Consider the following 122,726-nt stretch of genomic DNA (forward strand, 5'->3'; position numbering starts at 1 on the left):
GATACTGCGCCTGGAGGGGCTCTTTCCAGATGACCCTCAGGGTGAATCTTCTTGTCCACTTGCCATTGCCCATGTGGAGCCACGGCAGATATCTCTAGAGGAGACACACCAGGTTTGGCGGGCCTCCATGGCAAGGGTTTATGAACAGGGCGACATAAATGGCAGACTACTCTACTGGCTGGCCACCAGACCCATGGCATCCCGGGTAATCCCTGAAGTCTTAGACTCTAGGAGTATGCCTGACATAGTGCAGGCCTTTGCCAACTTCTATTGATGGCTCTATGCTGATGTCCCTTGGCCAGAAGGTGAGAGAGCCTCCCCGCTGTCGGGTAGCATGCTCCTACCCACAGTATCTTGGGCTCTAAGGCAGGTGATTGACCACTCGAATACCGCCCGAAGAAATCGCGACAGCTATCTCTGACCTGCCTACAGGAAAGACACCTGTCCCAGGAGACTACCCTGCAGAATTTTACAGCGCCTGCAGTGACATCCTCTCCCTGCACTTTCTATCACCTTATGAGGAAGCAGCTAAAGCAGGCCACTGCCCGACGGAGCTCAATATGGCCACCATAGTGGTTATCCCTAAACCGGGTCCAGCGCCCAACACATGCGCTGCGTATCGGCCCATCTTTCTGATTAATACGGATATCAAATTATTTTCCAAGAACCTTGCTACGGTTAAAAAGTGCTCTGACTATTCTTATCCACCTGGATCAGTGTGGCTTTATACCATCCAGAGGCTAACTGGCACTGCCTGAGGAGAGCCCACGTAGCTTTGGCACACCGACAGTTGCTGCCATGTTCCAGCGTCCTTCTACTTATTGACTTCAAAAAGGCATTTGACACACTGGACTGGACCTTCTTGATTTAAGTCCTTCACATGGCAGGCTTGGTACCTCACTTCTGCAGGTATGTCAAACTGCTACATTCCTAATCATTTACAAGGGTGCCAATTAATGCTATGGTCTCTGATCCGATCCCTATTCTTTCAGGAACCAGGCAGGACTGTCCCTTCTACCCCTCCTCTTTGCTCTTGTTATTGAGCCTTTGGCGAGGCTTATCCGCTGTTGATGTGCAAATACAAGGCTGGTTGTGGGTGACAAGCCACAAGGATCGAATTGCTCTGTGCGCGAATTACGTTTTATTATTTATGACCGACCCGCCTGTGAAGGGTCCACGCTTCATGCAAATTCTTCAGGTTTATGGAAAGGCTTTGGAACTACATGTTAACTGTGCTAAATCTGTGCTGGTTACCCTTCACTCAACTCAGGAGTGCTTCAAATGGCAGACATCCATCCCCGTGTGGTGCTTAAACTTTCGATACCTTTGAATTCAATCGCCCTTCTTTCAGAGCTGTAATGGAGTCTTAACTTTACTCCATTGGTCCAAAGGGTGAAAGCCGACCTAAAGAAGAGGGGGCCTCTCCCACTCAATGTGGTGGGTAGGGTGGCACTATATAAAATGATGGTTTTGCCATGGTTCCTGTACCTTTTCTAAAACTTCCTGCGGGTGATACCTCGTTATTGGTTCTGGGAGATGGATACTATAGCTACAACATTCCTGGGGAACAAATCCAGAACGAGAGTGGCACTGACCAAATGCCAACAAGTTACGTATAACGGGGGTTTGGGCATGACCAACCTCTATTCTACTATCTGGCGTCCTAGATCCTAGTCATCAATGACTACTTTAGTGTGGGCTGGTCTGGACCAGCATACAGGGTCAAACTAGTCTCAATGGCCTTTTAGTGCTGTGCATGTTATATGGTACCCCCATTACCCGAACGCTACCCAAGGTTAACCATGTGGTCCTACTCTGCTGGTGTGCAGCTCTCCAACACATGGGTTGGGATGCTAAACTTACAATGCAGACCCCTTTATGGAGAGAGACTTGGTTGCAAGAGACTGCTGGCCTAAATGGCTTCGCCAAATGGGACTTGATTGGTATCTCCCTGTTAGGGGGTGTCTGGTCTGGTGGCCATATACATACTTCAGTTGGCATTTGCACTGTCATCCACACTATTCCATAAATATCTGCAACTTTGACACTCACTACATGCACACATTGCTGTGGACATGGAACTCCCTGAACACAGTACTCTAGAGGTCAGGCTACTGATGGGTGCAGTGTCCAAGGAGGAGATCTCGCAAATCTACCGATCCCTGGTCATTTATGCCCCCAGACATGTTTGTACCACTGAAGACTCAGTGGGAGGAATGGGTTGGAGCCCTGGAGGAGGAAGACTGGCAGGACGTCAGGTTGTCCCCTCTGCACTATAACAATCTCATCTAGGCGAAGGTTAATGCAGGTATACTACCGCCATTGCACCTATCTCCCATTCTCTTGTATCGCACATGTCTCCTCCTTAGTCCTGCATGTTTCAGGTGTTCCCATTAACCGGTGGACTTCTATCACATGGTACGGATGAGCCCCTTGATGGGGAACAGCGTTTACAACGCAACTTTTACCACGCAGTACCTTTACCACGCAACTTTTACAACGCAAGCGTTACAAGGACTTGCGCTGGGGGGCGCTGTAGGATAGGGAATAGTTTAATTTACTATCCAACTCCTTCCCTACTATCCACGGGGACTGGAGTTGGAATAGTAAATTAAACTATTCTCTATCCAGCGCCCCCCAACGCAAGTCGTTGTAACGACTTGCGTTGTAAAACTTGCGTGGGAAAGGCATGAGTTGTAAAGGCATGCGTAGTAATGACATACATCCCCCATTGATTGCCAGTTACTGGGGAGAAGTGGGTCAGATACTGTTGCGGATGTTGGGCTGGGAAGTGGTGCTGTCCCCGAAGATTGCCTTGCTAGGGATTTTCAAAGGGATGGAGGGATGAGAGCGGATCGGGCGTTGGTCGGCAAAGCTAGGCTGATTGCAAAGCCCAGAGGTGGAAAATGCTCATCCCGCCCTCCCTGGCTCAATGGTGCTGACGGGTGGATTAATGTGCACAACAGGAGAAACCAGTGTATGAAGACTGCCCAAGGAAACACATAAAGATATGGGGGCAAGTGTTCGGACAGCTTTGGGCGTGGCGCCTTGCTATAACAATGCTCTCATGTGCATGCATTCGGGTTCAGATGATGTCTGGCTGTGATGGGAAGCTTATGATACTGCTTTGTGACTATGCTCTTCTTGGGGGGGGGGTCATGCTTGTTATTTAATATTTATATTTTCTATTGTATTAAAATAATAAGCCTGTTTATAAAAAAAATAAGGAAGGTTTATGCCTGGCAAAAGGTTTGTTTTGCTAGGCTGAAATGGCACACACAGGCTGCAATGGCAGTACTGAGACATATTTAAATTTAATAAGTGCTGCAGGCCCACTCATAGCATTTAATTTACAGGTTCTGGGTACATGTAGTACCACTGTACTAGGGATTTACAAGTAAATTAAATGTGTTAATTGGATGTAAGCCAATTTGCGTGTCTATTTTAGTGAGGCGCTTCTTGCGTACAAATGAAATGTCTCACGAATGTAGGGAAGAACTCAAATCTTTACTACAGACCTGGCAACCGATGCAGTTTTCTTCAATTCTTATCTGTAACTGTCCTTAAGGGAACGACCTTCAAACAAACTAAAAAGGACTACATGATACAGACACACTGTGGTGGCTCAGTGGAGCAACAATAAGGAAAACAACTCGACACACATCTTCCCATTATAACAATAAACAAAACATACTGTACCTTAATATTATATACAAATACCTGTAAAACTAGAATATAATGAGCCCAAGTTATATAGTACTAAGGAAAAATATTCACAAAATCTTCAAACCTTTTTAGCTTGGAAATCATCCTGCTAAATGTTTTTTAAGTTATTCAGGTGTCAACACGCACCCCTAATTTACACGGAGGATCGATGGACAGGAAAGGGGGAATCGCTCAGTCAAGATTATTAAGAAAACCTGCACAACAAGGCTTTTACAGTTTTCAGTATCTGTGGAGTTATTTAACTAATATTATTACAGAAAGCAAAAGTCATTAGAGTCAAGGGAATTGGCATAACACTAAATCATAGTAATGCAGAAGGCTATGTACCTTTAAGAAAGCATGTTGCCACAGCACATTTGGTAATTAATCAGATTAATAGCATAGTAAATAGGCCTGAATACACAAAGGACAGAGAGCATCTAGTCCTCTCTAAGGAACAAGCCGAAAAGTCTGAAATCCTAAGTGGAAGATGAAGACGAAAAGATTGTGACTGGCTCTTTCCCTATAGCATTCTTTTATTATGTCTGAACGAAGAAAACAAACAAATTAATTGCATGATTTTACATACATTTGCAGCACAAAAAGCGTTACTTACACAGCATCAATCACATTATTAATTTCAAAACAACACTTATACACTCTTTTTATTGCTTTTTAATGCATAATTTGTTGCACAAAATAAATTGTACGATTTATTAATGGAAAAATACAGGTCAAGTCCAACTTTATTTCGGTTACTAGGGTAACCACAAAAGTACATCGGAAACACATTATTAACACAAGACTCAAAACAGCCCATTACACTAAGATAAAAACATCGAAAAGTACAAAACACTGATTCATACTTGAGAATTTAAAAAAGAGAGGCCTGAAAGGGCAACCAGGGAGACACATTGGGGCTATGTACTGGTGCTATGTCAGACCTCATGTAAAGCTATATTATGCCCAGCATAGCAAAATCAAATGAAGGGCAGGTGCAAAATACAAAACAATTACATGATTTTGACATGACGATTACCAGAGAACATACAAAAATATATGTATAAGATACATGGCAACATTACAGCATTTTTTAAAGAGCTACACAGACTGCCCCAAGGAAATGTGTACTTCATGAAAAACAGCATTGGTTTCCTTTTGTTGAAAGCCAATTTTAAAAAGGAACAGATATTTACACAAATAAATGTGGAGTCAAGCTGTTGTAAATGGGCCAAGGCTACCACAGGACTTCTAATGCCATGAGCGCTAATTATTCGGATTAAAAACCTTTTGTTAAAATCAAGATAAAATGGGCATTAAAAAGTAAAATGCAACAGATTCTAAGGCGAGGATTTGTCGCATAGGCATAGCAGTAATTTGGATGGGTCAAAAGGCCCATGAGGGAAACCCAGATGCCATCTTTTAAAACCCAGTCTAAGGTGGGTGAGTAGAATTCTTTCCCAGGTACTTTCAATTCATTCCAAGGACGGCTCAAAGGCTGTTGTACTATGGAGCACAACGTTCTCCCTTACAGAAGGTTTCATAAGTTCATGATCCTCTCTGAAGCAGCACTTCTTCGATTTGAATGTCGTTTTTACCCGGGCAATGTCAGTTTTGGTCATAATATCAGGCTCAGAACAAGGGTTGGCATAGCCAATAGGTCTTGCCTTTGGGACCATATACGTGTTTAGGCAGAGCTATTAGCTTTGCAAATGTTATCAAGATATGTTGTAGAGCATTATGGCTGATGTGCAGCATGTTGGAAAGTTATTATAAAGAAGTGTCATAAGCCTTTTTTTTTACCTTATTTTGTTACTTTAAGAAGACATTTTGTACGACTGAACAACCTTATTGAAAAATGAATTAATATAAAAATGTCTCCTAGCTTTTTTGTCCTTGCAATGCTGTTGCATTTGCAATGCAACAGGTCCCGCATTTGCACGAGTTTAATCTATTGGCATTGTAAATGACAATGCCTTTTATTTATGTTTTAAAATCCAACACATAAATAAAAGGCATTGTCATTTGCAATGATAATAGCTGAAACTCTCGTAAATGTGAGACCTATTGAATTCCAAATGTCACACACACAAGCAGTCACAGGCACACACACAGACACATAGGCGTGCAAACACTCACAGGCAGCCATGCATACAGACGCAATAAAAAGGTAATAAACAAGCCCATGTTAAATGGAAAGGCAAGAAACTCGGGGGCATATTAGCAAGAACCTCGTTAAAATTATCGCCGTTTAGCGTCAGGAAACTGCCCCTAAAATGTCGATAATGGGCTTGCTAATATGCGTTATAGAATTCCAATAGAAGCCCAGGTTAGATGTCCTGCACATCTAACCTGGACTTCTATTGGAATTCTATAATGCATATTAGCGAGCCCATTATTTCCATTTTAGCGGCCGTTTCCTGCCACTAAAACAGCAATAATTGTAACGGGGTTCTTGCTAATATGCCCCTTGGTTTCAAGTGGCATGCAGGAGAATTCGTTTGTAAACATTGTGAGTGCCTTAATCTCAGTAACGAGCGGAGGTACTCCTTTCAGCCATATAACAAAGTTATGGTGAGCGTAGAGCCCACCAGCTGCGTATCGTAAAAACATGAAGCACACCTGGTACTGTGTTGAAAACCAACACATAATAACAGCAGCATGGCCAGCCGGCATGTTAAAAGCGGGTCAGGCGTGTGGTGAAAAATAATACATAAGGCCATCACGGCCGCATTGTTAAAACATGAAGCATGTCAGACACCTTGTTAGAAAAGAATTGCTACAAAAGTAAATAATTTAAAAAAAGGCAGGCGGCCGTTGCATTTTTTTCTATTTATTTACGTTTGTAGAAATCGCGTCACGCCCTGCTTTAGATGTTTAAAGCTAAAGCGCAGCTATCCAAGATTGCTACAAAAATAAATAAATGGAAAAGAAATGCAGAGTCTGCCCGATTTTTTTCTATTTATTTTTATTTGTAGGAATTGCAGCACGCCACTCATTAGCTTTAAACCTCTGAAGATAAAGTGCGGCATGACGCAAATGCTAATAAAGCAAATAAATGCTTTTAAAGAAAAGCAGGGCGGCACATTGTTCTCAGAACTGGCTGTGGTGAAGTGTAAAGGTGTAAATAGGGAACAACACTCATCTGCAGCAGTGCCCACGTGTTTGGTGTCTCTAGGAAAATGCCTGGCCCCCTTCAGAAAAAATACCCTTCTCCGGGTTTGAACAGTAAATTAATCTCAGTCCCGAGAAAAAATTACATTGTAAAATGGGTCGGGTGCAAGTATCCCTGAATATGCGATGATTCGAAAATGTTAGAAACGCCCTAGGCATCGAACACTAAAAATGCAGTTACCCATGCAGGCTTCCCTGGTAACAGACAAATATTTCAAAGAAAGCAGGGTGGCACTTTGTGCGTTCTGAAAGGCAACTCCCGTAACTCCGGCATGAAAGGTAAAGGAAATAAAACGACAGCTTGTGGCGTCTTAGATCTAGTCCCTGTCCACACTTTAAACCAGCCTGTGTTTATAATCAGTAACTCAGCAAGGCCGCCATCGGCCAATTACCGAGGACACTTGAGAAGTGGGGGAGGTGAAAAGCACTCCAATAAATCAGCTTTAACGTTAAAAAACAAGCGAGGCCGCAAAAGCCAAGATAACGATCTTGGAGGAATGTAGCTGGCACAATGCACGCAGCTGCTTGCTCCCGAGACCCCTAGGCCATGGGAGTGAACGTTTTGAGGAAAGGCGGGACATGCACCTGTCTTTGGCCATTTGCGTGCTTTCATTATTGAAAGCCACAAGCAAAGGCCAGTGGGATGTGTGGGAGGAGGCAGACCCACGGAGAGAAGTCTCTTGGAAGTCTGAAGTGATTCCAAGAGGCCCTTTCCTAGAGAAGTGCATGCGCGCTGCGCTAGGCTCGATCTAAAATAGGTGCAGCCTTCCCAGATACGTCAGCTTGGTCTTTATAGATATAATTAAGCCAGGGGATATTCAGGCCTTTCTGAAATAAAAAAGACAATCCTTGACAATCTCCATATTAAAAGAGGCATGTGAATTTATCCAAATCGAGCACCACAGGAGCGGGGGGGGGGGGGGGGCAGTTTGATGGTATTTTCCATGTAATCTACCCCGAGCTCCTGGCACAGAATGAATGTAGAGCACACAGGTGAGCCGCCCAGTAGTCTTCTCAACACCCTGTTTTGTTTGCCCTGAAAATGGTTTGTGTTGGAGTGTCCCCAGATGTCTCAGCCATACGTCAAAATTGGAAGACACTGTTTCTACAAACCTCCTGCAAAGGTGCCACTGTCTTTTTGACTAATGCAACTGGCAAGATTACAAACGTACCCTGCCGAGCTGCCGAATTTCTGGCGGATTTTGGCAGTACATGGACTCCAGGTACGCCTTGCATCAAAGACAACACCCACATATGAAAAATCCTGGGATAGAGCAAAAGGGTGTCCTTGTAACAATATACCCCACATCTTAGTTTGCCTAAGATCACAGGCCATAAGAAAGGTTTTGGATTGATTAGTAATAAGTCCAAGTGACCCCATAGAGATGATAATTTCTTGAAATAAGATGTTATGGCTGTTGGGAGTTCTCGAGAGTAGGACTAAATCGTCTGCATACAGTAAAATAAGAAGTGCTTAATTTGAGCCAGTGGTTTCTGGTGCTGAGCACCGGCGCTTTGTACGCATTCATTTAAGGGAGATTAAGCGATTTCATCAGAATCACAGGATGTTGAGCCGACTTGGAGACTCGAGCCTGGTTCCCCAGCTCCAAAGTCTGCTGCTCTGGCCATTACGCCACATACTCTGCCAACTTTCGTGGGTAGCAGTTGGTCCTGTTTTAGGTGAGACTAACAGGAGAAATGGGTGGTACAAGCTGCCTCCTGATGAGAGCCCTGGCACTTGTTTTTTTTTACAAATTAACCACTGAAAATAGGAACCTTTTTCCTGCCAATAGAGGGAGCGTCAGAAACTTTATTAGACAGGGCAGCACCTGAGCCATTAATATACAACAGAGGAACTAGCACACATCACTGATGCACCCCTGTCCCCAACTTAATGCAATCTATCCGCTCAACCTGACTGAGGCAGATAGATCATACTATAAAGATCTCGAACTGAACTAAGTCATCATCCACCCCTAAATTAGTCAGGGTCTCCCGTAGTCTGGACCTCACCACACTGTTAAAGGCGCAGGAGTGGTCCATGAAGGCCAGGCAGATGGAGCCCTGCTTAGCAACAGTATATTTGCTGATGTGAAGGTGCAAATTCCAGCATTGCTATACTGCGCCGAGCCCCTCACGGAATTTATACTGCACCTCTGACAGAATGTCAGACTCCCTGACCCAAGCTGAAAGGCATTCCAGAACACCTCTCCCCACCATTTTAACAGCCGACTCCAACAAGGATATTGGTTGGTAGCACTCTGGGGATTGAGGGTTGCCCTTCTTAAAAATAGGCACAATGGCGACAGATTGCCATGATTGAGGGAGGGCTGTCTTTGAAACAATTACTCAACAAGGGGGACCACAATTCGGGTACTGATTTGTACAAATCCTCATCTGGCCCTGAGGACTTGTTTAAGGGGCTCCTTTTGATCGCTTCCCTAACCTCAGCTAGGGTAAATTCCAGAGCTAAAGGGAAGGGCACCTCCTCCCTGGCAAGCTGGTCTAGGGTCTCAGACCCGTAGACTACGTTAAAGTGGTTAACCCAGGCTTCCTGGCTGATGATGGTAATTACAGCATTAGATTTTATACCAACTGTTTTAATATTTCCAGTCACTGCCCTGAAGGCTCCTGTATCCTTCATCCTACAAGCCATGACTGACTTTCCCCAGGATTTGTTTAATAGCCCTTTTCCTAAAATTGGAACGCTTAAAGAAATTGGAACTATCCCGATGGTGGGATGGGGTTACTTTAGAACAGTATTTAAACAACAAAAAAATACAGAGAGGCTTAAGAATCCTAATTTTCCCCACATTCGAGGAGATGACAAGAATAAGAAGGAACTGTAGTGACGAGAGCACCTTCACTAAAAACATCGAGCTAACAAGTAACAGATTTTTGAAAAGGGGCTACCGAAAAAACATTGTCCAAACTGCGGCACAAAGGGCGAGCAAACTAAAAAGGGAGGATACACTATGTATTAAGGACAAGAACCTTTCCTCTAAAAAGAGAAGTGACTGCCACCTAAGATTTGTAACCCAGTATAATACCAACAGTAGTAAGGTATATGGTATTCTCAAAAAAAACTGGAGTATTCTCAAGGGCATTCAGGGTCTCTCTAAGGTAGTACCTGACAAACCTCTTATTACCTATCGAAAGGGGAAGTCCCTCAGAGATACCCTGTGTAGTAGCTATGTGACCACTCAACGCAACACTTGGTTTCCTTCGAAACCCAAGGGTTTCTTTAATTGTGACTCGTGTAACATATGCCCCTTTGGCCTAAATAGGACATGTGATTTCGCATACAACTCTTCTAAGAACTATAAGATCAATGAGTTCATTAACTGCAACACAACACATGTAGTCTATGTGCTGGGCTGCAAATGTAACATCATCTATGTGGGCAGCACTGCGCGCCCTTTAAAGATTAGAATTCAGGAACATCGTCGTGCAATAATTAACAAAGACCTGAGATACCCTGTTAGCGTACACTACAGTGAAAGTCATCCACATGACCTTACCTTTTGGTTTCACGGCATTGATCACATCCCTCAGGATGTTTGGGGTGGTGATCGGGACCTGGTACTAAGGCAAAGGGAAGCGAAATGGATATGTCGCTTAAAAGCCACCCAGATGGGGCATAACACCGATAGGGAGCTTCATCACTTCCTCTGCTAAGGTATTCGCTGTATTTTTATATATCTTCTGTTAAATCAGTGGACACATACCGTTGTGCTTAACATAAGGGAGTTAATTTTCAATGTTGAGTCACTTGGAGATGTACTATTACTGATATAAATGAATAGAAACGCTACAACTTAGGGAAGGTGCTACCCCTATATGCACTAGTTATTGAAGCTTCCATGCACTTAAAGTGCTTATGTTTTTTCTTCATATTGTTTTCCATCTTAGTTGTTACTATACAAATTGTACAATTGCTTGTTTTTGATTATTGTCATTGTTATTTCTATTTATTTATTTACTTATGACCTCCTCCCTACCTATACCTGTTCTGATTAATTATCGTGTCCTCTGTATTTCTTGTCCCTTCTTTCTTAATCTTTTCTGCTCTAATTGCTTTTTTCCGAGTTATTGATATATTAATGGTCCTACTTTTTTGGACTGACAACTACGTATTTAAATGGCTCTTCTGATGTAATTGACCAGGGGATAGTGACTCTCGATAAAAACCCTTACGCACCACACATTGTGGAATATTTACTCTTCTACGTTGTCAGCAATGGCGCTCACAACGCGACCGAAGCCGAATCCTCCCTTGTCACGTGACAGGGGATAGGACGTTCCGCCGAATTACGCTTTTCCGGACGATTGTGGGTATAAAATCATGGCGACCAAACGCCTAGGGCTTGCTGCTCCGACTTGCTGTTATTTTCCGTATTGGGCGCCCTAAAATAGGTGAGTACAGAAGGTCCCTCATGAAGGACCTTCTTCCGTGGGCTTTATTATTGGTTAGATCGTCTAATGATATAAACTCTGACAATAGCACCTGGATGTTTTTACTTAATGGCTACTCCCTCTACTTTAAACCTAGGTGCCGTACCTTTGGCTTATACATGGAACTGATTGCATTTGGACCCTTGATGCGTCTTGTTTAATTCTTAACATACCCTGATGTTACTTATCACGTATTACTTATTTTGATACGAGGTAAGATCTGGTTCAAGTATGAGGGAAAGGGGGTCAACCGCTTTCAGATGGATATACAGCATATCGAGTCGACACAGGACTTCTGATGTTTTGTCCCTTTTTTTCAAGATACTGAGATAATAATGATTCTACTTTTGGCATATATTGATGCGTCTTGTTTAATTCTTAACATATTCCGATGTTACTTGCATACAGCCCATCGAGTCGACTCGGGACGTCTGATGTGTATTTTTCTTATGTCGACTTTGCAGTGGTGGCCCTCATCACAAGGGAATCCCACTTGGTGTGTTTACAGTATTGTTTATAAAAACAAATTTCCATTGATACTTTACGTGGCTAATAACAATATTTTAGGCTCTTGTGATAGTAATACTTTTATTTATTTTTGTAAATTTGGTGCTCATACCAAATCTGCTCTGAGATCCACAATTTGTGGCTCTGTGGTTAAATATTCCCCTTACTTGGTTTTCCCTTACAGCTTATAATAGAGCGGTCTTGGGGCACGCAGTTTCTGAATTTAATTTTCTCCTCACTAATTCAGCCTTCTGAATATTTCTGCCCGGTAGGTATACCACAGTATTAACAACGGTAACTACTAATGCATGGGGTTTATAATTTTCACACCAAAAATCTGTTATTTATTACAGAATTTGGGCCCACTTGATACGTCGCGACGGACCTACACTCCATGGCACGTGGGAGGTTCTTTCTAGCATTTTCTTAAAGGTAGTCATTCTCCTGCTTTTTCCACTTACCAACAGGTCTAAGTGCTATCGTTGTCTCGGATGAAAAAATTTGAATAAAAAAAAAAAATAAATCCTTTTAAATCTTTTTAAAAAATAGGCACCTCACTCGTGAGATCTTTCTTATTGGACCATTTAACTTTGGGCCTGTTTTGGAAGGAGGGTGGAAGATGGGCTTTGCTTAAACGACTCCTATTGCTTACTTAGATAGAAATGGAACCAATTATCGTTTCTGGTTTTCCTTCTTTTCCTCAGAAACTCCCTCAACGTCGCCATTTGCTATTCCAGCCATCCTAGTTGTTGTAATTTCTATTGATGGTAAGCACATTGTACTTGAGGCTTTATAATCAGCACCTCTTTGGGATCTGGTCTCCACACGACACTATACGACCTGAGCTATGGTTCAATCTCTTTTTCGCCAGTATTGCCTGTTCTTCACAGTCCTCTTCCTTGCATGACATATTTTGTTTAAATCTCCGAGGAAATTTAAATACGGTTTCTATTCCTTTTCTCTCCGGTCTATATCCTTGTGTACTCCTCGCTCTTCTCCTCTATCTAGAATAAATTCTCTCATTTCCTTTTCTAATAAACTCTCTTTCTCTTATAACAAAGGGGATTTCATTCTCCTTTCTATCTAAAAATGTTTTTAAGGTTCTGTACTGCAGAGTGACTTGTTTCCTTTGATGCTCTCTCTGTTTTAATTTTAAATCATGTTCAAATACACAATATGGTTTACATTTTTTGTCAAATCTCTTCCTGTTTATTCTTTGTATATTATATTATGTTTTGCGTCACTTTGGGTCTTTGGAATATTGCACTTTCTGCCGATAACTCTGGTGTGTTTGTAGTAAATGATGACACTGTATATACTTTTTCTCTTGATGTGTTATGTCCTGTTGTATATTTTTTATGTATATTTATGTATATATATGTTACTTCTTACAGCCCTGATGAAGTTCCCACGGCACGTAGGGAACGAAACGCGTTGGCTGTGCCTGTGCTCTATGAAAATACCTGTTTGAACTGAATAAAGAAGAAATAACCATCTAAAAACTTTTTCTGTCTTACTGACTTTGATTTGAGTGCACCTTCCGCTTTGGGTTTTGCTTATTGCTTGAATTAGCACCCTTAAAACAGCGGGTGTTTGGAAGCCGTTGCACCACCCAATATTGAGAACTTTTAGAACCGTTGTGCTTGACCTTGGTCTGCTGTTTTGTGTGCTTTTTGGATTTGTTGCTTTTGATTCCCAATCGTGTGTATCCAATTCACTTGGTTTAGCCTCAATTCGCGCCAGGCGTTCATACAGCCCTGATAACTTGAGTCAAGAAGGTCAACATTCTCCTTGCTAAACTTTGCAAATAATTCTCCATAGCCTCTTTACAATTAAGGAAGTCATTAGGCATAGAGTTCCCAAGGGATATAAGCCTGGCTAAGTTAGCTGTATGTTTGAGTGAGTAGGTCCTCTTTTCCATTTGGTGTGAGGCAGCAGTGTTTGGTTAGCAGCCAGCATGTGGGGGAGGGAAGCACATTTATCAGGATGGTCTCTACCCACACACTCCTGACCCGATAAACTGGCAGAGGCACCGCCGTCAGTGGGCAAAGCAGCTAATTATAGCTGTTTTTCAGCTAGCTGGATTTCTTGGTCTATGCCCCCCACTGCCTTTTCGATATACCCATCACGGGTGCCTGCTGTCTTAGCAGCTGCCCCCTCAATGATGGGTCCTAGTTTATGCTGGGCTATTCTGTGAGATTGTGAGACTAACAACAATCACCAGGAAGATCAAGTAAGCACAAAGGGGACAAGCTGACCTGTGCACGAACAATAAATAAATCCAAAGAAACACTTGAGGAGCAGTCACAATAGAAATGCTCAGTACCATTTAAAAACCAAAGGCGGAGGGGGGGCGGGGGGGAGCTGCATTAGCGCATTATAGCGCTGGGGAGGGGGGGGTGTTGTCAGCCTCCTCCCACTGGATGCTTCAGGGTCTGACGGGACCCATAGTTCCTCACGGCTCCAAATGGCAGTAACACACTGCCCACAGCAACACACACAAGATGATGGACGGAATGTTGCACAATGGCAAAACATTCAACCCCAGTCACAGATCTGGGTTTAATCCATCGTTATTTTGCTCACCACACCACCCCAGTTCAGACATGGCCATATGCAAATCAGTCTTGACCCTGTGCCTCATGGGAACAGTCCAGCCCGAACTGCCAAGCCATGTCTTCCCTGGACCGGAATCAAGCATCCTAGGACCGGTTTCTGGCTATCAGCCGTCTTCAGCTAGGCTTGCTTGAATCCCGTGGCAAAGTGAGCAAGGGACTCACGTCTGAGCATACCCTGCCAATTTATGGCGAACAAAGCAGTACAACAGGACAGCGGGCTGTGTTGGCGTTTTGTAGCTCCAGGGGAGGGTGTTGTCACCATCCTCCTCCAGGATGCTGCAGTGTCTGCTGGTACCCATAGTTCCCCAAGGACGTCTCGCGGCGATATCAAACTGCAAACATACAAGAAAACAAAGACCTGCTTCTGCACATTTAGAATATCGACAGGGTAATAGACGTTTAGCTCATAATCTTGCAAGTATGTCTTTTCCCGAGGAGGCTAGAGATAAATTACATTTGTACACAGGGAGGGAAATCATGGTTTGCAGCTGAATTTCAAAGATTTTATGAAACAAAACGTGAATGAATGCAACTTGTGTACAACAAATAAACATAATTTACTGCATTGTGACAAGTGCTCTTGTTAATGAGGCCTGATTATGCAAACTAAACCGTACCTATATTAAACACTGTTTTCAAATAAAATAATTTACTTTTACATGGGCACTGTCAAGTGCCCATTTCCACTTACCCTTGCCTTTTCCACGCATACTTCACCTGTCGCTACATTCTCTAACCAATCCAACCTTCTACTCTTTTGATTACATCTCTCTAGACTTTGCTTGCTTTTAGATAGCCGACCATGTGCAAACAGCACTACAGCTTGGGTGCTATTTTAATAATTATATCGGTAGTTTGGCTTTTTGATTTCACTAATGTGCCTTCCTATGATGTTATCAATGTTGAATATTGTGTGACATCAGTTGCGGTCTATGACAATAGCATTAGGAAAATAGTTTCAAGAAACTTAAGAGCTCTGGGAACCCAACTTCTCAGATTGCAGTCAATATCTGGATAGCACTACATGAATAAAGATGTCGTGGGCATTTGTTACATTCCTCAGTCCTGTTGTTTACCTTTTACATTTGATTGCCAGTTAGAAGAATGAATGTTGAAGTTTAAGCTGCACTTTTTCAGCTGGTGAAGTTTCTTGACACTTGGTGCACAACTCTGGTACAATTCCCATTACTGACTATGTCCTAGTAGATATGAAGGAAATTTTCAATTATATTAGGACACGGAGGCAAGGATTATGCTCTACTTTCTGTATTTCCTTTCCAGCAGTCATGAACTATCAAATCAAAAAACAATTTTTCCCATGATACACAGGGAAAAGGTTAACAGACATCAACAAAAAAAACTGTCCAGGATTTCCACAAAGCTAGGAGTCCCCTGGTTAACTTCCTCTTTCTTGACTGTGACAGGCTCCATTTCACTGTTTTTCATTAATTCATGTTGGAACCCTCCAAACCTAAAAGAATCCAGACACAAGAAGGGTGAATCTGAACCTTCCCATCCTAATCAGAATGCAGTTGACAACTATACAAAACCAAGCATAAGGTAAATCACAGTTGATACAGATGTACTGAATCCAATGCCATATCAACATACATGAGTGAAACAGTACATGGTCTCCTATAAATGAGAAAATAAAACAATACTTATGCCATACGAATTACTGGAGTCATGCTACCAAGGAGGACTCCATTATCTACCTACATCAGGGGGCGGAACAAAAGGGAGAGTCTCAGGAACTTTGGGCGGGATTAATCCTGGCATCCGTGTCCTTAATAGAATTGGAACTTTCCTTCATGTTTACTAGGACATTTTTCATTCTATGTCAGGACCTGAGGCGAGGATTATGTTCATTCATAGCTTGTCCACCACCAACGATGCCGTATCAATTACTGGTTTAAAATAGAACATAGTGTCTGAAGACCGGTCTGTTGCTTTGATAATATCTTCAAGGTGAGCCCTTAGGGAAAACGCCTTAGAGGCTATTGCCCTTCTCACTGAATGGGCTCCAAATTGCAAAACATCAATTCCCGCTCCTTGCATGACCCAGTGAATCCAACGAGCTATGGTGGCAGGAGTGACCATTTTGAAAGGTTTCCTGAGAGATATTAACAGTTGACAATCCCCAGGAGGACAGTGCTCCTCCATCATGCTTTCATAAGCATTAAGGCAATGGACCACACACAACTTAGGCTGTTTATCAAAATCTGCATATGACACCCTCTTGGAATCAGATTTCATGCACTGATAAAGGTGAAACGGGATTCCACGGGGAATAAAAACCCTTCCGGAGATGTCTAAAGCCCGCATATTATATATTCTCCTGCATGATCCCAGACACAAAAGCATGGCGTGTTTCGCCGATAATTCTTTGCACCACAAATATTTGTTCGGCTGACAGGAACGAAAAAAGGTACACTACCTTGTTAGCATCCCACAATGTTGAGTATCTGGGCTCTGGTAAAGCGCCAAATGATTCCCTCTCATCAACTTACATACCAAAGGATGTTCGCCCACTGGAGCCCCTTGGATTGGACTATGACCCTCAGAGATGGCCGACCTGTAAGAATTGATTTTATGATACGCCAACCCTTGAGATGCTAAGGATGTCAGGAATTTCATGATGTGAACCACTTCGAACCCCATGGGATCCTGATCGTTCCAAAGACACTAACCAACCCATTTGGCCCATGTGGGCCTGTAACGCTTGTTTGTGCCATCTGCCCAGCCCGCTGTCAATATTCTCTCTTTCTTGTGTGAAAGGCCTGAGAGTGCTGGCTGAACTCCACCAGGCCATGAGGGACATGCGACTTTGAAGAACTAATAGATGATGATTGCCCCAGGGATCTAGAAAGCTATCCGGATCTGGGGGTAGAAGGACTGGAGAATCCCAGGAAAGTTTCAGAAGAACTGGAAACCACATTTGAGACCTCCAATATGGAGTGATCAAACCACCTTCACCTTCGGTCTGCAGACCTGCGTTGAGAGCTTCATAATCATGGCGAAGTTGGAAAAGGCATAACCTGTCTCCCAAAACCAATCCTGGAGGAAAGCATCCATTGCTGTAGCCAGGTAATCTGGCTTAAAATAGAAATACCTGCGGAGTTGATGGTCCAGATGGGAAGTGAAGAGATCCACCAAAAATGGACCCCAAACAGCATTCAGCCTTCGAATGATCAATGGATTTAGTTGCCACAGACTTAAGTCCAACCATTCCCTGGAGCACTAATCCGCTATGACATTGGACACCCCCGGGAGGTATTTCACCATCACTGAGGTGTTGTGAGCCAGGTAATAAGTCCAGAATTCCTTGGCTAGGTTTGTCAAGACTTTGGATTTAGTATCCCCTAGATAGTTTGTGTAGATAGCCTCAGACACATTGTCCGTCTTGAGGAGGGCACTGTAGCTGGCCTTGTTCTTCGTCCAGCACTTTATTGTGAACGACCCCGCCGTCGGTTCCAAGCAATTGATATGAAGCTGTTGTTTGTCTGTGGACCATTTTCCTCTTGTGAAGGAGTTCCCTCAGCGAGCACCCCAACCGGATATGCTGTCGTCAAATTCTATATTATATCGGGCACTGAACCAAATATGGCCCACCCGTTCCACCTTTCCATGTAGCACAGCCACCATCTCAGTTCCACTTTTACCTCGTCCGTAAGCGGGACTTGCTCAGAATAAAGTAAGCCCTTTTCGGAGATGTGTGGCCATGTGGCGCTGTAGGACTCTGTAATGGAGGGAACCCGGAAAGATCGCTTGGATCGAAGAAGACAGGAGATCTACCACCTTGGCTTTCTGACTAGTGGATGTTGGGGGTTTTGCCAACATCCTTCTCAACTCCCTGCGGTTCTTGGATACTTTCCAGGAGGGCAGGCTCAAGGTCTTCCATACCGAATCTAATACAATCCCAAGAAAGGTTGTCTGCCTGGCTGGGACTATAAGAGATTTTTTCTTGTTAACCACAAACCCTAAACTCTGCAGCAAGTCCACTGCCATCTGCAGTTGCTCCGTCAATTGTGACAGACACTGATCCAAGAGAAGGAAGTCATCAATATAATTATGAGGCGGTCACTGGAGCCCTGAGGGATTCCACCACCAACTTGCAGACCTTGGTGAAACACCAGGATGCTGGGAATAACCCGAAAGGGAGTTTAGTGAACTAGTGTACCTGCTCTCTCCACCTGAACAGGAGGAAACAGCGATGTAGAGGAAAAATCGAGACCGCCAGACAAGATTCCTTTAAGTCCAAATGTACCATCTAGTCATTGGGACGAAGGAGATTGCGCAGCAGATGGATACCTTCCTTCTTCAAATGTTGGTAGATCGACCACCAGTTGAACTCCTTTAAATTGATTACTGGGCGCTTCCCCCCATCTGCCTTGTCCACCTGAAAAATGTTGCTTAGGAAGTCCCGTAGGTGGAGGAAGGTTGTGGTAATTGCTCCTTTTTGCATCAGATCTGCCACCTCCTGATCTATTAGAGTGGACTGACCCCCTGCAAAAACTAGCATATGAGAGCAGGAGTCCTGGACCGGGGTCCCGTAAAACTCAATATAAAAACCTCTGACAGTTTGCAGTACCCATGCATCGGAAGTAATCTTTTCCCAATTGTGCGCAAAAAGTGCTAGTTTGCCTCCCATCCTGATCTGGGGGGAAAGGCAAACTCTCACCTGTTGAGACCTGGAACTGCCACCTGGAAGCCCCTCTGGAACTACGTCATGTTTGGAAGAATTCTCCCTGTCTGGATGTATCCTGTCCCTGCTTGAAGCCTGTAGTTGGGGCTTGTGTGTAGAAGCAGCCGGCGAGCACCCTCTTCCACAGCCATCCCTGACAACAATTCGTGGCTGGAAGACTTTCTCAATGGAAGCTTTCGTCTTGTCCAAGGAGGTGAACGTAGCCAGAAATTTGCTGAGCTCCTTGATGAAAGGTTCCCCACATATCCCGCCTTGTGCTACTGCACCTGCCTCTGAGGAAGCAAGGCCCCCCAACTTGTGGTCAACCTTCAGGAGTAGAGAATGACGCCTCTCCATTGATAGGGCACAGTTTGGGTTCCTTCAGAAGGCTATGGCACATTGTGCCCAACTCGAAATAGACTCCAGGGATAATGGGGAATTGGAGGCTTTGGCCTCCTCTGCCAGATCTAGAAACTTTGTGAGTGGGCCGCTAACATCCAGGAGCTTTTCCTGGCAAGACTTCCATGACCCACCAATGCCCTTTTTCGGATCTCTAAAATTCTTTTGCAAAAAGGTGGCCATATGCGTATCTATCTTGGGGGTCACCGCCACCTTGCCCGCATGGGAGGAGTGAGGGCATGCAGCCCTAAGTCATGCTCTGACCTCCTTCTCCAGGGGATTTCTGAGACGTCCTGCCACAAACTTGGAGATCTTAGTGGAAGGGGCCCAGTCCGCTGAATAGGGAGAGGTGTACATGGTTCTCATGGACCAGCATGTCAGAGGAGTCCTTCTTGTCAACTAACGGCCCGAGGGAGTTGGGATCAGTGCAGGTAGCCATGGAAGGGAAGGGCCAGCATTATCATTGGACTCACTATGGGAGTCCTCCTCTTCCTTGTCCAGGCTGTGAGGGGGCGATACACCAGCCATGTCTGCCAAGGGATCAGGTGTGCCCGCGGACGGGCAAGCAAATAAGGCCTTTTTTAGGCACTCAAATGCCCCCAGATCCATGCCAGTATTAGTTTTACACTTGGGTGCGCATTTAAGGGGGGTCAGAACAGGCATATGCTATCTCAATAAGGCAGCGCTCAAATGGCTCCATGGGCACCACAACCGCTTGATGGATGGAGGCATCCACTACCTCACAGAACTCATCGTCCAGAAGGAGTACCTGCAGGGACTCATCCTCTGTGTAATCCTCTTCCATATTACCACCAAGTAAGGGTCAAACAGAGTAACACGCAGGGGGACTTGCCCACTGAAAAATATATAAAGCTCATGGGCTGAAATATGGTCTTTTAATGTATTTGTAAGCCTTAAGGCTCAAATGTTTGTCGACAGCTTACAGTCTACAATATGGCGCGCTGAGCACGAGAAACATATAGGCTGTTGCCCCGGGGCCGACTCACTCAATCGTTGAGAGGTGTAAATTCTCCTGGGCCTGGCCCCTAAAGCAGCCGGTAGGAGTGGTGTAGAGGCGCTGCCATGCCCCTGGGAAGGTGCATTGGACAAGCCACGAGATAACTCAAATTGAAATAGATACGGACCCGCTTGCACACACAGGCATCAGGCTGCTTGTTTCCAGGCGGCTCGGGACAGGCTCCGCGTGGCGCATGCTTGTCAGCTTGACAGTGCGTCCCTCGTGGAGCAATGAGATGAGGCGTGCACTATGCTCCCTCCAGCATAAAGCAGTGAATACCGCACTCACGGACCTGAGATTTGCCTAAAATAACCACGAAAGGAGCGATGAAAAATGCTCCAGCGGCCAGTTAACAAGGGCAGCAAATGCCACGACAACATACAACAATAATGTATTACAAGAAATGTCTGCTGGAGCAGGAAAAGAAAGAGGAAGTTATCCAGGGGACTCCTAGCTTTGTGGACATCCTGGACTGTTGATTGGCTGATCCCTGTTAACCTTTTTCCTGTGCATCATGGGAAAGATAGTTTTTTGCTTTGATAGTTTAATACTGCTGGAAAGGAGATAATGAAAGTGCAGCATTATCCTCACTTCCTGTCCTGACGTAGAATCAAGGGGCCCGATTCACAGAACTAACTTAAGACAAAATCCTAAACTTACTACTTTTGGTATTCACAGAAGTTAGGATTTTTTCTTAAGTTTGTCTTAAGACAGACTTAAGACAAAATCCTAACTTAAGTCTGTCTTAAGTCTGTCTTAAGAGAAACTTAAGACAAAATCCTAACTTCTGTGAATACCAAAAGTAGTAAGTTTAGGATTTTGTCTTAAGTTAGTTCTGTGAATCGGGCCCATTGTGTTTATCCATGAATTACAGAACGTTCTGGAGGGGATTATAACAATAATGTCAGTACAATGCAGAGAAACCTAAATTAATGTGTGCTTTATGAATAATAAATAACAGTTAGAAATGGGGGTCTCTGGTTGGCAGGTTGTTACCCTGTTCAAGTAGGGACCCTTTGTCCTATTCAGGATAAGGGAGTTACCCTTCTAAAATAACCCTTACTCACCCCCTTGGTAGCTTAGCATGAGCAGTCAGGCTTATCTCAGAGGCTACGTGTAAAGCATTTGCACATAACACACAGTAATACAGTGAAAACACTACAAAAAGACACCACACCAGTTTTAGAAAAAGAGCCAATATGTATCTGTGTAAAACAAGATCAAACGATAAATTCTAATGTACAGTTATCAAGTTATGAATAATGCAAAAATAGACTTTAAATACAGTTCCTTGAGGTCAATAACTCAGTCCGGGGCTACCACGGCATCATGAACAATCAAATCCAACGGTTCAGACGGCTGCGTTGTTGCAGCGTCGTGGACTAGCTACTGTGTTGGGAAGACCCACAAAACAGTACCTTTAGAAATGCAGGATGTTGAGGACCTTGCAGTGAGGTCCAAAGAGCCGGTGTCGGTTCAGGAGGTCGGTGAAGTAGTCATCTGGCCCTTGAAGTCACATGCGTGCAGTTCGAACTCCGTGAGGTTCAAGTCAGGAGCACCGTCGTCGGTAGGCATAAAGGTTGCAGTGTGAAGTGGAGCAGTGCGGCGTGTTGTGCCCTCAGGTTGCGGTGCACTCATCGGCTCAGTGACGGTTGTCCAGCGGCGTCGGTGAGACCAGGGTTGCGGTGCGAAGTAGGGCACTGCTCATTGAGGTGCTGGCAGGTCACGGTGCAAGCAGCGATGTTGTTGCCGAAATGCTGAAATGTAGGTGGGTCTGCACACCTATGGTACACTAAATTTATCCAATAGTGAAAGCTATAATTAGCTAATATTATCTGTGTATGTGCGTGCGAGGCAACGGGGAAGGGTACCACCCCCCCCTAGGTATAATGTGTCAAATGAGCCCCTGGAAACTACGGGCTATGCTATGCACTGCTCCCAGGCAAAAGCCTATAAACTCTTTACTTCTACTTCAAACAAACATTTATTCAAGTTTTTTTTTGTATATTCGTTACCGTACTAGAACATTATGCTCTCAAAACACGAAAATAAAGCAATTCATTCTCCTTAATATATGAAATTCAAAATGTAACATAACATTTCTTGTTCAAAAATTATTCAATTATATGTAAATTAAACACTAAAAACCCAATGCATTTTGGGTTCACACTGAACCCTTCATCAGGGGTTATTGTAACTCTTGATTGAGTTGAAGTTCCTCGGGATAAATCAGTTCTCGTGTCTACAACAAAAAAAATTATTTTTTTTACAGTATCCAATGTTAGAAAAACGTACATTGTTTGCATGTTGTCACCTTCACCAATAGTCTCAGGGTTTGCATTCCTCACAATATCACAAAAAAAATTCTTATAGACATATTTGTAAAGAATAAGTGAGATCAAGTGAACAAGAGGTGAAAATAGAAGAAAAATAGAAGAAAAAGAGCTGGTAATAGGTGCTCGAATAAACCAAAAACGTCCTCCAGTGGATGCCAAAAGAACCCTTCCTTCATGTGGAATTAAATAAAAAATAGGTGAACAGAAACCTCTTCGTGAATTAACACGTGACTAGCCTTAATCGTGATTGTACAAAGTACCTCTATCTTTCAGAAGGTCTATCTAGTCATGTAAGATCAAGGGCATCAAACTCATCCAATTCTGTAATGCAACATCACTCGTTAAACACTCACCACTTACATAATTGGTATTAAGTGTTCACTTAGAACAGACACCTGCCACACGCACCTAAAGTATTGTTTCCGCAATCCTACTCACACAGCTTTGCCCGAGATTTTACACTGGACAGGTAGGCTTAGACACCAGGGGGACGGGGAGGTAGGGGGGGGAGGGAAGAGGGGAGTAAAATTGACCTGTTTACTTGAAGGGAGAGGGTTATACGCCACTGTAGAGCAGGGGGGCACGATAGGCGTCGACGAAATAAAAGCGGAGAACTTTGTACAGTTGTGCTGTTTCTGCGAATACTAACTGCACCATACTACATGATTGACCGCCGCCCAGCCTCCGGGATGTGGGCCGAAAGGCTGTGTATACGAACGACAATTGGGCAGTGCCTGCAGTTATGCTAGAGTTCTTGCTGATGGTTATACAGTATGTTTGACAACCTCTCTGCAATAAAAATTATTTTACACAAAAAAAAAAAAAAAAGTGTTCACTTAGAACAGAGTGAATGGACCTACCCTTCAAAACAGCAAATGCAACACGAGAATCCGACCAGGTTCCAATGAAAGTTACATCTGTCTTGAACGTCCACAATCTGAGTGAAATGTAAATACCAAGTATAAGTTCCCAATCTCAATATGTACTAACTCACGTAATAACTGCCATATAAAAACACCGTGTAAAGACACAGGGACCGGGGTCTCCATCTTACCCGCTGAAAAACGTTCACCTCTCCCGTATGTTATATTACGAATAAAGTCTTCATCACATGTGTCCAAAAATCCTCCTGAAGGTAAAAAAGAATGACTCTAAATACTGAATCCGATGTGATACCGACAGTCTATACCATAACGTGACTTTCAATCCTGTGCCAGAATATTACCTTGGAAATAATCGTGTCACCGCCAAGTCTAGACCCCTGTACGCTGTTTCATCGCCAAGCCTACAAGCTGCCGCAGCAACTCGGATCAATTAAAGGTTTGCGTGCGTGGCCGAAATGCTGCCATCGGTAGACCCAAGGCTGTTGGTACGAGATGGGGCAATGCAGTGTGCGGGCCCATAGGTCATGGTGCAAGTAGCAGCGTCAGTTGATGATCTGGAGTTGATGTTGCTGGGGTCGGAGGGCCAAGACTGCTGTGTGGGATGGGGCGGTGCGTTGTGTAACTTACAAGCGGTGCCCCCCAAACCATGGGGTGTGCAGAGGCTCGATGTCAACTTGCAGCGTTGTCGTCAGTGAGACCAGGATGGTGGTGTGATGTGAGGCGGTGCCCACAGGCCGCGGTGCAAGCAGCTGCTCGGTGGCAGCATCAGACGGCGTCATTGTTGAGACCAGGATTGCGGTCTGAAGTGCGGCGGTGCCTTGTGCAGTGCCTAAAGGTTACGGAGCCAGCAGCGGTATCGTTGATGTCGGTAGGTTGATTTTTCCCTTTGTGGCAGCTGAAACACAGTTCCAGATGCAGGTACCCAGAGGAAGGCAAAGTCTTTGCTGTTCCTCAGACTTCTTGAACACGGACGGGCAAGCTCTACCTCTAGCCCTTGGAGAAACCCAGAAAAGAAAGTTGTAGAAAGTTCTGTCCAGTCCATTCACTTCCCAAGACAGAAGCAGCCACTGCAGGCCAACACTGCATAGTACACAACAAAGTGGTAGTTTCTCCTCACAGCTTCCCCAGCTCTTCTTCTTGGCAGGTTCCTTAACCCCAAGGTGTTGTGAAGTCTGGGGTCAGGACCCCACTATTTATACCACATTTCCCTTTGAAGTTGGAACAAACACAGTTCCTCTGGCCTAAATAAACCAGTTCTACTTTGCTCAGGCCAGGTTCACTCCAATAGGGGAAGGACGCTTTGTCAGAGGCAGCCACAGTCCATTCAGGTGCAAGCGTCAACTCCTCCCCCTACTCTAAATGCAGCCAGGTCTATTCAGCCTGGCTATGAGTCACCCAGGATAGGCAGGACATACCCCAACCTTCCCCTTGTGTCTGTCTAGTGTGATCGCACATACCCAGCTCCTGTCACACTCATCCCAGACTGTGAATACACAAACACACAGAGGCACTTTGGATGGTTAAGCGAGAACATGCCCACTTTCTAAAAGTGCAAAAAACACAGTTGAAGGACAGAATGTAGAACAATGTCTTACATTCACCCCAGTACAAAGATCTGGGCCTAAATCCATCGTTTTTTTGCACTCCACACCACCCTAGGTCAGACAATGGCTCTATGCAAATCAGCCTTGACCCTGTGCCTCATGGGAACAGTCCAGCCCGAACTACCAAGCCATGTCTTTCCTAGACCGGAATCAAGCATCCAAGGACCGGTTTCTGGCTATCAGCCTTCTTCAGCCTGGATAGCTTGACTCCAGTCGTGTGGAGAGCCTGGGACTCACGTCTGAGCATACCCAGCCCACTCGGGGTGAAAATTGCAAAAAACACAGTTGATGGACAGAATGTAGAACAATGTCTTACATTCACCCCAGTACAAAGATCTGGGCCTAAATCCATCGTTTTTTTGCACTCCACACCACCCTAGGTCAGACAATGGCTATATGCAAATCAGCCTTGACCCTTTGCCTCATGGGAACAGTCCAGCCCGAACTACCTACCCATGTCTTTCCTAGACCGGAATCAAGCATCCAAGGACCGGTTTCTGGCTATCAGCCTTCTTCAGCCTGGATAGCTTGACTCCAGTGGTGTGGAGAGCCTGGGACTCACGTCTGAGCATACCCAGCCCACTCGGGGTGAAAATTGCACAAAACACAGTAGATGGACAGAATGTAAAACAATGTCTTACATTCACCCCAGTACAAAGATCTGGGCCTAAATCCATCGTTTTTTTGCACTCCACATCACCCTAGGTCAGACAATGGCTATATGCAAATCAGCCTTGACCCTGTGCCTCATGGGAACAGTCCAGCCCGAACTACCAAGCCATGTCTTTCCTAGACCGGAATCAAGCATCCAAGGACCGGTTTCTGGCTATCAGCCTTCTTCAGCCTGGATAGCTTGACTCCAGTGGTGTGGAGAGCCTGGGACTCACGTCTGAGCATACCCAGCCCACTCGGGGTGAAAATTGCAAAAAACACAGTTGATGGACACAATGTAGAACAATGTCTTACATTCACCCCAGTACAAAGATCTGGGCCTAAATCCATCGTTTTTTGCACTCCACACCACCCTAGGTCAGACAATGGCTATATGCAAATCAGCCTTGACCCTGTGCCTCATGGGAACAGTCCAGCCCGAACTACCAAGCCATGTCTTTCCTAGACCGGAATCAAGCATCCAAGGACCAGTTTCCGGCTATCAGCCTTCTTCAGCCTGGATAGCTTGACTCCAGTGGTGTGGAGAGCCTGGGACTCACGTCCATCATCCCCTTTTGTATCGCTTTGTTCGCCCTAAGTGTGGCAGGGTATGCTCAGACGTGAGTCCCTTGCTCACTTGGCCACTGGATTCAAGATAGCCTGGCTGATGAGGATTATGAATCCAAAACCGGTCCCAGGATACTTGTTTCCGGTCCAGGAAAGACATGGCTTGGCAGTTCGGGCTGGACTGTTCCCTTGAGGCACATGGTCAGACTGATTTGCATATGGCCATGTCTGAACTGGGGTGGCTGAGTGAGCTAAAGAATGGTGATGGATTAAACCCAGATCAGTTGACTGGGGGTGAGTGTTTGATTTGCTCAAACGCTCCGTCCATCATCCCCTTTTGTATCGCTTTGTTCGCCCTAAGTGTGGCAGGGTATGCTCAGACGTGAGTCCCTTGCTCACTTGGCCACTGGATTCAAGATAGCCTGGCTGATGAGGATTATGAATCCGAAACCGGTCCCTGGATGCTTGTTTCCGGTAGAGGGAAGACATGGCTTGGCAGTTCGGGCTGGACTGCTCCCATGAGGCACAGGGTCAGACTGATTTGCATATGGCCATGTCTGAACTGGGGTGGCTGAGTGAGCTACAAAATGGTGATGGATTAAACCCAGATCAGTTGACTGGGGGTGAGTGTTTGATTTGCTCAAACGCTCCGTCCATCATCCCCTTTTGTATCGCTTTGTTCGCCCTAAGTGTGGCAGGGTATGCTCAGACGTGAGTCCCTTGCTCACTTGGCCACTGGATTCAAGATAGCCTGGCTGATGAGGATTATGAATCCAAAACAGGTCCCAGGATGCTTGTTTCCGGTCCAGGGAAGACATGGCTTGGCAGTTCGGGCTGGACTGTTCCCATGAGGCACAGGGTCAGACTGATTTGCATATGGCCATGTCTGAACTGGGGTGGCTGAGTGAGCTAAAGAATGGTGATGGATTAAACCCAGATCAGTTGACTGGGGGTGAGTGTTTGATTTGCTCAAACGCTCCGTCCATCATCCCCTTTTGTCCCACTTTCTAAAAGTGGCATTTTCAAACACACAATATACAAATCCTATTTACTAAAAGATGTATTTTGAAATTCAGAATTCAGGAAACCTATGGGACAGACAGCCTTTTAATAGTAAAAAAACGAAATACACAGTATTTCACTTTCAGGGCATGTAAAACACACCAGTACGTGTCCTACTTTCATATACCTCACCCTGCCCATGGGGGTTACTTTGGCATACCTGAGGGGTGCCTAACATGTAAGAAAATGGATGGTTAGGGCCTGGCAAGTGGTTGCACTTGCCAGGTCGACATGGATGTACAAACTGCATGCAGACACTGCAGTTGCAGGTCTGAGACACCTTTGAAGGGCTAATTGTGTGGGTGGCACAACCAGTGCTGCAAACCCAATATTCTATAACAAAAGAACGTACCTGAACTGATAACACAATTTGGAATGCAATTCACTCAACAGAGAAGAAAGCTCATTTCAGCCTGCAATATTGCCAATCAATAGCGATTTATTTGTTCAATTTGATGTTATTATTTTTAACAAAATTTTACATTTTATATACAAATACTACACCAATATTCTATGTAACAAGAATCATTCATACTAGTCAGTCATGTCACAGTCATTCAACAGCAAACGTCCATATATACACAGATCTGGCAAATAAAACTTTTGTGAAAATACCAGAACAGAGATTGTGAGTGAAGGGAGGGAAAAAACAAAGAAAAAGACAAAGGTTGCTCAAACGATCAGCACGTGTGGTATAATGTACTATACATATATACACTTGGAATTGAATCACAATCGACTTGATTGATAAAGCACAATGTGTATAAACCAATTGAGACACAGGGTTTCTCAACTTTTAGATTTAGTGAGAGCAACACTTTGTACATGGGCCAACGCGTTTCGAGTCCCAATCAGAAGTTGGAAGGGGGGACTCTCATCAGGGCCAATGAGGTATCTGAAAAAAAGAAATATCTCTAAGTGAAAAAATTCATTCGGGGGCCTATATGGCACTCAAGAGTGAACAACCATTCCCTCAAACAGCTTACCCCACTGGTCTACAAGGCCACTTGGAGGGTGTAGAGTTGTATAGAGTCTAAAGTAACGAAGCGCAGCGGGTGACGCTCTATCTTTGGCAGGGCACCTTTCTGATGGTAGAGACACTGGAAAGTGAGAAAGTTGGACATTATCTTCTGTTGGCCCCACTAGATGACCTAAGCACACAAGGCACCTTGCACTGTGTCTTACCTAGCTCGCTCCCAGCCTGGGAATTCAATTGGACCCACTGGTGGCTGGATTTATATTTCACAGCTTGTCAATCGAATGAAGTCGAGGATTTACACCTATAGGAAATGAAGGATATATCAAGGACTGATGGCGGGGTTTGACCTCGAATAGTGGTCTAGTGAGTCCGAATAATTACCTGCAGCAGCAGCACCTTCACTTGGTCGGAAAAAGTTACGAGTGTGACGTAACGGGAGCTTCATCCGTTAGATTGACTCCTGCAAAAGGAGCCTCAGTGTTAGTAACGGAGTGCTGGTAAACGGGGGTGGCCAAGCACTGGAACCTCCGTATATTAGTCTTACCTGTTGTCAATCTCTCACAGGTCGCCCGTCTCGGCGTCTACGCAGCACTGATTCTTCGCGCATGCGCAGGGGAGCAGAAACTATCTGCTTAAAACGTCAAGCTCGCGGGAGACAAAGGTTGCTCAAACGATCAGCACGTGTGGTATAATGTACTATACATATATACACTTGGAATTGAATCACAATCGACTTGATTGATAAAGCACAATGTGTATAAACCAATTGAGACACAGGGTTTCTCAACTTTTAGATTTAGTGAGAGCAACACTTTGTACATGGGCCAACGCGTTTCGAGTCCCAATCAGAAGTTGGAAGGGGGGACTCTCATCAGGGCCAATGAGGTATCTGAAAAAAAGAAATATCTCTAAGTGAAAAAATTCATTCGGGGGCCTATATGGCACTCAAGAGTGAACAACCATTCCCTCAAACAGCTTACCCCACTGGTCTACAAGGCCACTTGGAGGGTGTAGAGTTGTATAGAGTCTAAAGTAACGAAGCGCAGCGGGTGACGCTCTATCTTTGGCAGGGCACCTTTCTGATGGTAGAGACACTGGAAAGTGAGAAAGTTGGACATTATCTTCCGTTGGCCCCACTAGATGACCTAAGCACACAAGGCACCTTGCACTGTGTCTTACCTAGCTCGCTCCCAGCCTGGGAATTCAATTGGACCCACTGGTGGCTGGATTTATATTTCACAGCTTGTCAATCGAATGAAGTCTAGGATTTACACCTATAGGAAATGAAGGATATATCAAGGACGATTATTTCCAAGGTTGAGCGTGATCCCCGAGGAGGAGACTGGGATGCCAGGCTCTCCAAAAGGGAGGCGCTCCTCATTGTGAAATTCAATACGGCCGTCACTGGCCTGAATTAACTGTCAGAAATCTATAAACTTTAATTCATCCGGCCGTTGTTCGTTTCCACTCCCCTGCTGTGTTCAAACAGCAGTGGTAGCCTCTGTCCGTTCTCCTTTTGTGGCAAGTAGGGTGTCCCCTTCTAAGATTAACCGGGTTGAGGACTCGTGGTCCACACACAGTTCAAAACCGCTATGCGCATGCGCGGGAGAGGAGCGTCTCCCGCGAGCTTGACGTTTTAAGCAGATAGTTTCTGCTCCCCTGCGCATGCGCGAAGAATCATGCTGCGTAGACGCCGAGACGGGCGACCTGTGAGAGATTGACAACAGGTAAGACTAATATACGGAGGTTCCAGTGCTTGGCCACCCCCGTTTACCAGCACTCCGTTACTAACACTGAGGCTCCTTTTGCAGGAGTCAATCTAACGGATGAAGCTCCCGTTACGTCACACTCGTAACTTTTTCCGACCAAGTGAAGGTGCTGCTGCTGCAGGTAATTATTCGGACTCACTAGACCACTATTCGAGGTCAAACCCCGCCATCAGTCCTTGATATATCCTTCATTTCCTATAGGTGTAAATCCTCGACTTCATTCGATTGACAAGCTGTGAAATATAAATCCAGCCACCAGTGGGTCCAATTGAATTCCCAGGCTGGGAGCGAGCTATGTAAGACACAGTGCAAGGTGCCTTGTGTGCTTAGGTCATCTAGTGGGGCCAACGGAAGATAATGTCCAACTTTCTCACTTTCCAGTGTCTCTACCATCAGAAAGGTGCCCTGCCAAAGATAGAGCGTCACCCGCTGCGCTTCGTTACTTTAGACTCTATACAACTCCACACCCTCCAAGTGGCCTTGTAGACCAGTGGGGTAAGCTGTTTGAGGGAATGGTTGTTCACTCTTGAGTGCCATATAGGCCCCCGAATGAATTTTTTCACTTAGAGATATTTCTTTTTTTCAGATACCTCATTGGCCCTGATGAGAGTCCCCCCTTCCAACTTCTGATTGGGACTCGAAACGCGTTGGCCCATGTACAAAGTGTTGCTCTCACTAAATCTAAAAGTTGAGAAACCCTGTGTCTCAATTGGTTTATACACATTGTGCTTTATCAATCAAGTCGATTGTGATTCAATTCCAAGTGTATATATGTATAGTACATTATACCACACGTGCTGATCGTTTGAGCAACCTTTGTCTTTTTCTTTGTTTTTTCCCTCCCTTCACTCACAATCTCTGTTCTGGTATTTTCACAAAAGTTTTATTTGCCAGATCTGTGTATATATGGACGTTTGCTGTTGAATGACTGTGACATGACTGACTAGTATGAATGATTCTTGTTACATAGAATATTGGTGTAGTATTTGTATATAAAATGTAAAATTTTGTTAAAAATAATAACGTCAAATTGAACAAATAAATCGCTATTGATTGGCAATATTGCAGGCTGAAATGAGCTTTCTTCTCTGTTGAGTGAATTGCATTCCAAATTGTGTTATCAGTTCAGGTACGTTCTTTTGTTATAGGTTATAGGTGCTCAGCCTAACTGATTAGAGCCAACTCTTTATTGTTTATGCAAACCCAATATTGGCATTTGATTTAGAGGCCCTGGGCACACACAGTGCACTGTACTTGGGACTTACTAGTAAATCAAATATACCAATCATGAAAAAACAATCATAACACAATTTACAGTAGGAGCACTTGCACTATAGCACTGAATAGCAGTGAAAAAGTGCGCATAGACACTAAACCAGCAAAAATGAAGTCCAGCAAAATATCAAAAACAGGAGGTGAGAAGGCACAAAGGCAGGGGATGCCAGTTCTAACAATAACATAACAGCTTGAGCAGCTCCCTGTACAAGAAATATTTGCTCAGGTAACTTGTCTTTCAAAACACCATGCTCTGCTTGGAGATAGTTCTTCCAGTGCACCAGTAGCATTTGACACATTGCTTACCTGGTAACCTACCCAACTGCTATACTTAAGTTTGATGAAAATGCCTTCCTTCCAAGATCTGATTGTTTAATCATCTGCTTCTGAGAGCTATTCATTTTAACACCCTTCTCACAATCTCTATTTTGAAATATGAAAATTTTGCTTTTCTACCACAACATTTTAAAAACATACATTCAATAATCTTTCAACCAAGCACTTCCCAACATTGTAGCCTTGCCACCTATCCTCAGAGAAAAATGCCAGCCATTTGTATGTATTGTGAGGTTCTGGATGGGCCAGGAGATGCAGACGTGTCAACTGACCCCCAGATTGTAGGTGTCTCCCACAACCGGATGTCTACACTTTATTTATGCGTATTTATATAGCGCAGACTTTACCCGAAGGCGTCAGAGCGCTTCACAATAGGAACAGAAAATTACCAGTGAACAAATTACAAAAGCAGACGTTAAGTTACATGAGGTAAAAGTGACAATTGTGAGCAAACAAAATACATGAGGGAGCAAACAGTGCATTGCAGGAGGAAAAAGTGACAAGTGTGCAGGTTACAAGAGAAAACAAAGTACAATTAGAGGTAAAATACTGCAATATATGCTAGACACTCAGGCACAAGAACAAACGTTACGTAGCAATGGTGGCACTTGTGCAAGTATCAAAAGCAAACAAAATGTGAGAGGTAGCAAACAGTGTGTTACAAGAGAAAAGTGGTGTGTGCATGTAAAGAGTACCAAACACAGGTAGAAGGATAATACTGCAATAAATGGCAAACACTCCAACCACAAGAACACACTGGGAAGGCACTTCCATAGTCATGGAGAATATCGTTTTCAGTAATCAACAAATTGTGCTTTTATCACGAAATACAAACAACCAGACCAGAGTTAAAAGATTGGATCTCTTTGGCAGTGACATGTGTGGAATTACATATTTGAAGCTCGGAAGGTTCATTGGAAGGAGCAAGGCTGTCAAGTCTCAGAATCTCTGGTGAAACTACAGAGCATTCAGAGAGACCTCGAGATTCCCTTAGGGCCATGTATTACTGAAAAAAGAAAATTGGGTGCTTAAGTCTACCATCAAAATATCAAGACAGTTGTATTTGTGAAAGCTCAACGACTAAGGACAAAGAAGAGTTCTTGCTTAACAGAGTAAGTCTTTGCTTAGAACAATCTGTTTAGTTTTTGAACTAACGTAAAAGGCAGTTAAATGACTAAACCTAGGGTGAAACTAAAGGAAACTCGCATGTAAAGTAGCCTGGCTGAGACTTTCTGTCAATTCATAGCATTCATCTCCCATGTTCTATGGACATCCATTGAGACACCAGTTACTGCTATGAGCTCATATGCCTGCCGAATCTATGACATAATATCGACAGACAGAATATCTACATACAAAAATATCGACACAAAAATATCGAAATCAAAAATATCGGAGTCCTATCTTCATAAAGGTAAGTACAAAAATATCGAAAAATTAATATCATAGTACAAAAATATCGAAATTAAAAATATCGTTTTTTCAAATGTATTAATAATAATGTAAAAATAATTTTAAAATACATATAATTTTACAAATATTAAATAAAAACATTAAAACATCATTAAAAAATTAAAACTAATACATATACATTTAAAATAAATTAAAAACTCTACATATAAATTAACACAAAAACTATTAAAACGCATGTATTTACAACGCTTGTTTTTACAACGCAGATACCTTTACAACGCATACCATTACAACGTAAGTATTGGTAAGTATATATTAATTATTTTAATTTAAAAAAATTGAAAATAATATAATTTAATTTAATATAATTTAATGTAATTTTTTAAAAATTTTATTTAATTGATTTAATTTAAATTTAATTTAATTAGATTTTTACCCTGTACCGCTGTACCCCAAAAACCCAAAACTGACCCTGAACCCTAAAAATACCCCTGTACCCCAAGAACCCAAAACTGACCCTGAACCCTAAAAATACCCCTTTACCCAAAAACCCAAAACTGACCCTGAACCCTAAAAATACCCTTTTACCCAAAAATCCAAAACTGACCCTGAACCTTAAAAATACCCCTTTACCCAAAAACCCAAAACTCACCCTGAACCCTAAAAATACCCCTTAACCCAAAACTGACCCTGAACCCTAAAAATTTCCCTTTACCCAAAAACTGAAAACTGACCCTGAACCCTAAAAAAACCCATTTACCCAAAAACCCAAAACTGACCCTGAACTCTAAAAATACCCCTTTTCCCAAAAACTGAAAACTGACCCTGAACCCTAAAAATACCAAAAACCCAAAACTGACCCTGAACCCTAAAAATACCCCTTTACCCAAAAACTGAAAACTGAGCCTGAACCCTAAAAATACCCCTTTACCCAAAAACTGAAAACTGAGCCTGAACCCTAAAAATACCCCTTTACCCAAAAACTGAAAACTGACCCTGAACCCTAAAAATACCCCTTTACCCAAAAACTGAAAACTGACCCTGAACCCTAAAAATACCCCTTTACCCAAAAACTGAAAACTGACCCTGAACCCTAAAAATACCCCTTTACCCAAAAACTGAAAACTGACCCTGAACCCTAAAAATACCCCTTTACCCAAAAACTAAAAACTGACCCTGAACCCCAAAAATACCCCTTTACCCAAGAACTAAAAACTGACCCTGAACCCTAAAAATACTCCTTTACCCAAAATTAATTAACATTATTTAATTACCAATTAATTATTAATTAACAATAACAATAAAGTAAATATATTAGCACATTAGCTATAATGAATTTCATTTACTAATTAATATTAATTTTACCCAAATAATTAATTAACAATAACAAAAAATTATATATATTAAAAAATTACTCTAATTGATGTAATTAACTAATTAATATTAATTCATTACCAATTAATTATTATTAAAAATATGTACAAAATTATATTAATTAATTAACTAATTAATATTAATTAATTACCAATTAATTAATAATTAAAAATATGTACAAAATTATATTAATGAATTAACTAATTAATATTAATTAATCACCAATTAATTATTAATTAAAAATATGTACACAATTTTATTAATTAATTAACTAATTAATATTGATTAATTACCAATTAATTATTAATTAAAAAATATTTACAAACATATATTAATTAATTAATTATTATTAAATTACTTCCCACCCTATTCCCCTATAAACCCACAACCCGCTCTGATACTAAAACGCAAAATGTAAACAAATTTACAAATTTTCCAACATACATTACAAAACATGTTTAACAAACATATAAACAACATATTAAAATACATAACACTAAACAAAATTTCGATATTAGTAAAATTCGATATTAGTAAGATGCATACCTTAAAAAAACGATATTCTGTCTGTCGATATTTTGGACATCGATATTCTTTACTATCGAAATTAAAACATCGTTATTATTGTATATCGATATTTTAATTTCGATATTTTGTCTCACTACCATGCCGGCCACCTACAAGTGCACAAGTTTCAATCTTGGCACAGCGTACAAATGTTACCAGGTTGTTATGCCCATGTGACAAAAGCAGAAAAAGATAAGAACTCTCACCACAATCATTCCATATACTATCAGGAGAAACCATAACACTTGCTGCTGTGTACTTGGTGTTTACATTCTGGTTACTGAATATTATCAACGGAATAGCACATCACCTGGTGCTGTGGTGTATTAGAGTCACTGTGTGCATCATTGTGTAGAAACATCACTGCCTCTGTTCCCCAGTTGTTCTTATCCCTTAAATATACTTTCCACAACTTTCACACAAAATTATTTTGGGGAAAACTTATGAATCTCTGTTGAGATGTATTTTCATGTTATCTATTTCTGTTAAATACCATTAGATCATTTTACTTTAAATGCTGTGTTTACCCAACAGCTTCACCCAAATTTCTTGGGGTAGATACACAAGCCGTATAACGTATTCTTCTTTGTACCCTATCGACTTCTAACCACTGTGGTGGTTCCATTTTACTTCAAGTTGTGCAAATAAAGCACAATTTTGGGGGGCAGTTCCCCAAACTTCCAGCCTCCTTAAAATAGTTTGTATATAGTATCTATATTTTACCTATGTAGCTGGCATAGTGTGCTTCAATCTGCGCCCTTTATCACAGCATTTGCTGAAAAAAAATTGGGTTGGAAACCCCTGTCCTGTTATAAGTGGGCTTTAAACCACAGGCTCTTGTGTGCAATGTTATGTTAATGACCCCAGGTTTTCTACCTCATTCCACTGCATGATCCACTTGACATGCAACTTTCACCCTCATTTTGGGTTTGAAAAGTTGACAGGTATGGAGATGAAATACAGTTCTGTAAAATCCACTGAATTACTTTTAACCATTTAGAAATGGTTTGGATACCCCCAGGATACTTTTAATGTGTTTGTCTCGTATCGGTTGTTTGAGGCTTATATTTCTGAGGGGAAATTTACTGATTTAGGCCATTTTTTTTACTTCTTTTTTTAGATGTGTTGGAATTAAAATACTGGTCAGGTGGAAAACCTAAACGTTTATAAGCTGTTCATTTTTATGGTTGGATGAGATTTATTGTATAACTTTTTGTGCCTGTAAAATGTATAAGTTATCCTGAATTTATGGCTGTAATATTGATAGATTGTCTGTAGTTTTTAAGTCCCTGTCCAGGGTCTGATTTGGTGACTAGCACCAACTTCTGGCATACTTGTCACTGTACAATAGCCTTGCAGTGCCAGTCATGCAAATTTCCGAGGTCCATGTATAAAAAGCTGCTCCAGTCAAGGTTTTTTCTTTGAATTCTGGGACTTTTAGTCTTATGTATTCCATTATCATACATGACAATGTTTCAGTACAGGAAAGTGGGCAGTTTTGAAAAAAAAAACAAATTGGGAAAATGTATTTACTCCATCAACTTCTATGGAAGCAGAGGCAATTTTAGATAACTTGGTTGTGGAGGGCCTTGTAGGCGTGTGTCAACATCTTGAATTAGCCTCTTTTCTGGTTTACAGGCTGCAGAGAAGGTTAGGAAAGGTTGATGTGCTCCTGTTTGTATTTTTCAAGAAAGCATTAATTAGCTTGTTTGTATTTTTGTGTCACGGTGCTACTGGCCCTGTTGCACATAATGAATCTATGTCTCAGTAACTGTATTTGTATAGGCTAGGGATGGGCAAGGAAGACGAATAGTCATGTTTGTGTATGTGTAGGCGAAGAGTATTGGAAAATATAATTTCTTTTTTCCCCTGTCTCGAAAAGGAGGCTGAAACTTCAAAGGTAGATAATCGTGTAAAAGAAAATGAAGGTAAACGAAGAGGTGGATGATGGATTTACAGAAGGATTATTGTTTTGTGCTTGTTTAAAAGTAACACAGATGAAAAAAACGACAACTGTTGTAGAGATTAAAAGAGTATGTGACACTGAATATGTTTCTGGTGCCAATTTACTTATTGCACCAATGGAAGTTGTGCCCTTAAAAATGTAGGCGCACACTGTATGGATATGTGATTAATATGTAAGTGGATGAATTAATGTAGTAGTGTGTATTTAATGGGTTTGCGTGTGGCACAGGCACTATGCAGTGTGTGCAAAGAGACAAGCATTGGGCAAGTGAATATTGTTGCATTGCCAACTGGCTGGAGAGGAATACTGAGATTAGTGTGGAGGTATTAGGTGGGCACCACAGGAGACAGGAAGGTGGTGGTGTTATAAGAGCATAGGCACCAAAGAGGATCTTTGTTATTTAACAATGGAGTGAGTTTATAAATGCTTTGTTTTGTGCATTGCAGTAGACATTGTGTGAAATATTCTGTAGTGCTTTGAAGGAATTACGCTCCTTATTGTCTTGTGTGTAGTCCAAAACTAAGCATTATTTTATTTTTATGGATCCTTGAGGCCAAGATGTGGTTGAGAGACTGCACCTGCTACACACAAATGTAAAGTAATGTCATGGAATTGCGGTAACAAAAAGTGTGCATTGGAGAGCGCTAAGCCTAGTGATGGTCTACAGAATAGTACTGAGGATGGTTTGTTGTTGATTCTGACGGACACATTTCCCTATGTTTGAATTGATAATGCAAGAAAATGAAGTATATTTTTAAGAGTGTGCAGTTTAAGTAACTAAACGTGCTGTTGTGGTCTAATGAAAATTAAAAAATAAATCATTATTGTGTGTTGCTATTGGCTTTGGGCTAGGATGTTACTACACCTGCTACACATATGGAAATCGCAATCTAGCAAGTGTATCTCCGAATGACAGATGAAGATAGAGAGGTGTGTTGTTGATAGGTGCACACTGAAGATGAGTGTTAAGTTGTGGTGGTAGGGTCAAGCCTGATTTGCATATAGCTAGGTCTTAACTGGGGTGGAGAAGTGAACTAAAGACCGATGATAGATTCAACCCAGATCTGTGACTGGGGCTGGGGGTGAGTGTCTGAAAAGTTTCAGTGCTCTGTCCATCATCTCCTTGTGTTTGCTTTGCGTGCCATAAGTTGCCATGGTATGCCCAGACTTGGGTCCCTTGCTCACTTTGCCACGGAATTCAAGCTAGCCTGGCTGGTGAGGGGTATTACCCCGAAGCCGATCCCAGCATGCTTGTTTCTGGTCCAGGGAAGACCTGGCTTGGCAGTTCGGGCTGGACTGTTCCCATGAGGAATAGAGTCAAGACTGATTTGCATTATGGCTGGGTCTGAACTGGGGTGGCGAAGTGAGCTAAAGAATGATGATGAATTCAACCCAGATCTGTGACTGGGGGTGTGTATCTTGAAAGTTTCACTGCTTCATCCATCATCTCCTTGTGTTTGCTCTGTATTTGTTCAGCACCGCCACAGAATGTACATGCATCTCCTCCTTTACAGCTGAGCAGCGCTATAATTCATGATTAATGCATTTCAGTGCGGTGATGCAGACCACCACACCGGAATACATTATTCTAACGCCTGATGTGTGCTACTTAGCAGGGCTGCTTTGTGTTTAGTTGCACAGCAAATGTGGCAAGATAAGAACAAGATTTAAAGCCTGTTTACAGAAAGTGCAATCTTGGAAGGATACTGTAAGCAAGTTTTGGGCAAGGGAAGGGACCAACTCGAGCTAGAAAGCCTAAAACAAATAGAGCCAGCAAATAGAAATCAAGGAAATGTGAGTTACAAACCACAAAGCCAATGGTAAGCATTAGGCAGATGGCATTCCCAGGGAAGCTTTCTGAATTTCCCCAAAATGTCTTCAGCAAACCAGACAGTTGCGCTGTGTGACAGGCTTCAACCTAACCAATACTACAAGTCCCAGAATTCAAAGAAAAAATCTGGACTCGAGCCCCAAATTGACTTCGGAATCGTGGCAGCCAACTTACAAAGGGCACATATTTGTGTTTTTGGTTTAAGAAAGATATGAAAATACCACTAATTCAGCAAAAATAGTTTGTAAATAAAGTGAACAGAGACATGTTTTTAAAAATGCATTTTATTTTTTATTTTCCATATAATACATTTTGCTTTGATGATTTTGCGTACTTGTTTATTTGCAGCTTTCTGCCTGTTACATTTCAAGCACTTATCTAATCTTTTTACACAAACTTTTCTCCCAGCAGCTCTTTCATCGTCGTTATGCGGGCTGAGCTTCGTTCAGGCTTCTTTTCCTGGCATTGCGCAAACTCGTCGGACCGGCCAGCTCGGCGGAGTGTGACCGGCACATCACATGATATTATTGAGGAAGAGTCAGGTGATAGGAAGCGGCTGAGCAGACCAGGAAGGAAAAGAGGGGAAAGAGGTAAGCAGCCAAAGAGCTTCGTTGGTCAGAGGAGTTTAAGGGAAAGTGGGTGCCATTGCTTTATCTGAGTACTGTGCGGCAAAATGCGCGGGAGAATCTGTTATTGATGCTGAGACTCAAGCATCGGCCGTGGCTAAGACAGCCGTCTGAGGCTTAAGGCTACCAGAGAAAATGGCTGAGAAGTGGTGCAGTCAAGAAGGCTGCCCAAGTGTATATTTTGTGATAAGGACCAATACGGTGGGTGGAAAATGGGGCATACCAATTGTAGGTAGGATAATAGGGTACTGTACACCGATGCTAGGTTCATTAATTGGACTCACACCGATGCTCGGTTCATTAATGGGACTCACACCGATGCTCGGTTCATTAATGGGACTCACACCGATGCTCGGTTCATTAATGTGTCATACCGATGCTTATTTCAATAATATGCCCCGATGCTCCGTTCATTCATGGGTCTTATCGATTCGGTAATGAGGCACGATAATGCTCGGTTCATTCATTGGTCACACCCTGGGCTTTAAGTGGGATAAAAAAAAAGTGGTGATGTAGGGGTGTCTCTAAACGCGACCAAAGAGGCGTGGCCAAGAGTTCTGTGTGGCATATGTAATTAGGGGTGTGTCCTGAACCAAGTGACTCAAGAATCCTGTGACTCATAAATTCTAAAAGTGAGGCTGGTGTCTGAGATGTATGAAGGCGCAAGGACACCTCAGCTCTGTCTAGAAACTGAACATACTTAAATTAAGGCAGAACAAATGCCGCCAGGGATTAGGATGGAAAAGTGCCTTGTCCCATTTGGGAAAGAATCTGGTTCACATTTTGCTCTTTCCCTTCTAGACTCGGCCACAGTCCTTCTGCAGATTGTGGTAGGAGAAACCAAAAATACATCGAATTACATTATCTCATCTCTATTTACAGATTAGTAGCAAGTGTGTCCTGTGCCCCAGTTCAAGGAAATAAATGGGCTCCTGGCTGCGCTTTAAATTATAAAATACAACAATATTCATGGTTCAGTGGACCCTGGTGCCACTGCACCAATGGAAACTGTCCAGCTTTGCTGGTCTGACAGAGTTCTTTCTTTCACAAATACATTAGTTCACTAACCATAACGGACACAGGACCACCTGTGTCCTGCAGCAGCAACCTAAAACAAAAACAAGCGTTGGCATAGCCAATAGGACTCGCCTTTGGGACCTTATAAGTGTTTAGCCATGCAACAGTTGTTGTTGTTGCACCAAGGACTTATACGGTCTTATAAGGTCCCAAAAGCAAGACCTATTGGCAAAGCCACTGCTTGTTTACTGTTAGTGCCCATTTTGTAACCATTAAGGTTTTCATAGAACGTTTTTGGATGGACGGGGGGGGGAGGGGGGGTTTGCAGGTCGTCCGCAATTTAAAAATAACCTTGGCTAAAAGCAAAAGTATTGTTTCACATAGCACACATTACCATACTAGTCCCTGGCACTGAAGGAAATACTTTGCATGTGAAAGTAAGAGAGCAAGCAGAAGAGTGACATGAAATAAAAGCGAACAATGTCTTCAAATAAAGAGCAGATGGGGGTCCATGAAATAGCACTTCGTAATGATATCAAAGCAGCGTCTGGAATGGCTTAGCGAGAAAGTACGTACACCAAAATTGAGCAGACAAAAGACGCTGAGCATAGGACTGAATGAAAGCCCGCCAAAGTGATGAGAGAGATCGCTGTGGAAATACGTGAAAGTGCAGGGAGAGGACATTTGCACCAGAGAAAATGGAGACTGAAAGAGCCGGAAAGTTATGATAAATTAGAGAAAAGGGGTCCAGGTTTGGAGGAAGAAAATACAAATTAAAAATATTTCTGAATGGACAATTTTTATACGACGGTGGATACAGAGGTCAATTATACTGCACCGTCATAAAAAGGTTACTGGGGGTGATCATCCCGATTGGGAGATTAAAACGATGGACCAGGGGCCCTTTTGGAAGGGAGGGGGCATTTACAGCACAGTTAGTACGCTTTAAGGAAAAAAACGGGACGTTTAAAAGACCGGTAGCAGGATTTCACAGCTCAGGCAATGGGTGACTGTCATTTCTAATTGGTAGTCGTTGTTTCCTGCTGCTCTTAGTAGACGAGTCTTTGCTTTGAGGGGCAAATACAAACCCGCGCTGGAAGAAAAAAAAGCACACGAGTGGTGCAGTATAGAGAGGCGGGTGGGGGGAGGCCAGCAGAGGCACGCAAGGCTTAATGAGCCTTGACAGAAACCCCCATGGCGGCTGCGCACGTGCACATGCACGCAAGCTTGAGGCCAGGAAATGCCTCTGGTAGCACTCTGAAAATCTCCTTACTAAAAGTCGAGCAAGCAGTGCATGCGCTGCTCTAGGCTCGACCTAAAAAGACATACTATCAGTTGGATTCCAGCAGGCTCCATGGGTCACCATTTACTTTCACAGTGTGTACGGAAAATGATTAGTGCCCCCAGAGCGGTGCTGATACAGCAGCAGAAGAAGGCAGGGCCGCCTGGTCATTTGCGCAATGCAAAGGCCCACGTGGTGAATCTCTTGGGAGAGCACAGTCTTTGGTAACGATAACCTTCATCTTCAACACGAACAGAAAAGAAAGCATCTCCCGCCTGCTGTTAATTCTCTTTGGTGTAGGTGCGGGAAGTGCACAGTGAGCCAGATAACTGACTGCCGTTCGCTCAGGGAAAGGTTCTGTTTATTTGTTCCTCCTGCTGCAGTATGCGTTTTTCTGCTGCCTAAATTATGGGGCTAAAAATCGAGCCGGAAAAGAACCCGTTCTAGTTCCCCTTTTAAATTACTGTCTACTGAGACCCGGCAGGACCCAGCCCACTTAAAGCCCTCGTTGCACCGATGCTAGGTCCGATAATGGCCACACTGATGCTGGTTTGGATAATTGTGCTCACAGATGCTAGGTTGGCTAATGGGGAGCACTGGCGTTAGATTCGATTATGGGCTACAGTGATGCTAGGTTTAATAATGAACACTCAAAAAGTGATGGGAGGATTGCTTGCAAATGGACAAGTCTAACCGCTGGTGCCAGGGCCGGTGCCAAGATTTTTGGGGCCCCGGGTGAAGGGAAATGTGCGAGGCCCCTCTAATTTTCAAAGTGACACCTTCAGGGCTCCGGAAGCTGCTTTGTGGAGGCTTCTCCTGGGCCACAGTTCCTCCTCTCAGCCACCTACAAGCACATCTTTTACAGCTGATATTGGTTGAAGGTGTGAGAATTGCTTGGGGGCTGAGAGTTCAAACTGTGGGGCGCTAAAGTGCTGGACAAAGGGCACCCGCAGTGTCTCTGAATGGCCTAATTGCGGGGAAAACCTGCAAAATGTGTCTCCTTGCAACTGGGACAAGAGTAAGGGTTCCCCACCTTAGGTCTACCCATACTATCCCTGAGAGGCCCAAGGGGCCCTCCCATAAGCCCAATTGCGAAGAGACACCTTTCTTTCAATTGGATTGGCAGGGGGTACATGAGGACCAGTGGTGTATTGCAGTTGTGCAGGGCCCCATGCTGGTAGGCTGAGTGGGAGACCCTGGGCAACTGCCCATACTGCTCATGCCAACCCTGGCTGGCGCTCGCTCTTGGCATCATTTCATCCATCACCTTGTTTGTTGTAGCTGATGCCCTTAGTGCGACAGGTGGGCTCCATGCTAACTGTGCTATTGAACTCAAGCTGCACCCTACTAATGAGGCCCAAGTAGGTTGAAACTGGTCAAGGTTTGCTTGTGTTCCCTTCTGAAATGTGCCTCGCCTGGTAGTTCAGACTGGATTTTTCTAGCATTGTTCGAGTTAGACACAGCTAGAAGTTGAGCTGACCTCTTAAAGTCAATAAGACATATGATATGTTCTCTTCTCGTTATCGGCAGCAGTACAGCAAAATGCTCTTGATGTTTGCTGTGTATTCCTTAGGATGTTACAACTTCTAGTCCAGGGAAAGACCCCTAGAAAATGGCAGTTGTAAAAGGGTCAAAACATTGACATGCTATAGTGTTTTAGGATTACAAAGAGCCATTTTAGTCATAAGTCATTCACTATGTAGTGAATTCTCCTCTTCACCCACTGATTAATATCAACTGAGATTGCAAAATACTTCGTCTTTGCCATAAACAATTTACAAGTTAAGCACTATTTTAATTTGTCATTTGCTCTGCGTCGTTTATTCCCTTAAAGCACCTTCTTAGGAATGTATCGCTTTTGGATCATCGTGGATGCAAACCATTACAAGTTTCCTGTTGCTTTCTAAATTACTTTATGACTCTGTCCCTGTCTCAGGCACGAAAAGGTTGTGCATTCTTTGAACTCGTTCACCAGACGAGTTTATTGCATCTGTATAAATTTGATATACGTATAGTAGTGGATCTCTAATGCCCTCTGTGAATTAGAAAGTGTCAGTGGTTTACCGCTTAAGCAACTATTGTTAGTATTTTTAACTTGTAACGATTCACTGGGTTTGCCATGCTTGCCCATAGTTTTTATCACATTTGTTAATGAGGATCACCAATGCTAGGTTGGATAATTGGGTACAAAGATGCTAAGTTCGATAATGAGGTACAGTAATGCTAGGTTCGATATTGGTGAGCACCGATACTAGTTTCGATAATAATAATCCACATTTGTAAAGTGCGAACAATCACCCATAAGGATCTCCAGGCGCTGGGGGTCGTTGGGAAGATTAAGCAAGTTATTGCCCAGAGTCACATGATGCTGGGCTAATCTGCCACCTGCGCCGGGGATCGAACCGTGATCCCCAGATTCCAGTGTCAGTCGCTCTGGCCGCGGCGCCACACCTCTCCCATGGGATATACCTATTAGTGTAATCACCTGGCAAGAATGTACATTATGGAAAGTGACAGAATATATATTCACAACTAAAGGGACAAAAATTAAGGACAAATGGCCATTTTTAAAGACACATCTGAGAACGTTGCACAATTATAAAATAGCCTGCAGAAGTACAAGCTAAAATATGTTTGTTCTTTAGTTTATACTATTCATTGGAGCATTGAGCAAACAATCACACATAACTGGTTGTATTGAAAGATGAAACAACTAGCAAAGATATACACTCCAAGCAGAATTTGACAGACTACTTAAGGGGCAGTTTTCGTAATTCTGCATCAGTGCCATGAATAATAGTGCCTGGAGTAACGCTGTGTTGCTGATTGTAGACTTTGAGTTCACAGGCAGTAGCACTTCGAGAGAGCGTGAAACACAGAGGGAAATGATGGCGAGAAAGGAGGAGAGAGGAATATATAAAGAGGGAGAGGTAGAAGTTTGGAACAGTGAGGGTGAACCTTGAGAGAAGAGGAAAGAGAGCGAGGATCTGCCAGCTGAGAAAGAAAAAGAATGGATGGGGCAAGGATTTCAGAAAAAGACTGGGCAGAGAAAGGCCAAAAATAGATACAGAAAGATTCTGAGGGTGGCCGAGAAAAAGTTGAAAAGAGAAAAAAAGCCAGAGGAGGCATATAATAGGCAAGGGAGTGGGAACTGAGAGCAGGCATGTGGGGTAGAGGCAGAGACAAATGGCAAGGGAGGAGGGGGCAGATAAAGAAGAGGGAACAGAGAGAGGAAGAGGTTGATTAGGGACTTAACAGAGAGGATGTGAGGATTCACTTTGTAACTTGCATGTCTGAGCTTTCCTTCTTAATTTCTGTGCACCATATCTTTGAACATATGTTGCTGTTCTGCTCTTTTCCTTTCATGCAATACAACACAGCTGCATCACTTACTGCGCAGTGTTGCGTGAAATCTGCCCCTCAATGATTTAGCATAGGTTTCCAGACATAAACTTTGACTTGGACCTTGTACAGCTCTCTGCTGCCTTTTGGCTAGCGTTGCGCTACCGAAAAGACACATACATACAGACAATCGTTGTTTGTTAAGAAAAGGCTATTTTTCAAAGAATGATGGGAAAATCCATTTAAGGTTCCAGTGTGGCACATGCAGATTTTGAGGTTAGTGCACACCGGTAATGTTATTTTAGGTGTTTCTAATTTTATTCTTCATTGTCCATTAACTGGAAAAGGTGAAGGAGTTAGTGAAATCCCTCCGTTCATAGGCTATGCCTTCGTACCAGTTTTTCCCACAATCTGCCCATGAAATGCTTTTGCTTCAGTCTGGTGCACTGCAAAGGCTGAAGGAATGATAGCTAAGCCTAGGAGTGGGCGAGCGTGCACACATCGAGCCCTGGAAATGTTTGCCATGTAGATCATACAACAAACATCACATAAAATATGACACTCTCTTCATAATTCATTTTTTTTAATTTCTTAAACGTGGAAGCTTACGCATTACATTATAGCACTGCCCGGGGAAGTGTTTATTAAAAGTGATCGTTTTTAGACAAGAATTTAGAACCACTTCTGCCTCTACCCTACTCTGGTGACAGTACCATTAGTGAGCTAAGAGGCAAGACACTTGTCACTTGAACCCTGTTTGTGGCCCAGATTGTTTTGAAAAGCAACATTATAGTTCATGCCACTGGAATTGTGCAGTTGTGTGGCACCGTTTTTTTTCGCATAAATATATATTTGCCACATTTTCCATATAATCCATCATTTTCTGCATAATCTGCAGATTTAAACAATACTGTTGTTTCTAGCTCAGACAGTTCAGAAGTTTTTAAAACCGCAGGACACGTGTTGCCGCGCATTGGAAGGCCCTTTGCAAAGGTTGACTGGTGGCCATCTGTTGCTTATTGCTATATTCGGATATTAAACTGATAGAAATGAGGAGCAACCTATGCCCAGAGATTGCTAATAAGTGTAAAATCTCAACGCAATAGTATCATAAAATGTGCCACATTAGGCTGCATAATTTACCCTTTTTCCCCGCATAATATAGTGAACCGTGATGAATTATATAGCCCTCCACGGCTGCATTATTCCAGTGGCCCTGATTATAGTCCATTAAAGCGAATTCTGTAGCTTTTTGTATAACTGGTATGCTGAACTCACATATGCAAATGTGAAGAAGAAAAAAGAGGCTTGGTAAAATATTTGCCGAAGACCATACAATTTGGTTAAGGAGAAGCCATGATCATTGTTTTGCATATCAGTTTGTATAGATAAGCCAGTAGTTGGGTATCCATCTGTCTCTCCTTTTCCTCTCCAGTGTAAATGCTTTGTTTTTCCACTGTATGCATGAAGTCATGTGGAAACTTGGCTCGTATTGGCTTGAGGTTCCTATGGGACGTCGCGCTGAGCCAGAGTTAAGCTTCAGGCCGGCTCGAGCGATCATCTGCTCGCTCACCTCTAGCTATACACCTGACATGGCTAGCTTTAGTGCTGGTGGCATCTGGCAGGACAATCCTTGTTGGCACACCCCCAAAGACAACTTCTCTAAATATTCCCTCAACACCATCCTCCAATGGAATGTTTCATCTCTTCATAGACTCTCCCATGTGTTTTTTAATTTCATTTGTAGTGCTACTCATCCCAAGTATATAGGACCGGGTGTTGAAGTGTGTTACATCACACACATATTATACAGAGACAATGACCTATAGGAGTGTGTAAGTGAATGTATAGGAAATGTTACTTAGGACAATGAGGGCTACAAGTTGTAGGTGACACATGTCATCCATACTGGGTACTGGTAGGCGTTATATGATAAGAGTGCCCGGTCTGGAGAAATACAAACTCTGGATTTAAAACAAAATCTAGTGGTTGGGTTGTTTTTACTACTACTAATAAAAATGATAAGTAATCATTATTATGGTAAGGAACCTTATTTCACAACCTTGGAATAATGAATGATTGGGGAAAAACAACTGTAAGTAACCCACTGAGCTATCTAAATAAGAAAACAATTACTTGATCTGCTTGTTATGCCTTGTGCTTTGCAAGAGGCACATTATCCCACTGCACTAATTTATAAGTCAGAACTGGGACTACGCAAAACTCAGATCTCGTTAATGTATACAATAATTTAAGCACCAGAGTTTAACTTTTATTTTTATTATTTCCTAAAACGTGTTGCCCCACAAGGAACTCTGAAGTCTATAGAAGATATTGTAGCATGCAGCTCTCCCTCCCCAGAGCCCCCTTCCCAGAGTTTGGCCCCTGGTGCAATGCTCAAGGCCCTGGATAGAAACAGAAACAGAATGCCCTAGGCCGGTGCAGGAGGGGGACCACAACATACTGAGACTGCCCCATTGTAATTCGGTATGAGACAATCAGCCAGCAGACAGAATTACTATGGGCTGATTGATCGTCAGTGTGAGGTCGGGAGAGGCTGCTCTTGTGCTGAGAGAAGGGGGTGAGCTGGCACCAACCGGAAGTTCTGCAGAACGCTGAGGTTTCTGTAGGGGTGCAGTACTGCTCGCTTCAAACCACAGAATTATGGACAAAAGGCGTCTGTAAAAGGGATCATCACGGAAAATGGATGTAAGGCCCAAAAAACGGACAAAATCATACATTCACCCCAGTATAGAGATCTGGGCCTAAATCCATAGTTTTTTTGCTCACTATGCCATTCCAGGTTGCGACCAGCCATATCGAAATCAGTCTTGACCCTGCGCCCAATGGGAACAGTCCAGCCCAAACTGCCAGGCCAGGTCCTCCCTGGACTGGAAGCGAGCACCCTAGGACCGGTTCATGGGTTGGATAACGGGGCGCACTGTTGCTGGGTTGGATAACGGGGCGCACTGTTGCTGGGTTGGATAACGGGGCGCACTGTTGCTGGGTTGGATAATGGGGCGCACTGTTGCTGGGTTGGATAATGGGGCGCACTGTTGCTGGGTTGGATAATGGGGCGCACTGTTGCTGGGTTGGATAATGGGGCGCACTGTTGCTGGGTTGGATAACTGGGCGCACTGTTGCTGGGTTGGATAACGGGGCGCACTGTTGCTGGGTTGGATAACTGGGCGCACTGTTGCTGGGTTTAATAACGGGGCGCACTGTTGCTAGGTTGGATAACGGGGCGCACTGTTGCTGGGTTGGGTAACGGGGCGCACTGTTGCTGGGTTGGATAACTGGGCGCACTGTTGCTGGGTTGGATAACTGGGTGCACTGATGCTGGATTCTTTAACGGGTCACTCTGAAGCTAAGTTCGATACGAGATATATTTGAGGTGTCTTTGATGATCTGCTGGGCTCCTGTTAGTCCCTGTGTAATGCATCCTGTTTGTTCTCTTGCCAGATGTTTTTTCTGCAGGTCGCCGTTGTTCTGCTGGCAGTGCTGCAGGTGCTCTCTGCCCCAGCTGGAGATGAAATCACTTACCTTCCTGGGCTGCCGAAACAGCCTTTCTTTCGGCAGTACTCTGGCTACCTGACTGTATCTGGCAACAAGCACCTCCACTACTGGTGAGTGTGGGGCACCTCCCTGGCCAAGCTATGACCCATGCCCACTTTCAGGGCTATCTGGGGTGGGGAATTGGAGGCCTTTAAAGTATGACTTCATCAGCTCTACCCTACAAGTTCTAATCTCATCATTGACAACTCTGATGTTCGTTATTCCATGATAGATAAAACAAGTATTGTTTCATTTAGGTATTTATGATTTTAGTGCCAAGAGGAAAGCAAGTTTTTTTTATTTGTGCTTCCTAAAACAACACGATTCAGGCATTTCATCAGTAAAGGTGTGAAAAACCTTCTTGCTCTTTCCAGCCCCTCCCGTTTGCTTGCACCCATGTTCTTTCTCCACTTGGTGTAGTACGCGTCACCAGGGCTGTTGAGGTGCTACAATGGGCAAATCCTACCACTGCTTAACCTTTTAGGATCGGTTGTATGTGTCATTTGTATACTGTTTTGGCGTGACCTGCTACCTTTAATGGGATTTGATCCTGTAGTTGGTGTTGTACAAAATCAAGTTTCGTCTGTAACCAACCCTACTTGGAAGCAAAGTGTGTCTGAGGAAGACCACAGGTGAAAGCCGGTCCTGGAAACTGGCAGGGTTGTCATGCACCTCACTAAGGATGTATTGATCAGTGCAGACTGAAAGCCAACATCTTCCTTGCTCACGATACGATTATTTACACTGGGCCAGATGTGGTGGGTGGCTTGCTTTGACCGCTTATTTCAAATATATATTTACTCCAATTCTGTTGCTTTTTTACTCACTCTTCCTCATTTTGATGGACATTCAAGTTTCCTAACCAGTGTATGTTCTGGAGTCTTTAGGGTTTTAGGAGATATTGTGTTTCCTCTGTGTTGGAGGTGGAGGCTTCATGCCCTAAATTTGGGTTGTTCATATGGAGTGAGTAAAAACCCTGATGCGCACTGATCTATTTTGGATTTATCCCTCTGTGTCCACCTTCTGGGCCATGAAGCATGCCTTTACCCCACTCCTGGATCTCCTGATGGTGTCGTGTTGACTGGTTTTTACAGGCTAGATCATCCTGTCTCTTGAAAGACATCTGCTTATTCTGCTCTTGGCCTCAGTGTTGGTATGGTCCTGATGAGGGATGTCACTGATGACATTCCTTGTGTAGTGGCTTTTTTCTTTGTTGTGGTATTATGGGCGTCTTAAGTTTCCACTGACCTTACAACTTTTTTGTGAAAAGAGAGGCTCATTCTTACTCCACCTGAGTGAAATTATAATTACTCCAGCGAAATTCGAGTAATTTATGAATTTTGTGTTGCATAACATTTCTCGAAATTGTGCATTACACAATCGTTTGTTATTTTCTTTGTGTGTAGGAGGCTTGTTTGGCCGGAAATGTTTGTTGAGAGGCATTTTCTGGTCAATTAAGACTCGCACACTTTTTTTTTTGTTCGCACTAATGCAAAAATCATACGAGTTACAAACAAAACTACATCTTCCTCTAAAAGCATAATTTTTGACATTTTTTATGGAATTACCCAAAATCTGAGGAAAAGAATAACTTCTTTCGCACACCCCTAAATTTACCATTGAGCGCCCCGATTTGTGATAATTTATGCTCTCACTCTTCAAGTGTGACGTTGTGTGATTTTTTTTCTTCGTCTTACTGTTCACACATTAGATCTGTTTTCTGGATGATGAGCTATTTTGCATGCCACTATATGTGAGGGCCACATTGCCACTGCATTGTGATTCAGGGGCTGTTTAATATAATCACTGGTGTTCGGTTGCCTGGTATTAAGCCTTGGCGGGTCACCAGCTAGATCTCCGAGATTATCCATCGATCAACAGCCACCTCTTCACCGTACTGCAGTTTTTTTCAACATTGACCTGTGACTATGCATTTATAGATAGCTCATCATGTTAACAGTAACAGCCAATCAGCAAAGAGTGACATTCTGCTCCACAGCCCTTGGGATTGGCCCGTGTCCATGGAATTCTGGGGCCCTTAGAATTCCAATGCAGCCTCTCTGAGGGAACCAGGAGTGTAACAACAGTTGACATTTAGGCAGTGGCTGAGGTGCAAGCAAAAAAACAACTGAAGCCTCCTCGCATGTGGCGCTCCTTTATTGACCGTTTTATCTACATTTCGCACTGGCGGCGAATGAAAATATAGCCATGCTACACCTCAACACGCCAGATGCAAATCCAGTAAGGACCTGTCACGACACATGCTGCCTGAGTGCCTGGTGCCAGGCTTGCTTCAAAACTGGTCAGTGACAGCTGTGGCGTTTTAAGGCCAGCGTCTCATTGAGAGGGAGCGGTTTGAAGGTAATGCTGGAGACACCCTAATGATGCATAGAGAGAACAAGAAACCATCCCCGAAGCGCTCAGAGGGAGAGGACCATGAAAACGTTTACTGCCCTCTGATCCATGTGTTTCTGTGTTAGTCAGAGAGCCTCTGAGATGTGGAATAGTGGCCAAATTGTTAATTTATGGAAAATAAAACAATCCCACCCTAAACTCCATCTCAAAATGGAGTGAACCTGGGCAAATAAAAACTTTTTTTTTTAATGCCTCACATTCCATGGCTGCCAAAAGTTTGACTTCTTAAAATTGCGTTTCAACCAAAGTTTGTGGCAAGTAAAAACAACTTTCACATTTTTCACTAATGATGAAATCTTCATTGTGGGCCAGTGTAGGTGCCCTGCTAAAGTTGCACTGTGGAAGCTCAATGTCTTTATCTGTGGCGAAAGCGTGCCATGCAGCTGCCAGGGCTAAGCTGTTGAGTATGTCCAAGGAGAGCTTCCCTCTGCTTCTGTCTTACACACTGCTCTCCTGTAGGCTTCTAGGTCTTCTGTAATCATTCAGTGTGCGTTAAGATTGCGCTGCTGCCTGGAGGAAACTTGCACTTAGTGTCAATGAGCAGCAGCATGTACTGCTATTTCTTTCAGTGTGCTAGTTCTACTTGTGCAGTGGAAGCTTGCACCTTTCACAGCTCCTCCTTTGTGCCTTGCTCGTTACTCCTATTGCATCCTGCGCTCTTCCCATATGCCTAATAATAATTTCTTTTCAAATTTGTATAGTGAAAATGTTTTCCTGCTGCTTTGCTAACATACAACACTGGGACAAAATATACAAAATTGTACAAGGTCCCCTGACACAATGACAGTTGCAGGAGACATGGCAGCCCTCATGCGTTCTTCCACAGACAGGCACCAAGGGCAACAGCATTCCCAGTTACCTCTCCTGTGTGTTGCTCAAGTGTATGTACATCTTTTCATTGTGCAACAGTTGGCCTTGTCAATGCCTGTTCTAACGTTGGCACCTGCACAATCAAGTTCAAATTGTTGCTTCTGAACAAGTCCCTAAATTGTTTGCTTGTAGGCAAATCACTTTCTCTTTGTCTAACTTAAATCGAAAATATTTGTTATGTGAGAAAACTGTGTATCGTGTAGCACTGTACTAAGTACATTTAATTATCCGCCCGTATCACATTCTTGTTTGTTTTTCCCCTTAATCTGGTTTCCACTAGACCTACCGTAAGCAATTGTGTGTGTGTGTGTGTGTGTGTGTGTATATATATATATATATATATATATATATATATATATATATATATATATATATATATATGTATATATATATGTGTATATATATATGTGTATATATATATGTGTATATATATATATATATATATATATATATATATATATATATATATATATATATATATATAATCAGCGCTCCTGTTGTACCATAGATCACAGGTCACTCTCGAGCGGGTGCTCCACACGCGATGGTACACGCGTTCAAAATTAAAGGCTCACACTCCATTTCCTTCGTTAGTGAAAACAAAGTTCAGCACTCAGTGTTTGTGCGCCATCCGGCGGCTATCTAAATACACCATAACGACATGCCCAGCAGTGTTGTTCAGATGGGTGTCGAAATCGCATGTATGCCTTTGTGTATTTAGATAGCCGCCAGATGGCGCACAAAGTAAACACTGATGAAGGACTCACGTCCGAAACGCGTCTGCAACTAATGGCGAAATAAAGAACTACTTGCCTGTACCCCGGGAGTGCTGAACTTTGTTTTCACTAACGAAGTAAATGGAGTGTGAGCCTTTTCCCATTAACTTTGTTCACTGCACCCACAGCCCGAAAAACACTGCATTTTGGGAACTGGAGTCTTACTTGGGTAGCAGTGGCAGTGCGACCATGTGACTGGGGGCTGAACTTTGACCCTCCAATCTGGGAGAGCACAGGAGATTCTTAAGGCGTGGGCGGAGACACAACCGGACTCACAGCGGCATCTGACGAAGGCTACAACGCCGAAATGCATCGTGCCCATGCTGTCATTAATTAAAGCTTTCTCTGCTATCCCCTGTTGTGGCCTCTCACCTTCTGTAACCGGAGTGGTGTTAATTGGATATATATATATATATCCAACAAACGCAGGTAACCCATTCGAAATGAGGCCTCAGGACACGGTTATTCCTTTTGCAAGTTTAATGGCAGCAGGCAAGCAGGAGACTTCTCAGCATCTCAAATCAAACTAATTCACATGCCAGACGCGTTTCAGGAATCTTGCTATCCCTTCGGTGGCTCAAAGTCTGAATGAAAACGGAAGCGCATGCATCACGCACCTTTAATTAAGACACCTGCCTCAGTGGGCATACGCTTCTGTTTTCATTCAGACTTTGAGCCACCGAAGGATGGATAGCAAGATTTCCGAAACGCGTCTGGCATATGAATTAGTTTGATTTGAGATGCTGAGAAGTCTCCTGCTTGCCTGCTGCCATTAAACTTGCAAAAGGAATAACCGTGTCCTGAGGCCTCATTTCGAATGGGTTACCTGCGTTTGTTGGATGTGTAACGGCTGTCTCCGGTCGTGAAGAGGGGCCCACCGCCGCAGTGCGGGTCCTACCAAGTACCAACGTGGTGTTTGAACAGTAGGAAGGACGGACTGCTGGCGCTTCTGCAGGGGAGTGCCCGCTTTTTCCCAGATGACCGCAACAAAGCGGGGCAGGGGACTACAGTGACTCATTTCTACCCACTGGGGAATATTTGGTTTCATTTGTAAATGGAGCGCACCCACTGGGGAGGACGATGCGCACTACGACATCCAGAAGGCCATGCTGCTTGCCTGGCCGCGCCCACTGAGGCAGGTGTCTTAATTAAAGGTGCGTGATGCATGTGCTTCCGTTTTCATTCAGACTTTGAGCCACCGAAGAAGGGATAGCAAGATTCCCGAAACGCGTCTGGCATATGAATTAGTTTGATTTGAGATGCTGAGAAGTCTCCTGCTTGCCTGCTGCCATTAAACTTGCAAAAGGAATAACCGTGTCCTGAGGCCTCATTTCGAATGGGTTACCTGCGTTTGTTGTGTGTATGTATATATATATATATATATATATAATCCTGTTCAGTTGAGATGCTGCTGCTGACATGACATATATGCCTGTATTCCTGAAATAGATTTGTGTCTGTTTTTGACAAATATGGGCACTTGTGTTAAAAAGTGCCGACATGTAGCGGAGTTAGTAAAATGCAGTCTGTGTCTAATGTAAGGCTTTTGTCCGGGTCAGTTTCTTTGGAGGGGACGGGACAGTTTGTCTAAATAGTCAAGTGTACTGTCAGACCATAGGCTGACAGTCACTGCTTCTGCCCATTCCTTTAGCATTGTAGCTCAACCTTTCCAACAAGGAACTTTGAGGGTTAATAAAGTAAATGGTTTCCATTTCCGTCACTGCCTAACAAGGGTTAATTTTAATAAGGGAGCAAGAAAGGTGAAGAAGTTTTGATAAAATAGGGTCCTTGTTTTTCAACCCTTACCGCTTTAGGACTGCAGGGATTGAATATTTCAGGAAGGCAAATGTGTTTGTTCTTTACTACAACAGTGAGGTAACCATGAGACCTAGAAGGAAGTTGAGGACAAATTCTGTCTTTGAAGTTTTTTATTCCCTTAAGATCACAGTATGTCATAGTTGGTATATGTTTCAGGTATCGATTTATTGGATTTCCGGGTTCTGAGAATGGTTATTGACTTGTGTTTTTGAAAGTTGCTGATGTGAAGCTATTACCTCATTATTACTTTGGACACATTTTGATTGGTGCTGTGCTGTATCCTGCGGCGCAGTAATGACCATGTCATGAAATAAATACGAGAGTGGCTCTTCGTGGAAATGTTATTATGAGTGTGGCATAATCAAGTATGTAGCATAGCCTAGCCCGGTCAGAGATGCATGTTCGAAAACCTTCGACCAATTTAATAATTATGTGGTTTTAATGCGTATGTTGTACTACTTTGTCTGCAGGTTTGTTGAGTCTCAGACTGACCCCAAAACATGCCCCGTAGTCCTTTGGCTTAACGGAGGACCTGGCTGCAGCTCGCTTGATGGACTCCTGAGTGAGCATGGCCCTTTCCTGGTCAGTAAACACACAACTCCGCACCGTGTTCTGTGATAGCAGAACTTTGCACTCTGTTGGCCTCTAAACTATGGCACTGTGCATTCGTTTAACACTCTTATGACGTTAACTACTCTGCATTGTAGTTTCAGCAGAAAATGAATCTGAGTGGTAACCTCTAAAAGATCTGTCCTTTCCTTGGTTTTTCACCACATAAGTGACTCCTCATATTTCTCTCCTTTCTATTTGCACTGAGTGTCCCATCCGCGTTACCTCCCTCCTTTTGTCACCCTCCAGATCTTTCTCCACTGTCTGTTCTTTTTGTCTCTTCTTTCTCCTATCTGTATCTATTTGCTTTTCTGTGCTGTCTTGCTTTCTTCTGCCTCTCTGTTTTCTGACCTTCTCTTGCTCTCTCCATTTTCTCTTTTCTTGTTCTCTTGAACCCGTATAACTGGGTTTAGTTCGCATTAACAGAACTTTAAAAGTAGGATAGCAGAGCTGGGTACCAGTTTCAGCCCAATAATAATACTGTTGTTTATAGGTTGTAACACGTAAGTCCTTATACGGTCATTTTAAGCTACCCAGGCTTCCTACATTTCTTGACCCAGGACGAGTTGAGTTGTCTACATTTCTTATTCTTTTATGTACAATTTCTGTCCTGAAGAATGTGGTCAATGCTGTTTAGGCATACTGAAATGCTGACCTTTCTTCATGGACCATCAACTTTTGGAATCTTGAGAGTCTGACATGATTTGTAGTGTAGCCTTTAGTGTTACAGCTTTCTTACAACAACATTGTTACAAATGAGAGAAGGGTACCCTACACAGTTTCAGGTTTTTACTGCACGCTCCACCATCATGCAAGCCCACTTCAAGCACTCCATAACATTTGAGACTTTTGTTGATGTCAGAGCAATGCCCTCGTGTGAAGTGAACACTCAGGTGTGCTTCCGTTATTAATGAGGGTTGTTTCCATCCTCTCAACCCTGGCTAGGAAATGAGTGACAGTGGTTTTAAGTGGATTCTGTTCCAGGGACAAGGTGCTTATATCCTTGTTTCTCATGCGGCAGTTACTAGACAACTAACTACCTTTTGTCCTGGTGTAGATTTCCTTTCCAGAGTGAAAACCACCTGTCTTCCATTGCCCGTGTTGTGCCCATGTCCCTTGGTAATGGGAATTTAGGCAGGCCTCAGTCTGAGGCCAACGCACAAAAAAACCTTGACAAACCATAAATGGTCTGACTGGACTTGAAAACCAACAAAATAAAGGCAGCAACAAGGGCAAGATGCTCATTCGAACGGCACACTAACCTCCTGAATGTTGCAGAATTCTTTGTTGACTCTGAAATGTTTCCGTGTCCACCAGACGGGTATAAGTGCACTGCGTGGTTCATCAGTGTTTTTTGTCTGGGTATTTAGAGAGGGCCTGAATACCAGTGCAGAAGAGTATAGCAGACCCAGTGGTGGAACCTTTTCATTCATGGTTGCAGATGCCCCTCCACACTAGGACTTGGAAATCATACAAAGTGCCATTTCTACTGTGATTTTAAACTGGGAGTAGAAAAAAACCTGCTAGGCATGGTGAAGTCTAAACATGAACTGACTCATTTCCAGTGTTGATTGGAGCCACAGTGACTGCTATGGTTTCCGCCTGACTTGTTGATACATCTGCCACCAGAAAACCTTTACTGGGCGAGGTAGATTCCAAGATACAAACAGTCCTGGAAAAGGAACAATTGGAACTTAATGGTCCACTATTTTCAACCATACCATTAAAAGAAAAGGAAGTAGTTGGATTTCTAACTAATCCCTTGACTGGACAGTGTCCTGAACTGGACAAGTAGATCTCCAAAGACTATCGTCTGACCAAGAGCACCCACATCTGTACTCCCTGCCCGCCTTTAAATACCCCCAGTAGGAGCATAGCTTCTATTAAGGAGAATCCTGACCGCTTTCAAAGTTCCCTTTGTTGAAATGAATCAAGCCCTATAGAAAAGCAATGTTACAGGGCAAGTGGTGTCAGAAATACACCTATGAAAGTACTTGTTTTTTTTTATAAAGTAAAGGAGTAACTGGATATTGGTGTTATTGATTTTTTTTTTTAAATCTGAGTTTCTAATCCGCTCCACCTCCTAAAGTATGTCTTGGCTGCTCATCCTTGATGCCCCAAGCCAATTACCGAGTAGCATTGCTGTCCAGTTCGAGTGGAGCAGTATTGTGGCATGAGAACACCAGTGGTAAACAAAGTAACCGAAAGAGGTTAGGGTACAGTAGCTATTAACTGTTCCAGCAATACATGAAAAAGCTGTCACGGTTGCCTCACAGCCCACATTGCACCTCTCACGCTACCCCCCTACATATCTGGCTTTCCTCTCACCTCTGATTTCATTTGTCACTCGTCCCATCTCTTCTCTTTTGTTCTGTCCCCATCCTCTGCCCTCCGTCACCATCTTTTTACAACCTGTTCTCTCTCTTTCCTTTTATCCCAAACCAACATGTCTCTGCCATTCCCTCTCTTTCCTAGCTGTTGCCCCTCCCATATCTTTCACACCTTCCCATTTCTCTTACCTCCTCACTTTCGCATTCTTTCTCCCCCAGCTTTTTGCTTTCCTCATCGCTGGCCACCTTGTTCCTGCCTCTCTGTTGCCTCCCCTTCTTATTCCTCCCAAGCCCAACTCTATCTCTTGGCCCACTACCCCCCCTCTCCATCCCTCTTGTGGTTCCCTTCCACTGTTCTCGTGCCTCCCTCCTTTATTTTTGATTCCTTCCTTTGTCTAATTTTCCCTTTTTGCCTATGTCTCATTCCCTCTCTTGCAAAATAACCAACGGTAGACTGGAGGGTCTCCTGCTTTGCATGGCAGCCCTTGCAAATTACTCTTTTAAGTTTCCTCCTGCTCTGTGCAGCCCTGTTGACTGAGACCTGTATTTGTTTTTTTTCCTTCTCGTTAGATCCAGCCGGATGGTGTTACCCTGCAATACAACCCGGAATCATGGAATCAGGTAAAAGTGTCAGTTTATCTGCTTTGAGGCAACGTAATGTGCCTTGTGTTTCACTCAGGATCCCATTCCCTTTTACCTTCTCACAAATTGCATGACAGCAGGGTCAGAACTAGGACAGAAAATAGATTCAGACAGCAAAAAAATAAAATTACCCCCCGTAGTAAATTAGATAGCTAAGAAAAAGTTCTCTTTTGAAAATCAGGGTAGTTTTGAACTTATAAATGCACGCTGTATAGTTGTTTTGCAAGGTATGGGAGACTGTATACATTTGGGCTTGCTGCACACAATGTTTGTGGTAATGTCAGAGAAATCAAAAGTAAAAACCGGCCTACCAGACGATAAAACCGGTCCACAAACAGTCCAAAATCAAGCCCGCCAGCCCTTCATGCACTGCCAGATTGCCCTACAGACAAGTACGGCCCTGCCTGACAGGTACTGATAGTTTGCCTTCAGTGTGTCTTTTTAAATGCCCCTGTGTCTCTCCTGCAGATCGTGCACATGCTGTACCTTGAATCTCCGGCTGGGGTCGGGTTTTCCTACTCTGATGATAAGAATTATGCAACCAATGACACAGAGGTGAGTGGTGCTACTGCCTGCTGAACATTTCCTGATTCCTCCGCTTCATAGTGTATGACTTGACAGAAGTGCAGTATGGTTGATGGGGTGCTGGAGATCAGTCTGAAGACTTCTCTCTTTTTTTTGCTGCATTATCAGTTCTTGAACACTATCCATCACAGCCCTTTTGTGTTCTGGGGAGTGGTACTTATTGCGGCTAGTTCTCCAGGAGTGATCTCTCATACATTCACTCGCCCAAATTATGACTGGTTGTCAGGCTATGCATCCTGGTTACAGGGAGTACATACCAGTTAAAAAAAAAACAGTAGTCCATCCACATTGGTCAGGTCCTTCCTTCTTCAGCCAATGAGAAGATGGGACTTATGCATCACCTACTGATCCAAGCAGTACATGCAGCCATACGCAGTTGTGGTGCATTTAAAGTGGAAATTGAGTTTTCACAAAACATTACTGTGACATGCACTTTACATTACCGACACATTCAGATTGACCGGAAGCATTTATCCCAAAAATGAGGTTTCCTTTTTGCCCAGATTGAATTCCTCTTCCTTCACTTTGTAAAGTTGTTTTTCTTTTTTTTAATAAAACCTACTCCCTGCTGCATTTTTGCACTATTGCTTGTCAGCGCCTTTCACTCGTGCCATTCTTTGCCATTTGTATTTTCTTTTCAAAATGCTTCAACCCTCCTTTTCGGGTGTTACTCTACTAGATGTTTTATTTCCAGTAAGCACAAGACTCTGACTCAACTTGGGGCACTCTGCATTTTATTGTGATACTTGGTTGGCTCATCCAAAGTGAGCACCTAAACTGAGTGAGGCGGCTGCCATCTCACCCTAGGCTAGGAGGTGACCGTGGTGGTGGTGTCAGAGCAATTATAGTTAAGGTGCTCAGATCTTTTAATCTGTATTTGTAATGGGAAAAGCCAGCGGTAGGATCCCCATTAAGGTCCACCCGGTCCACACACCTGGTTCTGTTGCCTTTTTTATGTCGCAGTTTTTATGTTGTGTGCAGGTGCATTTTCTAATGTGTAAGATTTAATGAAAGGTATCCTTTAAAGAAACTGTGTTGCATAATGTAGGCCCACCACTTTTTGCCTGGTAAAAGATGTAAATTCGACTGAAAGTGCACTGGGTTCCTGTAAACCAGTGCCCGATCTCTTTCCCAAAACTGTACAATTGTTTCCCCAAATTGCCAAACCTTTTAGCACCCTCTAAGTCCCTAGTAATGGGTACTCCTGGTACTGTGGGCCTGAGGTACTAAAGAATCCCTAAGTCCAGCAGTAAGAATTGTGCCACCCTAAGGGATTCCTCACCAAGCACATGCAGGGCTGCTATCGCAGGCTCCGTGTCTTGGTGCAGACCAAAGTGAAAACACGACACATCACACATCCCTGTGTGCTATGTCCCCTACCACTGCATGTAATATTTGGTAGTCACCCCTACAGTAGGCCTAACTGCTCTAAGGCAGGGTGCTGAATAGTACATGTGAGGGCATTCTGCATTAGCAGGTTTGCACCTGTGCTGATCAGTCCTGTTAGTGCAAGTAGACAGGGAAGCCATTTTAAAAACCTGTGTTGGACACTGTTGAAAACTAGTTCCCCAGCTACATGATGGTTCACTGAAAATAGGGATTTTGGGGTTTATCAATACAAGATGTGTGATACCACACTGCTGCCAGTGTTGGCTTTACCAATACATGCACCCAGAGGGCACCTTAGAGGTGCCCCATAAAACGTACCAGGCTTTGGTGTCCTTGCGGACTCGTTTCTGCCGGCCTTCCATCCGAGATGCTATTCTGACATCCTAGGGTGAGAGCCTTTTGCTCTCAGGAGATCCAGAACAAAAACCGGTCTGGGAATTGGGTGTAACACCCCCTCCAACAGGATGATTAGCTGATTATCCTTCCTTGAGTGCAAGCCTCAAAGGGCTGCTGCCTTTGAAATGCAAATCTGGCTCCCCTTCACAGGAGAGGAAGCAGACTCCTTTGTCCAGGACCTCCTTGGCACCTGGACAGGTGGTAAAATTTGCTAGTCTGTTAGGCGTGCTTGCTCCAGACTAGTACCACTCCCAAAGTGGGCTACTGTGAGGTGGACTCCGATTTTTTAGAGGTCGCCATTTTTGTGATGGCATACTTAGGAATTCTGGGACAGGGTTATTTCCACTTCCCACAGGAAGTGGTCATATAGGTGGCGCAAGGAACCCAAGGGTTAGTAGCCCATTGACTACTACCCTACAGTCCCCTAACACCCCTAGGGGAGTCCCTGGTAGCAGAGAGGCAGATCCTGACAACCTAAGAAGAGAGCAGACACTGAAGAGCTGCAAAAGCAGAGAAGAGAGAAGAAACCGCTAACCTGGTACCAACCCTGCCGGCTCGTCTGCATCCCTCATCAAAAACTGCGTCAAAGTAGACTCGTCCTGCAGCTCTTGACTCCTTGCCTGCCTTTGAAAAAGACTCGAAACCTCCCATGAACAGCGAACCTGTGGTGAAGAAACTCCTGATGCCACTGCTGCATCCATCGCCTCCGTCCCAAGTTGAAGTGGGCCACTGGTGTTAACCGGGCCCTTCAGAGCTAGAGTCCATCATGGTTTCACCTCTCTTGCACTCCCCAATGTCGCCTGCATCCTCTGCTCGCAGGCCCTCTCAACCACTACTGTTCCGGTAAGGAAAAACCAGACGCCTAAGGACACCCCTGCACTTGTCTCCCCTGGTCCTTGGAGAAGAGGACCAACGGTGCCCCCCCCCGCACCCCCCTCCGTCCCCGAGCAACACAAGGGCCCATTTGCTAGTTCAGCCCGCTGGCCTCCCAGCGAGAGCCTGCAGCCTCTTTCTGCAGTGACCAATCTCCATTGAAATATATTGCCTCCAGATGCTATTTTGCACCCTGCACCTGGCCGCCCCCATGACGCTGGTGCTGTACTGCTGGTGCTGCCTTGGACCTAGCTCACCCCTCACTTTAACACCTGGAGATTGATTTTGTAAGCTTCTGTACTATACCTGTGTGCAGAACTTGTTCTTCCCATCATAGGATAGCATTGCAGAACTTAGAAATTGCACAGCGCCCACTTTTTAAAGTGAAAAGAACGTATGTTTTAAAACGTACTTACCTAAAAAAAATTCTCTGATGCCTAAAAATGTATAAATATGCTTGTCTCCTGATTGTGAGGGAAGTTTGAAGAAGGAATTTTTTTTAAACTATATTTTAATGTTTTAGTACTAGTGAAGCTGTTGACTGCTGTTATGCATTTGTTATGAATGGATGGAGGGGAAAGAGGGGTTAGTAATGAGTTCTGTTGTCATGTTGCATATGGATTATGCACTGACTTTTTGTAATGGGGGATTGGAATAGCATGTTGCATTGTAGTGCTCTTTGTGTTTATGCTTCTTCTACAGAGAAGATTTATATGTAGTGTTTTAATGTAGGTTCTGTGCCTATAGGAGAGGTGTGGACTATATGTGGAGAGGTGTGGCTCACTGGTTAGAGGCGGCAGACCTGTAAGCAGAGAACAGCCCGGGACCAGGGTTCAATTCCCGACGCGGCAGGGTCTTGGACCAGGGTCAACGGACTCGATAATTCTCGCCTCAGTGCCTACTCTAACCAGGGAACACACTCTGTAACTCTGGGCATTAAGCTTGCCTCATCTCTACAACGGCCCCCCACAGACGCCGGGGATGCCTGGTTTCACCCTAGAGATACCCAGAAAGGGACCATCTCACAGGGACAACCTGGACGGGTTCCCCAGCGGTCTACAGCGCCAGGACACTCGGGTAGAGTAACAGTGCGCTTTACAAGTATCCCACATTTACATAGTGTGATTTCAGCATCCTGGTTTCATTCTGGTGCTGACTGGAGTTGCTGAGTGAAATACAGGCCTCATGTCTCTCATGTTTCCACTTTGTCTCAAGGTTGCAATGAACAACTACTTGGCGTTGAAAGAGTTTTTCCGCCTCTTCCCAGAGTACAGCAAGAACGAGTTCTATATCACTGGAGAGAGCTATGCAGGAGTCTACATACCAACTCTCAGCATGCTGGTGATGGAGGATTCCAGTATCAACCTGCAGGTGAAAGGTGGTAGGGCGGAGCAATGGCCCCTGTTGGGGTGGGGTACATTACACCAGCACAGTTCTACTTGAGTGGCGTATGGTAGTGTATAGCAAGGATGGGGGCTAGGAGATACTAACAAAGGTAGTGACTAGTTCATGGTGCAGTTTGGAGTGGAGTGGAGTGGAGTGGCTTTGACACCTGAACAATGGGGCTTGCATAGTGCGGGGTGATGCTCTAGGGGCAAGTGCAGGCGCTCGTCACATATACATGCCCCTGCTTCCATCTTCGTGCCATCACCTTTCATTAACATTGCTTCTGTGTCTCACAGGGAATTGCTGTTGGGAACGGGCTGTCAAGCTACGCAAGCAACCAGAACTCTCTGGTGGATTTTGCCTATTATCATGGACTTATTGGCGACAGGTAAAGAAGATATAAAGGGACTCTGGGGTTTCGGCACCAATTTCTCTGGCAGCTTCCTTTGTTTACTTGGCTGTCTGTGTCAACAAATAACACCTCTTCCTCTTTCAGCTTGTGGGCAGGTCTACAGACCTACTGTTGTCCCAAAGGACCCTGTAACTTCTATGACTCATCTGATCCAAACTGTACTCTCAAGGTCAGTGATAGTGGTACAGTATGCCCCACCCTATATAAAGCAGAAGTTTGGGTCCTGTGTTATATTCTCGTGCTGTGCACAGTGCTTCCTATGTGCATTACTGGCTCCCCGCTGATGTAAGTTATATGGTAACTTTTTCTCATTTGTGGCTCACTAGGTTCAGGAAGTCATGTACGTTGTATACAACATGGGCCTGAACATCTACAATCTGTACGCCCCCTGCGTTGGAGGAGCACCTGGAGAAATCTGGTATGTGGAGTATCACTTAAGATTGAATTTCCAGCTGAGTAGATGTATGTGGGATCCTGTGCATGAATCTCCTACCACTTTTGAGGCCTCCTAGGCCCCTAGGTGTGACCAAGCAGGAAAGGTGGTCACTGTCAATAACTTTCACAGGGTAGGGAGGCACATTGAATGTGTGCCAGGCCAGCCATAGCTTCATGCAGTAGTCGCGCTCGAGGAGAGAGGGACTAACTTCACAACCGATGACTGTGAGCAAATAGTTGCAGTAAAAAGAGCTGACAGGTCACAGGGCACAAGAACGTAGCCCGGGTCTCCCCATCAGTACCACGTTCATCCAGAGAAGCCTCCTCTTCAGAAGCACAAGGGCCCATTTGGGCAGCGGGTTCGAACTACAGGCCTCTGGAGGCCAGACTAGACACTCATCCGGGCACCTGGATGACATCATCACTTCAAGAGCTTTCTATGTACCTCTCCTAAGATCCAGGCTCCAATGACATTTGAACTTCTTGAAAGGAGTGAGGGGAGTAACTGGATTTAAATTACTAGAGGAGATGGGTAGGTCAGACGCAGAGACTGGTTCATTGAGAACCCTTTAATATGGACATCTGAGAAGCCGTGTGAAGACCGGTTCTGGTGATGGGCGTTGTGTTGAATAGATCACTTATTTTAAACTGAGAAAAACGTCCGTTCTAGACTACCTTTGAAGGCGTCCGTGACTTCACCGCAGCAGCAAAAGCAGAACCCTCTGGCTAGAACGCTCAGGATGTTTCAGGCTTGCAATGTGATGTGCCGGGGGCCCTGGTGGGCACCGGGGGGGCACTCATAACAGACAGACAAGAAAGCCACTGGCAGGTACGTTATAAAGGGTACCGTATGGGGTCGTCTTGTCCGGTTCACGACTAGATCAGTTTTAGCTACCGGGGCTGGATCTGGTCAAGAAGTCGGATCGTGTCCGCGCCTTGCCCTGACCCCCCCCCCCCCCCCTCCATGAACGTGAGAAACGTGGTATCACCCACATTGGTGATGTAGGCTGAAGTGTGGAAGGCTCTCCATTGTGACGCATCCTTGGTATAAACGGCGGGTATCCAGGGAGCCTCCGCATTGCACACAGCGGCACCGGGCGGGGAGGACCACTGCTGGGGACCGGAGCTGGGCACAGTGAAGCCTGAAGCTGCCGGGCCTGAGCGGGCTCTGAAAAGAACAGGGACGGGGAGTAGGGGGAGGGAATAGGGTGAGTAGACGAAGATAGGACGTAGTAATGTTTTACTGCTTTTCTGGGTACGCGATGCAATGTGGGGGCGTGCTTGCACCAGAGCAGATGTGTGCACATGCCTAAACATCCGTTTGTGTTTTTTTTCGTCTCAAGATGTCAGTGGTTATGCGCATTGATGACTGTTTTTATGTTTCTACTTGCCAGTATTCTTGTGCCCATGTTGTGCATATGCGTGTCTGTAATACTGATCTGTATTCTTGTTTTCAGTTCTTTAAAACACTTTAGTGAAACATACGATGCCATTTACTAGCCCTTTGGTAGGATGGACTAGATTAACTTGTGAAGTTAGGTAGACTCTGTATTAAAATGCAATGTACTGGGCTTCCTAGAAGTGATTAACAGCGGTAATAGACCAAGCCTGGTAAGTAGGAAGCAGGCGCGCAACGCCCATTGGGCTCAAAGGGCTTCAGCTCACAGCATGTCACAAATGTTTAATGTATCTAACATTTAATGTAGCTTTTCTGTTGGTGGGTAAGTAAAAGGAGTCCCTGGCAGGAATCACATTTTCTAAGGTGGCTGCCATAATAATGTCATTTAGTGGCCATGATTCACGTTGTGCTGTGCCATTGCTTGTATGTCACCGGCAGCACCTTAGTCAGGGCACAAGTCCAAAAAAAAGAAGTGGGGGGACGCTGTCACCTTTCGTGACGGCACGACAGGAAGTGACGTCACGAAAGGTGGCTTGCACCAGCGGGCTCATTGCCTCCCCTCGCTCACCCCTTAGATGCGATTGTTCCACGCTCGGTGGCTCATGCTGCCTCTCAGCCCCAGGGTCACAGGGTCAGATTCCACTGCCTGTTCTCTGTTGCGTTAGCTTACTCTGAAATCACTTTTAAAGTGCTGGACCTCTCTCGGACGAGATCCGATCTCGTCCCATAGAGGCCATAGAGTGAAGTCCAGCTGTTTGGCAGGGGGGACAGCGTCCACCCAGTAAAATAAGTGGGTGGACGCCGTCCACCCGCATGGTATCCCGACTCAAGCCCTAACCTTAGTGTACACTTCAAGAGCCATATCCGTCTCCCAGCGATGGCAGCAGAGGTGAAGGAGTGTGAATATATGATGATACAACGAATTCCGTTGCAACGCATGCCTTTACCACGCATGCGTTACAACGGAATTCGTTTACCACGGATAAACTTTTCCTCGAATTGCGTGGTGGCGTCATACGTCGTTAAGAGAAAACGGCATTTTTTTCCGATTTCTCTTTAACGACGCTGACGCCGACGTGACTTATGGTGAGTTGTTTTATTTGGGGGGGGAGACCCCCCCAACCCCCCTTTTTTTCTTTTTACCTTTACCACATATGCCTTTACTACAAACATCGTAGTAAAGGTATGCGTGGTAAAGGCATTAGTGGTAACCACGCATGCGTTGTACTGCGTGCGTGGTTAAAGATTTCGGGGAAACGGCTTCGTTGTAAAGGCCGTTTCCCATGTGTGATGGGCAGATGACAATGCTTGGGGAGATGCAGCTGCCTCTGCCTTCTTCCACCCCGGAACCAGGTGGTGTCCAGGTGCTGCAGATGGGATAAGGCAGCGGTGACCGCAGGAGTAAACTGCCGTACAAGGCTTTGGCACAAGGTTATTGCATCATTGACAATGGCTGCAATCATTTCATGACAAGTTAGTCGTCTTTGATAAGAGATTCCATTTCAAGCACGCAAGATTGATTCTTAGCAGAAGTCCCTCGTCTATTATGCCTGCCGCATCGACCTTGTAACACTTGACCCCCCCCCCCATCTGCATAAACAGATTCTTCTTCACTGGCCTCCTGCCCCCAGTTAAACAGTGTTACTTCAGCTTAGTACAGGCACATGGATCGCAGAACAAGTGAAGGACTAAGGAGTCAGTCTCAGCGGTGGTGGTTCTGTTCCCAGCAACTGGATTGTGTAACATCCACCAACTGGAATGTTCCTAGGTGCCACAGCGGAGCATTTATGGTTGCTGGCCCAGCTAAGGTGCCTTTGAGAGACAGTACTTCTTGTTTCTGATGTAAGATGGCCATGCCTACTTCTGCAGCCTGCCTGCTCCCCTTTCTTTTGGTACCTCATATTACTGTTGGCGAGGAATTCCACACACTTCTGCCGGCCCACTAATCCTAGTTGTGCATTCCTTCTGGTGAGTACACATTTCTTCATGGCGTTTTTCATCTGTAATTCGTTTTCATGGACAATCTTTCACCCAGTGCAGATCTGTTGCGTGATATATACTGCGGATTATGCCTTTATATCACCAGTGGGTGGTTTGAGCCTCTGGTTGACTTGTTTCAAGGTTTGTGCTTCTATGTGTCATCCATTGCAAGGACGCACATCTTGAGAACTCAGTGGTACACTTGCACTCCAATGTGAGCAAGTCTCATGCTTGCACTGCTGTGTACAATATGCACCTGGGCTTTATGAACCTGCTACCCCGTGCTATCTGTGGGCTGAATGGGGATGCTTTCATATACTTGGGGCAATGAGAGGCAATCTTATAGAGGGAACTAGAACACAGGCCTCCCATTATTACAATATCACTAGTATGGCCCCAGACTGGTTTAAGCTCATGTGATATCCAACTGGACGTATCTGGCTGACCTGACAGATTGCTATCACACATATTGTCTTGCTTCATCATTGGCTGCACTCCAGTAAGACCTGATGTTCCATCAGCAATTTAGGATACTGGATTCCTACCAGTGTAGACCATGGGGTTCTATTATCGTGTTCCAACCCCTTTTGTTGCTGGATGTTTCTGCCTATGCTTGGTAGGTGGGAAAACCCTAAAGTCAGCCCTCAAGAGTATGTTTTGAGACCTGTCTGATCTACTGTGAAGTTAAAATTGTACAAAAGTGAGAAACCACTTTAGTCATTCCTCTCTAGCACAATACTGAAGGCTAAAGGGCAGAGATCTGTGGCTGAATTAAGCATTGTGGCCCGATTGGGGCAGGATCTAGAAATTAAAGTTAAAAATCCCTAATCAACGTTTTGTACCAAAGTTGCGTGTAATGTTGGAGCACTGCAACTCTGTGAACTAAGTATGGAGAATTGTCTAACAGCACTCGCTATTCTAGTTACTGCATGTTGGTCCTTAATGTGGCAAGCATGCTGCGGATCGGTAGATGCCTGCAGGCAACAGTCGGAGCATTAGATCGGAAATCTGGGTGCATGGTATTCCATCTAAAGGGAAGATATTGGCATATCTACAAGGATTAACCATGGCCATAGATTTGTGAAAGAGGTCGATATAGAGCAAAGTAAAGGGAACACATTGGAAATACAGACAGTTAAAGGAAAAGTAGGGGGTAAGCGGGAAACCAACCGCGTTGTCATTGGGCACTGTCCAACATTGCCCTTAAGCTCAGGGTGTGCTTTAGTAAAACTCTTCAGCTTTACTCATCAAAGGATTAATGGGCGACATACTTGTGACTGCTCTGCTTACTTCATCTGTTGGACTAGCAGTTCACAAAATAAGTCTGGGAATCCCGGGTCCCTCGTTCTTTATTTACAGTGCTTCATACTAAGTTCATACTTCTCTACTGATCTGATGTACAAGTCCCTGAAGAGAAGATGCACTATGTTACCTGGCATTGTTAGCGCCTGTAGGCCTGGCTTTGAAGAGCTAATGCATGCAAGCAGTATGTGTGCATGATTCTATTTACATAACTTAACACATTAAAGCCAGACTTATTGACTTTGCCTATGCCTGCTCTAAACCTTTTGAGGTACCGAAGAGACTGTTTCACCACACTGGTTTGTGCTGAACTTGTTGGCCATCTGGGGGCTATCCACTGCAGTCACCAATATCCAGACACCAATGCACCTACCTGATGCAGTCTCTGGACAGGACACACTCCTCCCTGCGTGGATTTCGACAAATCGTGATAATAGAAGTGTCCGGGCTGTGGTTTAACCTTTTTATTTATATATTTTTTAGAAATGGCAGTCTGCTACCAAGTGCCAGAATTCATTAGCCTTGTTAAATGACATTTGCTTCCTTGTATTATTCCTTCATGTTGCCTATCACCACAATGCCCCTTGAGTTAATTGTGAAGCCTCTTTGTCTTTTAAAAGGTGCATTTTTGCTGTTCTTTCGGCAGCTATCCTTGTCCTGAAGCAGCTGTCAAACCAGTTCCAGCTGTCCCCTCATGTTTTCAGCATGTGTCCTAGAAACCATGTTTACGTCTCTGTATGTGCCTTGCTCTGTGCACATGTTGAGTGTTTGGCCCTTAAGGATTGTGCATCTTCGTATCGTCTGCCAACCGTCTGGCCTACCTACCATCATTACTTGTGCATCAGAAGACCAGCTGTGTAAAACATCCCCATGAAACGTGATGAACATTTAGTGAATCCGAGGGATCGCCTAAATAAACTTGGATCATTCGGTCAATAGTAAATTTGCCATGATACCAGTGAACAGATACCCTTGGTTATCATCATGTTGCTGTGAAACACACATCCCCAAGTCCTTATTCTCTCTCTAACAGAAGTATAAATTCCCAGTATCTCCACTCAATGTTGAACTTGCATCTATTGACAGTCTTCTTTTTCATCTTTATACAATCCTCTTTTGGCAGTTACGTCTTGTGCTCTAAACTAATTATATATTATTTGCCAGGACCAGAGTGTTCTCTGTAGCTGAAAAGCACAATCTTTTGGCAGCCTAATCTATTGTAAGCCCTCTTCTTTAGCTGTAAAACAAGCATTCATTGTTATTATTCTTTGTTACTATAAAGCAGGTGTTTTTTGTGTCTCTCTTCTTGAGCAGCTTTGCCACTCTCCTCTAATGGTTATATAAACTTCTAATGGATACCTACTCCCACAGGTTTCTTATATGAACCTTTTTTCCCCAGTGACACTCGCACATGGTTAGTGGTGCGACAAATCTCCGCAGGAAGTGACCTCATATTGTCCATGGATGTTGTCACTTTTATTCCACTCTAAAAACTCAGGATCCAGAGCATCCATGTTTACTTGGATGTTTGATCAGATTTCTTATGGAATTTTCAACACCTTTCTATCATGTTTTAGGTAGATAGCTTTAGTGTATGATGAATTAAAATTGACTGAAGGTTACTGGGTGTCCGCATACTCCTGCATGGTGGCCATCTTGGAATGGTTTTTCTTTTACTTTAAAAAGATAATTCAGCGATGGCCACCGCTTCTGAAGGCGTACACATTATTGCCATCTGAACAATAAAAAAAAACAAGCTTTGACAAAGGTAGTAGGTATTGTTGACAAAATGTATTTGTTTTGCCAGTGCTCGTCTTCAGAGAGACCTCATCAAATTCTGATTGTTGCTTTGTGGGACCTAAGGTCTCCTCCCTGCCCTCTTCTTGTAATTGCAAGATGGCAGATGCCTTTCATTTGGAATAGGTATACAGGTCTTTGTTTGCCTTCCCCTCTACATCAATGCTAAACATTTCAGTAAGAACAGAGGAATGGGCAACTATATTGATCTTGGTGCCGGTAGGGCCATTGGTCTATGGAATTACAAAGAGCTCATAATGTGCCCAATTAAAGTTTAATTGCCCATTTCGGGCATTGTCACATTGAAAACTCCACTGAATCCTTCAAAGGGACATGTATTAACACAAGAATCATTGCATTAAGTAGTACTGCTCACCAAATTATTTTTTTTTATTTTACGTGAACAGCTATTTTTTTAGCTCCAACAAACAGTCCATTTTGTGCTGAAAGCATCTTCAATGGTTAAAATTGTAGTTACATTATGTTCTTCTGTTGCTGTGATCCCTGGATAAAGTTTTCATCCCATAAGTCGGATGACGTTCTGAAAGTGTATTTTCTGCAATATTTATAATTGACGAGTGTCTCCATCTGTGTGGATTGAGCCTGTCTGCCTCCTAGGAGGTTCTGAATCGAGGAGCAACTTCCTCACCTTGGCCAGCAGCCTAAGTTTGCTGATTGGCTCCCTAGCTCCCAAGCAACCTGGAGCCCTCCTCTCACACCTGCCCAGGCCCCTTAAGGGTTAGTTGAGTGAACCCCAAAACATTCACCTCAATTTTGTGAGCTGCAGTTTCCCTATGCCCAAGATTGCGGTGAACCAAGGACTGGGCGGTGGTAAGAAGGCAGACTTGTGCTGTTTCTTTCCTGAAGTTTAAAAAGCGAATTTCCTATACCCATGATTGTATAATTTTCACCTGTTTTGCTTGTGGTTGTTACAGTTTAAAAATGTCAGTTTATACTTGTCCTTCATTGTATCATTTTTCACCTGTTTGTTTTAGAAACTGGAACTTTGTACTTGCCGTGACTGTTTCATTTTACCTGTTGAATTGTGGGCTTTGCAGTCCAAAACCTGTGTATTTTCAAATTGCCAGAGACTACCATAGTTTCCCTCCTAGTTTCTCTCTTGATCTGTGCTCAGGCCTGTGTTAAGCAATCCACCCCCTGCTCCCACTTTGTCTTAGCATGTGAGTGAAACCAGATTAACCCCCCCAAGCCCACCTTTGTGCCATTGTCATCTAGATTGTGTGTAGAATAGAAGGGGAAACTATTCAGTTGGAAGCCACTAATCTGAAAATAAATCTGACTAGATCACTGGGCGAGGGGGTTCTACCGATATACAGGATGAGTTGTAAGGTGGCCATATCAGCTAGAAAATTAACAGCGTTGATGTCCACGCAGTTCTCACTTTGAATGTTGAAATCCCCTAACAACAGAAAGTGTTTGATGGAGATAATGTGGGGGGCAGTTTTCTCCATCATTTTGAGATTTAAATCTTTAAGAGGGCCTTGCAGGTGAGGGGGGGGAGGGCTGGGGGTAAATGAGCGCGTCCTTTAGGCAGTTCTGGGGAGTCGATCTTAAAAATACATAATTCCATATCTTTATAAGTGGTGGAGTCGATGATGGAGACATTTCAAGCATATATATATATATATATATATATATATATATATATATATATATATATATATATATATATATATATATATATATATATATATATATATATATAATAGCTATGCCTCCACCCACTTTCCATTCCCTGTCTAGTCTGAGTATCCGATACTTATCAGGAAGGGCCAGGGTAATAGCTGGTAGTGAGGAGGGTTTAAGCCAGGTCTCCGTGAGGAAGCCCAAGTCAGGTGTGTCAGAATTCAGTAGATCCTATAATTCTGTTGCCGGCTGGGACAGGGATCTTACATTTGCTAAAAAACCTCTCCAGGTGGGAGTCATGTTTATGGCTTTGGGACTCACTAGATGTTTGGGGGAGTATCCACACATACCTGCTTGTCTCGACTTATGACAATCCCACAACTCTAGAGAGAATTGACTCTCCAGGCAGCTCTGAAAGTGGCAGCATTTACATGTGAATGGTCCTTCAAGATAGACAAAGAGGATGGTAGTATGGCATGTTATAGTACGCTGTCTGACTTGTTTAAGTTGAATGGCAGAGTATTGAAGCCTGGAGGCATTAGCCGGGACCCAACCGACAGGGCTCCTGGCGACAGCTGGGCTCAGACGGACTTGCCTTAGGCGCGCGCTGCCGCTGCGCGAAGTATATCCCTCTTAACCCCTTGGGCCCCACCCACCTAATAGAACGCCCGCACAGCGGTGGAAAAAACGCTGCGTTAAAGGCTCTAAGTAAGGGAGACTTTGTGATGACTAGCCCGTCTAACCAGCAGGTTTACGTAGCAACCGGAAGCTGTTTAGATTTCCATTGATGCGCTCGCTCTCTCCACTCAAACGGGAAGAAAACCCCCCGGTGGAGCGGAGAGCGAGCTGACCTTGAATACGGGAACGCCTGGCCCAGGTGGGTCTGTGCAAATGTACAATTTACTAACATACAGGTTGAAATAAAATCTGCTTTAACCCTAAAAACTTCCAACACCTTATCAGGGGTAGTAAGCGCTATATAAATGCAATTACAATACAATACAATGCGTTCGTGCTATAGCTTTGTGGTAGTAGGAATTTTCATCTCCCTAGTTTTAGTTGTTTGGGATTGTAGGAAGACATTTAGGGTTACTTCTTAGATTTTAGAGGGCTTGGCTGCAAATCTCCCCGGCATCCCAAATTATTAGACTGTGGTTTTGCTCTTTCCCTAAAATAAGGTAACTGTTCAATTGTACTTCCATTTGACAAGACCTTTAGCACCTCCAGTAATTCCCTGTTAAATGGAACCTAGGACCTGGGTACTAAACAGGGTCCCTAAAGGCTGCAGCATGTATTGTGCCACCTTAAGGGACCCACCACCAAACCCGTGCAGACTGCCATTGCAGGCGGCATGAAATAGTGCAAACAAGTATGACAACACAATATGGCACATACCCTGTGTGCCTAACACATAGACACTGCATGCATTATATGTAAGTCACCCCTACAGCAGGCCTTAAAGTGCTAAAGCAGGGTGCATTATATTACATGCAATGACATATCTGCATAAGCAGATATCTCCCTGTACTGTCTAATTCGATTACGAGATAGTACAAGTGAGCAGGAAAGCCATATTAAGTATTTTGTACTGGTCACTGGTCATTACGACTTGTCCCATTGTGGCTTTACTAAAGCCTATGGTGTTTGGTATCAAACACCTTGTCTTAATAAATCCACACTGATGCCAGTAGTAGATTTATTAAAACATGCACCCAGAGGGCACCTTAGAGGTGTCTCCTGAAAACCTACCAACCTCTTAGTGTGCTGGCTGACTAGTATCGTCCAGCCTGCCACCACAGACGTGTTTCTGACGCCCTGCAGGTGCAAGCCTGCCCGCTCTGAGGTCAAGAAACAAAGGCTGCTCCCGCTTTAGGCTGATCCAATTGAAACTAAACTATAGGACGGTCTATACATGCACTACATTAGTTAAATTGAATAGACTTGACTCAGCACTATGTCCTAAGAACTTTGGCTTAGAAGGTACGTTTTAACATCTATAGTGGGACTGCCCCAGGATAAGAGAATACTGAAATGAGATTATTACACACACAAGAGCCGTTATGTGGGAAGTAGGTGGAGGCGTCCCCTCATGGGTGTTTATGAAATATCTGGGGGAAACCTGACCTAGCGGTGGGAGAAAAAATATGGGCCACACTGGGTTTTATGGTGGCCAAACGCAACATAGCAAGCAAGTGGGGAGGGGGGGGGGCTGGCTTTGGGCCTGTGTTTAATGACTGGAAAACCAACATGGACTAGTGTATGCAAGCGAAACGGGTGGTCTACGAGGGAAGAGGCTGTCCGCACAAACGGACAAAGATCTGGGGGAGGTGGAATGAGAGCAGGGGAATGCTCTCCCTATCAGTCAGCAGCAATTCCCTATCCGGAGATATAAAAGGGCAAATGTTAACAGCAACGTGGTGCGGCCATACGAAACGGGAAAGGGATAAACAAAGTGTATTTAAAAAAAGAGGAATGTCCTGACATATGTACGACTTGTTAATTGTAACCGTATGCTGAATGAGATAATTATTACTGTCTCTTGTTTGTGTACTTGTATTACAATTAAGGCTCCCTGTTTTCCGTTGTTACGGATTTTTACCGATAAATATAGACAGAAAACAATGTGTTTTCGGTCTGCATTTATTTTTAAAAATGGACGAATACAGAAAATGTGCTTCTTTTAAGTAACTCTTCGTGCTGTCTTTGATGAATTATTGCCCAACAACTGAGCAGATGGACAGCATGGGAAATAAAAAAAAGGATGAAATTTCTTTAAATAACTACATATGTAATAATACCTTTGTGTATAATGCTAATATTTACCAGTGGACCTACTGTTATGTAATATTTGGCAACTCAAATAGCTAAAACATGACAAACATCAAAGTATGAGTGCACGTCTATCATTTAAGTAAATATGGAAATGTACAGCTTTACAACTTCATTTATACACAAAATAAATATGGATAAATACAGATAAAATGGCCAAAAAATAAATATGGATAAATACAGACGGAAATGTTAAAAAAATAAATATCATAAAACCGGGAGCCCTAATTACAATAAAAAGATTTATAAAAAAAAGAAACAAAGCCTGCTCTGGCAGGAGGTGTTATCACCTCCAGCAGGAAGGCTAGTGAATCTGCACACCAAGGCCATTGGTTTCAAAGCCCCTGCTGCCTTTGATAATCGACCCGGCCTCCAGCAGGCCTGGAATTTGCCACTCCCTGCTCTGAGACCCTTTTAGCACCAGGACAGGTGAGAAATTAGCTATGCAAGGAGGCGTGTTGCACAACCAGGCCAGTCACACCCCTAAGGTGGACGGCCTAATATGCTCCACGAAAGAAGTTGACACTGACACCAGGAAAACAGATTTGACTGACTCCAGAAGAAGGACAAAGAAGCGCAGAAGAATGCAAGAACAGAGGACTAGCTGTGAACTTTGATGCCAAACCCTGCCTGCCTGCTCCTGTCCTGACAGTCAGAAAGATCTGACTGGTCTTGCATCTGTGCTACCTCCAAAAGCCTCAAAGTGTTGTCAGCACTTTGCCAACCCGTCCGCATCTCCATTGAAATGGAGGAGCCACTTGCCAGCTGCCACCCAGGAAGAGGTCACCGTGCTCCAGGAGGTCAGATCCATCTCCACGCCAAGTTTCGGGATGCCAGGACCCCAAGGAGCCAAACTGTACCAATACCGAGGCACTGGAGCCTGTTGCAAACACCACTGCTTGTTTATGTTCAGTCCGAATTCCCAACCTTGGCCAAAACCGACCTGCACGTCGCGTCACTTCACCAGATGTCAGCTCCATGCCAGAAGTCCTCTTGCTGTGTTTCTTCTCCCTCATCTGCTGCTGTACCAAGAACCATGGAAGCCTCAAGCTCGACGACCTACCGGACAAAACACCTATGCACCCGAGTCCCCCTGCCATAGTCCATTGAAACCGGCAGTGTCTCTTTGGCCCTGAGACCCCCAAGAGTGTAGCGCCCTTTGGAATTGTATTGGACGGGTCCTCCAGCTCCCCCACCCCAGTGCAGCCTCTTTTCTACAGGTACTTTTCCCATTGACTACAGCGTGTAGCGTCTGAGGCTAACACATCTGAAACCACCTCTGCACCCGGACCCCCAGGGGAGGTAAAAGTGAACTCTTGGTGCTTTCTTGGACATTGGCCCCTACTCACCTTAAGTCCAGAAGAACGGTCCTGTAAGTCGTTTGCAAGTGACCCTATCCAGTGAATGTTTCTCCCATAGGATAACATTACCGCATTTGAGGCTCATGTCTCAAATCTGACTGGGGTCATTTTCTACTGTTTTTACTGTCAGATTTGATAACGTTTAAAGTACTTACCCGATTATGATGTTCTTATTGTCTAAAATTCTATAAAAACGTTACTTTTCTAAATTGGTCTCAAGTTTCTTCTCAAGGGTGCCTCATCTTTTTGTCTGTGTGTGTACAACAAATGCTTAACACTGTCCTCTGATAAGCCTAAATAGCTAGCCAATACTACCACAAAAGAGAGCATTTGGGATTATTAATTTAAGCCCTGCAAGCCAAAAAGGGTTGTGTTACCTCATTTTGGTACACTACATAAAACGCAAGCTTCCTACAGTATTGGGTTGGGGATTGGAGCCATAGTATGTGCTCAGAAGGACCAATCCTGCTTCAGCTGATCAATTATTTTTCCGCTTTTCAGGGAGGACAAAGACAACATTGTTGTGCATCATTTTGGAGTACCATTTCACCGTTCACCAATACACCATCACTGGAATAAGGTGAGTGCTTCATTACATTTTAGTCGGAGCAGACCAAATAAGACATGCATAGTAAAGTAGTGTTGGTGAAAATCATAACATGTTTGCTTAGCACCAAAATAAATTATGAGTGGCTGCTTCTGTTACTGAATATTGTGGTGTGGAATGTAGAGCAACAGACTTAACCCCCTGCCTTTGAGTGTGAGGATGTAGCAGCTGCTTTGTCTTTGGTAAACTGAATTCTTTTATGCATGTGCAATACAATGAACATCTTTTTTTGAAGTGTGCGAGGTGAATGTGGTTCCTTTTTGTTGGGTCTTGAGGTGCCCTGGATTAGATTTGCATGAATGTGAGCTGCACTGGTGTCTCTGGAACGCATTATGATAAATGATAGTTGTTCTTTGGAGTTGGCTCTTGGGTGTGAATACATTGTGCTTCTGGCCATGAGTATTAACTATTGTGGTGCACACGTTGATGAGTGCACCATTGTAAAGGACCGAGGCTGCGCTCATCAGTAGAATTCCAGACATGAGATGAAAGAACATAATCAGCAGCTGGACCCATCCTGAACAAAGCATTTCTCTGTTTCTAAACTTTGCACCTGGTCTTCAGTTGAAAAATTATACCTTTTAGAAAAAACTTCATCTGCATAGCTTTGTGAATCTGCACCGGTGTTCGCTTATACTTTTTTTTCCCACAAAAACCCTGTGCTTATGCCACTGTCAACAAAGCAATCCGGCAGACCCACTGGAGGTTCTTCCTTTAACTGTATAATTTATAAAAATTTCTGGGCTCTAATGTCAGCGGTCAAGCAACGGGAAGTGCCATCGGCCTCCTGCACCATTTGGGACTGACAATGGATGTTGCATGTTTCTAGTTTTTACGGCTGTTCTAGAAATCCACTGACTAGAAATCTTTTAAGAATCCATTTCTTTTGAAAGAAGCACGATTAAATACTGAGGTAAAAGTTCTAGAGACCAGACGTGATACATTTCAAAGCACAGATTTGTCTGAGCATCAAATGTCGGAACTGGGCAAATTCCCAATACTCCAGTATTGGAACTTTCACAGATTCACATGCTTGATTCACTCCCCCGTCTCCCCACCCAACCTCGTCACGATGGGAGCCCCCCAGGACCTTTAGAAAGCAATGTAATGATGGGTATAGACTAGAAAAGGACTCTGCCCCTTAGTTTAGTAACCTATCACAGTAATTTAAAAAAAAGAGACCAAACTTAGGTTTTAACCAATCCGGTTGTATCACCCCCTAGAATACTCCTGTGAGAAGCTCCAGTCCCTCCGATTTTTTTCTCCGCATGTCATACTAAGGTGTCTCCACTGAGCTCTGCTTGGGTTTTCCTGTTCCAAACAACTCGTCAGTGAATTTTATAAGGTATATCTTCCTACACGCGTGTGTGTGTGTGTGTGTGTGTGTGTGTGTGTGTATGTGTGCGCGCGCGTATGTGTGTGTGTGTGTGTGTGTGTGTATATATGTATATATATATATATATATATATATTTGTATATGTGTCTATATATCTGTCTGTGTGTTTTTTTCCTGCTAAAATCTAATTTACCATGTCAGAAAAAGCAAAAAATGCTCTTCAGAGGCTGTGCTGCCTGTGGTAAAAAAAAAAAAAAAGCCAACCTACATGAACCTCATCAGGACTGCATCTACTTCCTATCTCTACCCATTGCATAAAGCATAAGGTTTGTCGTGCATCTTCTGCTAAGACTCTTAAGGACTGTGAGGCGCGACTACTTTTATGGCTCCGAAAACTTAAAACAAGAAAGGAGCCAGTGTTAGACACTGAAAGTGAAGACTCGTCTATTTTTTTTTTTAATGAAAATCGGAAAAGAGAGGAAGGGACTCTTCCCATTCTCATTCCTCTCTAGAGCCTCCCAACAAGTGCTCTAAAAGGTCCCCTCGTGGTTCTCACTCAGAATGCTCACATGAGGCACAAGAGTCCTCTCGCCATCCACAGAAAAACAATCTTTAAAGGCGACTTCAGAGCCTGCTACACGTCAACCACAGATGGACATTCCTTCAAAAATACGTCTTTGGCTCGGTCTACGGACAGCTAGTTGACAAGTGTCTCCCCGTTGACTATGAAAGGGTCATCCTCGTCGTAGACTAAGGTGACCACCACCATTACTTCACTCTCAACAGCATCCTCGCTCTCGATGACTATCTAATCGTCGACGAACCAAACACCTATACTGTTGACGCCTAACCTAGTCCTCTCTATGAAGGCACTGACATCGACAGCACTCGCGCCAATAAAGACATAACCGCCTGCATGAGGCAGATATAATAAATACTAAAAAAAAAAAACTCCTCTTTTTACTCCCGCACTTACTTCTCCCAATAAAGTGTCTGAATTACTACCCACTCGTCTATTAGATCAAGGTGACTCTGATGAAGCGACTCCCTTCCGAATTACATTTTAAGTGTCAACCAGAGGACAATGAGGAGGATTAGTATGAGCTAACTTATTATGCTCCTGCAAAGCACTACTATCAAGAGGAAATGATCTTTCTAGCTTCATCTATCGTATCTGACCTACAGTTCATTCTATTGATTACTGCTGGCGCTTCCCTCCATCAGCGCCTCCCACCAGACCTCCATCTCCACCAGCAAGGATGCCACCTAGGCAGGCTTCACCATCACTGCCTCCACCACAACTGTTGTCTACACCAATTCCACGTATCCCGCAAATGACTCCCCTCCAGGATCCCACATCCTCAGCAGATGACTAAAGAGGGTGAGCTTCCGGACACTAATACTGAATGGGATGATTATATGAAATCACTTCCCCCATCTCCAAAGCTGCCTCCGGCGGATTCTCCATAAGAGGATATTGGAGGTATTCACAACCTGCTCGAGAGAGAGTTGAAAAATAGTCCAATGTCCCAGTGCTACAAAACCCATAGTTTTACAAAACAGCTTGTGAAAATCATACAGAAAACAATTGGGGCTATGCCTATTATCTATTTTATATTTTGGGATGAAACCAATAAGGGAATGAAGACGCTATCTTCAGTGCGGCAGTCTTGCAGCGCCTTCACAAAAAATACAAGGCTCCTGAAGATGCTCCAGCATGTCTTATTGGGCAACCCAAACTGGATTCCGTTGTCACGCAAGTGGCCCAGCGCCACTCCAAGAACCCTGCCTCACCTATGTCCGTGCCTCCAGATAAAGATGGTAGGCGCCTTGACAATATTGGGAAACCTTTTTCCTCAGTGTCAGCACTAACGGTCAGGGCAGCCGATTCTTTAGCACCTCTGGGAAGGTACGACCGGCAGATGTGGTCAGACATTTCTCTGTACATTGACCAGTCACCAGAGGATGTCAAAGCAGAAGCAAAGGAGGTTTTGCATGAAGGTGAGCGCACATGCTGTGAAGTAATAAATTGCGCCATGAATACTACCATTACGGGTTTATGGCAAATAGCAGATGCAGCAGTGCTCAGGCGTCAAGGTTGGCTTCAGGCTACATCTTTCCTACTAGAGGTTCAGAACAAAATCTTAGACCTCCCTTACGACGGAGAAGCCCTGTTTGGGGAAACACATAGATTAGGTCCTCCAGGCTATCAAGTCTGACACAGCCAAGTCTTTGTGGACCTTGCAATTTAAGAAAGTGCCTTTTCGTGGCTCATGGGGAAGACAACCTTCATTAAGAGGGGCTACCAACAATATTGTTACTCCTCACCCGCTCAACAATATCGTCCCTAATACCAGCACAGGAACCCAATACAGTCCTCATTCAGACTTCTTCGGAGGGGAAAATCGGACGCCAGGGAAAGGGCATTGGCCGACATCAATGATGCACCTCATGCTCTGGCTACTTGCTTCATTCATACCGCTCGCATCGGCGGCAGAGTTACTAACTTCCTCCACTGATGGCAGAAAATTACCAATGATCAGTGGGTCTTGGACCTTGTTCAATTCGGCCACAGATTAAAATTCATCCAAAAGCCACCCTCAACCTTCCATCCACGAACATCTACAACGTGTCAAATTGGAGGTAAACCCATGCTAAAAAAGGGAGCAATAGAGGGAGTTCCTATAGCCCACAGAGGAAAAGGATTCTGTTCCAGTTTCTTCTTAATCTGCAAAAAGTCAAGGCAGTGGTGAACGATTCTAGACCACCGAAACCTCAGCATCTTCCTCCGGAAACAATCATTCCGCATGGTAACACTGCAGGAGGTGCTGCAGCTCTTGAACCAGGGAGACTTTGACAACCCTCGACCTCCAAGATGCGTATTTTCACATACCCATCCATCTAAAACATTGGAAATTTCTTACGTTCACGGTAGCCGGAAGCCACTACCAGTTCAAGGTGCTCCCCTTTAGCCTCAAATCCACCACTCGCATCATCACAAAGTGCCTCGCACCTGTAGCAGCTTTCCTAAGAGAACACCAACATCAAGTCTTTACTTATCTAAACTACTGGTTGGTCAAGGCGCCTTCCAAACGCACCGCCTGTGCTTCCACGGAACTCTTCAAACAGCTAGGTCTCACTTTGAACCTAGAGGAATCAAATCCTCATCCGTCACAGACCATAAAACATTTAGGGACCATGCTAGACCCAACATCCTCCAACACGTATCCTACACAGGAGAGACACCTGCAACTCCTGACGCTGGCACAGTACATCCAAAGAAAAGTTTCTTTGTGTTCGCCTCTACAAGTCCCTTCTAGGGATCATGTCCTCTTGCATACCTCTCGCCCCATTTTGTCATCTAGGCATGCATCCACATAAAGAGGACTTGGACAGACAATGGGTGCAGATGACCGGTTCATTCAGCCTCATCCAGGCCACTCCAACAAGGTTCAGCGTGCTGGTGGACGAAGTAGGAAAATCTTTCGGTTGGACTCTTTTTGCCCTTTAACTTCCCCCTAGTCATTACTACTGATGCTTCCCTGGAGGGGTGGGGAGCTTTCCTCCAAGATCTCCAAGTCTGTGGAAAATGGCAACCAGTTCAATGTCACTTGCACATCTACTTACTAGAGTTGAAAGTAGTGCATTTGGCCTTAGAGGCCTTTTTCTGCAGTGCTCGTCCGCATGCACAATACAATGAGGCACTACATCAATAAGCAGGGTTGTGCAAGATCCCACCTGCTATCCCTGGAAGCACAAAAACTATGGGAATGGTCTAGCCAAAAAAAGGTGTATCTGTGAGAGGGACATGTTTCCAGGAAGCAGAACACCATAGCAGACACTCAACCGGCTGACAGCATCATGCCACGATTGGGAGCTACACAAGAGGACCCTGGACAACATCTTTCTCTTGTGGGGCAAGCCAAATCTGGACCACTTTGACACCTCCCAGAACTGTAAATGCCAGTTTTATGCAAGCTGACATCACCAACCGGGATCATGGGGCAATGCATTTTCAATATTATGATACAGCATCTTTACCTACGCTTTTCCTCCAATTTCCTCTCCTCCCAAGAGTCCTAAGGCAAATGAAAACAGAACCCTGCTAGCTAATTCTCATCGCTCCATCATGGCCACTTCAGCACTGGTTTATAGAGTTGCTTCTCCTGTCTCAAGTGCATCACATTCAATTGAAGACGTTTCCCACTTTACTGACCATGAATAAGGGCCCAGTGCTCCATCCGGGTCCCAAATTTCTTAATTTATCAGCATGGCTCCTGAGACCTAGGAATTCCAACACATGAACAGACCATTGAAATGTAGAGAAATCCGAGCTAAGGCTTGTGCTGATGGTACCATCAAAAATTATTGCCTCAGATGGAATAAAATTTAGCATCTGGTGTCATCGGGCTAAGATGCATCCTTTTTCCTCTTCTCTGGAAGAAATTCTCCTGTATCTTCTTTACCTGTCTAGCTCATGTTTTCATCAAAGTCCACTTGGCAGCCATTTTTTCTCCCCACCAATTGCCACTCCGTCTTGACGAACTGCTTGCGGGCGGGTGCTCCCATATTGGTAGTGGCTTCCAGGCAGTAACAAACCCATCGCACTCTACGGTGTCTGGACATAATTTATGATTATTTTCGACAAACGTGTTTCGGCTACACAGCCTTTCTCAATGCCTTTCATGATTGTGTTTTCATGGCATCAATTTAAATGACCTGCCCTCCTTTCCATTGGACAGTGACTCTGGTGAAAGTGAACTGACTTAAACCTTCTTTGCTTTCTTATGTCCGCCATTGTTAAATGTCTTTTTGTAAGTGAATTTGGATGCATGCTAGTAAATGCTTTTCAGTAATCGCTGTCCCTTTAGTAGAAATGGGTCATGCATCCATTTTGTTTAAAATACATTCAGTCACCGATTGTAGCCCCTATAAAATTGTCAGTTCCTCGCCCTGCCGTGCTACGACTCTCCTCGGGTAGGTGCCCCCAGGTACTGGTTTGGTAACCAAATAATCCTTACACTATAGTAGTGACGACTATGTGTCGACAAGCTCCAGCGTTTCAGGCAATACCAACCTATTATCCCACCAATTGACACTCAGTCTTGCCGAACTGCTTGCAGGCGGGTGCTTCCATCATGGTAGTGGCTTCCATGCAGTAACATACCCATCAAAACATTGGTGCACTCTACGGTGTCTGGACATCATTTATGATTATTTTTGGCAAATGCATTTCGGCTTCACAGCCTTTCTCAATGCCTTTCATGATTGTGCTTTTTTTTATGGCCTCAATTTAAATGACCTGCCCTCCTTTCCCATTGGACAGGTGAACTCTGGTGAAAGAGGGCGGACTTAAACCTACTTTGTTTTCTTATGTTCGCCATTGTTAAATCTTTTTTCAAGTGAATTTGGATGCACACTCATAAATGCGGACATAAGAAAGCAAAGAAGGTGCAAGTCCGTCCTCTTTCACCAGAGTTCACCTGTTTAATAGGAAGGAGGGCAGGCCATTATATTGAGGCCGTGAAAACAATCATGAAAGGCATTGAGAGGCTGTGTAGCAGAAACAGGTTAGTCTATTCCTAGATTGCTTTCTAAAGGTATCGGGTAACTCCCATCACGACGACTGGGAATGATTCAAGTATGTGAATCTATGAAAGATTCCTATACTGGAGAACTACTGTTGCAAGTAAGGAAGTCATTTCTTCCCTATGAGCAGAATGCATGGGCCCAGAGGACTATGTTGGCATCTGCAAATATGACATCTGTTTCATTAGAAAAGAATTTGAGCCAATAGATGTTCATTCATTTCCTTAACTACACATTAGTGTTTTTTAGGTCTCGCTACGACGAACGCGCTAAAAGCGCGTTCTCGCAGCGAGAACTATAGTCGGCGTCTCAGCTCAAAAACCAGTGTTTCGACAAGACCTGGCCGCGCGCAGCGTTTCCCCATAGGATAACGTTGTGCGCGGCCAGGTCTCTTCTCCACAGCATGGCAGAAAGGACCAAATCGCGTCGCGCGCCTCTCTGGAATGCAGGGGGAGTCTGCAGAGGGGCGCGCGGCTGACAGGAGATGAGAAACGCGCGAGGCGCTGCCATGCTTCAGAATGCTGCGCGCCTGATCGCCCTTCCCCGGCACGGTGTGACCCGGGGATCGCTCTGGAGGCTCCGCAGCCCTCAGTTGTGATGCCGTCAGGGCAGGCACTCTGCGTCCCTCTTCTTTCACTTTTTCAAACGTCAGGCCATGTTTACAGCTGGTTTGATTTCCGCACGCTGTGATCTACCTGCTCTTGAATGGCAAGTTTAGATCACTTTATTTATTTATTTACTGATTTTACGTGACCCCGCCATGAACAAAGAACACGGCGTGTCCCATTCCCACCACTGGAACTGGTAATTCAACTTTGACACACATATTCAATTCCCTCGTGGCACCCTGTTATGCAGCGAGTTGGAGCGGTTTCCTTCTTTTTTTGTTTATGAACAAATTGTGCATTTTTGAACTTGTTTAAAATAACCAGCAGTTTGGACATCAAAGTGCCACTGCTCTGTCGGGCTCAGAAGGGACGTAGAAACAAAAGCGCAAAGTGACGTTGTTGGCGCTCCCCAGCGTTTTGTTGGTCTTTCCTTGGCGCATCCAGGGGGAGAAAGAAGGCATATAAAACTGTCAGCCTGGCGAGTCCAGGGTATGTGAAGGGCAATGTTGTCTGTGTGACAAAGGACAGCGATCTCGGTCCATTTAAATCTTGTGAACGTAACGTGTCTTTTGTAAAGCGCACATCCGCTTGGAGGGTCTTCACGGCTCTATAGAACAGATGTTTGTTGTTACCCAAATCAGTGGTACTCACTTTAGCGACCTCTGGAGAATGTAGGGTGATGGGAACCCGTGACCATCGGGTCGAAGAGGTCTCTTCAGTGGAAGGACTATTTGTGTAGCAGTGGGCGGGTTATTTCTGCGTTTTGTTATTTTAGGCGAGTAAGTGTGCCTGTGACATGGGCAGGATGGATAACGATTGGTTGAAAAGTAATGCCAGGTCCTTGGCGAAAGTCTGCAAATGCGTATTCATTATATTTGACCCCAATCCCTTTTCTCTCGGAGTACTCTCTTCTTTCTGTTTTGTCAGTGGTGGCACCCGTTTCCCAGCGTGTTAATTATGTAGCCAAATAAGGACTGACAGAATGTACATTCCCAAAGAAAACTTTTTTTTCAGATACTTAACTAAATCCTTGTGGATGCCAACGGCTGTCAGTCACTGTCTATCCATATGAGGCCTCAACAATTGGTTTTGTAATAATTACTTGTCTTTTCTATAGTGCTGGCTACCGTGAGGTCAAACCTGTCCCCTTCCGGTTACAGGCGAACAACCCAGACACGGCATCAAAAGGGGCACATGGTGCATAACATTAAAAGGAACTTTGCTACCAGTCGTATTTTTGAATTCCCGTTGCTCGTACTTGTGCTGCCCAAATCCAAATCCGATGCCCCAAATGAATGAGTCTGGAGTCTCCAAATGGCACTTGTTGGGAAGGGGGAGGCAGTGTGTGTTATTTATATATCTATACAGTGTCACATTTATAACATTTCTCAGATTATACTGTGTTAGTGAAGGCAGATATCTATTTATATACTGTGAGTGGGATTACATATTTTACTTTATATATTATCTTGGAATGAGAGTACACCATCACAAGAGCCACCAAACGCCTGCACACTCGCACAATCCCAAAGCCTGCGCTCTCGCACCATCACAAAACCTGCACTCTCACAGCATTACAAAAGCCAGCAAGCCCAGACCGCTCCAAAGCCTGCGCTCTCACACCATCACAAGAGCCAGCAATCCCAGACTGTCCCAATGCCTGCGCTCTCACACCATCCCAAAACCTGCGCTCTCACACCATCCCAAAACCTGCGCTCTCACACCATCACAAAACCTGCGCTCTTACACCATCACAAAATGCTTACAAGTACAACAGTAACTCACAATATTATTATAATATAATATTATTGCCAACATTGCTTAATATTTTGCAACAGCTATCATCTTCCAAATCATCTTTATACACCAATACAGGCTTTGCTAAAAATGTAATGCAATGTCATATACAATGCCAATAACTCAAACTTTAATGCTGCGAGACCTATTGCATTGCATGTGCTTGTTTGTTTTCCTGCTGTGACCCACCAGATCACCCCATTTCCCACAACTTGAACAGATGGCGGTGTTCATTGGCTTACACCTGTAAGTTGACCAAATGTTGAAGCTATTTTTAATTGTAACATGCACAGATTGTGTCAGCTTCTCTAACCCCAATTATAAATTGTAGTAGACCCTCCTAGCACCCATGAGATTTTTGGCATCCCTGCCTTTTAGTGGAAAAATATATAGTTGCATTTCTTAGTGCAGCATTTGGCGTATATGGCAGCGCCCCTTTTCACCAGTTAAAAGATGTGGTAGGCAAATCTTGTACTATGTAGAGGTTGCGACCATTCCCATTTAGTAGATGGAGGTGGTGGAAAGCTCTCCCAGACCTGGCCCACACACTAGGCAGCAAAACTAGCAGCTCCACATTGCGATGCGTAGAGGTAGATACACCTCTTGCAAAGAATATAGGAATATGGTATCCACTGGAAATCTTGAAAGTTTCATAGTTTCTATACAATAGAGATTTTGGTGATGCCCACTTTAAGCAGTTCGTGTTTGCAGCAGTGTCGTGTGCAGTGGTAGAATGTTGGTGTAGCTTACCCTTGTAGCCAATACGTTTTTTAAGTGATTTCTTGTGCATCCACCAAAGTCTGTTGCTGGTCATCCTACATCTCTTTGAGGTTTTAGTGTCTCTTTTCTATTGCATCTCTGCTCTTTTACCCACAGAAATTGCTTCATTTATCAAGATCTTCAAAGCCTGTGAGGATGGATCCACCTTGTGTGAATACTACAGCCTCAAGAACTTATTTGAACAACGCGTTTGTGAAAAAAGCCCTCCACATTCCTCCTGAGGCCCCAGTCTGGGAAGTCTGCAGGTAACGCTCTACAGCATCCGACAATCCATTAAGGGTATAGTTGGGGGTCTGTTAGCCTCATGTTTAAGTAGCCGTCTCCTGAATATAGCAGGGTCATATCTGTTTTGCATTATCTATTCCATCCACAATAACGTCCATGTCTGACTCTTATCCTTTCTCACATCGAGTGAAGGAACTTTTTCCCATTTGTGCCTTGCTCCCTCTCCTGTACTTCCTCCAACTCACTCCTTATGTCTTTGTAACTTCCTCTGTCTCTTCAAGTGCATTGCTTCTCTCTGGTTGTTCAGTTACGTGCTCCCTGAATCTGCTTTGATTTGATTATTTTTTTTGTGCGCAGTTCACAGGTTTATCAGGGATACACACGCGTGGTAGATAGCTTGGAGAAGCAGTACTTGAAGCTGCTGAGTGCTATGGTAAGAGGGAAAGTCTTAAAGTTTGATTAGAATCAGATGAAATTGAAACTCTGCAAACTAAACCAATCCCTCTGTCTCATCTTAGAAATATAGGGTTCTGATTTATAATGGTGATGTGGACATGGCATGCAACTTCCTGGGAGATCAGTGGTTTGTGGAAGGGCTGCATCAAAAGGTAAGCTTTGCAGATACTAATTGCAGGCCACAGCATTCATGTGATGTCTAGTGTGTGGAAGTGGCTCTGGCTATGTTTCAGTGGCACTGATTATCAGAATGGACTATTGCTTCATGACTATTCGTGTGCTCCATTGGAGGTGATGTGGGAAGGTAGTGGGGGAGAGGTGGGCTGAATCATGTAATGTCACTGCCTTTTTGTTGAATATTCTTGTCCAATGTTCTTCAGGTGCAGGTGAACCGCAGAGTGTGGAAGTACGAGGATGAAAACGGACTGCAAGTTGGAGGATTTATCAAAGAATTTCCCAACATAAGTTTTCTTACAGTCAAGGTAAGCTCTGCTAATTCATCCGTGCATTGGTCGTTTGTCTGCCTCCAGCTGAAACATTACAATGCCCAGAATATTTGTTGTCACTGACTTCACAATTGTGGGTCTGATGTATATGGACTTTGCCCAAGGTGCATGTTGACCAACAGGCCACCAACCAGATCCATCTCTGTGCATAATACCTGTGCAATTAAGTTTAGTATGTAAACAAACTACAAGGAGATCCCCCGAGGCTCGTGCCCTACACACACTCAACTGTTTATTTATTCAAAGTTTTATATAGCGCGAACAGGATCCTTACAGATATCAGAGCGCTTCACAAAGACAGGGAAGGGGCAGTAGGAGTCAACAGAGATAATGGGAGACAGTATAATAGTCAATAACATGGTAATAACATGGATAATAAAAACATACATAAAACCAATCCATATACAATCAGGTAAGGGAGTAATATAGGAACAGCACAGGTCATTGATCACACTACAGAGGTGTACAGGTGGATCAGTAAACCAACGTGTATCATATCTTGGTCGGTAGTAAGAGAGTAGCGTAGTAGTGCCCCCAACAAGTAGAATATAGTGCCAGGGGATAGGGTGAGCAGTGATACAAAGCAATGCAGAGTCTCTGTACCAACATCTATAACGATCAGGAGATCTTGGCCAGAAGGATGGTTTTCACCTCTTTCTTGAAGAGTGCAGTGGAGGAGATCAGCCTGGTTTCAGGAGGGAGCGCATTCCAGATCCGGGGAGCCATCCCTGAGAAGGAGCGCTTGTAAGTTTTCACTTTCGGAATCTACGAGGTTTCAGGAGAAGATTTTTTGTGCTCCTATTGGATCTCGAACCTCCTGATATAGACAGCTTTTGAGCGAGGTAGTTAGGTGCCTTGTGGTGCACGGCCGCGTGTGTCATAACTGCAATTTTTAGCTGTATTCTGGCTTCAAAAGGCAGCCATTTTAGAGACTTTAGGTCTGGGGATATGTGCGAATGCTTTCTAGAGCCAGTAATGAGTCTCGCGGCAGCGTTCAGGGAGGCTCTTAAGGGTGCTGTTGTTGATAGCGGGAGACCGCTGAGGGCCACAATTCCATAGTCTATTCGAGGGATGACTAAAGCTTGTACAGCAGTTTGGAAGTCTTTGGCCGGGAGGAAGGGTTTAATTTTCCTCAGTGTGTTAATTTGGAAATTAGCTGCTTTTGTGGCTTTGCTGACGTGCTGCTGCATGTTGAGCTTGGCGTCGAGTGTGATGCCTAGGGATTTCGCCGAGTCCACGATGGTAGGTTGGACATTGAGTGCTGTTAGGTTGTTGAGCCAGGTTTGGGTGGTGGAGATTTTCGCCGGGGGTGAGATGAGTAGGAACTCAGTTTTCAGAGCATTTAGTTTGAGGTGATTATCGGCCAGCCAAGCTTGGGTGTTAATAAGCGTGGAATTCAGATGTATGATATCTTCCGGGGATTGTAACTTTAGATAGAGTTGTGTGTCATCGGCGTACATATGGAATTGTACATTGGATGCTTGAAGCAAGGTGGCGAGCGGTTCCATAACGAGGTTGAACAGTGTAGGGGAGAGGGTGGATCCTTGTGGAACACCTAGATCTACAGGCACAGGTGTAGATAGCACATTGTCGATCTTGAACCTCTGAGACCGGTTGTGAAGGAATGACGAAAACCACTTGAGAACAGTTCCCGATAACCCCATTCTAGTACTTAGCAGCTCCAGCAAATTCTCATGTTTGACCGTGTCAAATGCAGACGAGAGGTCAAGAAGGATGAGGAGGCAGGACTCATTGCGATCCAGAATTTGGAGGGCGTCATCAATTATGTGTGTCATAGCTGTTTCAGTGCTATGTTTCGCTCTGAAGCCTGATTGATGAGGGTTGAGGAGGTCAAATTGATCAATGTGTTTTGTCAGTTGGAGTTGGACACATTTCTCCAGCAGTTTGGCCAGTGTGGGGATATTGGTGATGGGCCGATAGTTGTTTAGGTCAGACGGATCAGCTGTAGGTTTCTTGAGTATAGGCGTGACTTGCCCCACCTTAAGGGAGTCTGGAATGTGGCCTTGTTGTAAAGAGCTGTTGATGATCTTGGTCCAGAGAGGGAGGAGCAGGGGGATAAAGTCTTTTACAGCATTAGCAGGTAGAGGGTCTGTGAGGTGATTAGAGGGCTTCAAGGTGCAGAGCAGTTTGTGTATTGCTTCTTCCGAATAGGTATCGAAGTACTGCCAGGATACCTTGTTTTTAGGTTGAGTGTCTGCCTTTCTGGTGTGGTTGGGGTATCGGCTTACATCCATGATGAGGTCATTTCTTATGTTGTCAGTCTTTAGTTTAAAGAAAGCAGAGAAGGTTTCACAGTGTGGGGTGTCATTTGTTGTGCTGTTTGATTGCGTGGGTTTGCCTTTGTTTGGGTCTTGATTAGCTCGAACAGCTTTCTTGGCCTGTTCTTCGCTTGGTCCAACTGGCGGCTGAAGAAGTCAGACTTTGTGCGCTTTATTTTCCTAAAGTAGGCCTTTCTCTTGTTCTTAAGCTTTTTGAGATGCAGTGCTGAAGGGTCCGATCTCCAGGTGCGCTCTGCCATTCGCATATTACGCCTTTCGTCATTGAGCCTGTCATCATACCAGGGGTTAGAAATTTTGGTGGAGACTCTCTTCAGTTGCAGAGGGGCGACTTCATTGACTATTGTATTCATAGAGTCGAGGTAGTGGTCAGTCAGTGATTGAACATCTGAGGCACCTGAAGGGGGAAGGAGGAGGTTGCCGATGTGGGGAGGTAGTGTGGAGGGGTTAAGATTCTTCAAATCCCTTTTCCATGTTTTGGATTTGATGGGTTGCGTAGGGTTAGGTTTAACTTTTTCGTTGATAAAGAATGTGATAATGTGGTGATCTGACCAATCGCAGGGTAGAATCGCCTCCAGTTGAATAGCGTTCTCTTTGGCAATGATGAGGTCGAGTATCGCGCCTTTGTCGTGTGTTGGTTTATCGCATAGTTGGGTGAGGTCAAGCGCATTGAGGAAAGTTTTGAGACTATTCACCACGGTGTCTTTCTGATCGTTCCAGTGGAGATTGAAGTCACCCAGGTATACTTGAGTGGTCTGCCGACCGGCGTTGGAAGTGATCAGGTCCATGAATTGTTGGGTGAATATGAGATTGTCACCAGGCGGGTGATAGATGAGATGTAAAGCACAGACTTGTTTGCCCTCACTGGTGATGTCGAGGCAGAGGAGTTCACAGGAGGAAAGGGAGGGGGAGGTGACTTGAGTAACGGAAAGGTTGCTCCTAAAAATGCATGCAATTCCCCCGCCCGTCTTGCCAGGAGACCTGTCCAGCCTAATGATGTGATAGTTGGGGGGGACTAGTATGTCCATAATCGGGGTAGAGGCTTCAGTGAGCCACGTTTCCGTTAGAATGGCTAGGTCCAGCTCCCTATCTGAGACGAGATCCGCGATGTCGGAGGCATGTCTCTGGGCCGATCTGCAGTTTAGTAGGATGCATTTGAGTTTGGGAGAGAGAAGGGTGGTCGAGCTTTCTAGTGTGAGGGGAACTTTTCTGAGGTTGTTAGGGACGGAGCCTCTGTTGTTGAGTGTTGGGAGCCTCAGAGGGTTAGTAAGAATTGTGGGTATGGGGATGTGTGAGTTGGAAAAGACTTTTACCGGACCTGGGCCATAAGAGTGTAGGAGAGAGCATAGGTCGCGGTCCGACAAGGGGTTGAGAACACGACGGGGGCGGTGGGAATTATTACGAGCGGGGATAGTAGGCCATTGCTGGTGTCGTCGGGGGCGAGGGTATGTAGGGAGGGTGCGTCGTTTGTAGGGTAGTTTGGTGGTGGGAGGTAGACTGGGCTGTGAGGAGAGAAGGACTTTGATTGCGTGGACGTCTTTTTTGATTTGTGACATTTCCTCTTTGACTTGTTGGAGGGTGGATAAAGTCAGGTCAGGACTGTCATTGGGGAAGGTGTTGGTGGAGAGAGCCGTTGGTGAGTGGTGGAGTAGTGAGCTGGAGAGCAGGCAGGGTATCGCGGGGGGGGGGGGGGGGGTATACTAGCGTTGTTGAGGGGTTCCGCGGTGCTAGTGAGTGGGATGGTATTCAAGGTGTGGACGTGTTTGTGGGCGAGGGGTGAGGGTATTGGAGGTGTGGCAGGCTGTGGTTGGGAGGCATAGGTAGTGACTTCAGTGGGAGACGGTGCTGGTGAGTAGAAGAGTGAGTGAAGGCTGAAGACAGTGGGGGAGACAGGAGGGTAGTGAGGGCTGAGAGTAGGAGGTGGGAGAGAGGGGGATGCTAAGGTAAGGGGGGAGGTATGTTCTGTATCTTTTGTTGGGAGGGAGATAGAGTTGTGAGTGGGAGTGGGGAGGGAGCAGGGAAGGAAGAGGTGTCTGCCGTGGGGGGGATGGGGGGGGGTGGATAAACTCCGAGTGATGGTGTGTGCAGATGTAGGCGTGTTGTGGGTGGGAGTTGTTGTGTCAGGTGTGAGAGACTCGAGGGTGGGGGTGGGGAGGGAGATGGGGAGGGAGAGGTGTCTGTCATGGGGGGGATGGGAGTGGGGGGTGGGTAAACTTTGGGCGGTGGCTTGTTCAGATGGTGGTGTGTTGTGGGTGGGGGAAGTTCTTTCCCGGGGGGAGAGGGATGGAGGAGGTGTGGGTGGGGATGAGAAGGGTCATGTTAGGGGGGCTGCTAGTATGTGCAGTGGAGATATTTGTGACTGTCATTGGGGAGTGGGGAGCGTTAACAACAGGTGGGCCATTTACTGGGGAGCTGGGGGTAGAAGTGTAGTAGGTGGTGGCTGCGACGTCAGGGGTGCTAGTGCTGGCGGAGTTCTGTGTAGGGGTCCGCAGCTTGGAGAGGTGCTCTTTGAACTTGGGGAACAGGTTGTCTAGTAAATCCAGGTTCTTGTCCGTGGATTGGATTAGGACAATCCCGTTATTGTAGATAGTAATGGTAGACCTGCCAGGGAAGAGGTGGGAAGGTGTGATGGTGAGAATTAAGCCATGAGTTGTTTTCCTGGTGGTGGAGACTGTGAGTAGGGATAGGAAAGTTTTTCTCCATTGGGCTCTGCGTGAGGTGTGGAAGATGATATCGGTATTCAGAGCTCCATTGCCCGATGAGAAGTAAGTGTCGGCAAAGGGTGTTTCAGGGTGCGACCTCAAGAAGTTGTGTTTAAAACGTTTAGTGGCATTTTTGGAGAGAGGAGTGGAGGGGTAGTTAATTCTAAAAGTGTGCTTGCCGTTGAGCTCCATTTTGGGGAGGCTGTGGTGTTAAGTGTAGGAAGTAGGACGATAGTACAAACTGTCAGCCGCTAGTTACAGGGCCAAGGACGACACTAGTGAGTGATCAAAGATATAAGGAGTAGAAGTCGGTGTGATCCCCGAACAGACAGTGCGTAGGTGCATCTTACCACAAGTATCCTATATATGAGGTAGCGGTCGGCTTACACCGTGAAACCAACTATGAGAGGTAGGACCGATTAGGTGGAAGCCAAGTTACATATGTTCCTTCTTGTGATACTCTTAGCTTCTTCCACTTTCTTATAGCCCTAAGATTCAACCTGCCCTGTGTTGCTGGGCCCATTTTAGTTCTAATCCCATTTCCTATCCTAATCAGTTTATGCCTTTAGCTGACACATTTAATCACCAACTTGTTTTGTGATCTCTTTACTCTTATGACCCCTACATCCTTAACCTCTCACACCTCTAGGAATTCCAGCCTCTTCTCTGCTTTCAAAGTCCTAATTTACTCTTCCACATTTCCCCAATTTCTCTAACACTTACTACCTATCCCCAATTCATTCCCAATCTGTTGTAAACCCCTTTATATTCTCCTTCGAAGCCTTGTACTCTTCATTTTACTGGTCGTCAGTGAAACAATTCTCTTCTCTTCCAGTTTAATCCTCCACCATGATATTTCCAGTCTCATTTCCTCCTCTCACCCTGCAAGTTTTTACTCCCACAGCTTCATGAAGTTTTCTTTTAAGACTTTTGAGTTTCACAAAGTATAAAAACGTGGAACGCCTCAGCTAAAAGTAAATTGGGTAGGAAAAAAACTTTGAAAAAGAAAACACATTTGTTAGTAGAATGCTCTCACAAAAAAGATTATATAAAATTATTTTCATGCATATTGAGGGATTCATTTTTGCGATTCCCTCTTAATGCTGGTCATCCTCTGGGACTGCTTAGTACAAAGGTTGCTACGCAGATCCATACCTAAATCAACAGAGGCATCATGAAAGTTTTTGAGGCAAAAGACAAGTAGATACATTTTGATTTTTTAAAAAAAAGCTATGACTTTGTCAATGAGTTCGTTTTCTGGGTCTCTGCTTAGGAAATATATGCACTGAGCGGTTAACATGCATTTCATTACACTCTCTTAATAAAAAAAAATGTAAAGTGATTTAAAAAAGAAACAAATGGAAAACTCTGCCGGCAGGTGAATTTGGGGGTTAAATTGGTGAAGCCTATAGACTTCACAATGTAAAGCTCAAAATGTGTTATATTAACTATGTTCAAGGTCAATATTTGAAGTGGAGCCCCTTATAGGTGTTCCATCCAGATGTTGTCTCTTTTCCCTAGTGTCAGAGCAATGCTGAAAGACCTTGTACTGACATTCCAGTTATTTTTTATACATGACGCTGTCATTAGTTAAGCTTGTACATTTTAGATCAGTTTCATTGTAGGGGAACTAAAATGGTTGTAATTAGGCTGTTGTGTGGAGTTGTCATGTCGGAAATTGTGGTGGGACTCGTTTGTTTATATTTCTGATGTGGACATGCACTTCAGTCTCAATTGAATTCTCTACTACAGTTCCACCTGTTCCTGGTTTGTAGCTGTTGAAACCTGTTGACAATTGTGAAGTCCCAAATAACCTGGTGCTTTAGCTGCTAACTACAACATACTCCTCTAGGCCCTTTAGTAGTAGTATCCATACCCTGCTGTAATTAGCCTGGTTCTAATAGATACTTATTGAACAGATTTCTCTTAATATCTCCCACGTGCAATACTGGATATGGAAACTACTTTTGAAGCCATAGCTCTCCAGTGCCTCCAGGTTGCTATGTGTGCCTTCAACCACTCGCGTTCTGACAAGAGTAGGACTTGGAAGGCAGTAACTTGCATGCTGGCGTCCGCTCCTGTTTTTCTTGCCTTATTGGTGCGTACCTACTCATGTAAAGCGCTCTGATACCTCTGGGTGTAGCCAGCGCTATATAAAACTTCTCAAATTAAAAAAAAATAATAAAGTTCCCGAAGGTCTTATTGGTGCTTCACTAATTTACATTTCTTAGCTTTTGAAAGCAACTGTTAAAATGTCTTGTTAAATTTGTCACACACACTTTAAAAAGATGTCTATTCAGATACACATGACATCTGTATATGGAGTTTTGGATCTGACCATGATCTCTCAGCCTGTGACTCCTGTTCTATTCAGTACAGTGTGACTTATTTTCAACATGCAACTTCAATTTTGTCCCTACATACCTCCCGCTCCCTCATCCAGTTCTAATTGTGGATTGTTTGTACTGCTGAGGAGTGTTTTCCTGTCTTTTATCCTTTTTATAGTCAATGTCCTTGGTTTCAGTAGTTGACTATCTGCAAGGCCCTTATGGCTCTAGGGCAAGTTAAGGCCCTGTAGTCTCCAGTAATTTATTTCAATTCTGGGACACACATTTTCCCAAATTGCTTTTTTACTCCTTGCTGACAATGTGAACATTTCTCCATACCAGGTATCCTCCCCCTGATTATTAGTTTGTATATTCTAGATACTAGCTGTGTATTGCCTGTTACTCTCCTTCATAATATTTCGACTTTGGCTTACAGGCATGTGATTTCTTTCCTTATTGCCCTTTACGTGACCCAGTGTCTGATCTGTGTGGGTCTGTATCTTTCGGCTTCTCCTAAATCACAACCCACGTCAACTTGTTTAAATGTCTTTAATTATGATGCAGCAGGCCTCTCTCCATTGAATGCCTCATTGTACAGTAACGGTCCAAACTCCGGGTTTCCATTCAGTGGGGTGTAGAGGGAGGTGTATTTTTAAGCCCTACATCATCTCCTATGGTGTTCCATACTTTTAGGGTCACCCTAGTTATTAGGGAATGCACTAAGCTTTGAGATCTGTGTTTAGGCTTACTCGTGAAACTTACCACAAGGGGCCTACCACTAAAATGATTGATAAAGCACCTGTGGCGCCCCATTTCTGCTTTTGACCATTCCAATAAGGAGGTCAGGTGGTTAGTCCTCACAGGAGGGGCCAAGAATCATGGACGGTCGTTGCTGTTGTGTGAAAATCCGGTCATCACTGGATGGATCGTTGTGGACGGTTGCAGTTGGGGCAAAGTGCAAGTCTCGCGTTACTGGTCGTTGTGGGTGGTCACTGCCAGCGTAAAGAGCAGGTATCGCTGGAACTTTGAGTTGGTGGTTGTTGTGGATATCAGAGTTTTTTGCACAAACTGGCCCTTTTGTGGGCGTAAGAAGCCCAGACTTCAGGATTTTCACCATTTACTTCAGGAGAAGCTCTCGCCGGTGGCAGCTAGGAGTCCAGGACCTAGGGGGAACCGCTAGGTGATCAATACTCCAGCAGAGCCAAGCAGCAGGGACAGTTGGAGCTGGGCAGTTTCAGGGAAGCCTCTGGAAGCTTTTTGTGTCCTTAAAGCTCACACAGGAGGTCAGCCAATTGACCCCTAGAGTCACCCTGGGTAGCCTAGGGTCAAGGCAATCTGGACCAGACTTCCTTCTTCAGACAGCTGGGCACTCATTTCGGCAGCATGGCAGTCCTTCTGGCAGGAGGGACATTTTTCTTCTGAATCTTACACAGGTCCAGGGGTGTTCTGCAGGTCCTACTTTTATCCTGGTGCCCGCCTTTGTGTGAGTGGGAATTCTCTGACCTGCCACCACAACTGGTTCTGGTCAGTTCTTTTTCCTTCCCTTGGTCTTTGCTACATACTTACAATGACAAAGCCAAGAGCTGCCCTCTGGTGTTGGGTTCTTTTTTTGAGCTGTAGGCAGAGCCCTTGAAATGTAATCAGGGCAGGGTACACCTTCTCCTCGGCCATCCTTTCGGGAAGATCCCCCTCCGGTCACAGCTAGGTTCCCGTTGTTTCACTGTCTGGAAGCAATACACAAACCCCAGCAGCTGATTCATTCACAGTCAAGTGACCCAGGACTCTAGTAGTAAGGCACAGTTGGATTGGGCGAGAAAATGCCAACTTCCTGAAAGTAGCATTGTATCATAAAATTCGACTTCACTATAAAAGAGGCTTATAAACTACGATTCATATGAGTGTAAACGGTAAGCATATCTTTATCTGCTTCCAATCTGAACTAGAACACACACAATTGATGGACGGAATACAGAACAAATCAAGACATTCACCCCCACGCAAGAGATCTGGGTTAAATCCATCATGCTTTTGTTCACCATGCAACCCCAGTTTAGACCTGGCCATATGCAAATCAGTCTTGGCCCTGTGCCAATCTGAACTAAGCACTTACGTAATGTAATAAGGTAACCCAATGTTAGTCAATGGGAGAGATGGGCTTTACAACAGTGAAAAACAGTGAAAAATAACTTTAGGAGATTTTGACTGCCAGGACATGCAAAACTTAAACACTCTAGTTCTACTTTTCACATGCAATTCACCCTGCCCTATGAGCCTTTAGGGCCTACCTTAGGGATGGCATATATGTATTAAAAACGATGGTTTAAGCTGGCAAAAGGCTTATTTTGTCAGGCGGAAATTACAGCTTAAAACTGCACTGCAAGCTGCAGTGGCAGTCCTGAGACATGTTTTAAAAGGCTACTTTAGTGGGTGGCATAATGAGTGCTGCATGCCCACTGGTAGCATTTAATGTAGTACCATTTACTAGGGACTTGAAAGTTAATTAAATTTGCCTGTTAGGTGTAGGCCAATTTCACGATATTTTAGGTAAAGAGCACAAGCACTTTAGTGGTAAAGTGCAGAGTCCTAAAATCAACCAGAAACAAATTAAATAAACAGGAGGGGTGGCAGCAAAACGTTGGGGGTGGCCCTTCCAAGAGGGCCAGATTTAAAATGACCCATATGCGAACATGTAGTACCATTTACTAGGGACCGAAAAATAAATTAATCTGCAGTTAGGTGTAGGCCATTTTTACCATGTTTTAGGCAGAGAGCACAAGCTCTTTAGCACTGGTTAGCAGTGGCAAAATGCACAGAGTCCTAAAACCAACAAAAAGAAATTCAGAAAACGGGAGGGGTGAAGGCAAAATGTTTGGGGTGACCCTACCCTGAGGGCCAGGTCCAGTAACCAGGTAGAATAGATCTGCTTACAAAGTGATTAATGGAAAGAAATAATGAATTACTGTAGGAAAAATTAACTACATCCATATCCGGCTTTGAGAAATGTTCTCGCATTTTATCTGGGCGAGCTGTTTTTAGGACCTGGTGGCCCAGTCTGGCGTGATCTCAAACTGGCAAAGAACAGGTACTCTGCGCATTCAGAAAGTGAATGAGCAATAAAGATGCATTTGAATCTTGTTATCTTGTCATATTTGCTGTGTGTTCAAAGACAGAGGTCGGATGTCAGCTTATGTCTTTCAAATTGCTGCTTATTTTACCTGGAGATCGGTGTTTACAAAATCCTTTAACTTTCCCATCAGAGAAAGAAAAGTAAAGTGAAATATCTTGACAGTCATGATGGGGTACTGGCAGTGTGAAATGAAGGGCTGTAGGATGTCAGTTTTTTCTAAAGCATAGCACTTGTATAGCTTGTAAGTGAATTGTACACAATTCAAAACATATGTTCGTAGATAGGAAAGCAGTTTTTGAAATTTGGAAGTGCAATGGAAACAAAGATTTGAATTGGAGCAAAACAAATGATAACTTTTTTTACTTGCTGATGTGCAAATACATTTTTGATGAAACCGGTTTCCTCACATTTTTTGTATGCTATATCATTTTATCAATAAAACTGCATGTCAGTGGGAAAGTTTGTGACCATTTCAATAGAAATGCACTGTCTGTAAATCGCAGTGCACTACCACAAGCTTTAGTAATATTTTTTTCTGATGGATATATCTGCCTGTGGATTCCTCACCTTTTGAATACCCCCTGCACCAGCATTCTGCAGAAATTCTTTTCCTAGCTCTCCCACGTCGACTAGGACGTCATAATAGCACGGCTCCCCTCACAACTCTGTATGACGTCATCAGAGCCATAAAAAGACCTCGTCGGCGTGCTGATGTCGGTTCCCTTTTTTCCGCGCTGTCGACGTGTAATTTTTTTTCTAGGGACTCTCCATTTTCTTGGTGATTACTTTGTTTCTTCAAATTATTCAGATATGGCTACTTCTAAGAAGTCTGGATTCAAGCCCTGCAAGGAGTGTGGTAGTCACATGTTGATGACTGATCCCAATGATGATTGCCATTGGTGTTTGTTTTCCGACCACGACGTCGAAGGGTGTCCATGCTGCAGGAAAAGGAATCCTAAAGCTTTAAGGGAACGTGAGGCAAAGCTCTTCATGGCTAAAGCAAAGAAAAAGAGGGGTCGAAAACATTCGAAGTCGTCGACTTCGTACACTTCAAAATCCAAGAAACACAAGTCATCGAAGAAGAGGCATAGTTCTCGGCGCCGTTCTTTGAAGCTCAAGGCATCGAGGTCGCCTTCTCTGGCTCAGCGACTTCGTAGGAAAGACTTTGTGTCTCCATCACCTTCTCCTTCTCCACGGGCGACTCCGATTCACTCACAGGCTCCGAACTCGCCGGCATCGAGGGGCTCTTCGAAGCCTAAAGGTACTGCTACGCCCAGGAGGTCTCTGACGCCCAGGGAGTCTTCTCTTGTTCATGTGGCTTCGCCTGTGCAGGCGCCGTCTCCACCGGCTCCGCAACTTCCAGTTCGGCCTCAGGTGGAACATGTTCAGGAAGGTACGGATCCTTATCCTCCTTTTCCTGGCCCTGGAATGGATCCCATGCATTTTCTAAATGCGATGTTTGGCATTTTTGCTAGGGCCTCCAATCCTACTGGTGCGCCTTCGGGCCCCGTGGGACCATTGGCCTTTAATTTGGGTGTACCTCATCAGTATGCCCAGACACCTTTCGTGCCATTCATGCCGAAGACTCCAGCTTGGCATTTTCCGGCGCCGAGGTCTTCCACTCCTGTTCCTCATACTCCATCTGTTGAGTCGGAGCCGCCTCGGATTCGATCGGCGCCGAGGCTTGATCCTGAAGGTCCTCCATCAACGCTGATGCCGTAGTCACCGGCGCCGCGTCTGGCGCCGCCGCTGCCGATTCTGAAGCAGAGCTCTAGGAGGGATGCACAGAGACTGCTTGAAGAGGAGGAATATAGACAAGAACAGGAGGATGGAGAAATTGTCGACTCTGTTGACGAATTTGAAGGCTTACAGGAGGCCAGTGGGTTGAATACTTCCCCGGAACGGGAACTCTCATCTCCAAAGGCTGGGATTTCACAGGATGTTGCTCCTTATGTTGTTGTAAGGAAAGCAGCCGAGTTGCTTGACCTGCAATTTCCTTCAGCTGAGAGAAAGTCTAACATTCTAACTAAGGTTCTTAATACGTCTTCTACAATGAGTGAGCCTCTTCTGCCCTTCAATGAGGCTTTGACAGAACCTATTTTGGAAGTTTGGCAAAGACCCTTGACTGCTCCAGCCGTTTCCAGGTCTATTGCGAGGAGGTACAAGCCAGTTCCTGGGGATCCTGCATTTCTGTCTACTCATCCATCACCTGAAAGCTTGGTGGTCCAAGCTTCTTGCTCGAAACAGTCATCTGGTTCCTTCCCTACCATCCCGGGGATAGGGATTCTAAAGAAATGGAGCAGGCGGCAAAGAAAGTATGGCATTGAAATCTACTAATGCTACCTGTTTACTTGGAAGATCTATCCATGCTCTTATGGACTCTGTCAACAGCTAGCCCCAAAGCTACCTGAGGATGATCGGGTTCCTTGAGGCACTTTATGACTCTCAGGCCACTGCCCGTCAAGTTATACAATGCAGTTTGGATACGGCAGACTGGGTGGCACGAGTAATGGGATCTTCTGTGGCAACAAGGAGACAAGCTTGGCTAAGATCATCTGGATTTTCTCCTGATGTTCAGGCAACCCTGTTGGATTTGCCCTTTGGTATGAGACTGTTTGGCACTAAGACTGACTCTGCCTTACAACGCTTTAAAGATAGCAGAGCGACTGCAAGATCTCTGGGCCTTCAAACGCAGTCTAGAAGATATGGCTACAAACGGTATCGAGGTTTTGGAAGGGCGACTTCCTTTTGTGGCTGCCAGCAACCTCAGCAGAGTCAACAATAGCAGAACCCCTTGTATAAATCATACAGGGGTAAGAATAGGGACCGTTTTCGAGGAGCCGCTCGGCAGAAGTCTTCCTCCTCCTCTTCTCCTCTTCCCCACCTTTGGTGCCACAGGAAAGAAGCTCTAGATCCCCCATCAGAAGCTCTAGATCCCCCATCTTAGAGCATGTTGACCCTGTAGGAGGTTGGGTGTCCCACTTTATACAAGATTGGAAATAGATTGCTTCCGACCGTTGGGTTTTGAATCTTGTAGAGAGTTGGGTACAACCTTCCTTTTTTTTTTTTTTTTTTTAGAGTTTCCTCCTCCTTACCCTCCTCGCCAGAGTTGGTGTTCAGAGGACCATTTGCTGCTTTTGCAGCAGGAGGTTCTTGCCTTGCTACAGAAAGGTGCAATAGAGGTGGGTCCAGAGCAGGAAAGGGGTCGGGGGTCCTAGTCCCGGTATTTCATCCTGTAGTCGCATCGGAAGTATCTCCGCTTCACGGTAGGATCGCAACACTACCAGTTTGCGGTCCTTCCGTTTGGTCTGACTTCTGCACCTCGAGTCTTTACAAAGGTGGTGGCAGTGGTAGCCGCACATCTCAGAAGGTCAGGGGTTCCTGTTTTCCCCTATCTGGACGACTGGCTGTTGAAAGCAGAGTTTCCTGAGTAGGTGTTGCGCCACTTGCAAGCAACAACGCAACTGTTGTTCAACTTGGGTTTCTCGATCAATGTATCCAAATCTCACCTGGTGCCTTTTCAGCGCAGCCTGTTCCTAGGGGCAATACTGGACCCTACTGTGTGTCGGGCATTCCCGCCTCCGCAGAGGATTCTCGACATTCAGGAGATGATTCCTTTTTTTCACGATGGAGTGGTTGTCCAGTCCTGAAGGTCGTGCACCTGCTCGGTCCGTTTGCTTCCGGCATTCTGTTGGTCAACCATTCACGCTGGCACATGAGGGCACTCCAGTGGTGCGACCGCAGGCAGTGGTATCAACACAACGGAGATCTCGGGGAGAAGGTCAGAATCTCCAGAGACGCTGCAGCGGAGCTGACTTGGTAGGGTGTGCAGGGCAATCTGTCTCAGAGTAAGCCCTTTCAGTCTCCTCCGCCGGTGGCCACAGTGATCACAGATGCCTCCACTCTAGGGTGGGATGCTCATCTGGGGTATCTGGAGGTCAAAGGTCTTTGGTCTCCAGAGGAAAGGTTGCTTCACATCAACCTTCTGGAATTGCGGGCGATATGTTTGGCACTGAAAGCTTTCCTTCCTTCCCTTTGCGGTCAGTCAGTTCAGGTCCTGATGGACAACACTACCGCAATGTGGTACATCAACAAAAAGGGAGGTGTAGGGCCGTATCGCCTGTCGAGAGGCTCTGCAGCTCTGGTCCTGGGCTCAGGGTCATCAGATTTTTGTGTTTGCAAATCATCTAGCTGGTGTGCAGAATGTTCCTGCGGACAGTCTCAGTAAGCATTACTCGGCTGATCACGAGTGGCGGCTTCATCCGGAGGTGGTCCATCACATCTTCAAGATATGGGGGGTCTCCTCGGTTGCGCCTATTTGCCACTCCCGAGAACGCGCACTGCCCGTTGTTTTGCAGTCTCCAGTATCCGATGCAGGGAGCGCTGGGAGACGCGTTTCAGTTGGATTGGGGCTCGCAACTCATTTACGCGTTTCCTCCCATACCCTTGATTCCTCGGGTTCTGAGGAAGATTTGTCAAGACCAGGCTAAAGTTATATTGATTGCTCCGGATTGGCAAAGAAGGGTGTGGTACACAGATCTTCTTCACCTCTCATCGCACCCACCGCTCCGTTTCCCTTTCAGGTAAGACCTCCTCCTGCAGTCGCAGGGGCAGGTTCTACACCCCCACCTCCAGAGCCTTCACCTCCATTCCTGGAGATTGAACGGGGCAACCGGAGTTCTTTCTCTCTCCCACCGGATGTGGTGGATGGTATTTTATCATCCAGGAGACACTCCACCAAATCTGTGTATTCTTCCTGGTGGTCCAAATTTGTGAAATGGTGTGGAGAGAGGTCCATTGTTCCTTTTGAAGGCCCATTTGTCTCATTTGCTAAGTTTTTCTCTTTCCTTGGCCCTGCAGGGTTGTGCTGTGGCTACAGTTAATGGTTATTTGTCGGTTTTATTTGTTTGCCGGATCAGCCGTCTTTATTCAAATCTCCAGTAGTTATGAGGTTCATTAAGGGCCTTACAAATAAGTTTCCTCCCACTCCTTTCATTATGCCTCAGTGGGATTTAAATCTTGTTCTTACCTTTTTAATGGGTTCTCCATTGAACCTGTTCATAGTTGTCCTTTGAGGCTTCTCTCTTTTAAAACGTTTTTCTTCATTGCCAATACCTCGGCCAGGAGGGTAAGTGAACTTCAGGCTCTTAGTTCTAAACCCCCATTCTTGACCATACATGCAGATGAGCTGGTTCTTAAGACCAGGGCTGCTTTCCTTCCTAAGGTGGTTACCCCTTTTCATTTGGGACAGTCCATTACCTTACCTACCTTCTATCCTCACCATTCCAAGGAGGAGTAGAGACTTCATCGTTTGGATCCTAAAAGAGCTGTCAGTTTTTATTTGGACAGAACGGATCTGAGGCTGGGCGATCAGCTCTTTGTGGGCTATGTTGGGCGAATGAAAGGCAAGGCTCTGCACAAGCTGACTCTCTCCAGGTGGATCATCCTGTGCATCAATATCTGCTACGCCTTTGCCAAGAAGGACCCGTCTGAAGGTATCATTCTAACAGAGCTAAGTCATATTCTTCTGCTTGGCTAGAGGTGTTCCTGTTATTGATATTTGTAAGGCAGCAACTTGGTCCTCCCTCCATACTTTTGCGAAGCATTACTGCTTGGATTTGGAGGTTAGGAGGGAGGGCCATTTTGCACGATCTGTTCTGCAAGATTTTTTGGTCTAGTCAGGTGGACACTCTCCTCCGGAAGAGTGTCCACCTAGTGATATATATATTTTGTATACGTGTGAAAATTTGTCGGTCCGCCCCTTTGCCTCAAAGGCACTGAAAAAATGGGTGGAACTGATGTCCGCATGCTGACGAGGTCTTCTTATGAAATGAAAATGGTTTTTATAAAGCGCACATAGCTGCCCTGAGGCGTCCAATCGCTGAGATGACGTCATACGGAGCTGTGCTATCATGACGTCCTCGTCGGCGTGGGAGAGGTAGGAAAAGAATTTCCACGGAATGCTGGCGCAGGGGGTATTCAAAAGGTGAGGAATCCACAGGCAGATACTGTATCCACCAGAAAAAGCGTTACCGAAGGTAAGTAACTTGTTCATTAAGAGTGAGAGTTTTTAAACCTGAACTGAGAAATTCCTGCCTGGCCCTGATGACAGTGCTGTTACTGTACTAAGATGCACTTTTGAGGCTGTGTGTACCCTATATCTGGGCTAGATTTTTATTATAAATGGAGCAAAAATGTAGTCTAATAAATCAAACAAAAGAGTTTATATACAGCAGACACGCTGAACTCACAAATTTGAAGGTGCTCTTGTGATAATGAACAAAAAGGCAACTCAGTGAAAAATATTTGCCTAGGTTCACACAATTTGAGGGTATCTAGAGAGAGGGTACCCCACTATCTCCAGGGAACAGGGTACAGTGACAGCAAGTCAAAGAGGAATCCCTGGGTGCACACTCGCAGCTATTCTTACTCTACTTTCATACCACTCTACATGGACATTCAGACTTGACCAGGGAATACTGGTTCAATGCACTATATGAGTTAAAAATTACTTTCCACGCCAAAATTGGAACGTTCACAATCTAATTTTAATAAAAAACATATACATAATTTTTTTTAAATCTTTTTGTTCGACATCACAATTTTAAAATTTCAAAGAAAAATTCTTTGGAAAGAGTAAAGTAAAACAGTTTATCATAACTTTCATGAAATTAAAAAACAAAGAAAAACATAAACACATAAATGTTATTTCATCAGATCGGAAATTACACATGGAAAAAGTTTTCGGAAACCTATTAGTAAACAACCCCCTATATATTAACTGTGGCCTATTGATGTTTTTGCCACAACTGATATCTGGATCCAAAGGTCTATGGTTCTTGTACAGGTGTTAACAACGGTAACATTAATACATGTATATCAGTTGCTCACTGGACCCTAGTTGGATTCTCTGTATGTAAAAAAGCGTCGACGCGTTTCGGTGCAGAGCAGATGATACTGTGGCACCTTCTTCAGGACTTCTGTATTTGGGGTTACCAGCTTCGGTAAATGGTGACTTACACCCTCTCTGTGGATATGCGGGGAGAAAGGTATGATGTCACTATCTTAGCACAAATTATCTAAACATCGCATTATCTTAAACGCTTCTCCTCCTTTTTCATGCAATGATATATTGCTACTCTGTCTCCTACAACCTATGCCTCTTGGGGTACAGGTGTTCAGTTCCTAGTCTTTTAACCAACTGGTAGACTCTATCTGGTTGTCTCCGAGTGTACATAATATTACAATTACTCAACATTTTATACTCCTTGTTATGCTACTGTTCTTTGGTACAGCTAGTCCCTCCGTATCCATTTCGATGTGGAAATGTCTAGGGCCAATAGGATACTATCTAGAGAACACTCGCTCACATACAGATTGTTGCATTCAAAACACATTCTTACCCCTTATATGTGGCAAAGAGTATCCATATGGGTGTATTTATAATACTCGGGTGACTTCTTCAGTTCTCAATTCTGGGAAATGGTTGATCCTATTAGGGTATATCAGAAAATGTCAGTATGTATGGTCTATCCGTTTAATCTATTTCATTGAATGGTAACTAGTCAAACCATTTACCTTTTTCAAACAATATGAGTTCCCCGTTGTGGAATATCTTCTCTCTTTTCCGAATCTTTAGGCACTTAGCTGCATATCTATATTAACAGAGAACGGTATACATGTTTTATAGCTCCCCTCTCATGGGGTGGATTAAAAGATCTATTCATATACTCTAATGGAGTTCACTTCTTCCCATCTTACCTTAAAAACTTATAAAACTCTTTTCGAACGGGCATAGATCTGTGAATCTCCTTCAATGAACTGGATATGTTCTATGGAGGTAAACAGATATATAGATATATTTATAAAGCTGCCGGGTAGGCTGCCTCATTTTCGAATCCGTTTTTAGTTGATACCAGCTTTATAGGTTGATCTAAACCCTTCTCTGTATACTCTCATCGGGACTTTTAAATTCATAACATTTAATATTTTTTCTGTTGGGCTACCGGATTACTAGCACTGTAGTTGATCATACAGAGAATCCAACTAGGGTCCAGTGAGCAACTGATATACATGTATTAATGTTACAGTTGTTAACACCTGTACAAGAACCATAGACCTTTGGATCCAGAGATCAGTTGTGGCAAAAACATCAATAGGCCACAGTTAATATATAGGGGGTTGTTTACTAATAGGTTTCCGAAAACTTTTTCCATGTGTAATTTCCGATCTGGTGAAATAACATTTATGTGTTTGTTTTTCTTTGTTTTTAATTTCAAGTTGAAATTTGTCTACATATGTAATGAAATGTTATGAAATGTTATGATAAACTGTTTTACTTTACTCTTTCCAAAGAATTTTTCTTTGAAATTTTAAAATTGTGTTGTCGAACAAAAAGATTAAAAAAAATTTATGTATATGTTTTTTATTAAAATTAGATTGTGAACGTTCCAATTTTGGTGTGGAAAGTAATTTTTAACTCCTATAGTGCATTGAACCAGTATTCCCTGGTCAAGTCTGAATGTCCATGTAGAGTGGTATGAAAGTAGAGTAAGAATAGCTGTGAGTGTGCACCCAGGGATTCCTCTTTGACTTACTCACACAATTTGAGACCAGTTTATGGGTCAAGTGCATTACAGTTAGGTACTATGGCTGTTTTAGGTCACCTGACCTGCATTTCTGTTAAAATATTTATAATATTTCGAGGTCTGCAAGCTGCCCTAGATCTTGTCTAACTTTTTTGGAAAGCCCCAACCATGTATACTGTTTTCTCTGCCGTGCACCAATTCATATCCCATCCTTTATCATCAGTGAATGAATGAATGAAATGATCTTTATTCGGATTATAATAAATCCATAAAAGTACATACAGAATGAAACATTAAAAATGCATTAAAAACATATAAAAAGATTAAAAACAGCCCAATTGGCCATAAGCAGCATGTTGTATAAAGTGCATGATACAGTAGTATAAAACATTACACAGTAGAAGATGCATCATGGATTTCTGTTTAGCCGATGCCAATAGTCATTGATTCCGTACGTATAATTAATCATCTGACCTAGTTCTATTGTAGAATAAAAATACATTATACGTACATAGACCAATTATGCATGTTCCATACTTGCCCTCGATTTCACACAGGCTTTTATGAAGCAGCTTATATTGTATATAACATCATCAGTTGGTAACATTTGCAAAAATTTAAATGCCAATTTATGGTCTCTCAAATTGTATTTTCGAAATATCGGCATTAAATAGTGATGGATATACAGTTTGTAGTGGCCACAGAAAATAGAGTAATGCAATAAACTTTGTTTCCCTCCGGCAGAACAAGGACAATCAAGTTCTTCTAAATTCTTGTTATAGCCAAGTGGAAAACTCAATAGATTTACAATACTACCATCTCGGAACCTAAATAGAAGGCTCCGGTTCCATCTTGCTATTGGTTTCGACAAATATCTACAGGGGTTATAAGGTTTATTTATCTTATCATTTCCTGTCTCAGTTAGTGGAAGATATTTGATAATAGCAGGTTTCATTAACACAATTCTCATACGTTCGTCTTTATATATTTCAAATAGTGCCCGTTTAACAATATTCTTGTGAGCAGGGACAATGGTATTTGGAGAGCTAAACAAAGAGCCGTGTCCCACGCTCAGCAGGCTGGTCTTGACTGCATTAAGCCAGGGTATGAGATGGGATTGTTCATGTAATAGACAATCTGTGATTATGCTTTGGGTCAAGGAAGCCGCTGGATTTGTCCATAATTTTATCCAAAAAAGCGTAGGCCTTGACCTAATGAAATCTGCTATATATGGCAACATAAGTTCTTGGTGACAAATGAAAGTTGGTGCGCATGAGGTGCCACCCAGCACCTTCCTGCAGAATCTATTTTCCTCCAGCTGCAAAGGCAGACTATTGCAGTAGCCCCACACTTCTGCTCCATATGTCCCAGATGGCTGACATTGGGTACGGTAGATGTTTAACAGGGGCGTAATCACATCAGCCATTCTTGGTTGACGAAGGGACAAGATTGAGTTAATGGATTTACCAATCTTGTTTCTAGCGTGGGCAGTGTGGTGCTGCCATGAGCCAGTATTGGAGAACAATAACCCTAAATAAGGGAAAGTGCTGGTGCATTTTAATTCATTATCACCACTTTTAATTGAAAGAATATTATATCTTTTTGGTCCACAGTTCATGATAAATGATTTTTTAAAATTGGTGTTTAAACCTAAATCTGACATAAAAACAACAAACCCTGTAATTAATGAACGCAAAGCATTAGGAGTACGCCCCATTAATACTGCGTCATCCGCATAAAGTAAAGTAGTAATGGGGGAACCATTAATAATTGGAACGTCCTTGGAATTCTTACACAGGGCAGGGCTCAAACCATTAATATACAAAATGAAAAGCAAGGGGGCGAGTACGCAGCCCTGTCGGACGCCTCTTCTGATAGAAATATCATCAGATAGGTCACCTTCATTATTAATGCGTACTCTTGCCTTAAGGTCCCTATGTAGATATGAAAGAAAGTATACTAGTGCATCATCTAAACCATAATCAAGCAATTGTGACCATAACTTAGAACGGTTGACAAAATCAAAAGCTGAACTCAAATCCATAAAACCTAAATAAAGTGGGGATTTCTTAACAATAATATATTTGGCCATGATCAGATTTAAGTTGAGACACTGCTCAACCGTGCCCACATGGCTTCTGAACCCCAGTTGGCTGCAATGAAGCACGTTATTATCATCAGCCCATTCCCTTATCCTCTTAAATAGTACCCTACCGAGGACTTTTAGTGTATTGTCAATCAGTGAAATCGGACGGTAGCAGGCCGGATCAGACCTGTCACCTTTCTTAAATATCGGTACGATGACACTGTTTGACCAAGATTCAGGGATGAGGCTGTCGGACAAATTGTTAAATAGATTGCATAATAAAGGGCCCCAAAAATTGACTTCCGATTTAATCTGGTCAATAGATAGACCGTCAGGACCAGGGGCTTTATTACTGGCGCTCTCCAAGATTGCATCTTCCACCTCAGATATTGAGAAGTTCAGTTGCTTAACCTTTTTTAATGAGGATACAGAATCTGTGATAGGGGCTGCTGCAGTATAGATTTTGGAGAAATGCTCCACCCAGACCTCACCGTTTATATTACAGTTGATTGGTTGGATGTTTGAACCAAAGGACCTGAGTGATTTAACTTCTCTCCAAAACCCCGCAGTATCTTTTAGCGAGGCTGTCCTTGTGAGTGACTCCCAATGGTTAACCACTAAGGCCTCGGATCTTGTCCGCAGGGCAAGTTTATATTTAGTTCTTAATTCTCTAACTAGGTTAAAATCCCTAGGTTTAAGTTGTAAACCTGCCCTCAATTCCCTGTTAGCCTTTGAGCATGCGGAGTCAAACCAACGGGGGCTATGATCTGTATTAGGCCTAAAAGGTTTGGAAGATTCCCTTTTAATAGCCCCGCATAAATTACTGAAGGCAGCAGTTAATGCTTCGCCATTACTATCAAGTGACAAGCATGTCTCTATTATCAGAGGATGCTTTTTGATTACCTTAGCCAGGATAGCTTTGTTATCCACCCCTTTCCATATTAGTTTTAGCCTATCGGTAGACAGTACCAGATTCTTTGGCCCATTCTCAGTTCTCAAAGCAGCCTTTATGGGTTGAGGATTGTCTAAATATATTCTAAGTGGGTAATGGTCACTATATGCAGAACAGATGACCTCAGCTTTTTGGATAACATCACACAGGGAAGAACAAAGAAATATATAATCTATCGTGGAAGCACAGCCTTGGCCTATGTAAGTAGGTGCAGATGTGTTTTCAGCATTAGTTCCAGCAATTTCCATAGAATTCACTAGGTTACGGGATGCTAATAAATTCTTAAGCTCTTCACCATTACGACATGGAACACTAGTGCGAAACATATGAGCATTAAAATCACCACCAATACAGATGCCGTCAAAAGGCCCATACTTCCTCCCCTCCACGATGTCATCGATAAAATTAAATAAAGCCAAAAAGTTTCCATTTGGATGGTTAACAAAATCATTATTATAAAAATTAATTATACATAAAATCATCCTGTTAATGTATTTCACAGCCATAAAACATTTGCCTGGTGTAGGGATCTGTTTGGTTTGTACCCCGGGTTTTATCTTAGCCCAGATTGATAGCCCCCCACTGGGGCGTCCCATAGATGAAGCGGAGGCCTTTAAGTTATAACAGCAAAAGCCCTCCACTGTGGGGTTGGCTAAACACCAAGTCTCTTGAAGCAACAAGATGTCACAGTTATTGTTGACCCACTCCAACCATTCTTTAATTTTCAATTTGGAGTTAAGACCCGCTATATTCCAACTTACAAGAGAGAGGACAGAATCCACATGATTATTAACCATAGTTTGGCCCCTTCCGGGAGTCCCTGCCAAGGAACGCAAGGTTTCCTGATTTCCAGTCGTCAGAATTGGTGATGGAACAGCAGGGTCAGCTTCCTTTGTTGGAGAGGGTCAATCTAACATATCCAAACCTGACAAAGGTGCAAATCTATTGTATGTATTAAAAGGGGGGAGTACTGGCTGGAATTGCATAGCAGGTGGCTGAAAATACCTAGATGGCGGATGGAATTGCAAAAAAGGTGGTTGAAAATGCTTAGGGGGTTGTCTGTAGAAATAACCTAAAGGTAGCATAGTGGCAACCGTAGAAATGGCCGAACAATTGCCATTTATGTTGAGCAAATGCCTTACGATGCCTGGATTTTTAAAGTTAAGAACTATGCAATCTCCGTCCTTATCTTTAGGTAGTGGTCCGATCCAGGGCACCCTGCGGACCGATATGATTTCTCTTGATATGTCATATCCAACCCCTTTGTGTTTAGTCAGCCAATCTATGCACTTATTTCGTAGTTGTACCCATGTTTCCCCCTGATCCTCCCTCAACACTGGTACTCCTGCCAGGACCAGAACAAACGGACATGCATCCGGTGGCAGGTGTAAGGGTCGAATGCGCCCTTCATGTTTACAAGGTTTATCAAAACCAGCATAATCAGTACCTTTATTGTTATCCACAGCTGGAGTTACAGCTGTGATAGGTTGAGTATAGCCGTCACCCTTACTAATAGTATTTTTATCATTAGTTCCCAAGGGGGTGGCTTTCCTAGGTGCAGGTGTAGGGATAGTTTTAATAACTTCACTAGTTTTAGCACACTTAACCCCTGTATTAGCAGATCGGGGTTGGGTAATAGATGGTATGTTAGAAGATGGTAGTGTTGTTCCCAGGTTATTCATGCCCTCATCCAATATAATACGGGTGTCCTGTGTTTTTAGTGACAAAGTGCTGCTTAAGGAATCAAGATCTTTTAGTAAACGATCAGCTCTGATTTGATCCAGGATAATAGACCCCTTCCTTTTGGCGACGTCATTTTTTACCAGATTGTCTAATCTGTCCAGTCTTTTAAAAACGTTATTAAACTGGTTGATCATAAGTTTTTCCAAACGGTTAAAAATTGTGTCCACTATAGTATCTATAAGGTTCCCATTTTGTTTAGATAGATTGAAATTATCACCCATTAATGTTGTTTGGGTCCATATAGTATTACCATTGTCACTGGGCTGAATGATAGGTGAAGGGGAAATACTATCTGTATCAACTGGGTCTTTGCCTTCCATAGGAACAAATACCGCCCCCATAGATTTTTGTTTGTTCCACAGGTTTTGGGGGGTGGGCTGACTTTTATTCAATAAAGGTTGTTTCCTTTTATTGGTGCTTTGTTTGATAGTGCCTCTTTTTCTTTTTTCCCCTCCCAATTTATTATTACCAGAGTCTGTAATATCCAAAGTAATAACATCACCCAGGGGAACAGTTGTGTGGATTTGGCTAGTTTCTACTTGTGTCGGTACCAACGATGTTGATAAGGGTATCGACTGTAGGCTAACAGCAGCAGTTGTTGAAGGTGCCGAATCTGTAGCTATGTAGATAACAGTATTTTCGTCTTCCACAACAATAGGCACATTAACAGACGGTTGTAAAGACTTAACTACAGTAACCTCAGGGATGATGTGTGTATTCCCGTTTACACAGTTAGTAGCGCTCGGTATGTTGTTAGTGGCAAAAGAACCCATGGAGAACCTCCTCTCAGTCTCTACTATTTCATTAAAAGCAGTATCAATCAAAGTTTCAAAAGATGTAAGTAGAGAGACGGAGGTATCAGCCCCCTGGGATAATATGTCAATTTGAGTAGTGGTATCAGTAAAATCACCCATGTTAATACGTACTTTCAAGCAGATCTTAGGGGGGTGGCCCGCCCGACCACAGTCGACCACGGACGGCCACAGACGGCCCGCCCTCTGCCCGGGCTCTGCCCGGCGACGTCCGCGCGCGTCCGCGACGCGGAGGGCGAGGCTCCGCTTTGTAGCGCCTCCGGGCGCGGGAACAGCGGTGGCAGGAAGTCCGCGCTAAGCCCACTGGGAGCTGTAGTCTCTAGCCGCTCCTGGGTGTTGATGGCGGCGAGACTCACAGCGTAGGCAACCCAGGGACCCAGGGACTGAGGCAGAGTGCTGGCGTGACCACAGGTAAGCGAGAGCGCTGCTCAAAACCCCCCAGTGGTACATTGCCTCCCCATTGCTGTACTGTATCTAGTTGTACTACAATAATACCCTTATTAATAAATACTTTTTGATATCCGATTACGTCTATTTTTTGCAACATGACTGCAACTTCTAACTCTGACAATCACAATTTTGGCTCCAGTTCCTTACACACCTGCATGCAATAGCTCTATAATTTGGCAGCCCAATAGAATAGAATATGTTGGTAAGTGCAAGTAAGTCCACATCCCAGTAGACAGACCTTGCTGGTAGATTGGCCAAATGTCTGCACCTTGACAGCTGTATAGTCCGTATGGTGGGGGATTTTAAATTGTATCTATTGAAATCCCAGCTTACACTTCACATGGAAATATGAGTGTGTCCTCTCTTGGTCCATAATTAGCACAGCCGACTTCTCGTTCCCACCGTCCTTTTAGGCTTTGCCGTTTTTTCTGTGCTTACATCATAAAGCTATAGTGCTATAGTTAGTCAAACACCCAACGTAACACCTCCACACCCCTCACCCACTGACGATAATCGTCCCCCTTCCCACATCGCACATACCCCCACCCTCCCTTCCACCCACACCACACCACCCCACTCCACCCCACTCCACTCCACTCCACTCCACACCACCCCACCCCACACCCCGCACCCACTGTCGAAGATCATTCCACCCACTCAACTCCACCCCACCCCACTCCACTCCTCACCCCGCACTCATTGACGAAGATCGTCCCCCTCCCCACATCTCACATACCCCCACCCTCCCTTCCACCCACTCCACACCTCCTACGAGTCTCACGGTACCCACAACGGACCGGAGCATATCTCCCCTCCTCCGCAGTAGTTGTCTCTCTCACCCTATCCCCCCCCCCCCATTCTCACTCCTCACTTCCCCACCCCCCCAACCAGACACACGGAGCTCACCACCCCTCGCTCCTCAACATCCCCCCCGCTCCACCCCCCCATACTCAGCCCCCACTACCTTCTTGACACCCCTATTGTCTTCAGTCTTCACTCTTCCCATAACTCTCCGGCGTCGCCCCCCAACGACGTCCCCGCCCTTACGTCCCAGCCGACCCATCCCTCACCCACACCCCTCGCCCACACTCTCTCTCACCCATCGAATACCACCCCTCTCCCTGTTACTGCAGAACACTCCACTGACAATGGCACACCCCACCCCCCTGTCCCCAGCTCGCAGTCCAGCTTCCTATTCAACAACCTGCCTACGGCCCTCATCTCCAACGCTAGCCCCAACTCACAGCTCGACCTGATTTTAACAACGCTCCTACAAGTCAAAGACGAGGTCCACACCATCAAAGAACTTCTCCACACACACCCCAGACAACACCGACCTACAACCAACACCTCTGTATCCAACAAAGGCCACACCCTCCGCACAGGCCCTCGCTCTCATCTCGCTCCAGGGGTGAAAAGGGTGGGCTTACACTTTCCGCGCTGGCCCACTATCCCCGACCGCAACAACACACACCGCCCCCGTCGCGCTCATAACTCCCTGACGGTTCATGACTTAAACACCCTCCTCCGCTCATATGGCCCTGGCCCGGTAAAGCGCACATCGCCCCCACAACTCCCCATACCCACAATTCTCTCGAATCCCATTAGGCACCCAACTCTAAGCAGCAGATGCGCCATCCCCAGCAATCTCAGAAAAATACCTCTCGCACTAGAACACTCGACCACCCCTCTCACCCCCAGACTCAAATGCATCCTACTCAACTGCAGATCGGCCCAGAGGCACTCCTCCAACATTGCAGATCTCGTCACATCAATGGATCTTGACCTAGCCATTTTGACGGAAACATGGTTAACTGAAGCCTCCACTCCTATCATGGACATATTAGTCCCCCTCAATTACCACATAATTAGACTTGACAGAACCGGCAAGACGGGCGGGGGAATCGCATGCATTTTCAGGAGCAACCTCGTGGTTACTAAATTAACTTCCCCCTCCATCACGTCTTGCGAGCTCATCTGTCTTGATATCTCCAGCGAGGGCAAACCAGTATGTGCTCTACATCTCATCTATCACCCGCCTAGGGACAACCTCATCTTCACCCAACAACTCATGGACACGATCTCATCCAACGCTGGTCGGCAGATACCGCAAATATACCTGGGTGACTTCAATCTCCACTGGAACGATCAGAAAGACGCAGTGGTGAATAGTCTCAAATCTTTCCTTGACGCGTCTAACCTCACTCAAATATGCAACAGCCCAACACACGACAAAGGCTCCATACTTGATCTCATCATCGCCAACGAAGACTCCACCCAATTAGGGGCAATCCAACCTTGTGATTGGTCAGACCACCACATTATCTCCTTCTTCATCAATGAAAAGGTTAAACCTGTCTCGGCTCAACCCACCAAATCTAAGATCTGGAAAAGGGACATGAAGAACCTTAACCCCAACTCCCTGCCTCCCCACCTCACCAATAGCCTCCTTCCCCCTCCTGGCACCTCTGATGTTCAATCACTGACTGACCACTACCTCAACTCTATGAATTCAATAATCAATGAAGCCGCCCCACTGCAACTAAAGAGAGTCTCCACCAAGATCTCGAACCCTTGGTATGATGGCAGACTCAACGAAGACAGGCGTGCTATGCGAATGGCAGAACGCACATGGAGATCAGTCCCCTCATCGCGGCATCGCAAAATACTTAAGAGCAAGAGAAATGCCTACTTTAGGAAAATAAAGCGCGCAAAATCTGATTTCTTCAGCCTTCAGCTGGACCAAGCAAAAAACAGACCAAGAAAGCTGTTCGAACTAGTCAAAACTCAAACCAAGACGCAACCCCTACTCTCAAACGACACAACAAACATCATCCCACACTGTGAAGACTTTTCTGCCTTCTTTAAGCTAAAGACCGACAACATAAGGAGTGACCTCCTTAATGATGTAAGACGATACCCGAGCATCACCAAAATGCCCGACACCCAACCTAAAAATAACGCTTCCTGCTCGTCTTTCGAAACCTACACTGAAGAAGCAATACACAAACTGCTCAGCACCTTGAAGCCTTCTAATCACCTCACAGACCCACTACCTGCCAATGCTTTTAGAGACTTCATCCCCGCTCTTCTCCCACTCTGGACAAAAATCATTAATAGCTCCCTTCAGTAAGGTCTCATTCCAGACTCCCTCAAAGTGGGGCAAGTCACGCCCATACTCAAGAAACCTACAGCTGATCCGGTTGACTTAAACAACTACCGCCCTATCACCAATATCCCCACTCTGGCCAAGCTGTTGGAAAAATGTGTGCAACTCCAACTAACAAAACACATTGACCAGTTCGAACTCCTCGACCCTCACCAATCAGGCTTCCGAGCGAAACACAGCACGGAAACGGCCATGACACACATAATTGATGACGCCCTCCAAATCCTGGATCGCAACGACTCCTGCCTCCTCATTCTCCTGGACCTATCCTCAGCATTCGACACGGTCAAACATGAGAACCTATTAGAGCTCCTAAATACCAGAATGGGCTTATCCGGGACTGTACTCAAATGGTTCACTTCCTTCCTACACAACCGATCCCAGAAGTTCAAGATTAACAACGTGCTGTCCGCTCCAGTGCCAGTAGATTTAGGCGTCCCACAAGGATCTTCCCTCTCACCCACGCTGTTCAACCTCATCATGGAACCTCTCGCTACCCTGCTCCAGGCATCCAATGTACACTTCCACATGTATGCCGATGACACTCAACTATACCTAAAGGTGCAATCACCGGAAGATATCAAACTTCTGAACTGCACACTTAGGAACACCCAATCTTGGTTGGCCGACAATCACCTCAAACTAAACGCGTTGAAAACTGAGTTCCTCCTGATATCACCCCCTGCGAAAATTACCACCACCCAAATATGGCTCAATCACCTAACAGCATTCAACGTCCAACCCACCATCGTGGACTCTGCGAAATCCTTAGGCATCACACTTGACGCAAAGCTCAATATGCAACAGCCCATTAGCAAAGCAACGAAAGGAGCTAACTTTCAAATCAACACTCTAAGGAAACTCAAACCCTTCCTCCCAGCCAAGGACTTCCAAACTGCTGTACAAGCACTAGTCATCCCCCACATAGACTATGGAATTGTGGCCCTCAGCGGTCTCCCTCAAGCAACAACAGCACCCCTAAGAGCCTCCCTAAATGCGGCCGCGAGACTCATTTCGGGCTCAAGGAAACACTCTCATATAACCCCTGACCTGAAATCGCTGAAATGGCTTCCCCTCGAAGCCAGAATACAATTGAAAATTGTGGTTATGACACACTCAGCCATACACCACAAGGCTCCCACCTACCTCACTCAAAAGCTGACTATATCAGGAGGTTCGAGATCCAATAGAAGTACCAAAAGTCTGCTCCTGAAACCTCGCAGATTCCGTAAGGAAAAAAACCTACAAGCGCTCCTTCTCAGGAATGGCACCGAGGATCTGGAATGCACTCCCTCCTGAAACGAGGATTATCTCCTCCACTGTACTCTTCAAGAAAGAAGTGAAAGCCATCCTTATGGCCAAGTTTACATGATCCTCACTGTTGCTGCTCAGAGTCTATGCACCGATCTTGTAACGTTGGATAATTAGTGATCCATTAACTTTCTGTTCATGATCTATTGACCTCTTTTGCAGTTGGATCATAGACCCTGCACCGTCCTATAGTATTGTCTTTTGAGGGTTTACTGGTATCCACTGATCTCTATGGCGGCTGCATCAGAGTCTCTGCACCACCCTATCCTAATGTCTATTTGAATGTTTATTATTAGCTCTAGTCCTGTATTGTAGCTAGCTCAGACTCAGCACAGTCTTATACTTTTGTCTAATTGAGTGTTCTCTGCTACCTCATGATCTCTATTTTAGTTAGATCAAAGACTCTGCACCGCCTTATTTTACTGTCTAGCTGAGTGTTTACCTGTATCTTATTGCACATGATTGTTATCCTATTATGCTACCTTTCACTATACTGTACCCAATTACTATGTCTACTCACCCTACTGTGAAGCGCTCTGATATCTGTTAAGATCTTGTTCGCGCTATATAAAACTTTGAATGAATAAATAAATAAAGGTTAAATACACCTGTGATACTGCTTTTTCTGCCATTTAGTGTCCATTGGTCTGTACTTCCACACTTTGTTTTCCTTTCCTTGAGTCTAGGAGTCCACCGTGCTTTTAGGCTTTGCCGGTTCTTCTGTGCTTAAATCGTAAAGGTTAAATACACCTGTGATACTGCTTTTTCTGCCATTTAGTGTCCATTGGTCTATAATTCCACACTTTGTTTTCCTTTCCTTGAGTCTAGGAGTCCAGAGCAATCCTAAGTTGAAGGTATTTTAAAGTTTGAGAGCCTTGTAATATATAATTAGTTTGCAACTGTAGAAATGAGGTGACACCCAGTGAGCTCCATACATCCTATAGGGCATTAATGTAGATTTTATCCTAGTCCCTCACCTACTCGGGTGATTAGCTTTTGTAACCTGGCTCCCAACAGCAGCATTTTCATAGTAAATTTCCTTTTCCAATTTAACTCTGATAAGTTTAGTCAAGGTTTTGATCACACACTGTATCCAAAGGCAGGCTGCATAGTTTCTCTTCTGTATATAACACAGAAACGTAACCATTTTCTTACAACTTATACTTGTCAATTCTGAAGGGTGCTTCTTCCTGGGGGCGAACATTCCTTAACTTATTGTTATCAATTGTGCCGCTTTGTAAAATTCCCTGACATTGGGAAGAGCTTCCCAACCTCAAATGTACGCCTTTGAAAACTTGCCATTGCAATCCTAAGTGAACCACCTTTTCACAGTAACAAATTCATCACGTATTTCCTTAACAAAATCTGTCTGGCACTATAGGTGGTGTATTTTGGAACATGTACATTCATTTTTGGAGCGCTGTTATTTTAAATGAAGCAAACGCAAGGAGATGATGGACGGAGCGCTGAAACAGACACTTGCCCCCAGGCATAGATCTGGGTTGAATCCATCCTCCTTCTGTAGCTCACTTTGCCACCCGAGTTCAGACCCAGCTATATGCAAATCGGTCTTGACCCTGTGCCTCATGGGAACAGTCCAGCCCGAACTGCCAAGCAAGGTCTTCCCTGAACTGGAAACAATCATCCTGGGACCGGTTTCTGGGTAATTCCCTTCATCAGCCAGGCTAGCTTGAATCCTGTGGCAAAGTGAGCAAGGGACCCATGTCTGGGCACACCCTGCCAACTTAGGGCGAACTTGGAAGTTGAAGTTGCAAAAAGATTATTTTTTGTAATAGGCTGTTAAATCTGTGGTGTTGAGGTGGGATATGTTTGTGAAAAAGGGGTACTCAGTGCTAGGCTATGTTCACAGTAGTGGTCTGGGCTGTGGAGAGCAGAAGGTGGAAGGAGAAGAGGCCAAACAAGATAGTGGTGGGGTGTGCAGGGCTATATTCATGTGTGGACTAATGCATTGCCTCCACTCTGCTAGATTTATCACCCCACTCATCTTATTTTTGTGTATGTAATCAAAAGTACATGTATATTTTGTGTGTGTGTGTGTGTGTATGTATGTTATATATACGTGTTTATATGTATAAACACACCTTGCATTTAAGATATATATATGCTGATATAATTATAAACGTTTTAAAACTTTGGATTCCTTTGTTCCCAGGGAGCTGGTCATATGGTGCCAACAGATAAACCAAAAGCCGCATTTACAGTTTTCAGTCGCTTCATAAAGAAGCTGCCATTCTAAAGAGGAGAAGATATTGGATGAAGAGAACAGCTTTGTGGCTCTCGAGGGACGACTGATCGGCCTTTCACTCCCACCTATTGACTTTGCTGCTACATGCTATGCCATAAACACAGGGATTTACTGGGTGCAGAGGGATATTGTTTCAACCACTTAATGTGCACCTTTCCCACTATGCACAGACCTGTTCTCATTGCAGTGGCTCACAGTGTAACCTTTGCACGGTGTTGTAAGGAAAGAAAGATGCGTATTGTTGGTCCAGCTACATTGAGTAGCAGTCTTCAAATAAGGCTATGAACTACCTGATGTGTATCCTTGATTGTACACTTATACAGAAGGCTTCAATTACTGTTGTACGCCCATGTCATTCTTGCACTGAGAGTTAACATCTAACTGGAAAAGACCCTTCATTTAAGGCTCCTCTTTACAAGCAGTAGCTCACCAGATTTCCGTAGTGTTGCTTTGAGGTCTACCTCATTTGAAGCATTTCCCTCTCTTCTTTGTTTTGCTTTTATAGTGCAGGGGATGCTGGGAGCTTTGGCAGATTGGACTAGTCCGCATCCATGGTCATATATGGCACGTCATCAAAGGGTCAAATGTACTTTATGACGTGCTAGGCTTCTCCTTTACCCTTTGTATGGCCAGGCTTTTGTTGTGGTCTGGAATCAAGGTGCATTCAGGAAGAGTTATGGGTAGAAATGAGGCGCAAAGCTATTGTAGCACATGTTGGCAAACTCTTCCTGTGCAGTGCAATAGCACCTAATTTTCTCTTTATTTCTGCAATGTATCATCTCTAGTCTCCATCCTTCATTGCCCCTTTCCGGACACAAACATTCCTCAGGCTCTTAGGAAGGGGCGGTCACTTGAATCAAGGGGATTTTTTAATGTTGATTTCTTCATTGCTGATGTGCCCGTTTGTGTGGATTCTTGCTGAAAAAGAAAAGTTTGCTTAAAGTTTGGGATCAATGCTTGGGCTAAATGTGATTTTGTTATGGGTGAAGCAAGCTTGTTCTCAAATAATAGGACTGTATTTTATTGAGATTTGTACATCCTCTAATCGTGTTTCAATGTATGTTTTGAATATTCTGAGTAAATAATTTCCAATTGTGAAAACTGTGCAGGTGGATTAAATGGAGACCGCATGGGGGGGTGCTGAGGGGTCTCTGCATGAATAGCTTTTCAGACTGGTTTGCTTTTTCCCCACATTTAATGATCCAGGCATTTTAATATCCTAGAAGCTAATATTTTTTCTCATTCCATGATGACCAGTATGGGGGATAACATTTCCCCACTTAGGGCATTTCAAAGTTTCCCTTTCCTGGATTGCCTGTTATAGTCAGCCGGTACACTGGATACCATTAATATGTCAATTTCCAATACCATTGCTTTTTCAACTTAATTAAACTTTGAACCGTCTGTGCCTCAGACCTCAAAACACCATTTACCCAATCCTCTTTTAAATATATTCTCCCACATCTTGCCCAGTGCCTGGAACCAAGCAGTCATCTCGCTTGATCAATATTTGTAAATCTCCTCTGTGTGTGTTGGCATTATGAACATGAAATCCACAATGATATCCCCATGCCATGCATTTATTTCACTATGCAATTAAATTAGTAGAGCCATGCAGACAGTCTGTGTGGGGGCCTTAGCTATGGCCACACAATTGAGTGACTTGTAATCATTCAGGACATAATGTTTGCAATAAGAATCTGTTACATATCCACATGTTGTGGATATTCCGGCCATCTTGTGTTTGTTCTGGTAGGTGCTACTTTATTTTCTCCAAACTTTTTATTGTGAGCGGCGACAGTAGTAAATACCCCCACACCACCCAGTGCGATGTTCTCCAGTATTGGGGTGTCTCTCATAGATTCACATGCTTGAATATTCCCCGTTGTCGAAGTGGGAGTCCTACTGTACATAACACAGCAATGTAGCCATAGCACAAGCATATATACATAAAGAAAGCAAAAAACCATAGTTTTCCCTAGATAGACAACACATCACTTCTATGATATATCAGTCATTATGTTGTGGTCCAAATTCCGGCCAATCAGGCATCAGCACCCTCTTAGAATGTTCTCCTCAGAGGCTCAGGTCCTCAGATTTTCTACCACACGTCGTGTGAAGGAAGTCTCCCTTAGCTCTGCTCAGTTTTCTTCTAATTTCTTCCCAGAAATCCAATTTTATGATGTCTACTACCAAGAAGTCCCTCTTCAGACCTTGTGGAACCTGTGGAAAACAGAGACTTCATTCTGAAGATTCTCATAAAAAGTGCATATGTTGCCTATATCCTGAACACCAAGTTAAGGATTGTAAGATATGTAGAACCTTCTCTGAGAAGACCCTGAAAGACAAGGATGGGCTCTTCTTCTGTGGATACAGAAGTTGAAGACTTCAGAGAACCCTCTCTCAGATGTGGAGAGTGTGTCTTCCGTCAAGACTTCTTCAGCTTTGAACAGAATCAGTGACCATCAAAAGGTGTTTCCAAAACCTAGAGTGGTGAAGAAACATCATATGGATCAACCTTCAACTTCAAGGGGGTGAGTTCTCCCCCTCAGAGTCTTGCTGCACCTGTTATGCCCTCTAAATCTGACTCTTGGGCGTCAAAGACTTAATCTACGCAGTTTTTACCTCAGAAACTGCTCATTTCGTCGACAAGCTCATCGTTGCTTCCCCCGTCGACGAGAGCTGCCGTCGTCGCGGCTACCTCGATGACTTCAACATCTTCATCTATGAAGCCGGCTATGATCC

General features: G+C 44.3%; 1 protein-coding gene across 1 annotated transcript; it reads left to right on the forward strand.

Annotated features, from left to right (window-relative positions):
- Positions 1–39,635: 39,635 nt before the first annotated feature.
- CTSA (cathepsin A) lies at positions 39,636–121,111 on the forward strand. The gene is made up of 15 exons (XM_078651902.1): positions 39,636–39,764; positions 48,904–49,067; positions 55,346–55,457; positions 58,385–58,435; positions 58,925–59,011; positions 62,915–63,070; positions 63,382–63,473; positions 63,582–63,666; positions 63,824–63,915; positions 76,749–76,827; positions 87,061–87,209; positions 87,547–87,622; positions 87,708–87,797; positions 88,026–88,127; positions 119,889–121,111. Exons 2-15 carry the CDS (start codon positions 48,904–48,906, stop codon positions 119,970–119,972), a joined length of 1,419 nt encoding a protein of 472 aa, XP_078508028.1. The 5' UTR covers positions 39,636–39,764; the 3' UTR covers positions 119,973–121,111.
- Positions 121,112–122,726: the final 1,615 nt, after the last annotated feature.

This window comes from Lissotriton helveticus, chromosome 7 (assembly GCF_964261635.1).
Source record: "Lissotriton helveticus chromosome 7, aLisHel1.1, whole genome shotgun sequence".
In the NCBI taxonomy this organism is placed as follows: Eukaryota; Metazoa; Chordata; class Amphibia; order Caudata; family Salamandridae; genus Lissotriton; species Lissotriton helveticus.

What these genes read in the sequence shown, in the direction of transcription:
- CTSA (XM_078651902.1), top strand. Translation starts at nt 48,904, where the DNA reads ATGTTTTTTCTGCAGGTCGCCGTTGTTCTGCTGGCAGTGCTGCAGGTG. An exon ending in TACACCATCACTGGAATAAG is followed by an intron (nt 76,828 to 87,060) that starts GTGAGTGCTTCA and finishes TTTTACCCACAG; the next exon opens with AAATTGCTTCATTTATCAAG. An exon ending in CCAGTCTGGGAAGTCTGCAG is followed by an intron (nt 87,210 to 87,546) that starts GTAACGCTCTAC and finishes TTTTGTGCGCAG; the next exon opens with TTCACAGGTTTATCAGGGAT.